The sequence below is a fragment of the Anolis carolinensis genome, chromosome 3, assembly GCF_035594765.1.
Source record: "Anolis carolinensis isolate JA03-04 chromosome 3, rAnoCar3.1.pri, whole genome shotgun sequence".
Classification (NCBI taxonomy): domain Eukaryota; kingdom Metazoa; phylum Chordata; class Lepidosauria; order Squamata; family Dactyloidae; genus Anolis; species Anolis carolinensis.
Window position 1 is genome coordinate 50,070,374 of NC_085843.1, and position 144,179 is coordinate 50,214,552.

The window sequence follows — 144,179 nt, forward strand, 5'->3', positions numbered from 1 at the left end:
GAGAGTTATTTTAAAAGACTGGTAGCCAGATTTTGTTCACTTTCTGTTCAAATTGTCCACAGCAACCCCAGCTATTTTATCTCAGCCCCTCTCCCTCTCTGCCTTCCTCCCTTTCTCTGTCTTCTCTCTCTCTTTCTTTCCCTTTCTCTCTTTCTCTCTCTCCCCCCTGCGCGTCCCTTTCTCTAGACCTGGTTCCCGGCGGGGAAGGAACCATTGTAGCGGGGGAGGAGGCGGCGCCTTTGCTGTTGGTGGGATCTCCGATGGGCGGGACGGATGGCTGCTCGGGCTCTGCTTGGAAGAGGAGGAGGAGGAGGAGGGTCTTGTGGGTCCGGGAAGGAGCCGAGGGAGTGGGTCTGCCTGTCTACCTGGCATTGTAGCGGCCGAGGAGGATGCCTTGGAGGCAGGAGGAGGTGAGTGGGGAACCGCGCGCTTTGGACTCTCTTTCTCTCCCGGGAGCGCAACGCGTGCAACAGGGAGCGAGAGGTCCGGCAATGGTGGGAGAAAGCCCATTTTAAAGAATAAGATCGTGGGTTTTTTTGTGGGGCTGACAAGGAGCAACGCTGGGCAGAGAGAAAGGGGAAGGTCCTGAGTCCGGAAATCCAGCAGAAGCCCGCCAGGGAATGTTCAACTTTGCCCTGGAGTTTGCTGCCTTTTTTTTTGTCCAAACGTGTGTGTAGCCCCATCTGTTGCAAAGCAGCAACTTTCAGAGCCGTCTCAGTTCGAATCCCTTTCCTCCATCCCCAACAGCCAAGCAGATTGGCTTTGTTTTCCACGAGGCAGGGATTTAATTGATTTACGGGTCGCTTTCCAAAGCGTTTCAATCTGGCTGCCCTTTTCTATGGAGCAAGCTGTGATTTTCAGCATCTGCGCCTTCCTTTCTGCTCAAGCGGGGATGGGGCTTTTGGATCGCTGAACCCTCTGCTAAGAAGAAGGGAAAGCACAACCAAACGCTTGGGTTCATTTCCATGTTGTTTTCTTTTAAAAAGGTTAGCTATTGCCTGTTGACTTAATCTCCAATCTGTTATCTTCCTCTGGGAATCAATCATTCACCAGAGTGTTGCTGAAGGCATTCATGGTCAGGATCACTGGGTTGCTGTGAGTTGTCCGGGCAGTGTGTGGCCATGTTCCAGAAGCATTCTCTCCTGAAATTTCACCCACATCTATTTCAGGCAACCTCAGAGGTTGCGAGGTCTGTTGATAACTAGGCAAGTGGGGTTTATATATCTGTGTAATGTCCAGAGTGGGATAAAGAGCTCTTGCCTGTTGGAAGAAGGTGTGAATGTTGCAACTGACCACCTTGATTAGCATTGAATGACATTGCTTGGCTGTTTCCTGCCTGGGGGAATCCTTTGTTGGGAGGTGGAATAAAGAACAACACTCAAAAACGGGAATTCCAGCCATGAAACAATCAGGGCCAGCTAATCACCTATGGAGCCCACAGTGGCACAGTGGATTAAACCCTTGTGCCAGCAGGACTGCTGACTTGAAGGTTGGGTTACTGACCTGAAGATTGCCTGTTCAAATCCAACCGGGGGAGAGCGCTGATGAGCTCCCGCTATCAGCTCTAGCTCCATGCAGGACATGGTGGTAAAAACATTAAAACATTCGGGCCTCCCCTGAGTGATGTCCAATTCTCTCTCTCCAGAACTGATTTGCAGTTTCTCAAGTCACTCCTGGCATGAAAAAAAAGCTAATCACCTCCCAGCAAAGGATCCCCCCAGGCAGGAAGCAGCTAAGTGTTGAAGCTACAAGGCTATCCAATGCTAATCAAGCTGGCCAATTGCAACATTCACAATTGCTTCAAACAGACAATAGTTCTTTCTCCCACCCTGGACATTCCACAGATATATAAACCCCACTTGCTTAGTTTTCAACAGACCTCAAAACCTCTGAGGATGCCTGCTATAGATGTGGGTGAAACGTCAGGAGAGAATGCTTCTGGAACATGGCCATACAGCCCAGAAAACTTACAGCAGCCCAGTGATTCCGGCCATGAAAGTATTGGACAACACACTAAACTGTTTTCTTCCTCTGGGAATCAATCATTCACCAGAGTCTTGGTTAGGAACTGGCTGTGTCTGGGAGGCAGGGAGGGGATTAGTGCTCGCCTTTATGAAAAAATCCCTTAGCCATTTCCTCTCACCCCCTTATTATTTGATTTAAAGCACTTCCTGCAAAGGGTGGGTGTCTTAATCATTCTTTTGTGTGCAGCTCCAGATTATTCTTACTTTCCCAAAAGGATCTGCTCCACGACGCTTTTTGTGTCCCATTGTCTGGTCCCCTGGGAAGGCCCAGCACAGCATCTGTGCCCTGAACGTTGGGTCTGGACGGAGAGGCTGCCTTCAATTTAGTATTCAAGACTTTCTCTGCAGGAAGCAAGTGAAGATGTGATTTTATGGCTTATATTGAAAGACAAATATGTTGGCTTTTGTCAGGAGGGTGTTGAAGCAGGAAGTAGAATATGCCAACCTCGATCTTAAAATGCAGATATTGAACTTTTAACACGGAGAGACCTTCTGTTAAGATATGTTAATATGCTACAGCAAAGGCACAAAAAGAGGTTTGGGATACTGTACTTTCAATAGATTTCATTGTGATATATTTCTGTAGGTGTATTTGATGCATGAAGTGTTGTCGAAGGCTTTCATGGCTGGAATCACTGGGTTGCCCTGAGTTTTCCGGGCTGTATGGCCATGTTCCAGAAGCATTCTCTCCTGACATTTTGCCCATATCTGTGGCAGGCGTCCTCAGAGGTTGTGAGAGTGTTGGAAAACTATGCAAGTGGGGTTTATATATCTGTGAAAAGTCCAGGATGGGAGAGAGAACTCTTGTCTGCTTGAGGCAAGTGTGAATGGTGCATTTGGCCACCTTGATTAGTATGAAAATGAACAAAATCTGGCTACCAGTATTTAAAAACTCTAAAATCAGGACAGTAAATAAAGAACAACGCTCAGAAAACACAGGAATTCCAGACATGAAACAATCAGGGCCAGCTAACACCTCCTAACAAAGGATTTCCCTAGGCAGGAAGAAGCCAGACTTTGAAGCTGCAAAGCCATTCAGTGCAACCCGATGCATGAAGTGCTCTTAGTTGGCTCAGTTGGTTCCTAGTATTCCTTTTTCCCTCTTACAAAACTCTTAAGTCAATCAAGTTCTCTTTAAGGTGCCACTAGATTTTTCTTTTGTGACGCAACAATCACAGGATTATTAAACTGAAGTAACTGTTGGAGCAGAGTATGATTTCTCTCTACTCTGCTTGGTCCACTGGGCAGATTGTTGGAGCGTGCATGTTTCATCTCTGTAAAAAAATAAGACTGACTTGTACAGCAAATGCAGTTCTTAAACAGATGCAGAAATGCCTTGTGTCTGCTTTTTGCCCTTCTGTTTGTAGTGTCTGACGGGGAGCATGTCAACTACTTATGCATTTCTGTGGACTTTGCTTTGTCCTATAACTATGGCCCCTTCCACACAGCTGAATAAAATCCCACATTATCTACTTTGAACTGGGATATATGGCAGTGTGGACTCGGATAACCCAGTTCAAGGCAGATATTGTGGGATTTTCTGTCTTGATATTCTGGGTTATATGACTATGTGGAAGGGCCCTAGGATAATCATCAAGTGAAGCACAAAATAGTGGCAGAGAGGGGCAGACTTCTATTTCGAATTCAAAGATCAAGGCACACTCTAGAAAAGTTTTTCTTATCAAAACAGATCTCATAATGCCTTCACAGAAAAATCTGTTCGTAGTTTCATGTGTGCCACCCAAGTTGTGTTAATTTCTGCAGCCTAACGTGACTAACAGAAAAAAAATGCCATTGCTGTTGTTACACAACTGTGGACCAGAAATAGCTGATAATCTATTCCAAACAATTTAGATATCCCTCAGTATTGCACCAATATATATGATGGTCTATGCCAGTAGTTCTCAACCTTCCTAATGCCGCAACTCTTTAGTATAGTTCCTCAAGTTATGGTGACCCCCATCCATAAAATTATTTCGTTGCTACTTCATAACTGTCTTTTTTTGCTGTTACAAATCGTAATGCAAATATCTGATATGCAGGATATATTTTCATTCATTGGACCACATTTGGGTAATAAGCTCAAATTTGAATACTGGTGGGGTTGGAGGGGATTGATTTTGCCATTTGGCAGTTGTAGTTTCTGGGATTTATAGTTCACCTATAATCAAAGAGCATTCTGAAATTCACCAACAATGGAATTGAACTACACTTGGCACACAGAACTCCCATGACCAACAGAAAATACTGGCAGGGTTTGGTTGGCATTGACCTTGAGTTTGGGAGTTGTAGTTCACCTACATTCAGAGAGTGCTGTGGACTCAAACAATGATGGATCTGGACCAAACTTGGCATGAATACTCAATATGCCCAGATGTGAACACTGGTGGAGTTTGGGGAAAATAGACTTTGACATTGGGGAGTTGTAGTTGCTGGTATTCAGAGTTCACCTACAATCAAAGAAACCTTGAACCCCACCAACAACAGAATTGGGCCAAAGGACAGGCAGAGAGATCTTCAGCCTTCTCTGCCATAGAGGTCACCTAAGACCATCAGAAATATGTGTTCTCTGATGGTCTTCGTCGACCCCTCTGAAGTCCTCCTGCGACCCCCCCCCCAGGGGTCCCGACCCCCAGGTTGAGAAACGGTGGTCTACACTGAGCTCACTCTTGTTAGAGCTCCAGCAGGTAGGAAATTCTGTTTATATGAATGAATGAGACTTTACTTCTATCTCCCCAGTAGGGACTCAGGGTGGCTTACAACATATAGAGAAGCAAATATTCAGTGCCATATAAAAAACAAGAGATAAAACCCAATTAACATTTAGATAAGCAACAAAGAAAATCAGACAATTGAACACAGACCAACAAATTCACATTATAACCATTTCATATTTAGCAGATTTTTAAAATTTAGAGTATGAAGCAGGGCTTGGAATTCAAGCAATGTTTCTGCCTTTATAGAACCTGTTTAACCATTGTAAGAAGTAAGTTACAGAGCAATGTCACCAGCCAGAGCTTCTCATCCCTGCTCTGATCCAGCTATGTGGGAGGTTGAAAGTATGCCTGCCTCTTGTAATGAGCTCTTTTACATATTATACAGCCCATAATACAGCAGCTGCTCCTTCACCATAAAATAAGGGAGCTGTCAAAATGTTCTCTCTAGTGAGGAAAGATTAAAAGTATTACTTGCTGGCCCAATAGTAAGTTAGAGTGGAACACTGGCAGTATTAAAATTTGAAAGGCAAAACAGAAACAAATGAGCTTATATCAGTCCAAGCAGAGGCAAAAAATGAATTGTAGATTGTAAAATGTGGTTTTGAAAGGATTCCTTAAACCTCTCAGTTAAAATAATTTCAATATTTTCAATCAGTGGCCTAAAATAGACTTCACATTTGCTTTCCTTCAGCTTTTATGTCTATGTCACCTGTCGACTTACGGTTAACCTATGAAATTGATAGGATTTTCATAGGCAAGGATTAACCAGAGGAAAAAGTCATGGCAGTCAGTAGCCTACAGCATCTGGTATTTGTTGGCTGTATCCCATCCAAATACTAATCAAACGAGACCATGCTTAGCTTCCAAGATCAGATAGAATTTGGTGCCTTTATAGACTCTATGGTAGTTTCATCTTTATATGTATGAATACATTGTGACCACTTTATCTATGAAACTGGTATCCATAGTTTTATTTATCCATGTCCCAACAAAATATATCTTCTACGCTTTGTTGTCTAGGGTACTTCTGCACTAAGCACTTATCCCAAGACTGATCCATTGTGGCGAATGCTAGATAGGCCCCAGGATGGTATAGATTGCCACTTCCTTGGCCGCTACAGAGATGGAAGTCCTGACCATCTAACGCAGTGGTTCCCAACCTTTTTTTGACCAGGGACCACTCTCCAATATTAGTGTCAAAAGGGTTACGAATCAGTTTCAGATCAACTTTAGATTCAGTTTGGTTATTTGGGGTGCTGATTCAGAAAATTGCATTGGATAGACCACATCAGCTTTAGTTTCTGATACAAAACATATACCATGCAGCAGTCTCCATTTGCTCGCCCACAGAAAACCATATTTAATAATATAGAGCTGATGTGGTCTATCCAATGCAATTGCCAGCTCTGTTGAAAGGAGCGGAAATAAAGAAATAAAGAGGAAGGAGGTTTGCGGACTGGATTTTTCTTCTTGCGGCCCACTGGTGGGCAGCGGCCCACAGGTTGAGAATTACCAATCTAACAGAGCTGATCCTGATGTAGTGCCATCCAATAGTCATCCCTTCGTTTCACAGAGGCCAGTGGGCCAGGTGAGGGGAGGAATCAATCTCCTCTCTCCCCTCCCTTCTCCAATTGCCCCATTGCTCTAACTAGTATCACTCTAGGCAACAAGCTACCCAAATGACCCATGCCATACCTGTTGGCTCCTGCGATAGGGAGAATGGGAGGGAATGATGAATGTCATCCCATATCCCTGGGTTGCCCAAGCTTGGGAACATGGGATGGCCATGGAAACAGTTGTGGTTGGTTCCACCTCAGGACAGACCCATGGTTTATATGCTCCCAAAGTTGTGGTTTGCTCCGAATTTTGGGGAATTTGATTAAAGCGGTTCAAGACCACATTAAGCAGATTTGGCCCACAGTAATCGGAATCAGCTCCATGAGTTTTTTTTAGCCTCCACAGAGCTGATTCATGGGCTGCTCATGCTAAGTGGTCAGTGTAGATGTGCCCTAGGTCTTCCAGTACGACTCCACAGTATTTTTGGGCCAGGAGTCCCTCAGCTCAATAGGGTTCACTATTATCCACACTTTTGCATATCTTGTGAATGTTTAGATTTAGTCATGTTTAGATTTTTTTTTTCTCAAGCACTCCAGTTAAGAGAAATCGAATGACTGATTGTTTGTTGGTCATAAGAATAGGGGAGATGTTTGCTTAGTTTACATTTTTTTGTGCAAACATCATTAATTTATCCATTTTTATTTACCCTACCAAAAATCATAATTTCATTGAAAACCCCTAATTCAGTAATGACTTTACATTTCTCTGAATACAGAAAATGTGTATATTAGCGAGGATAATATTAATTCCCATTCATTCGGATCGAGTGAGTTGCAGGGTATTTTCTGATCCTAATGAGGAGTCTAGTGTATTGAAATTTAGCACTGGGGTAGGATTGGTTAAGATAAAGATATGATTTTTGTGCATTTTTGTATCTCCAACCTAATGTGAGAATATCCTCATGACTAGGTCAAATCTAGTGATAACCAAAGTATGTAACTTCTTTGCACCATGGTTCATTTAGAAATCCATGTAACATTTTTGTCCCACTTTGCAGCATTGCTTAGAACAAAAAGTAACCAAGAGGCCAAACAATTTGTTTGTTTGGATATTTATACCAGGTTTTTTTGGTTTTAAATTGGTAAAACTTGGATAGTCCCCAGTGTGAGCTAGTTTAAGAAGGGACCACATCAATTCTGGATGACAAGACAACACAATAGGAAATGAAGGATCATTGCCCTTCCCCCAAATTTTTCATTTATGCTGATGGGATATGGTTGATTTCTTGCAGGAACGTGAACCTCTCTCAGATTCCTTATAGTCTGATGCATATTTTTTGCTAGAACTACTTTGCATTTGAGTCCATCCATCTTGCCCTCAATTCTGAACAGTTTCCCAGTTCATGAGAAGGAAAAACATCCCAACAAAATGATGATGATGACACTTCCAGACTTCACTGTAGTGAAGATAGTTTAAGGGTAATGAGAACTACTGGGTTTGTGTCATGTAGCATTTTGTGGTAGGATCTGAAGGCGCCCTCAAAGTGCAGCCTTCCAGCTGTTTTTGGCCTCCAACTCCCAGGAGCCTTAGCCAGCTTGCTCAATGGTCAGGAATTCTGGGAGTTGGAGGCTGAAGCAACTGGAGGGTTACAGTTTGAGGATGACTACGTTATACCATGGAACCTTTTTGCACAAGTTTGCTATGTCACTCACATGGTTTTTTTAAAAATGGTAATTGGTCACTGTTTCAGCAATGGTTTTCTCTTTGCAACTCTTCCATAGAACCCAGCATGTTGAGCTATCTTGTGATGGTTGTCCCATGGTTTTTCCCTTCTTAGCTGTTAATCTTGCCAACCTCTTCAAAGTTAACTATAGTCTCTTGGTTTCTCTGAATAGAGAAAGGTAAAAGTTTTCCTGACATTAATTCTAGTTGTGTCCGACTCTGGGAATTGGTGCTCATCTCAATTTTTAAACCAAAAAGCCGGCATTGTCCATAGACACTTCCAAGGTCATGTGGCCGGCATGACTGCATGGGGCACTGTTACCTTCCCACCGGAGCAATAATAATAATAATAATAATAATAATAATAATAATAAACTTTATTTATACCCCGCCACCATCTCCCCAACGGGGACTCGGGGCGGCTTACATGGGGCCATGCCCAGAACAATACAATATAACAGAATATAAATAGAACAAGTCATAACACATTGAACAATACAGTAAATGATAATATACACTACATTACGCAAAATCAGAAAAACAGTAAAACAAGGGCGGGCCACATGAACACTAAGTTAAAACTTGGGGTGAGAAAAGAAATAAGAGTAAAAACCACAGAGAACAGGGTCATAAAGTAGTGGTGCAATCTGGAGGACAGATATTGGAGGAGAGCAGCAGAGGGGATGTATGTCGTAATTACTCTCCAAAAGCACAACGGAAGAGCCATGTTTTCAGGTCTTTCTTAAAGGCTGCTAATGTGGGGGCTTGCCTAATTTCACCGGGCAGTGAGTTCCACAATCGGGGGGCCGCAGCAGAGAAGGCCCTCTCCCTTGTTCCCACAAGGCAGGCCTGAGATATTGGCAGTGGCGACAGGACAGTACCTGTTGATCTACTCATATTTGCATGTTTTCGAAGTGCTAGGTTGGCAGAAACTGGGACTAAAAGCAGGAGCCCACCCCACTCCCGGATTCGAATTATCAATTTTTCAGTCCGCAAGTTTAGCAGCTCAGCAGTTTAACCCGCTGCACCATCCAATTAATTGAATTCTGGTTAATGGTCGATGGCTTACAAAAATAATATGGCTCAACTGCCATCAAGTCACCAGTTGACTTATGGTGACCTCATGAATTTCATAGTGTTTCTTAGTCAAGGAATTACTCAGATGTGGGTTCTTTTCTTACAGGTCAGTTTTCCCCGCTCTGAAATATAGCTTACAGCACCTGGTATTTGCAACTGGTAGTCTCCCATCCAAATACTAACCAGGCCTGACCCAGCTTAATCTGCAATATCATGCAGAATCTGGTGCTTTTAGGTGGACTTGACTCTGACTTGACTAGATAAAAGCAGAGTAATGGTTGAACTAATTATTTCCATATTGTAAAAAATAGATTTAACAGTGTTCCAGGATTTTCATGGTTTGGGATTACTCAAATTACAACTCAATCTACATTGTGCAGCTTTATCCTGGATTTGTTATGATAGTCTCTTAGTCTATATGACACAGTTTACTTAGATATGCTCCCAAACAATCCCAGGGGCCTTCCAGAGACAGGTGTATTTAATGAGATCACATGGAACTGGGACAGCACAGCCATGGACTCCATTCAACTAAATTATGTGCTCCCTGAATGGACCTTCCATATGTCAAATGGTAGCAGTGCCAATTAAATTAATTTTAGTTCCAGATTTGAGCACAACCAATTGTTGAAAAGTCACAGGAGGAAAAGTACTTCTGCAAAGCACTGTGACTGAATAAGCCCATACAGGATTTCACTCTAAATTGTTTAATTGGCATAACAGTTGCATTCCACTATGTATGAACTTTGTATTTGAAATGTGTGAGCCTCTTGCATGGAATATGAATGTTGACTTAAACTAGATATTTGATTTCAATTTCCCCCTAAAGAATACTGAGAGTTTTACAATACATTTCTAAATCAACCAGAAAATAAGTGTCTGGTGACACAGAATTCTTTATTTATTTTAAATACATATCCGTCATTTTCAGATTGAATAGGTTGGCTGTCTTTTTTCAAATGTCTAGCAAATTAGCAAAACCTACCAAATATTTTAATATTTACAATAGTGTGTGCATATGCTTATTATATATACATGTATAATATATATGTGTGTGTGTGTGTGTGTGTGTGTGTGTATGTGTATGTGTATATATATCACAGCTAAGATAGCATTACAAATTATTTTCCCATTGCAGCAGATATCAAAGAATTATAAATAAACTGTGTACTCATAAAGAGATGCAGCCTTTGCAATGTTCCACATGATTTCCTTTGAGGAAAGGAAAAAGTCATAAGAGCTTCCTTTGCTAGACTTTTCCAACATTAGAACATGTTTGGTGTTTCAAGTACAGTATTTCTCACTAGTAAAAATGTAATTTATGTATAGAAGCTTTAAGTATGTATGTGTGTGTTTTAAAATGCCACCATTCCCAAAATGTGGAATATTGTTATTATCATACTTCATAAATCCACATATCCCAATGTATGCTGTATTTTTGCAGAGCTTGGACATGATACTTTTTGGACTGTAACTCCGCTGTCAGAATCTTCCAGTCACTCGCTAGGCTGGCTGAGGAATTCAGGAAGTCCAAAAAGTAACTTCCAACTGTATGATATGGATGAGGTAATATCCTTGCCTTATCTTTTCGATTGTTTTCTTTCTGAAGCCTACTTTTCTAGCATAGCTGGAATGCCATATTGACATTAAAGAGAAGTGTAGGGTTTTAAGAAATGGTTGTTTCATTGTGTATGAGAAATGCATTAAAAAAGCAAAACCATAAGTTGTATGCATGTGTCTTTGTGTGTTTAATGGAGAAGATCTGAAGTTTATATTATCTTTTGATTTTTAAAGCTGGAATGCCTGGACTCTTAAAAGTTTGTTTCTGCAATATCATACAGTTGTGCTCTTATGCAGAGCACAACTATATGACCAATGCAGATATCACATTTTCCCTATTAAGAGAAATGCTGCAATTGATGACATATAAACATTATGAAAGGTGATTTTTTTTAATCGTGTCAGAAGCGAACATACTGCAAGTCGCTTCTGGTGTGAGATAATTGACTGTCTGCAAGCACATTACCCAGGGGATGCCCAGATGTGTTACCATCCTGCTGGGAGGCTTCTCTCATGTCCCTGCCTGGGAAGCTAGGGCTGACAGACGAGAGCTCACCCCATCTTGTGGATTCGAACTGGCAACCTTTAGGTCAGGAGTTCAGCTGGCACAAGGGTTTAACTCATTGCACCACCATGGCCCCTTGAAAGGTAGCGGTTATCCTTTATGTCAAAACCCATCTTCACAGTAAGTATATACCGTAATACAAAGTACTCACAATGAAACTCAAAATTTTTGTAAAGCAGGGAACCTTCAAATTGATAGGTTTTGAGACTTTTCCTGTGTGTGTCACCTGTTGTATCACCTTTTCTGTAAATTTTTTACAGGAATGACATTTGTTGCGTATGTAATTTCTGAATTCAAAATTTGCTTTCAGGTGACAAATACATGAAAATGATGTGTGATTCTTCTGTTCATTTAATGCTTATGAGGTGGAAACACATATTGCAGTGTGCCATATGGGTTGAATTTGGCCTTTCCTTCCATCCTTGTCAGCTCACTTTGGCATGTTGCTTACATTTATATCTTCTCGGCATATTGAGTGAAGGAACGTGGTACTCTGTCAGTCCATTATGAATCTGTCATATTGCACTTGCTGAAGCTCTTTATAAATAAGAAAAAGAAGTGCAATTGGACAAAATTGTAATATCAGGCATCCTTCAATTTAGAATGTGCTAAACAACATGGACCACACCTGCATGGGCCACTTTCTCTTAAAAATTACACATTATCAATACATTAAAGTCCTATTTTGACTCTTTTTGTTGTATTAAAATCTAAGCATTGAAAGAAAATGATGATTTATGGATGAAGCTTGATATTTTCTGTAACAAAAATATTTTTACTGTATTATTATTCTGCTTCATTTTGCAACTCTTTGTATACAGACTGAGTATCCCTTATGTAGTATTCCAAAATTCAAATAATCTAAAATTGTCCAAATGGGTGGCCAAGATAGTGACAACTTTCTTGCTGATGATTCAGTATACCCAAATTTTGTCTCATATATAAAATTATTTAAAATATTGTTTATAAAATTATCTTCAGGCTAAGTGTATGAAACATGAAATGACTTCTTGTTTAAACTTGGGTCCTATCGTCAAGGTAGCTTATTATTCCAAAATCTGAAAACAAATGGAACACTTCTGGTACCATGCATTTCAGATAAGTGATACTCAACCTGTTCTCCAAAATATGTTCTGAGAATTTTGGAGAATGATAAGATATGGGATTTACAAGGGAAGCCAGGGACATCCTTCCCTTGTAGGAACTGAAGAGCCTTTTGTTAACATGTTAATGCTTTTGGAAGCAAGCTTTAGGCTCTATTGTATTGCTACCAACATTTTTCCAGATTTTATTTCTAATAGTAAAAGTAAAGGTTTCCCCTTGACATTAAGTCTAGTCGAGTTTGACTCTGAGGCTCTCATCTCCATTTCTAAGCCAAAGAGCTGCCGTTGTCCATAGACGCCTCCTAGGTCATATGGCCGGCATGACTACATGGAGCACCATTACCCTCCCGCCGGAGCGGTACCTATTGATCTACTCACATTTGCATGTTTTCGAACTCCCTAAGTTGGCAGAAGCTGGGGCTAACAACGGGAGCTAACCCCACCCCGTGGATTCGAACCGTCGACCTTCTGGTCAGCAAGTTCTGCAACTTAGCGGTTTAAACTGTTGCACCACCGTGGCCCCCTTTATTTCTAATGCTTGATTATATATCCTCAGCTGGTGAAATAATTCTAGCAATGTTCTTTTCTCCCTGCTTATTATGTTTATTTTGTCAAACAAGTCTCCCCCAAACTGGTGGCCTCCAGGTTTTTTGACTTATAGTTACCAATATCTATGTTCTTTAGTCAAACTGATCATACTGGCAGGAATTTATGTGTCTTGGAGTGCAGAACACCTGCAGAGCATCTCATTGTAAATGGCTGCATTGGAATATTCTCCCATTTGGGAAAATATAGTTTTGGATATTTTTTTAAGGTCCCCTCTTTCTGACTTTCTCTTTACCCCCTTATTTGGAGATGTACATGTAAAGAACATTTCTGAATGAAACAAAACAGAGAGGCTGTAACCCATTTCAAGCATAGTAGATTATGTTATTATGCTTATGTATGAAGAGAGGAAGCATAAATGTAACTTGTTTACCCTCATCTAAAAATAACTAAACAGTTACCTTAATAAGGTTATAAATCTAGAATTAAATCACAACTGTCTTGATCTAGCTTCGGGTATAAATAGTTGGTTGTTTTCCAGGTAACTGTCATTTTTAATGAGGCTCCTAAATTGCTTTGCACCATAAATTTACATTCTAGTTTCTGGACAAAGCAGATTAAGATGCTTCCTTTTGTATCTGGCATAGAACAAAACTGGGTCTTTGAAATAATTTCAGGTTATTCTGAATGTTAGTGCAAATACTGTAGTAATCAATTTTTTCCTTTCAAGAAGGAAGTGACAGAGTTGATATCTGTCAAATACCAGGAGATAAATTGGCACTGAAACAAATCTGATACTGACAGCTTTCTAGAAAATATATTTTGTGGAGCGATCATTGTCAATCATATAAAACATTGATATGCCAGAGAGTTCAAAAGCAAAAGATGAAACCTGTACTGTAGGGAGTTTGCTTGTCCTGAAGTTCAGAACAGATTCTATCTGAAGAGCAATATGCAAAAATAAAATAGTAAATGCTATACATTTTTAAAGCAATGGCAGCTGGTGGGCCCATGTCAGATGAATAGTGAATATACTTAGGACTTTAATCTTTATTGCTAAGGAGTTTTCCAAGGTGTTGGTTTTATTGGAGGAAAGGGTTAACATCTTGCAAAGTTCTTTTACTATTCCTGGTGAGCAAAAAGGTAGGAGATGAACAGGAGATACCTGTGTCAGAAGATGCATAGAAGCCACAAGATGCTTCCACAATGTGAGATTATAAAACAGTGTCACAAGGCATACAAGAGACTTTTGGGACTGAGATAGAAGTACTGTCTGCCTCTTTTAGGAACTTGGTTGTAGGCTGGACAAAGAGGTCCAGACTCCCAGCTTTCCATGAACATCCAAAGACCCCAAATACCATATGTATTCTTAGCAGAATAGGAATGTTTAGCTGGTTTCATTAGGACTTTTCTTTCTAACCTAGGCTGTATTTATAACTCATGACTACAGTACTTCTGAATAAGTCTTGAAGGAAGGTGCCCTCAAGCGCAGAATATATTTTTGCTAGTCTTAAGATTGCTTATTCAGAATAAAAGTTTTCTTGAAAAGGTCACTTCTCACTCTGTCATCATGTGCCTTACATACATGTGTGTGTTTGTATGTATAAGATTCTCATCTCTGAGAAGGAAGGAAAGTCTGTAGAATCAGAGATAGGGAAAAGTACAAACCCATCAATAACCTCCCATTGCTACTGATAGACTTTGGTTTCTCTGCTCTACTCAGGAATAGTAGATGGGATTGAACTTGTTACAGTAGTCCTATAATATTATTTTCTCATTCACATTCATTCCTGTCTGGAATAGATATTAGGTGTAATTATATCTATTGCTGGACAAGTTTTTATGATTAAAAAACAGTGTTGAGGGACTAATAAAATAGCTTCTGCCAGTTTGCCGTTGGGACTTTGCCACCTGCATCAGTAATATTCTGATGTATATTTATTGAGCTTGGTGGGACTGATTTCTTTCTTGTTCTGAAAAGCAGATGTTGAGAATCAAGTTCATTTTAAAAAAAAAACAAAGCTCTATATTTCTGTGTAGGAACATAGAAAGCTGGTTTGTGGAGTCAGACTTACTGGTGCATCTACTGCTAACACTAATTGGCAGCCCTATTTCAAGTTTGATACAGAAGTCTTTCCAAGCCTTACCTGAAAATGCCAAGAATTCAAATTAGTTTCATATGTGTTAAAAGCATACACGTGCATTGAGCTCTAGCTCTTATATGCCTGGCAATGTGATGGTTTGGATGTAATACTCATAAACTATATTTGAATATTACAACAATGCATTTGGTTTACCAGTTTTCCCACTCCTTCAGTGCAATTGTGATGAGGAGTTTGGAGATATTTGCTGCCAATTTGTTTTGCTGATGCTTTCCATACTCCAATAATTGGAAATGGCCTCAAATGACAGCATATGAAATTGACTTGGTTTCACCGTCATAGTTAAGTTTAGCCACAATTTGAGATTCAATGATACACTGCTCAGCAGCTGATCTAAATAGAAAATAAAAGTTTTGTATCTTGTCAAAGTCAAAATGAGGAGAGATTTACAAATGCAATTTATTTGGACTACAATTCCAGAATGCCTCAACCAATCTAATTTGGGATTCTGGGAAATGTAGTTCAAAGGTTTCTCACCTCCCAGACTATACTTGCAATACTGCATTTGGTTGCAGCCTTTGCCTCACAGTCTCTTGACCTTATTGTACAATAGCAAATAATAAAAAAGGTAAAATATAATAAAATGCTAATATTTTTCATGTTGCACAGAAAGTGACTTGGTGCTTGTCATGTTTTTTTTTAGTTCCTCCTTCTAAACCTTTTACTTGCATAGTTGCATTTTTCTTTGATTAGATAAAATAATAAGCTTGGTTAAAAATAATAACCCTTATTTTCCTTTGGGTAGGATTGCCTTAGAGATTCCAAGTACAAATAATTCACCCACTATGTTTTTTTTACAACTTGGATCATGGATTCGTTTTGATGAAGGATTGTTTGTAAAGCTAGAGCAGTTGGAATTAAACTTTGTTTCCATTTTCTTATACCAAGAACATTTACATTACATCTTTGATCTTTCTTGAATGTTCTTCAAACATTCCTGTCTTAAAACATGTACATAAAGAAACTTGTTGAGATAAAAGTATATTTTTTGATATTGGAAAAACATGTTGGGATTGCATGTCTGTGTGTGGTATTGGCCGGAAATTAAATGTGAATCATTATGAGCATTCTTTCATTATGATCCTGTCTAACTTGATACATCTTCCTTTTCTCATAAGCATCTTTTGGAAGTGATCTAAAAAATTCTAAGGCTGGCTAATGATTAGCCTGTAGCACTTCATTTATTTATTTATGACTATTTTTGAAGTACTGTCATCTTTTATATGCCTTTTGGATTGAACAGACTAAATATTTGGATAAATAGCTGAAAAGAGAGATCTTGTAAAGGAGCTTTGATCAAGAACGTCTTGATGCAATGTCTGCATTGGCATAACCAATTGGAAACTGCATTTTGCTGTCTACTACAACCTGATGACCTCTAGATCAGTGGTTCTCAACCTGAGGGTTCCCAGGTGTTTTGGCCTACAACTCCCAGAAATCCCAGCCAGTTTACCAGCTTGTTGGGGTTTCTGGAAGTTAAAGGCCAAAACATCTGAGGACCCACAGGTTGAGAATCACTGTTCTGGAAGTATATTTTCTTTCACAATGATCAACACTGATAGGTCCGGAGAGTCCTAGAAATGTGTTCTTTCAGGGAGGGAAAGTGTTTTATGTAAAAGAAAAGTGTTTACCCACTTTTGCAGGGGTCCTATGCCCCCATGAAAGTGTACAACTTTCCATTTCAAAAGTAGGATGTAATGTTTTAACAAATAGAATCATAGAGTTGGAAATGGCCTCAGGGGCTCTCAAGTCCAACCCTTGCTCAGTGCAGGATCTCCATCTAAAGCTTCAGCAGCAGCCAGCTGTGTAGTCTCTTTGAAAATGTCCAGAGAAGGAAATACCACCAACTTCTAGGCAATTTGTTCCATTATGGGCACCATTATGGAACCAATTGCTGTCAAATAGTTATTTCTGATGTTCAATCTAAATTTACCCTTCTGTAACTTCAAATCATTATATCTGGTTCTATTGTCTAGGGCAGCAGAGAACTGGCCTGCCCCCTTTTCTCTGGGAAAAGCCCTTGAGATAGTCAAAGAGTGTAATCTTATCTCTCCTTGGTCCTTCTCTTCACAAGCTGTTCCTTCCAGCTTTCTTCATGCATTTTGTTCTCCATAGCCCCTGTCATCCTTGTCTATATTTTCCTTAAAATGAAGCATCCAGAACAGGACTCGGTATTCCAGTTGAGGCCTGAATAATGCAGAATGCAGTGGTACTATTGCTTCCCTAACTTGGAAACTGTGCTTCTGTTAACATAAGCCAAAATAGCATTCGCCTTCTTTGTTCCTTATGTCCAATTGCTGACATATGTTCAATTTATAATAAATGAAAAAGTATATTTTAAGGAAGTTTCTTAATATTTTTATAACCTGCTTCTGTCTTCTGTTTATTTACAGATGGAAGAATTTCTATAGCTGAATCTAATTTGGTTGTAAAGATCGAGCAGATGACCTGATGTCCAGTAGGAAGAATCTTTCCTATGAGAGTACTTGGACAGGTAAGAGATCTATTACTTACCTATATTTAAAGGGGTGCTTTTTACCATCTAATGATTCTGGTATCATTAAAATTTCTATAACAAAGTCTGTAGGATGATCCAAGTCACTTCATGCATGCGTACTCCAAAGAACTTTCAACTGTATTCAATTATGCTTACTACCTATGTTTAGGATTGTGGTACCTGCATGGCTTTTACATAGAAATATATTTCTTTTTGTTGACATTTGAATACTGCTGAGTCTACAGTCACCTGCCCTGAGAAAGCAGATATGTAGGAAGCTAAAGAGTGTCAATATATGTTTGACCAGGAAATCTTTGCATACTCAGTGATGAGGAAGGCATTCTGCAGCCATAGTTAATCAATTTAAACTCTGGCTGACCTCCAGCTGGAGACTGTTCTTCTGACACCTATGAAAACAAGCTGTTTCTTCTCTACTAAGCCATTCTTTAGGAGTAAAACCCAGTGCTGAATATATCAGTATGGTAAGAGAAGGAAACATCTAGCTAGGAGGACATATCCTATTTTGCATTCGTGTTTTTCTCTACTGCACTTCAGTTCAACTAGTATTATTTGAACCACCGCATCACAAAGGGCTAAAATCAGTGACATGCACCACTTTTAGCATAGGCCTCCCATGGAGCCGTTTGGCTCCCATCACGTGTCGGCTCTGTGGGTAAAGGAGGGCAGAGCCAGTGCATGTTGCCATACAATCTATGTGGGGAAGCTGCTGCACCACGTTGCTCACACTTCCCCCATTTGATTGCTCTCACTTGGATCTAGGCAATACGGGGCGTGAGGCACCGGATTCCACACACTCCTATATGAACGGAGTGCTGCCACTGCTGGCTGTCTGACAAAGTTGTAGTGTTCACTGTACAAATTGGAAGATTCTCAACTGGCTCTCCTGAAGGCTTATTTGAGGTGCAGAAACAGTTGTAGTGGGTCCTATACTGTGTATATTCACACTGCAAAATTATAACACTTTGATACTATTATAACTGCCATGGTTGCATCTTATTGAATCTGGGGGTTTTGATTAGGTGAAACGCTTAGAATTATCCTCTAAGGAGTTTCAGTGTTCTTCTTTGATCTTCAGCAGTACAGCTCTCCAGAAGAGAATTCTAAGTGTTTCTTCCCACATTAAAGTTTTCAGGATTGAGTTGGATGGAGTCATGGCCACTGAAGTAGCATCAAGAATGATTAACTGTGCAGCACAGGTGCAACAGAGTGTTAGGATAATCACATTGCTAGGATACGTTTCTTTCATTGGAATTGGTCTGCATGATATGTTTTGGGTTGGGCGAAAGAGGCAGTCACAACACATTTCTTGCCTTTCCCCCTATATGAGATTAACAGCTTCTTGGCCTGTGTGCAGGCATGATTCCTATTGATGAAACAGTGCCACAGTAAATGGTCCTTCTAATGCTACTCTCCATACCCAAAACCACTCTAGTTAAAGAAGAGAAGAGAAAGGCTTGGATGGGAATTTAATTGAGGAAATGTGTACCCAGGAGAGTTCATTATGATACATATTGGGACTACTTAATGCAGTGGTTCTCAAGCTGTGAGTCCCCATGTGTTTTAGCCTACAACACCCAGAAATCCCAGCTGTTAGTAGTTGAAGACCAAAACAGCTGGGGACCCACAGGTTGAGAACACTGACTTAATGAAAATAATGTGTTTATCTGTGTGTACCTTCAAATCACCTGTCAATTTATGGCAACCCTATTAATTCTGTCAGGTTTCTTGGGCAATGAATACTCAAGAGATGGTTTTGCCTGCTTCCAAGATGAGACATGATCTGGAGCCTTCAGGATATTTAGATCTATGTATGTAATAGCTCCTGAGCGTGCCAACGCTGGATCAAAGAATTTGCACATTACAGGTTTCATTCACAAAACAGTTTATTTAAAATCTTTCATTCAGTCAGTGAATGTATGATGGGGGAGTGAAATCATGCCTTGATATGAACATATGCTTGATATGAACACATTCACTGGCTATGCTGCTAGACAGATACAGAACATATTTCAGTATGATTAGTCTGTATCCTATAGAAGTATGCGCATAAACCTCTTTCATATTGAGAACACACTGCTGATAGGAGGGGTAGTGACTGGAAGCATTTGGACTGATGTGGTGATCAAGTGTATTGTCACTTAGAAAACAGTCTATTTAACCAACCATGTCAGCATATTCTTATGGACAAAAGACGTTGTGAAAACAACATTCAATTGGTAGATAAATATCTTAGGAGAGTATTTGCAATATGTAAATGGTTCACGCAAATTCACTTAAACAAGTCATGATCTTCTGACCTGATATTTTTAATCTTTCTCCATGTAAATTCTGGCTTTTTCTATGTAAAGGAAAATAAATTCCTTTTGAGATCTTGTATAATTTTAAAAGTATTTTTGACGAGAAGCTGGAAGAGAGCTTATTTTGCAAGCAGGAGTCTGGTTCAGTCTTGGCATCTTCAGAGAGTCAGGAGAGATACTGCCAGTGAATGTAGGATATACTGACCTTGATATACTTGGTTTGAGTTGCTACAAAATAGCTCCCTGTGTACTCAAAAAATCTTTAAAATGCCATTGGTATAATCATTTTCAAGCCTGTAAATATGTTCTGAATGTTTTTGTTCATCTCTGGAAGAAATGTAAAACAAGAGATAATTATTTTTTGTTATTGTTTCCACATCTGCCATGCTTGTTGTTAAGAGTTTCCATTTCAAGAAATTTTTCCAGATCGAAAGCTAGGATGTTATTTAGTAAGAGCCGAATCTGCAGTAATACCCATTAATAGTTCAACGAAATTCCAGACAGGGAAAATATCTAGCTATATCTCTAAATATAAGGTGATATAGGACTATATTTCAAAGAAGGAACTGGCAAAATGACTTGCCTAAGAAACCTCTATGAAATTCATAGGGCTGCCATAAGTCAACAGGAACTTGAAAACATATGCACACACTCTATTGCCCGTAACAGTCCATGGAAGTCTGTGTTATGAAGATCCTTGGGATAGTATGTGAACCTGCAGATAGCAACTTTAGCAAGTTAATCAAATTGTTCTGTTGTGTATTGGGTGGAGTAATGGAAGAATTTACCCAGTACGTGTTTCTCCTCCCTATTGCATAGTGATAGTTTTTTCCTCAGAACTGATAAATCAATTTTCATGCATACCCTTGAGAAAAGTGATGTTTGTTTCTTTGTTAAATACTTGTAAAGTTGTGTTCTTTATTTAATATTACAAATCCCCCTTTCCCTTTAACAAAAGGGAACGGGATAAACCAAAGTGCATATGGTGCTCTAAAATTTCATTACAATTTTATGGTTCTGTGCATAAAATGATTTCAACAGCTGGGAGCCTTTAAAAACATACAGATTTCTTTTGGTAGATACATTCCCTCATCTGTTTATTTTCTGATCCTGTGATCTGATTTCAGCAGTGAAAAGAGAGGCCTGTTTGCACCCTTTCTGTTCTGTTTGAATCTGGTTCCTTTCCATGTAACTCTCCCAAGGTTTAATAGAACTACAGAACCCGCTGTAGTCCTATACCAACTTAATTCAGTTTTCTTGAACCCAGTTGGGCATCTTTCTGAGTAGACATGCACAGAATTGCCCAGCTCAGCAATATTTCGATTACAGTGGGCCTTTGGTGTCCATTGGAGTTTGGTTCCAAGACCTCCCCCCATTGATTCCAAAATCCATAGATGTTCAAGATCCTTTATATACTATTGTGTGGTAAAATGATTGGGGTATAGGGTGGCAATCTGTGCTTGACGGGGTTACACTCCCTTTGAGGACACAGGTCCACAGTCTGTGGTTCCTCCTGGACTCTTCGCTGACACTTGATGCTCAGGTATCGGCAGTGGCTGAAGGGCCTTTGCACAGTTAAAACTCCTGCACCAGCTGCGACCGTACCTCAAGAAGCCTGACTTGGCCACAGTGGTCCACGCCCTAGTTACATCCAGACTTGATTACTGCAATGCACTCTATGTGGGGCTGCCTTTGAAGATGGCCCAGAAACTCCAACTGGTGCAAAGGTCAGCAGCCAGCTTACTAACTGGAGCTAATTATAGGAAATTGACAATGCCCCTACTAAAACAGCTATGCTGGCTGCCGATAAGTTTCTGGTCCCAATTCAAAGTTCAAGATATCACCTACAAAACCCTAAACGGTTCAGATCCTGCCTATCTTTCCGGCCACATCTTCTCCAATGAACCAATGCAGGCTCTGAGATCTGCCAGGGAGGCTCCTCCCGCTTCCACCACCATCACAGGAACAGGATGAGAGAGAGGGCCTTCTCGGTGGTGGCCCCCTGGCTTTGGAATTCCCTCCCCTGGGAGATTAGACTAGCCCTCATTCTGTCTGCCTTACATAGGGAATTGAAAATGTGGATGTTCCAATGTGTTTTTGAAAACAATTAGTCCTTGTGAATGAATACCCCCCTATTGACCAATAAGGTTCTACTCAGCACTTTAACCTATCCCTGGTCTTATATACTGCTCTTGCACAAGTCTATGCCTAGTCTTCTCTAATTGACTCATTCCCTAGTCCTGGTTGTTCTTATACCCTGCAGTGTTTTTAATTGTTTTAATTGGATTGTTTTTATGCTATTATGTTTTAACTGTGTTTTAGTTCCTGTAATTATTGTATGTTCTGGGCTTGGTCCCGATTGTAAGCCGCCTCGAGTCCCTTCGGGGAGATGGTTGGCAGGGTATAAAAATAAAGCTATTATTATTTTTATTATTATTATTATTATTATTATTATTATTATTATTATGGTATTCTGTATTTAATGTGTTGCCATTACTTTCATCTAGATCCTAAGAGTGTTAAGCAAATTCCATTATCAAAATGCACATATTCTAAGCTTATAAACAAAGCTTATTAATTTCAGTCAAATTATACACCATACGTGCAATTAGAATCTTTGCTTGAGCACAAAACATTGCCCTGATATTGCCAGGAATTTTGTAGATCATCTCAAGACTTCTATATTTTATATTTTGAGTAATTCCCATTTCTATTAAAGGGAGAATAGAACTGCTTTTTTTGCTTGTTGCATCATTGCAGCCACAGATTCAACCATCCACAGATTCAGAATATTCCCCAAAAGCAACAGTCCCTTAAAACCAAACCTTGATTGTGTCATTTTACACAGTGGATACCATTTTCCTACACAATATATAAAGTGTCCTGAACATCTATGGATTTTGGAATCAACTGGGGATGGGGGGCGGTCTTGTATTACAAATATTTCATTAGCATGAAAAACTCTGAAACCTCAAGCTGGGGATTTGGTTGCCAATAAATTTCATTTTCAATCATAATTGGAGAGGAGATATACAATGGTCTGATTGATTAAGGAACTCTGGATTGATCATGAGGATCTACGTTGGACTTGTACCACCTGTGACACAACAGAAAGAAAAATAACCTTACAGATCAGATTCTTGAGGCCTCCCTTGAACATCCCATTTTTTCAGTGTCACTCAGTCAACTAAATCTGGAAGTCAGAAAGTGCCTGGTATTCATTGTCTTTTACTGATTTTATGAAGTCAAATGTTATATAAGTTTCATGTAGGATTGGTTTTCACTCATACACCCCTCTGTTGTTATTCCTTTATTATAATCTGCTTACTTGAAAATGCTTTGAAGCACATGGTTGAAATCAATTGTCATTGACTCTATTGATATATCATCACAGTTGCTAAAATGTCATTATGAATTATCAGTTAAATGACATGCTAAAGATACATTTTATCCATGCCACAGGTTAGAAAATAAGTAATTCTCCTCTTCTTCTTTCAGATTCCAGTAAAGTGATGGAAGAGTACAACCATATGCAAAGCCAGGTGGAAATACAAAATACTAGTTTGGGAAAGGAAATAATGATGAATTCTCTTGAAAATGATCTTCAAGACATAATGGACAGGCTCAACCAGAAAAAATATTCGTCTAGTCTGAAATTAAAAACAAATGCTGACTACTCTGGTTCTTACTTAACCCTCTCACAGCCCCTGTCACCACCAAAGTCTAGCCCTGCATCCAGTGTTAAAAGCATGCCGTCTGTTACCAGAATTCAAGGAAGCAAACCGCTAGTTTGTGAGAGCTCTTATCTTTCAGACAGGAATGTTTCTGCAAAGCATATGGGCTCCCTTTCAGGCACGTCTCCATCCTTCAGTGAGCACAGCCTCAGGAAGAGAGACTTTGATATTTATCAAAGAGAAAATGAGAAACAGTTTGGACGTCTGGATAAGTTTCCCTATTCAAAGTATAGTCAGAAGAATAAATCTCATGATAACGTCTACTTCCCAGGAGTGCTAGATGGGCGGAAAAACTCTGGCTCTCTTCTTGCAATGTGGAATGGAAGCTCAGGGAATGAGATCATTCTTTCACCACTTAATGGCTCTGGAGCTGCAAGTATGCCCTCCAGCCCTAAGCAAGGCCGGAGGATGAATATTCAGGACCTTCTGTCACTTCAGTCCAGGGTAGCAAAACAGAAAGACCCAGCAGTGGAAACTTTGGGGTCCAGAACCAGGAAGTACTCTGGTGGTTCTCTGAGCCATATGGGAGTTTATAGCCGTTCCTTACCCAGGCTTTACAAATCTACAGAAAGCCAGCTCATGCCACTGAGTTTGCCCCCAAGAAGCTCGCTCGGGAATTCCAGAAGAAAAAAGGCAGTGGAAAAAGATCATCTACCTCAAAGCATGCTGGATGCTGACAATTACCTTAATTTTTCTTCTCACACCTCAGGGGTTTCTCCATATACAAACTTTGCATCTGAAAGCAATTCCTACGTGAACTCCACTCTCAGTGTTCCCGCGAGCCCTCGCATGGCTCGGAAGATGCTTCTGGCATCTTCTTCTTCATACACCTCTGATGACTTTGACAGAGTTGGACTCTCAGGGACCAGCCCAAGTAATTCTTTTATTCCTGTGGATTCAGAGAGGGCATTCTCTTTTCAGAGGAAAGTTTCAAGCAGTTCTATGGAGTTTGATGAAACAGAATTGGATAGCTTCAGGCAGACGCCTTCCATAAGAGAGAGAAAGAATAGCATTAGTTCCATCTCCGGTAGGGATGACTTAATGGACTACCACAGGAGACAGAGAGAAGAAAGGCTTAAAGAGCAAGAGATGGAGCGACTGGTAATTATTTTAATTTTTAATTTGTAATTTTTAACTTTGTTTGCAGCTTCGAAAGCTAAATGTTTCAACATTAATACCATTAAGGATGTTTAATACTACTTTGCAATTTACCATTTATACATGGATAAAAAATGGTTAATGTTTCAATCTGTAAAGATTATACTATATAATACAATTTTTGTTCCTGGGTTATAAATGTCATTTCCTAATTGGTCCTATTATGAAAACATGGAAAAAGTTTATTAAACTGTGAAAACTTTGTTTTTGCAGGACATCCTGCAGCACATTTTGTTATAGTTTTTCAATAGAGTCTCAACCAATTCAACATAGTTTGTGACAGCAACAGAAACAAAGTTTGTGGAGTATACCAACTGTTTTCAAAGCAAGTAAACAAGAAATAATACTTTCAAACCAGGAACAGAAATTTGTTTCAATTTTTGATACATAGTGTTATAGGTCATGTAGTGTGCAGTCTTAGTAATAAAACCATCTGTGTGTAGAGGAAATAGATAGAAATTATAATTCATCCTGCACCTTCTTCCAGAATGACTAGACATTTAAAATCCTCAGTTTACATAGTCTGGAGGCGGCATGGGCAAACTCGGCTGCAGACCGAGAGGGCTGGGAAGGAGAGTGGCCAGGCACTCGCTGGGTGGGACAGTTCTGAGAGGGTGGGCCCGGGAGGGGGCAGGACAGGGCCAGGGTCATCCTCAGGATGTCCTCCTGGCATAAGGACAGGGGTACTCGCCTCATTCTTATGCCAGGAGGAAAACGAGACATGCAGCAACTGTCCTGATCTTTGGGCTGTCCTCTCAGCATTATGTCAGGAGGAGGGTGAGATAGGTGATGACTGAGAGAGCTCCGGAGGGCTCTCGGCTGCTGCATGCCTTCCTCGTGCTGTCTTCTCGGCATAAGAACAGGACTGCTCACACCGTCCTTATGCTGGGAGTAGGGCGAGACATGCAATGGCTGAGAGTGCTCCAGAAGGCATTCAGCTGCTGCTTGCCTTCCTTCCCTGTCCTTTCTGCATAAAGATGCAGCAAGCCACTGTCCTTATGCTGAGTGGACAGGGAAAATGAGGAGTGCCTGAGGTAAGTGCCCAGGGTCTTACTTTGACCAAGTCTGGCCTAGTGACTCAAAGTTTAAATGAAAAAAAGGTTGATATCATTGTTTTGTGGCCGCTGAATAAGTAAAGCCATGTCTCCAACCTAAATTGTTTGAGGGCATAGTTGTATGCATTTTGCTGAAGGAAAATATTCAAAAAATTCAATGATGGCATATGGCTCAATTTGTTCAATCAGAACATATTTCAATTTCTGGTAAGGTTTTATTTATATAGACTTGAATAAACACCATGAAGAAGCATTAATTTAACCATGTTTAGTTCTTCCAATATTTTCTTTAATAACTTGCTTTTCCAAGTGGCCTATCGCTACCTTTGAACGGTTTTTCGTTTTTAGATGGTTTTTAAATGAAAAGTCTTCAAGAAAAAATGCTTTCCAAGGAGTGTTAAACCCTTTTTTTAAAGACGTGATGGATGCCTTTTGGATTTTATTAGATGATTGATTTCTTTGGGTCCTGAGCCAGATATGTTCTTAAAAATTCACAAAATAGCTAATTGTAATAATAGTGTCATGCCTGGTACCCTTTTCACATGGAAAGTCACAATTATTGCTCAAGTCTAGAATTCCATTAGAACAGTTGTTCTCAACTTTCCTAATGACTGTTACGAATTGTAATGTAAATATCTGATATTTCATTCACTGGACCAAATTTGGCACAAATACCTGATATGCCCAAATTTGAATACCGGTGAAGTGGGAGGGGGGGGGGATGATTTTGTCATTTGGAAATTGTAGTTGCTAGGATTTATAGTTCACCTACAATCAAAGAGCATTCAGAACTCCACCAACCATGGAATTGAACCAAACGTGGCACACAGAACTCCCATGACCAACAGGAAATGCTGTGTTTGGTGGGCATTGACCTTGAGTTTGGGAGTTGTAGTTCACCTATATCCAGAGAGCCCTGTGGACTCAAGTAATGATGGATCTGGATCAAACTTGGCACTAATGCGCAATATGCCCAAATGTGTACACTGGTGGAGTTTGGGGAAAATAGTCTTTGGCATTTGGGAGTTGTCGTTGCTAGGATCTGTAGTTCACCTGTAATCAAAGAGCCCTTTGAACCCCACCAGCGATCGAATTGGGTCAAACTTCCCACACAGAACCCCCATGACCAACAGAAAACACTAGTCTTTGGCAATCTCTCTGGGCTCCCCTTATGACCCCCCCCCCCAGGGGTCCCAACCCCCGAGTTGAGAAACACTGCATTAGAACAAGAATCTTTCTTTTAGGAAAATAGCAGTTGAAGCGAATTGGGCTAAGCATTCCCATGTTTTGAATCTAGTGAGCTAAAGTGAATCCAGCAGTGTAATAACAGAATTTATGTGCTTCATACATAATAAAAGATACCATTTCTACTCAGCTGAACATTCCATAATTTGCTGGCAGAGTTAAGAGTCATTGTTTGATTAAAAGACCTCAATTACAGTAACTGTCTGTATCTGTTCAGCAGCTGTTTCAACACATGGGAAGAGTTAGAATTGGCACTTATTGTAAAATGTTACAGGAAAACTGTATAGCGAGTGCCAAATATGAGGTTTTGAAGGTGGGTCAGTATTGCAACATATACTTTTCAAATCTCATTTCTTTAGTTTGCTGCTTTATCCATCTTTATTATAAATTTGCACATAAATTTCTAAAATGCCTTGCTTTTTACCATTGGAAGTAACATTGATGGATATTGTTTTTGTTGAAAGTAAGAATAGTTTCAACAAAAAGGGAAAAGTACAATGAATTCCATTCAGTTTTGATCCAAGCTTTAACTTAGTACATCTATAATTCAAGTTTTGATAAAGCATTTTAGCGCTATTTTTAATTTGTGTGCCTGCACTGATGAGTTCAACTAAAGAATGTTGGATTCCTGTTAGCCACCTAAATCCAGTTATTTTTTTCCTCAAAGTAGACCCATGGAATCAGTAGGAACTTAAGAAATCACCACTTACGTAACTCCCCTTGACCATGTGTCTATTTAGGACTAACATTGATGCAATGCAATTTGCTTGAATAAAGCATTCAATGTAGATGAATGTGATGCGAAAACAGAGCAGTGCACTGACAAATAATACTGGGTTTTCTATGGCCCTAGTTGATAGAACATCCTTAGAAACCTTAGATCAGGAACCTTATGGGGAGATCAACTCAAAGGTAGACAACCCTCAGGCTTGGAAGGAGGTCACCCATAGAAGGAGACGCAGGACCAGGCAGCCTCCGCAGAACTCCTCTGCTCAGCTGCATTTACACAACAGATTTGAAATTCTTACATCATTAACATACAATCAGGAAACACATCTTGTGGAGGACCACAGTTTCTTAGATACCACTCAGTGGACCACCCTGGATCAATGCGCAGGGGATAGCCCTGACGGGGACAGTGCATCACCACAGTCACACTTATGTAATCATGCAAATGCTCCATCCCCAATCAGAGACCAGGAGCAACAGGAACATCCTTGGGAGAGTAATGGGCTCTCGGATGTATCTCAATGGATTGTCATTGATGAATGCACTGGGGATGTTGAGGAGGAGGACAACACTTTACACCTACATGATTCACTTCAACAGGAACACTCTTCAGGGGACATACACACTGTCTTGCACAAAAGGGACCCTGTCAATCCTCAAAGGAAATAGGTCTTGGTAGTAGGTGACTCCCTCCTTAGAGAAACGGAAGCCATCATTTCCAGACCGGATGGGATGGCTCGAGAAACATGCTGCCTCCCGGGGGCAAAAATACACCATATCACTCAGAGGCTCAGCAGGCTCCTAAAGCCCCATCACCCTCCCCACCTTATGTTGATTCATGTAGGTACCAATGACACCGCTAGGCATACTTTTCAAAAGATCACAAATGATTTTCGAGCTCTGGGAACAAAGCTAAAACTGTATAATGTACATGTGATCTTTTCATCCCTCCTCCCCGTTGTAGGACACGGCTCTACAAGGGCCGGAAAAATAGTACAGGTCAATAACTGGCTCAGAAAATGGTGTCAAGAGGAGCATTTTGGCTTCCTTGACCATGGTCTACTCTTCCAAGAGGATGGACTACTTGCAAGCGATGGGGTGCATCTCACACAAGTAGGAAAACATCTTTTTGCACACAGACTCACAAACCTCATCAGGCGCACTTTAAACTAGATCCACTGGGGGAGGGGAACAACAGCCTGGCGAACACTATATTACCCACGACCACAGGGAACCGCTGAAAGGCTAAACGGAGGGCTGCACAAACACAGCAAGGACCAAGTACAGAGAGCACAATAATCCCAAATAAACAGTTCGAGGGGAGGTCACAGGGGCTTACATGTCTTTACACTAATGCTCAGAGCATGGGAAATAAGCAAGACGAACTCCAACTCCTAGCACAGCACCACACATACGATGTCATAGGCATCACTGAAACCTGGTGGGATGACTCCCATCACTGGAATTTAACCATTGAGGGCTATAACCTCTTTCACAGAAATAGAACAAAGGGGAGAGGAGGGGGAGTAGCTTTATATGTCAAAAACAGTTACGTTGCAGAAGAAATGCAAGACTGTAATCCGGGAAACCAGCTTGAAAGCATCTGGATAAGAATCAAGGGAACCGGGACTCAAAAAGATCTTGTCGTGGGTGTCTACTACAGACCTCCGAGTCAGGATGAAGGACTTGATGAAGCCTTCTGTCAACAGCTGACCAAACAGGCACAAAGAAGAGATATAGTAGTCATGGGCGATTTCAATTATCCCGATATCTGCTGGAAAACAAACTCAGCCAAGAGTACAAAGTCCAACAAATTCCTCACTTGCCTTGCAGATAATTTTATGGTCCAGAAGGTAGAAGAGGCAACAAGGGGATCAGCAACTCTTGATCTAATCTTAACAAATGTGGAAGACCTGATCAATACAGTTGAAGTGGTTGGATCCTTAGGGGCAAGTGACCATGTGCTCCTGCAGTTTGCAATACAAAGGAATGCTGAAACTAAGACAAGTCAAACACGCATTCTGGACTTTAAGAGAGCTGACTTCCAAAAAATGAAGGAATTACTGAGCGGCATTCCATGGACGCAGATATTAAAAAACAAGGGAGTTAAAGGATGGATGGGAGTTTTTCAAAAGTGAAATACTCAAGGCGCAAATGCAAACAGTGCCAACAAAGAAGAAAAATAAGACAAGTGCAAAGAAGCCAGAATGGATGTCCAAAGAACTTCTAACTGAGCTAAAGCTCAAAAGTGACATGCACAAGAAGTGGAAAAGGGGAGAAATCACCAAAGAAGAATTCAAACGTATAGCCAACACCTGTAGGGAAAAGGTTCGCAAGGCTAAAGCGCAAAATGAGCTCAGGCTTGCCAGGGACATAAAAAACAACAAAAAAGGCTTTTTTGCTTACGTTGGTAGAAAAAGGAAGAAAAAGGAGGTGATAGGGCCATTGCAAGGAGAAGATGGGGTGATGGCGACAGGGGACAGGGAAAAGGCAGAACTACTTAATGCCTTCTTTGCCTCGGTCTTCTCACAAAAAGAAAGCCATCTTCAACCTCAGCAACATGGAATGGACGAAGGATTGGGGGAAATCCAACCCCAAATAGGGAAACAAGTTGTCCAGGAACACCTGGCCACTGTAAACGAATTCAAGTCCCCAGGGCCAGATCAGCTGCATCCAAGAGTACTGAAGGAACTAGTGGAAGTTATTTCAGAACCACTGGCAATTATCTTCGAGAGTTCTTGGAGAACGGGAGAAGTCCCAGCAGATTGGAGGAGGGCGAATGTGGTCCCTATCTTCAAGAAGGGAAAAAAGAACGACCCAAACAATTACCGTCCGGTCAGCCTCACATCAATACCAGGCAAAATTCTGGAAAAGATCATTAAGGAAGTGGTCTGCGAACACTTAGAAACAAATGCGGTCATTGCTAATAGTCAACACGGATTTACCAAAAACAAGTCATGCCAGACTAATCTGATCTCTTTTTTCGATAGAGTTACGAGTTGGGTCGACACAGGGAATGCTGTGGATGTAGCATACCTGGATTTCAGTAAGGCCTTCGACAAAGTCCCCCACGACCTTCTGGCAAACAAACTAGTAAAATGTGGGCTAGACAAAACTACGGTTAGGTGGATCTGTAATTGGCTAAGCGAACGGACCCAAAGGGTGCTCACCAATGCGTCATCTTCATCATGGAAAGAAGTGACAAGTGGAGTGCCGCAGGGCTCCGTCCTGGGCCCGGTTCTGTTCAACATCTTTATTAACGACTTAGACGAAGGGTTAGAAGGCACGATCATCAAGTTTGCCGACGACACAAAACTGGGAGGGATAGCTAACACTCCAGAAGACAGGAGCAGAATTCAAAACGATCTTGACAGACTAGAGAGATGGGCCAAAACTAACAAAATGAAGTTCAACAGGGACAAATGCAAGATACTTCACTTCGGCAGAAAAAATGCAAATCAAAGATACAGAATGGGGGACGATGCCTGGCTTGACAGCAGTACGTGCGAAAAAGACCTTGGAGTCCTTGTGGACAACAAGTTAAACATGAGCCAACAATGTGATGCGGCAGCTAAAAAAGCCAATGGGATTCTGGCCTGCATCAATAGGGGAATAGCGTCTAGATCCAGGGAAGTTATGCTCCCCCTCTATTCTGCCTTGGTCAGACCACACCTGGAATACTGTGTCCAATTTTGGGCACCACAGTTGAAAGGAGATGTTGACAAGCTGGAAAGCGTCCAGAGGAGGGCGACTAAAATGATCAAGGGTCTGGAGAACAAGCCCTATGAGGAGCGGCTTAAAGAGCTGGGCATGTTTAGCCTGCAGAAGAGAAGGCTGAGAGGAGACATGATAGCCATGTATAAATATGTGAGGGGAAGTCGTAGGGAGGAGGGAGCAAGCTTGTTTTCTGCTGCCCTGCAGACTAGGACACGGAACAATGGCTTCAAACTACAGGAAAGGAGATTCCACCTGAACATCAGGAAGAACTTCCTCACTGTGAGAGCTGTTCGACAGTGGAACTCTCTCCCCGGGGCCGTGGTGGAGGCTCCTTCTTTGGAGGCTTTTAAGCAGAGGCTGGATGGCCATCTGTCGGGGGTGCTTTGAATGCGATTTCCTGCTTCTTAGCAGGGGGTTGGACTGGATGGCCCATGTGGTCTCTTCCAACTCTACTATTCTATGATTCTATGATTCTAGTGGTTTAGGAAATTTCTCAAATTAGTGTGAAATGCAGTTATTGGAGTTACTGATTTTTTTCATTCTTTGGTGAACAGCATTACAAATCTCACAGTAGATCTTATTTAAGCAAATGAAAGCTTTCCATGTAACAGAATGATAGAACCATAGAAACAGAGCATATCTGTAAGTATGGAAAGTGCTACTATGTTTGTATAGCACTAAAAATAAAATGGTATAAAACAAGATTTGGCATAACTAATAATTATATCCTTGAGAAAGTATAAAGAATTATTCTAGTCTTAAAGATAACATGACACAGTATAATTTCTGATTTATTTGCCTGATGTTTCCCTTGCCCACACACTTTCCCCCTTAATAGTCTACATCTAATCTCATGTACTTTTTGGCTTTGTAACAACTTCAACTGTTAAAGAGAGCAGCTGTTTACATGTGAAGAAATTTCCTCCCATGATTTATTTTTTCCATTTTTAGCATCTTACAAGGGAAGTTGTTTCTCAGGTTAGACAGTGCAAGGACTGAGGCTTGGAGACTGCATGTTCAAATGAACTATAGGTGTCAAAGAATGAACATAGCTGCCTGGCCAAAATCTGGGAGGAAGTGTGTGTTTGTAGAACAGACTCTTTCCATCCTTGGCTTTGATGCTGTTTTCAAAAGGTCAGTCCCTTGGCAACTGCAATCCTGCTGTCCTTCAAACAACCCTTTTGGTAATGGGTCTGTTTTAAGAGTGCAGTCAAGGATGCTATACTGTGTTCCAAGTGAAGTGGGGCAGGAGGGGTGAGGAATCAAAGCAAACTACAGTTTAGAGTAGGGCTTTGTTTACACAAAGTGGACCAGAAATCAAACCTGGATGTTCGGACAACATCTATAGACTCCATATCCTTAATGCAGGATTGCACAGGTTTAACCTTACATTAAGCTGAAGTCGGCGAATTCTCTGTAATTTTGGAGAAACTCTGGAGCAGTGTTTGAGCATACTTTGAGCAGGCTGCAGACAACATGACTGCCTCCAATGCTAACTGGTCTGCTATACTTACAGGCCAACAGTGCCACCCCCTTTCCCCTGAACTCAGTAGATGAATCAGGGCTGTGTTGTCCTCCTTTTTGCTTGTGGCATATGGCCAGGGAGAAAGAATTTGAAAAAGATTTTTAACACATATGAATGATTCTGAGGAGATACTCATTTCCTGAAAACTATCATGCTTAGAACATTTCCAAGAATACCTTTTTGGGTGGAGGATTTGAAATTTTGGGGAAAAGTTCAACTGCACCCAGTAGCTTCATTATTTGTTGCTTTGAGGCTGCAATCCTATAATTCCATTACACTTGCTTAATTTATTTTCTAATAAAATTATTAGGATTGCCATATAAAAATGAAATACATTACATGTGGCTTAGGACATAACATTAGGCATATGCTACTTGTACACCTCTATTCTTTCTCAGGAATTTTGGGAGGATAAGGTAGAGAACCACATGCAAAGAGATAAGTCTTCAGTTGTATCTTGAATTCTGACAGCTGATGTAGCTGTCAAATCTCTTCTGGCAGGTCATTCCAGGGGCCTGTAATGTCCTTGCAGGGAATCCGTGAAGGCTTGGAGAAATGTTATAAACTTTTACAAAAAAAAGGAAGGATGGATGGACAGACAGATAGTCAGCCCTTGAACCTTTAGAAAACTTTACATGTGGAGACTTACTTAGGCGATTCCTCGTTTTCCGAGTAGGATGGCCTTCTAAGTGCAGTGTTTTGGCAGTGGATACATAGGTGACTGTGGAGCCTTATTCTTGACCTGCATGTTCTTCCACAGTGAGGACATCGGTTTCCAGGTGGTCCTGATCAGGGTTGGCCTGAGGTGCCTTCCTCTTGACACATTTCTCCCCTTCACCCTCCAATCAGCCCTTTACATGTGGAGAGGACACATAAAAGAGGTTATTTTGTGCCTGCATAAAAGTCACTCTCTCTTCCTATCATTTGCAATGCCATTGCCATGGCAATGGGTTAAGTGGTTGCTGGAGTGTAGTGGGACTGGTGATGCCACCCCTGGGATCACTGCCACCAGTGGATCCTAGGTTCCATCAGTGGCAGTCATACCAGCCTGAGGATGAACCCAATACAGATGCTAATGCCTTTACAGATACCGATGTGGAGGGAAAGGGGCCGTGAAAAGAGTTAGTAAGAGCAAGGAACGGCAGCAAAAGTGGACTGTCACTGAGTACTAGCAGGGATACTCCTCAGCATGTTAACTCGGAAAATCTGCTAAAGTACATTGCTAGACAATGTCTGTTCAATGCCCAGCTTGAGACCAAGAATCTGTTTGGCTCAAAATGACAAATTCTGCGGGATTACAGCTACCATTATTCATCACAGCAGGAGGAGGATGTTAGTTGAAGTCCAGAAATATAGCTTCCCCAAGTTTTGCTAGAGTCTAAAGTGTTTACTTATTTCTCCCTTAACCCAGATTTGAAGACCCTTAATGAGCAAACTGAAATGAATATTTGTTACATTTAGAGTTGAAGAATCATAGTGTTCACTTATTGAAGGCAATGCACAGTTTTTCCTCCAGGTGGTGCTCTTTAATTAGAAAAATTATTACTGACTTGTATGCACAATAGTACCCGTATGTCACTGAGTTACAAACATTCAATTTACAAACAAATAGTTAAGAACAGGGGTGAGACAACAGAAAATGAGAGAAATCTTGGAAGGGAAATTCACTCCTGAAAGCGTTATCATGGGGGGAAAAGTGTCTCAACTAAAGTTTTATTTCCAGTCCTTGTTTCCACAAGCCAAATATTTTCAAAATCCAATTATCACAGGGCAGAAAATGAGGCGAAATCTCCTGAACAGGGGCACAGACAGCAAAACAAATACCATAGGGGTTTTAATCCTCCCCTATGATATCCAAAGCATGCAGACATATATATATATATATATATATATATATATATATATATATATACACACACACACACATACACACACACACATACACACACACATACATACATACATATACATACATACACACACACATACACATATATACATACACACACACGTGTGTGTGTGTGTGTGTGTGGCTGGAGTTACACTTCAAAAATGATGTACCTGTTCTGACTTACAAATAAATTCAATTTAAAAAGAAACCTGCAGAATCTATTTTATTCGTAACTTATGGGACTGCCTGTAAAGGATTTCAGTTTTTTGTATCAGAAGTAAACTGCGGAGGATAGATATCATTGTATTCTAATTCAGCAACTCCATGCACCCCAAAATTGGTCATCTGTATAAAATAGTCACTTCCAGGAAGTAGATGTTTCTGACACACTGCATCAGTTCATTCAATAATCCAGATTTCTGTGTCAATGAGCAATATATAGATTCTGTCTGCTTATTTAAATAGTAAATTAAGGGAGTAATCCTTAAGAATTTAGGAAGAGATGCTCTCCAATTTATCACTTTCACAATACTCCATCCACTATCATGAGAAAATTCAGGTGTATCCCAAACAGTTGTTTTGGCTAGTGATAAAGATCAGTAGTGTTGCCTTCAGCATGCATAGGTTCTCCTGGTGAAGTGGTTGAAACTTTTGAGATATATACATTCAGTTGAAGATTGTAGGAACACAGTTGCACATGCACGGCTATTGCTCATGCAGAAGTACATGGAATTTGCATAGCATTTGGTTGTACTTTTCATTGTGCATTGAGTCACACAATGCTGACATTCAGCATTAGGGTTATGTAGCACTTATCAGTGTTAATTTCCACATGCAGATATGTTATACGATCCCGAGGAAGGATTTTATTGAACTCTTTGTTGTAATTCATGTTCTGTAAATTGAGGAAATTAAAAACTCTATGGGATTTTCTTTTGCATCCTAGCAAGAATTGTATGATCCTACATTGAATTGTTATGACTCCCTGAACATACCTGGGCTGTGGCGCAGGTTGTTGAGCTTTATTCCCAAGCTCGGGCCCGGGCTGTGGCGCAGGCTGTTGAGCAACCAGCTGCAGCCAGTGCAACAAATCACTCTGACCAAGAGGTCATGAGTTCGAGGCCAGCTCGAACCCCGTGTTTGTCTTTGTCTTTGTTCTATGTTAAGGCATTGAATGTTTGCCTTATGTGTAATGTGATCCGCCCTGAGTCCCCTTCGGGGTGAGAAGGGCGGAATATAAATACTGTAAATAAATAATACCTGATTGTAGGAACCTCCAAGCAGGACTAGGAAAGACATCCTAGGACCCTTCCAGACAGGGACTTTATCCCTGGATAGGATCCCAGGTTTTTTGTTTATGCCAGATTATCTGGCAATTCAGACTCATAATCCAGTTTAAAGCAGAAAACCTGGGATCAGATCCTGGGATCTAGGAACTGTCTGGAAGGGCCCCTAGAGAGCCACAGCTTCCAGAAGTTCAGTACTTGGTTATTTGGACCAATTACTCATTATAAAACACTTTCCTATATTCCTGAAATTTGAAAAAAAAAGTTTTGTTATGAATTGGAAAGTTTAATTACCTGCTACCTCTATTCCTTGCCCATGTGTGTTCATGTGTCCTTAAGTTGCCTGTTGACCTATGGCACCCCATGAAATGTGTAGTGTCTTCTTAGACAAGAGGAATACTTTGCTAGTTCCTTCCTGTGAAATATAACCTGTGACACCTAGTATTTTTTGACAGTTTCCCATCCAAGAACTAAGATGATCTCTGAAGGTTACATGATCAGACGGGATCTTGTACCTTTCGGTGGAATAACTATTTCATATTGGCCAGTGGTCATGTTGGGTGGGAGCCATGCTGGACCAGTGGCCATGCAGAATGGAGATTCTGGGAGTTATTGGGAATAAAGCCAAGTTTTCCAATAAATGCTGGGAACATGATATCATTTGCTTGTTTATGAGACCATTGGGGATGGTAATGCTTGTTCATGCTATAGCCATAGGAGAGGTAAGTTAGGGTAAGATATTTAGGAGCAATTGCACTGTTACTCCACCATTCTATAAATTATAATAATAAAAAAAAATTGTTACCCACCTCTTTCATGGCTCAAGGTGGGATACAACATGGTTATAACAGATGGATAAAATGTAATACTATTAAAATACATATATTAAAATACAGATAAAAAAGACTGACACTAATACTAATAAATTGTAGGTTAAAATTCACAGTTTAGAATTGACTGGGTAGGCCTGTTGGAAGATGCATCATCATTATCATCATTATTATTATTATGTTTATTTATACTCCACTTTGGAGCTTCTGGTGGCACAGCGGGTTAAACCACTGAGCTGCTGAACTTGCTCACCAGAATGTCAGCGGTTCGAATACAGGGAGCGGGGTGAGCTCCTGTTGTTAGCCCCAGCTTCTGCCAACCTAGCAGTTCGACAACATGCAAATGTGAGTAGATTAATAGGTACGCTCCGGCGGAAAGGTCACATGACCTTGGAGATGTCTACGAACAACCCCGAATCTTCAGCTTAGAAATGGAGATGAGCACCAACCCCTAGAGTTGGACACAACTAGACTTAATGTCAAGGGGAAACCTTTATCCTTACCTTTTACCCCGTTTTATCTCCCCCGAAAGGGACTCAAAGCAGCTTAACATAAAAGCATCAGCATATGCATTTAAATATCCAAATATATGAACATTAAAACAGGATTAAATATAAACAGTATTTTTAAAATTTCCAGTTAAAAACCATTAAAATAAATTCAAAGTCAAAAACCACAGGTCTTCAGTTGTTATTATACTGTATTAACATATATGCATGACCTGTATACCTATGTTTAGGCTATTAATTGTAGCAAGTCTTTTCATTGCTTCTGTATATCCCTATAAAACAGAATTTAAATGTATAGTATGCATCGGAAAGTAAAGGTGCAATGAAATGGCGACTGGTCGGCAGCCAATAGAATGGTGAGAATAGACAGCACGAAATAGCTGCTGACAGAACTTCCTGTGCATAAGCTCTTTAACACTCAGTTGTACATGTTGAAATAGAAATGAGGTAACATATTCTATTACCTCCATTGCAGCAATGATGGTAAAGGAAGCTATATTTGTCACTTGGACAGAGAGCCGTTATGAGTGTTTAGACACTTTTTATTTCTAATTGAAATGCCTGGCACACATTTTTCCTGCTGTTTTAGAATGCAGATTTAAAAATGTATGCCTTTGCCTTAAATGGCTGGGCATTGGGCAATTCCACTTAACATCTATTATATGTAAATGCTTTCCCCTGCATGGCAATTAGTTGTGAATTTTTTTTAAAGGGTTCAGTTTTAAAAGGTTAAGGTAATCTCTTTACCCCAAAGCATCCAAGCAAGGCAAAAGTAAAGTTGTTTTGTGTTTGGATTCAGTTTGACAGAGCTTCTGTTCCAAAGAGTGGATGAGTAGGAGAGGTGCCAAAATGAACATATCCTGTCACTGTACGTGGGGGTGGACTCCGGGGATCGAGTATTGTTTATCCCAGCTCTTAACTGTTTCAGCGAAGGTAGCAAAAGTGCCGGCAAAGTGCCCTGTGGCAGGTTCAAAGGATGGATAGAAGTTGGAGTTCCTGGCCAGCAGTCAGACGGTGCTTTCAGAAATGGGTTGGTTACTCAAAGAATGCAGGCTTGAGAGGAAGAGAGGAAATGCGGGCTAAGCAAATGAAGGAGGAACTGGAGGCTTGTGGAGAAAATGCTTGGAGGGAACGAAGAAGTTCTGAGGTGCAGCAATTTCATTGTCATTTTGTCTTTTGAATGTGTCATGCTTGCCTTGAGAGGAAGGGAGTGCAACTGGGTTTAGGGGATGATTAGAAAGAATGCATTTGATCAGTAACACTACACTCATGACTGAACTGTACTAATGTTTTTGTCAGACTAGAAGCAAGTGCATATATGACATTTACAGTTTGTGAAGTGCATCTGCACTCTTTTTCATGAATGTGCAAAACACATAACTTTTTTTCCTAGCAGAAAAATTTTGGGAGAAAACTTCTTTTGGTTTCTAAACCAAACACTTGGGTATTTTTGCTGCTGAGACTGGAGAGGTGGATTGAATCTCCTCCTCCAAATAATGCAGTATGAACTGTATTGTATGGTAAGTGTAGAGCCATAAAATTGCATTGAACTGCATTTTATGCATCTATATAATGCATGTTCAAACTGCAGAGTAGATCCAGCCCCAGTCTCATGTACATTTACTCAGGAGTATGGTCCATCAAAGTGAGACTTTATTTTGAATATATGTAAATCTGTGATTGTGTAATTTTTGAATAAATCTTTTGAATACAGTGGACTTTCCTATGAACTGCATATATCTAACTTCCATGTTTTCTCTATGTGTGCCTTTTAATTTGGAGACAGAAGTTGAATATATCTGTGCGTTCTATCATGTGGGTTAAGATTAAACAATGTTTGATTGCCTTTAATTAGATAATTTAAGATGAGAGTTGTCAGCAAACATGTTCATTGCTGGCTCTTCTGAATGTAAGGAGAGGTGATAATGTAACACTTTAACTCACAGACTGAAAAAACATCTGTTTAAAGTTATGACTTATATTTTGCTTGAAGTTCTGCAAAACTTTGCGTTAATGACAGCTTTTTGCACAGCATTAGTATTGTAATCAGCCCTGGTCTCAGTCTTGCGATTATTTCACTGCACATGTCAAATATTTATTTATTTACTATATTTTTTCCTGCTTCTCTCACCCCTAAGGGGACTCAGAGCGGCTTACAATTATTGGCAAAATTCAATGCCGCATCACACATACAGATAAACAAATACAACAATTCTAGCAATAAAACAGTTAAAACATATATATATATATATATATATATATATATATACACACACACACACACACACACACACACACACAACAAAACAGAAAACCTAGTGCCTACTTCCATACTTGTGCTCCTGCATTCAAGTCAGATTCCATATTACACTAATCCCCAAACGCCTGTGTTCAAAGCCAAGTGTTTAACTTTTTCCTGAAAACCATGAATATATGTATAAAATGTATATATGTATAGAAAAGCTAATCAGGATTTCATCATTCTGTGGAATAATACCATATTTACTTGAATCTAATGCTCACCTTTTTTGACTAAATTACTTTCCCCAAATTAGGATGCACATTAGATTTGTGTAATATGGTAAATACTTCTTTGAGTTTCAGGGTTTTGAATACTGAGGTGGGCGCTATTTCTGATTGCGCATTAGACTCAAGTAAATACAGCAATGATTATGATGATAATAATATTAGTAATAATAATTTTGTTCAGCACCCACCTAGCCATGTATTGAGATGGGGAACAACAACATATTAAAACAGAATATATACCATTAAAAACCAGGGATGTGCATGATATCAGCTTGGCATTCCGTATTCAGCTGATTCAGCTAAAATCGGCAGTCGAATCCCTGATATGAGGGTGGCGGGTGGGTGGGGGCAGTTGGAGACCAGCAATAATGGGACAGGTGGCGGCCGGTCTTTGACTGTATTGGCTGCATCCCGCTGCTGTGAGAGAAGAGCACCCATGCATGGGTTTTTCCTCCTCCTTTAGCCTTGCCAGAGCCAATCAGAAAAAGAAAGTGGATCATGTGTCTTTATGCAAAGCCGACATTTCAGAGGGAAAGATGTGCTAGCTCCATGTGTCTCAGTGCCTCTGTTTAGTGCTTAGGGAATGGATTGCTTTTTGACAAGTCGTTTTTCTTCTACATTAAATTTTCTAAATTCAATATCTTTCAGTCCTTCTTTTATTTTTCTAGTAATTTCTCTAGAGTGGATGTGCAACTTCTCCCTAGCAAAATTACTAGTAAAATAAAAGAAGGGCTGAAAAATATTTAACTAACACCCCCCCCCCCCCTTCACCTCTTTGACTCTCAGCCTCTGCTAACCTCCCCAACCCTACCTTCTGGCTTGTGTGTGTGTGTGTCCAGCAGCCTTCCCCCACCCCTTAAAAATGTCCTAAAATCAGCGGATGACACAAAAGTTCTGAAACTTAGGAGGCTTTCAGTGGTAAATGTGTCCTCCTAGTGTGGCAATTTTCGTCCTGATAGCATTTCAATTTAAAGAGTGTATACCTTGACCCTGTATCTATAGGACCAGTATTTCTGGTTTTATTTATCCACATATGACAAAATAGTCCTATAACCATTTTCTAGGTGCTCCACTACAACTCAATGGTATTCCTAGGTGCAAAGTCCTTTAAGGTATGCTATTATACATAGTTATACATATCTACTCACAGTTCCCAGAGGATACAGGGATCATACAGTACATGAATTGTGTGTTAATCAGGAGTACTTGATTGGAATCCATGGTATCTGTAGTTTAGGAAATGTGATTAGGATTAGTGTATCGAGTTTTGTTTTGTTTTTAGCATTAGACCATGCAATTGAACTTTTCTATGCAACATGATAGTATTAAGTGCTTGTCATTCCTATTTAATATTTTCATTTTTTTACTCCAATATAAGGAGCGCCAACGACTGGAGACAATCCTCAACCTATGTGCAGAATATTCCAAGCCTGACAGTGATCCTGTTACCATCACAACTGTAGCTGATGTTCAAAAAATCAATAAAGAACTTGAAAAGCTTCAGCTGTCTGATGAAGATTCTGTATTTGAAGATTCTCAGATGACTCCAGAAACAAGATTAAGAAGGCACGTGCAGCCACCTACTGGAGATTCTGATTTCTCTGACTTCAACGATCTTGGTCAGAATTCTCTGGGAATCTTTTCTTCTGGAGGGACCAGAACAAATAAATATATAAATGACAACCGGACAATTTCACCTTCACCTGCTTCTGCCTTCATGAAGAGCGTCAATGATTCTTCTTACCTAAGCATCATGTCAAAGGTAAGTGAACAGTATTATATAGAAAAAAATGGTTGGAAATCTAGTTAGGAATTAAGATTGTTTTTGTACTTATAACCAAAGGAACTTTTTAAAAGTTTTGATAACTATTGTGTATGTTCTTGGTTTTAGCTTTGTTGCAACAGCAATCAGTCTTATGGCACCAATCCTGAGAAGTTAATCATTTTCCTTGTTTTTGTGCATAATAACCCATCGTTTGGGAATAACTGATTCCCAAAAGCTTGTAGCGATTGTATATTTTTTAACTGCTATCACTTTTGGTAAAATGCAATGGGTGTAATATAAATGGCAGATGTATAAAGACCCTCCACCATCCTGGCTCCGGCACTGTGATGGAGATATAGAGACACAGAACCAGCACTCATCATAATGATTATGGAGCATAACATTTTTCCTAATGCAAACCACAACCAAATCAAAAGTATATATATCTTTTCTTTTTATACTAATTTCTGGTTGACATAGAAAATCTCTACGGGTTAAGATCTGGAGAAGAAATGATTACCAGGTGATATGATAAGATACAGTCAGCCCTCCATTTTCATGATAGATAGGAATCTGTAGGTCTTCCAGTGTGACTCTGTGGTCAACTTCTGGTGGTTATCATAGTGTCATGGTGAAAGACCTACATGTTCCTAGAGAGAACATATAATAATAGTAATAACAACAACAGCAATAACAACAACAACTTTATTCTTATAACCCACCACCATCTCCCAAAAGGGACTAGGGGCAGCTTACATATGGGACAAAATGCCCATAGACACAAATAAAAAAAATAAAGCAAATTCAAGAGCAAACCTACAAAACCTATCTTGTTCGTAACTTGGGACTGCCTGTAATTGATTTTCTTCATTGTGTGAAACATAAATCCAGGGTTCTATGCTGCAAATGACAGATTAACCAATTGATCCCAACAAATCTTTTGTCCAGCTCTGGACTATATGAGCTCTTTCAACTGTGCGAGTCTGTGAATCCAAGGACTGTAGTTGTGCATGTTTTCCATGTCTTTGCTTCTGTACGTGAGAGATCCTGTTTTAACTCTTCACTAGGAAGATGAAACCCAAGATGCAACATCAGTATTAATGAAGCAGGATGCATGCAAATAAGTGGTGTTCCTGTTTGAATTAGTGTAGCTGGCAGGGAATGCCATTCATTTAAAAGGATCTTTTTTTTTGTTCTGACAACAATAATAACTTCAAACCCTTCAATAAAATCTATTATTTGTTCCAAACATCCATAGTTGCACTTGTGAATTATATTGCTTCTTCATAGTCTAAGGGAAGAACATGTGGTTTAATAATTTTCTTCCCTAAAACTATAGGAAAAGATTGAGAATAGGGAATGAGACCAAGATGCTGCTATAATACTGAAAAATTATCTTGTGACTATGAAAGTAACTTAAGCTCCGCATACTATTCAGTCTGCTGTAGCAAATGAAAAAGTTTATAATCAGTAAGGAGACTAGGGCCATGTCTACACTGCCAAAGTAAAGTGGACCCACTGCTCAGCTACTGCACGGAGCCTAAGTGACAGAGCTGGATTCACAACAGATATGCTGCATCCAACCATTAATACAGGTCAAGAGGGCATGGGATTTACTCTGGAGTTCCCAGAAGCTCTGTAGTAATTCTGGAGTTTGGGATGTGTGGACAGATGGATTCGGTTGCATTTGCCCCAAGTAATTCCACATTTTCAGTGGACCTATTGCTACGGCCCCACCAATGATCACGTCCCTCTCAGAAGCTTGCTGTCAATGTTATAGTACTGTCACATAACAACATACAGCCATGTAACCAGAAATGTAAGATTACCAGCAGGCCTCTGGCAGGTAGCTAGTTATTGGCATTAATGTAATGGTAGTGACAGCAGCCCTAATTCACCTAGGGCCTGACCAATTATGTGGACAGTCAAAAGGCTTCAGGTACATTCCAGGCTGCATCAGGGCAGCTCTAAAGCACTAAGCCAAATTACTTAGGTAAATGTAGACATTGCCTCAGGTGGCTTTCCTAAATATTGTGGGATCATATCTGATTGCAATAATATTCTGAAATAATAGATAACGCAATATAGAGCAAGAAGTGTTCTGAAAGAATGACAAAATGAGCTGAGTTTTTCAATGAAAATCTCATTTATTGTTGTTTTATCTTAAATGTTTGCTGTTGTAAACAATATTTTAATGACTTTTTTGAAAAAGAAATAAAATCATAATGGAAATGTGTATTTTGAAATGCCTTAAGTTAAGAAGTACAATTGTTGATTTGTTACAGACTCCAGATTGCATGGCTGATGAACAAAGAGCGGTGCAGCTTAATCAAATGGAAGAACAGCGCCTTGTAATACTAAATAATTTGGAAGAACTTGAACAAAAAATCAAGGATTTAAATGATCAGATGGATGAGTCCTCCAGAGAGGTAAGATATCACTGGAAAATTCACATGACTTATTTTAAAACAACAAAGTGCTATACAAGATGATACATAGAATCATAGAATCATAGAGTTGGAAGAGACCTCATGGGCCAGCCAACTTCCTGCCAAAAAGCAGGAAATTGTATTCAAAGCACCCGCGACAGATGCATACATGTTCTAAACACATTTATGCACATTATTGAAAGATATGAGTTCAAGAGGCTGTTGAGATGTCCCACTGTCATGCATTCATGTAAAAATATATCAAGATTGTGTTTGTGTTTGTTAATTGAACCTCTGACGCCAGTTATTAGTAACACATAACTAATGGCAGCGGCCCTGTTCTGTGAAGGATAGCATCGAAGTGATGGAAGTGATGACAGCTTTGATCTTGATGCTGAATCCAATTCTTCGTATGAGATACTTTTTTTCTTTGTATACCTAAAGCATAATCCTAAACACATTACTTAGAAATAAATTTCACTGCATTCAATGTGTTTATTTGCTAGTTCAAGGATAAGCAATTGTCCGAGGGCAGGGGCTCTCAGGAAACTTTGCAGAGTACCTAAATATTGTGGGATCATATCCACATGTACCCCCCCCCAAACAATATTGCCCTAAATACCCCCCAAACAACCTGAAGGGGAAAAGGGAGGTACTTTTGCCATAATTTCCATCCCCCGGGTCAAATTAGACCCAGAACTGTACTCTTTCATGACAGGAAGAAATCCAGAGGTCATTTCTGTTCACTGACCTGGGAGATGTAGTGAAAGTGCCTCCCCTGTTTTTTGAACTTTTTTTGAGAATGTTCCCCGGGATCCCATGGTGGGTACAGAATGGGCCTGGGAGCAATGTGGCCCATAATAAGCTCTTTGCCCATCCCTGATCTTATTAGTATATTTTGAAATGCAATCCAACAAAAGATTTCTGTTCTACTTATGATATTTGCTCACTTACATTTTACAAATATGCATTGTACTTAGATATTACTTGGGAGTATTTATGAGTATCTTTAGCATAAAGATAAGAAAATAAATTCTTGTCACATATAAATAGTAATGGGATGAGCTCTTTGAAACAGTGACAAGTGCAAATGCTGGCTATAATGAAATCAGAAAAAAGATTGTAAAGACAGAAGACAGTAGAAAAATAGTCTTTGAAAGCAAGTGATCTAGTGGCTTGATTTAAATCCATTTCCAGTATTTCTGTTTCCATATGTGTGTTCAGGCACCTCAAGAGAGCTTAATAATGTGGGTTGGCATCTGAGGGTTTTTTTATTTCAAAAATACATATTATGCATGAATAAGCCTTCCAAAACTGTGTGTCAGGACTTCTTTATGAGCCAGATTGAGGTTGAGAATTATTTTGTGTTCTTAGATGGACATGGAATGTGCTCTGTTGGATGGAGAGCAGAAATCTGAAACAGCTGAACTTCTCAAGGAGAAGGAAATACAAGATCATTTAAACAGGAAGATAGCAGAGCTGGAACGAAATGTTATTGGCGAAAAAACTAAGGTAAATAAAGTCACATCTTCACCATTTTTGCACAGGTTTCAAAAGAGTATTTGAAAAAAATATATATTGTTCTTTGGTACCCTGTTTTCATTAAAAGAAAAATCTTATGAACTACGCAGCAGCCACTTTCTTAATGCTCGTGGGAGTTCATGGCAGCCAAAATAGAATAATAACTTAAGACTGGCATTGATTTCGATCCATATTTACATAATGCGGTTGTTTATTGAATAATACTATTATTTAAGAACAGCTTGTTGAGTTAAAAAGTAAAAATTTGCACTTCAGAAAAGTGTGTGGTGTTTTCTTAATTCTTCTCTATCACCAGTTTTATCCATATTTTATCACAATGACTTCTTTGGTGATATTGAAGATCTCATGAATTGTAATAGTGTACTTTAATTTTTTAAAACTCTTTTCATGCTTGCAAAAGATTGTTAGATCTGTACAATATTTGTGTTTGTGGTGATCCAACCCAAATATAACTTTGCTAGTCTGTTGCAGAATATATACACAAGTAAAGGTTCCCCTTGACATTAAGTCTAGCCATGTCCAACTATGAGGGGTGGTGCTCATCCCCACTTCTAAGCGGAAGAGCTGGTGTTGTCCATAGACACCTCCAAGGTCATGTGGCCGGCATGACTACATGGAGCAGTCATATTCATGAAGAAGACTAAAAGTCTAAAAAAGTAACATCTGAATAGTAAAGGAGCCTTAAACTTGATTGTGTTAAGTTTTGCATAAATCATTTGAACACCCGACCTGCCATTATATACACTTTTTAATTTCAGTGATATGCCATCAGATCCTCATAAATTAGATCTAAAGTAGATATTGCTCACCATTGCTAGTATCAAATCTCCAGTAACAATTCTTTCAGTTCCAAATGGTGGCTCTGATATAAGTGATGCAGTGACTCTGGTTCAATCTTTTGTCTGATCTATAAAGCAGTCCTCTGAGGTGCTGGACCATCTCTTGAAATTAATTTAAACTCCTTGAATAATTATTTCAAAACTGGCATTAAAATTCAAAGCAGACCTCCTTCTTGCCTGATATCAGAGCCACCAGTTGTTGCTGATATCTTTCAACAGGGGTGTTTTTGGGAAAGAGTTATGATAAGTGGTCAAGGCAAGGTGTATGCATTAGTTTTATTCTTTTTCATAATTGTTCTAATTCAAATTGTTTGCTTCTTCAGAATCTTTTTTTTACTGATTTTTTTTTAAAAAAACTTAACACAAAATCTACAGACATTGAAAACAAGAGCACAAACCATAAGACAAAATACAAAGACAAAAACAGTAGAAGTACATTTTCCTAATATAAAAACATTCTACTATAACCACTAAACATCAACTACATACAGATCTAAAGTACCTAGCTCTGTCTAATAGGTTTTTCCCTCAAATTTCTATGTCCGTTAAAAGAAGAGTCTCTTCAGAAACTTGAAGGGGCAGGGGGAGAGAAGTTTAGAGCAGAAATAGCATTTGATACCATTTATTTGATTAATGTTAACGGTTTTAATTGTGTTTTAATTGTATTTTAATATGTATTTTAAATGACTTTCTTTGTATTTTGTTTTAAAGGCATTGAATTACTGCCAAACCGCCCTGAGTCCCCTCCGGGGTGAGAAGGGCGGGGTAAAAGTATAGTAAATAAAATAAATAAATAAATAAATAAATAAATAAATAAATAGTGTAGACAGGGTCACAGGAGGTTTATTACTTTGAAGGAACATGTAAAAATCAAACTAGACATACAATTAGTATGGACATTTTTGTTACATAAATAGCAGCTCCCTGAATGTCTGAGCAACCCTGGGAGTATTTCTGCCTAACATGCTCTCAGTAAAAATTCCTCTCCAAAAATCCCCCACTGTTGTCACTGGAGGCTTCCGTTGAAATGCATATTTCATGTTTGGAGAAGTATTCCTGACATTGCCAAATTCATTCCCATGACTGCTGTTTCCATATAAAGATATGAACATTAAATGAATTTGCACACCACTGAAAACCACATAAAATATATTCACCAGACTAGCAGTTCCTTTTCATCTTTAGAGGTGGCAGAGGTTCTGCCATTTTCTTGTCTCACCATCTGATATGAACCGGTCGACTTGTTGAGGTCATCCACAGAGTCCGTATCTCTTGGCAGCCTTTTCTGCACAGTCTATCACAGAAAGAACAATGCATTTCCAGTCTTGGAAACCTCATTTTCTGAATATTCACCACATTGAAAATTCTACTTTTGAAAAGCCATGTAGTTTAGGTTGCTGTGAGCTTTCTGGGCTGTTTGACCATGTTCCAGCAGCATTCTCTCCATTAGGAGGGAATGCAGCTGGAACATGGCCATACAGCCTGGAAAACTCATGGAAACCCAGTGATTCTGGCCATGAAAGCCCTTGACAATGCAATGTATTTTTTTTTTTAAAAAGGAACAACAATACATTCATAAATAATAAGTGCATTTTTTGCTATTATATCCACAAATTTTTTTACAGAGCTTGACAATATTTCCATTTATTTCCCACTTTTTGTACAATAAGAAGTAATTGAAGAAATGTGGTGGAATTTTGTACATATATATTAACTTTTATCACACTATTACTGTTTAATATGTTGTTTTGTAGCTTCCAGTAGCTCTTCAGTAATGGTTTGAGGACAGCTTTAATGAGTAGGTGTAATTTGCATGCATATCAGGTATCGTTTTGCTTATTTAAGCTGGAATCCTATATTCATTTACCCAAGAGTAAGTACCATTGATCTGAGTGTTGTCTTCATCTGAGTAAATTTGTATAGGATTGCACAGTTAATATCCTTCTGCAATCTAAAAACCTGTGTCATATCATTTCCCTGCTCATATTCCATGTTATGATGGTATAGCTCTTTACTTCCAAGCAGCTGTTGTGATTTGCTCCACACATGAACAGAGTTTTGAGAATAGTGAAATGATATCTGTGTACAGTTTATGAAAGATAAAACCGATTTCATTCATAGAAATCTAGCACAAATGATGGGAGTTCTGTTTGTGATAGTGATAGCTTGATGTTTATGGAAAGAGTTAAGGACTGGAATTAAGTCTTGATCTGGGCACCTGTTTTAAAGGAAGTCTTGTGCAGATCCAGCTGACCCTTGTAGACCAGCTGTTTCAGAAGCTTGTGAAATTCTTAAAAAGAGATATCATGAATGAAAAGATAATCAGTTTTCCATCTGAAAGCTTAAAATAGACACAAGGAAGAATGTCCATACTCCCTTTCATGCTTAGAAGGATGAAAGCAACAACAAGAATGGATCAATTTTGAACTGTTAATGTATTCACAATTCAAAATATACTGTATATTGAATCTGACTTTAATGGATAGTTCAGTTTAAGCCAACATGTCTCAAATTCAATTGGATTTGTGGATCTGTTCTCACTGGAAGCAAACATTGGATGTTGAGCTTGGTTTACTTGCAAGATGTATCTGACAGTTAATTGACTTACCTGGAATATTTTGAATACAAATTACCCACCTGTATTTAGCATCAGCAAAATTGCAACATGACATGCTTTGTACTCTGCATTTTTAGTAAGCAGAAGGTACAGTGAGATTTGGGAAATATTGCTGGGAAGGATAGTCAGGACATTTACTTAAAAAGAACAAAAGAAGAGCCTTCTAGGGTGAAATCAAAGATCTGTAGTCTGCAGCAACTAACCAGGGGTTTCTGGGTAACTCATAAGGAAGACATGGAAACGGCAACCATCATGTATTATTTTACTCCCAGAGGTTTGCATTCAGTGGGATATTTCTTGAATGTGGAGATGCTGTTTAGTAGTCATGAGTTGTAGCTATTGATAGTCATATTCTCCTCCATTGACTTCCCTAATCTTTTTTAAGGCAGGGGTGATGAAAGTGCCATTGACCCTACCTAGTTTTGTGGCACACAAGACCTCTCTGATGATCCCCCCAAAGCTTTCCAATAACTATTTAAAATGTTTTAGACTGATTTTAAGGTGAATTTTCATCTAAAACTCAATTTAAATGTCCCAGGATTACTGCAAGTGCAGCATAAAAAACCAAAATAACTAAAATGTAACATAGCATTTCTTCTGATACATTGCTGCAGCCTGCAGGAGGTGAAGTGTCCCTTACCCCCTGCATAGCATCCCACTTCTATTTTAAACCTTTGTAAGCTAGTAGATAGCATCACATCTTATGATGACTGATAATACAGTAGAGTCTCACTTATCCAACTTTCACTTATCCAACATTCTGGATTATTCAACGCAGTCTGCCTCCCGCCCAGATCCACAGTTGTTTCTCTAGGCAGCAAGGACATAACTTTTTACAGATTTAACTTCTGACAATGTTGTTACTTTAAGTTCAATTTATGCAATTCTATCCTTATTTGTAGTCATTCTTTTTAATAGTCAATGTTTTTGACTATTGCGATTTTTGGTGCTAAATTCATAAATACGGTAAGTACTACATAACGTTACCGTGTATTGAACTGCTTTTTCTGTCCATTTGTTATAAAACATGATGTTTTGGTACTTAATTTGTAAAATCATAGCGTAATTTAACATTTAATAGGCTTTTCCTTAATCACTTCTTATTAACCAACATTTTCGCTTATCCAACATTCTGCTGGCCCGTTTATGTTGGATAAGCAAGGCTCTACTGTAACACTGATTGTGTTCTCTATGAAGATGAGTCGATTTAATTGGATTAACTCACCGTCTAGTTTGAAAACAATACCTTTGCAAATTACCAGAATTCCCCTAAACAGTTCATTTTATAATTATAATTTGATTATATTATTGAAAAAAAGAAAACATTAAAACCACCGTTGATAAAATTCTAGGGTGTTTGATGAATATACTGAATTTTTCACCAGGACCTAGATTTTGTTTGGCAGTAGTTATTTTATGCGAGAGAAATATTTTTGCTATTTCTCTGCATATTGGACTGTTAACTTGGATAATGGAAATATAGATGCTTACACGGGATCTGTCCATGCAAAAAAGTGCCCTGAACCCTGAAAGAAAAGTCTTCCTACACATTTCCCAATTACTCCCACCAATTTTCAACAAAAATGCATGAACATATCCTGGAAGTGGACTTCCAGACTGCATTTCCTGCAAAGTGACGATATGGAGGTGAAAAATCACCCACACTGGTTTTAAACCTAGTAAGATAGGTGGTCCCCAGGTTACAAACAAAATAGGTTCTGAAATGCTGCTCTTAAGTGGAATGTGTGTGTTAGTCAGAATATACAAATTCTGAGTGCATTTTGCCTACATTTAGTTTTGATGGAAGTTTTTAGATTTGTGTTCTGGTCATGATTTTATAAGGACACTTGCTATCATATGCCTAATATAGAAGTCACTTTTCAAGCAATTTTAATATAGGTATGCTGTAGAATATAATGACTGTGTTTGAACAGTCATCCAAAGTATGGATGGTCATCAAATGTGACCTATGCGTTCTTTGCATTGCTAGAAAGGAGATTGAATGCTTTCATTTGTTCAAAAATTGTATATCATGTTACTGAATCATATTGTTTTTTAAAAAGTGAAACATCGGAGAGAATTGACATTTTGGTGTTGTTTTCCTTTTGACTAAAGCAGGAAGAACCATGTGTTTTAGTTAGATGATATCTAGAATGACCTTATTAATTGGGTATTTATTTTAATTGCAATCACAACTGACTTCAAGCTTTCCAAATGCTGGTTCAAATTATGTTTGGCTATTTGGAATTCAGTATGTTACTTTATCTTACATAGCTTTGCAAAATGACTTTTTCCAGAGGGCTGCTTATATCAGTTCATCTTCCTAGTGGGAAAGGGGCTTTGATATAGGATGAGACTAGTAGAAAACAGGTGTTCCCAGTGGAATTTCCCCTGGAGGAAAGTGGTTCCTTGCCATGTTTGTGCATGTGTGAGGAACGGATAGGATTGGCAGCCTCCAGCCACAGCTGGGAATCCAAGCAGGGACACTTGGGGGTGATATCTGACACGGTCACAGCTGCCAGACAGGAAGGGAAGTGCATCCAGGATGGGCTGGGTCTCTTAGTTTCCCAAAGCCACTGGACCACTGTGGCTTTCCTTTCTCTGTTGCTGCTTATCTCTCAGCCAGGATGCTCAGCTCTTCCTAACAGCAGAGATACAGTGGAAAGGAAAATATTGTACTGCGTTCTTTCTATCATGCATGTTCACCTGGGTGGAAAAAGACCTATCGTGAACAGGGGAAGGAAATGGAAGATGGTTGCAGCGGCACTAAGAAACAGGAGTTTGATCTGGGCCAGCTCCCAGCTGGATTCTTGGCTCAGGTTGTGGGTTCCTTTCAGGCATCAAAGGGTATGTAGTCAGTTTGGGATTGGCTGCTCTGTGATATGCTCTCAGCTACGCATGGGTATGCATCCCAGGACTTTCCAGCTGCCAAAAGAAAAACAATCTGGCTCCCTGCTAGCACCACAAACTGCTGCCTAGTAATTTAGACCTTTTTTCATTTCTAGTTCTCTGAGGGTCTTCATATAGCTTTGTTTTGTGTTCCAGGTGTTTTGTATTGCAAGTATCAAATTGTCCAATGGTGATAAAGGGCTCCAGATATATTTTTCATATATAGTAAAAAGGAAATTTATGATATGATAGTTCTCTACTTGAGCTTATGCATGCATGCCTTTTAAAAAGTGAATGTCAGAATCTAATGTCATAAGATCTAATTCAGTAGGGTTGGTAGGAGATGGGTTGTGAATCATTCTATTATACATTTCACCCAAATGTCACCAAACTGAATATTATATAAAGTATTTCTGTGAATGGTTCTTGGTTCTAAGTGGGCTAGCTAGCTAATTCCTTTTTTTGACCTGTACATTTTTGCTGTCCATAGCACTTACCGTATATACTCGAGTGAGGGTCCTGGCCAGCTTATATTCGGGTCAGCTTATACTCGAGTATATAGGTAATCAGAGTTCCACAATCTTGTCTTATTAAAGTCTTATTTTATTGGTATCAATTTTTATTTTTGAAATTTACCTGTAATTGCTGCATTTCTCACCCTCATCTTATACTCGAGTCAATATGTTTTCATATTGCCTCAGCTTATATTCGGGTCAGCTTATACTCAAATATATACAGTACATATGCCCGCGGTGAAGCATGTGCTTTCATTTAATGTAGTGTAAAATGTCTGAAAGATTAAACTTATTATCAATAATAGAAGTGATGGTGATGGAGGAGTGTGCAGGCCAAATATACGGCACACTCTATGCACTTTCATTTCGGAAGAATGTCTCATCAGTGCATTCTCAGTAAGAACTGTATTTCAGCCTACATTTTTATTTACAACTGGGCATGTGGATGTTTATTTTAAGACACAAAGTTATATTTCCCATGTTCATTTTAAAATAAATACTATGTGCTTTTGTCTTTAACTGTGTTGCTTTTCCATAGGAGATGCTACTTGTAGAGCAACAAAGAGCATGCCTATTTTTTATTGAGGAAGTGCATCTTAAAAAGAAAAGGGAAATGGCTCTTCCACTTGGTGTCAGGTTTCCCTGTTTATCTGTAGCATGCAGCTGTTGGTCTTCCCAATTAATGGCTTCCTTTGTAAGATGAGCTCAATGACCGCCTTGTATTTAGCACTACTGAATAATAAGCCCTATTAGCTTTCCTCTATAGCTTCCTTGTTACTCTTTATAGAAAGGTGGATAGGGTACATTATTTAAAGCAATTGAACAATTTAAAAACAGCTCAACTTAATCAAAATGAAAACTACAATGCAGAAGACCAAGACGAAGCTTGAGTTAAGGGACTCCAAAAATTTGAGTGACCTGACAGATTTTAACATGGCACCAAAATGAGGCTAACAGCGCCAATCAAGCTTCCAGAAGAAAGACATTACAGAACTCAAATACCATAGCCAAAAGGCCCTCTCCTCTCCCTTGTCTCCCTGTAGTTTCTTGCTCAGCCAGTGGTAGGATATAAAGTGAAAGTCTCCTTCAGTAGAATGTAATGTGCAAGTAGGTGTATAGAAGAATATATCCCATATATCATTCACTATCTCCTTTTCATACACACATATCTATGTCATATCTGTAGTACAGGGTGTTTAAAAAAGATGGACCTAATTTGAAATCGCTATAGCTCTGCAATCACAAACTGCCCATGAATGAACCTTGTCACTCTAAAGGGCTTCAAATAATTACCACTGAGATGCCTATCCCAGTGCACAAACAGCCCCTAACCGTAGTCATTCACAAGATGGTGAGTCTGCAACATGGTGTTAGAAGATAATTCTTCATTTGTCAAGTTATTTTTTTAGATTTCTTTCTGGCTCAAAATGGTAACTTTTTGTCTAATTGTAACATGTTGCCATTGTGAAATATACTGTTTTGAAATTGGGTCCATCATTTTGAAACACCCTATATATTAAATAATGTCTCTTATACTGAAATACAAACTCCTTTTGCAAGTATTCATATCTCCACCTATCCCACTCATGGTCTATCTCGTTGTTGGCTATTTTTAGCAGCATTAGCTTTAGGAGAAAAGTGAAGGAAGGCTAGAGAAAGACTAGATTTTTATGTCAGTTGTACCAGAGTGTTCATAGTGAACAGTGCAATAAAGCTTAAGTAGGGGAAGAATGAGATTCTGCTTTAGCCAGTCCTACAGTAACCTGGGTGCTTTCCTACAGCTGGCAAGATAAACAGCAGCTGTCTTCAAAACCCCTTACTGAGCATTCATGAACTGCAAAAACAGAAAAAGAGGGAAGCAGATATGTCTGACTCACCAGGTATCCCCTATGCATATATAACAAGTATAGATTGAAAATAATAAGAAAAGTGGATATTTATGGAGGTCACCCTGGATGGATTTTGCAAGCAGCTTATAAGTGGTTTCTAGAAGATTCAAAATGTTTCCTTCTGCAAGGCTTACTTGATATGATTTCACAGGTGCATATTGTTAATTTTGAATCAAAATTGTGGTGTAACTTGTTGAATTGTTCTTTTTATGGTGTTGGGAACTCCTATCACTTCTTTCCATGTTATTCCTACCCCTTTATCAAAATTCCTGTTGAAGAAGTAATGTCCAGGAACACATCTACCTAGTTAACTGAAGTATGCCTGTTTGACATTTCCTTCAAAAATCAATTTATTAAACCACAAGCTCAGTCCAGTCTGATGTACTGCATCATTCCACTGATCAGTAATTGGATCAGAAAACAGAAGAAATCTGTGGTCAGGTTTTCTATCTCACTGTGAACTTATAGTTGTCAATATTTCAATGATTAATTGGGAGTTACTCCTATTGATTTATAGCAAGGATGAGTACCCTCCGAAAATGGCACACTTTTCAGGACTGGAAGTGCTATTTCAGCAACTGAAAATCACATCTAGTCACTTTTTAAAGTGTTTCAGAGCAACCCCTGAAAACAGTTCTTAGAGATACATTTCCTTGCAGATTTTTTTCAATTGTCAGGGTAGAGAAGCATGCAGGGAAACCAAAGACTGCACAGTACTGTCCCAGCTTGTGGGATACGCAATTCCCACACATGCTCTACAGTAATTGGATATAGATTTCAAAGAGACAAACAACATATTGGTAACTCATTACTCCTAGTATTTAACGCCTACCAGCACTGGAATGCCAGGTATTTTCATTCTTTGATTTCAAAAAATATATAATCCAGATTGCAGTGTAAACTCATATAATTCAGTTCAAAACAGATAATGTGGATTATCTGGTTTGATAATATGGATTATATGGCAGTGTAGAAGGGCCCTTAGGCTGGCTCTATACTTCCCTATATCCCAGGATCTGATCCCATCTGCTTTGAATTGGATTATATGAGTCTATATAATCCAGTTCAGAGCAGATAATCTGGGATCAGATACTAGATTATATGGCAGTGTAGAAAGGGGGCCTTAGTTATTTCCTGGCCTCGTAAATGTCAGGAGTTATGGAAAACCCATTTTGCACTGAAAGGAAGTAAAATTGTTAAGTGATGAAAGTTGCTGTACAGAGCAATCCTTTGTCTTTGGGACCTATTCTTACTTGTGGTTGTTCTCACTTGTTCAATTGAGCTGGAATAATATGCTGGAGTGCAGTTTTCTTCCCTTGCATTATTATTATTATTATTATTATTATTATTATTATTATTATTATTATTATTATTTTACTTGATGAAGCAGTCAGTTTCTTAAACTAGTGAGGTATATTTAGTGCCCTTTGGGTGGCTAAAAAAAGGTATCACTGCAATGTGGATTTTGAATTTTTGTTGAGTTTCATAAATATAAATCTTGTTTCTAAACGTATTTATAGTCTGGGCTAAAAGAGTATTGAATGCAAAAAAGGATGTATTGTATTGTTCTTGTTTAACTTTTCCCCCTTTTACCAAATAAAAATATAGAAAGAAGCAGCGCTGAAGGTACCTTAAAGGACTGTATAATACTTGATATTCATATATAATTTTCTGCTTTGATTAAAACTTCTTGTCTTAGAAATCAGTTGTTTCTTTATCTTGCTTTAGTGTAAAAAGAGATAGTTGATTGACAGAAGTAATATTATCTAAGGCTGCATCTACACTGTAGAATCAGTTCAGTTTGATGGCATCTTAATTGCCATGGCTCAATGCTATGGAATCCTGTAGTTTGGTGAGACACCTGTACTTTTTGGCAGCACAAGGTAAAGACCTTGTAAACTACAACTCCCAGGATCCTGTGGCATTGCGCTATGTCAGTTAATTGGTGTAGACTTGTTTCAGCAAAGCTGTTATTGCTTCAGCAGAGCTGTTATGCGGCTGTACTTGAGGATGGAGTTAGACCAGCCAGTTGGAATGCCACAGATTTTATTATGAACACTGGAATCCTGTTTTGAAAAAGAGATGACTTTATTGTTTTAATACCAAAGAACATATAATAGACACCATAGGAATGCTAGCAAAAAGTGACATCTAGTGGTAAGTGATATTGATGCAAATTTTAAAAGACAGCCATACTTTTCTGCAGTTTAGTTTTCATAATTTATATACTCACATACACTAGTAAAACAATGGGGCTGCATAATTCAGCACGATTTGTTGAGTGTGGGACAAATAAATGTAAAATTATGTAATAATTATTACCTGCTTAGAACTATTATAGAATTTTTAGAGCTTCTTTGGTTTAACAAGATGTATCTTTTCCCCTTTTTATGAAAGTGATGAGTATGAAGGAGTGGATTCTAGTTATTACAATTAATGTTGAAGCAAAAAATACCAGATCTGTTTATTCTTACCAGTGAGAAAGGCGAGTACTATGTTAATAGCATTGTATGCAAAAAGGTAAAAGAGAGTCTCAATGTGTTTCACAGTAATGCTTTAAGATGACAATGTATATTTGTATGTTAGTGCATATCAAGGCACTCCCTGAGTTACAAACATCCGACTTAAGAACAGGGGTGAGACAACAGGAAGTGAGAGAAATTTGTTTATTTATTTGCCATATTTGTACCCCGCCCTTCTCACCCCGAAGGCGACTCATATAAATTGGCAACAATCTGATGCTATACAACATACATCAGCAAATAACTATATACATCAAAAACCAACTGCTAAAAACATTTAAATATTAAAATGATTTTAAAACCACGTCATCCAATATCATAGTCAAAGGTCTTTCTAGTTATCACTACACCATTCTGTACCACATTATTGCACTGAAGATTTTCATCCAAAAGCTTGGTCCCACATCCATGTCTTCAGTTTTTTTCCTGAAGGTTAGGAGGGAGGGAGTTGCACAGCCGATGGGACACCACCAAGAAGGCCCTGTTTCTTGTCCCCACCAACTGCATCTGTGAAGGAGGTGGGACTGAGAACAGGGCTTCCCCGGACGATCTTAACCTCCAAGATACCTATCCTGCATAAGGGATATTCAGTCCTGAAAGAGTTATAATGGGGAAAAGGTGTCTCCACTGAAGCATTGTCACCAATCCTTTTTTCCACAACAAGCCACATCTTTCAAAATCCAATTATCACAGGAACAGAAAGTAAGGTGAAATCTTTGGTCAGGGGCCCAGACAACACAACAAACACCACAGGGGTGTTAATCCTTCCCTATGCTATCCAAAGCATACATGTGTGTGTATTTTAGTTACAATTAAAAAGTACGTGTTCTGACTTACATACAAATTCAACTTAAGAACAAACCTACAGAACCTATCTTGTTCCTAATTTGGGAACTGCCTGTATAGCAGTGGTTCTCAACCTGTGGGTCCCCAGATGTTTTGTCCTTCAACTCCCAGAAATTCTAACAACTGGTAAACTGGCTGGGATTTCTGGTAGTTGTAGGCCAAAACACCTGGGGACCCACAGGTTGAGAACCACTGCTGTATAGGAATTAAACATCTGGCAGAAAAGATGATGAACTGGTGTATTTTTTTTTTGTCTGCATCCAATAGCTACATGGATTGGTTTAAATGTCAATTTCCTTCTAAATTACAACATTTTGGTGACTCAGTACTTACACTGACAAAATAACATTGCTCAAAGACCTGTTCTTGTTTTACTGGGAAAAGATGGATCATTTTAAAAAGAACCCAAAATGGTACAACATTTATATGAGCTCTGCTTTTGAAATTATCTGAAACAATACGTTCCAAAACATGGTTCCAAAATGCTTTTGTCTAAAATGACCAGAAAGCCCGATTGGCTGCAAATGGCAGCCAACACTATTCAAGTTTTGGACCACCGGTATGAAAATAAAGTGTGTAGGCTCCACTTGATTAAATATGATGCATGTTTGTGTAGACTTGTGTGTGCAAAAGTTTTTATCTTCTATAGAAGTCCAGTGTGTTTATGAGGATACAGCAAAAGGCCAAAGGCAAAAGTTCAACCTGGTTTTTAAAAAACAAAAGGAATCTAAACACTTTGGAAAAGTGATCCATGGGGTTGGAAGGGGCCCCATGGATCATTTTTTTATTGATGTTGATGTTTTTATTGGGTTAATTGTGTCATGGCTTTGCAATTGGTTTTTTTGATTGTTGTATTGGGCATGGCCCCATGTGAGCCGCCCCGAGTCCCTTCAGGGAGATGGGGCGGGGTATAAAAATAAAGTTATTATTATTATATTATTATTGAGTCCAACTACCTGCTCACATTGTCATTCTTGAAATAGAGACTGAAATCTGAAAACCTAATATATCTCTGAGATCTGGGTAGGATTCCCTTAAGGATGAGTTGAATCAGTTGTGTCCATTCAACACTTATGATACTGAAACAGAATTTCCTGCACCAAACCATTTACTATCCTATGCTCTGCTGTAGATACTCCTTAAAACTTTATTAAGACCATTATATTTGTGTCACTACCTGTCACCTCTGTGTCATACCCCATGTATATTTTGTTAAAATCTTACCATTTTTCTGTCCTTATATCATCCAGAAACTAACCTGCTACTACTGCTTCATTTCCTAAATCGCTAATATGCTACAGGCTCATAAATGGATGGATGTAATTTCCTGCTGATTTTTTCCAATTACTGCACAAAATGCTGGTATCAAATTACAAACTCACCTTAGCTTAATTTGTTTTGGCAAATTAAGAATGTCCAATCTGAGTAACATGCTCAGAAAATGTAATTAATGAATAGAATTGAGTGTATTTTGGAAGCTTGTAAGCTATATATAACCCCTACATAGGATGAATCCAGCACCTGATATTTTCAGGGTTCAATCTCCAAAGGGAAAAATTAAGGATGTAATCCTAGCTGTCTTCTTATCAATGGCATTGTTTTAATGAGACTAGATTACATCTTCTTTTTTGAACTCTCATAGTTGTAGGGAAAAATTAGAAAGATGTAAAACCAAGGAAACAAACCATGGCATTACAATGCTCTGTGGTATTTATGCAAATGTCTGGGTTGTTGTATGTCTTTTGGGCTGTAAATGTCTATTGCATGATGCCCTAAATCTTCAACTATACCTGCATTACTACCTCTCTGCAGCTATAGAGAAGCATTTCAGCCATTGGAACCCATTTTTAAAATTGATGTCATTAGAAGTACATGTTGTTTCCCACACCCGAGGCGTAACAATTTCAGAATAAACAATCCAATAAATCATGTTCTCTCATTATTGTTTGACACCTGTCAGGTTTGCTGAATTAATATGCAGGTTACATGCTGCACAACATGCAGCATGTGAACCTTCCTGTGACCTTTTGCATTGATCAACTCTCATCTCAATCATCCCATCTTGGCATCACCGCTCCACTAAATGCACCATTAGAATCACTAACCACTGCTTGGGTTTGAAGGTAATTCTGTTCTTTATTTTTCTGGTTCATACTCCAGGAAAAAATAAAGCTTGATGCTGAGAGGGAAAAACTAGAAAAGCTTCAGGAGCTTTATTCCGAGCAGAAGACCCAGCTTGATAATTGCCCCGAGTCCATGAGGGAACAATTACAGCAACAGCTAAACAGGGTCAGTAGCATGGATTCTGTGAGTGTGAGTGTGTGTGTGTGTATTTTCAGTTAATTGTGAGATGATCAAACACAGCTGTCCAAGACTGTCATTTAAAGGGTTTAGTGCAACATTGCATGGTGAAAGTTAATAGAATGCAAAGAGTTGGATTAAGAATTGGTTGTGAGAACACACTTTAATGCTTAACATGCTTTGACTATCAGATAATAATGAGCTTTGTGGGGATACGTGTGAAACTGGAATATTTTGTTATGAATTAGGTATTCTTGCTATAAATGAGGTAGAGCAATTCTTAACTGTAATTAATGTGACAAGCTATTTAATACTTAGATATCATTACACTTATAATTGCTTTTATATTTCTTATTTGTAGCACTGTAACACCTAACCTTCTTTTACATTTTCTTGAAACAGTTTCTTCTCAAGATTCTTTCTTGTACAACACATTATATTTGAGTACTGATTTTTTGTCATGTGAAATATTTTGTGAGACTTATTTTACTGCCTTTGGAAATTGCTATAATAGGGAGTAGAAGGTTATATCAAGTACTGCTTTTGCCTTAGCAGGAAAAAAATGCCTTTTTTTAGACAGACAGTGTCAGTGCCTCCCATATACTATATCCACCCACATTATGTTGTTCTTTTGTGTTTCTCTTATTTTTTTGAAATTTGTTTTAATAAGCCTTTATGAAGGTTCTTTTCCTGAATTGTAGAATATAACATTATGAAATGAACATAAAACCAGTTCTGTCTTGGAGGGTCCTCAACCATCAGGATTTTCTTTCCCAGGGTAATGAGAAGCTCATGGTAGAGGAAAATTAGCAAAAATTGGGTGTCCCAGTTGGTGTTTACAAAAGGGATTTCCATTAAGACAGAGTGAAATTATCATAATGTGAAGAAACATCTAAACCTCCAAACTCTAGAAATATATTTCCTATCACAATGACTAATACTGACAGTTCTGAAAGAACCAGGTGTAGCCCATGGCTGACAGATGGAATCTGTGGCTGACTATTAATATAATTTCTGCACAACAATTAGGAAGGCATTGCTTTTGCTTTCTAAAATGTTAATCTCTTCCTGAGAAGTATGAACGCTCTTGCAATTTGACCCAAAGTTTGGAAGTTTCTACTTCCCAGACCGTGGTCACAAATTTGAACTACCACAAATTTGGTGCCATTTTTCACATGTGATTTTGTTCTAACCTTTTAGAACTGTGAAAAACCATAGTTCTATTTTAAGTTTCCTTAAAATTATTGTGTCCCATCCCAAAATTGTCCCTCTAGTCCCCTGTTTGCTTTGTACCACTAGTTTGACACTGCTTCAGGATTATTGCTCAGTAAACTCTTATTCAGATGGTTTTTCATTTTTAACCAAATTTAGGCCATATAATCTAGATTACCAAAACAGATAATCCACATTATCTGCTTTGAATTGGATTATATGAGTCTACACTGCCATATAATCCAGTTAAAAGCAGATAATCTGGATTTTATTTGGCAGTGTAGAAGGGGCCTCAGAGGAAACCTTGTATATGAAGAGACGAAAGCACACATATGTGGAAGATTTTTGCAAATCAGTACTGAAACAATTAAAGGCATACTAGAATGCAATAATGACCCGAGAGTATTTCTTCCCAGAATAAACTATTGTAAATGGAAATTAGCTAAGTATTTAAGATGAATTGCTGAAGAAATTAGTACGTTCATGGAACTTGTCTATATAGCCCCATTCACCCTTTGACAGTATGCATTGTGATCAAAAGATGAGTAAATTGAAAAGATGTAAAACAAAGTAAAATGAATTAGGATCTGATATCATTACTTGATTGGGGGTAATTCATGCATGAAATGTTTACTGTCAGGTTAACAGCCTTTTTAAAAAATCCTTTGTGTATGGTTGGAGAGCCACCATGGTGCAATGATTTGTGTATTGGATCAGGTTACAGGGAGACCCAGAGTATGAATGAACTGTGGAAACCCATTGGATTATCTTGGACAAGCCTTGCTCTTCCAGCTTCAGAAGAAGGCAAGGACAAATCATCTCTGAACAAACTCTGTCAAGAAAGCCCTGTGATAGGCTTTTCTTAGGGCCACTCTTAAGTTGGAAAGACTTCAAGACTACAACAACAACAAAATATATAGTCAATTTTACTTTGGATTTTTAGGAAACACCATTGAGTTCACCAAAACTTACTTTTTCTAGGACTATACTGCATGGTCTAACTGTATGTGACTTTTTCAGTTTAAGCTTTTGTTTATTATTGAAGGATGCAGACCTGTTGGAAATAGAAAGTAAACATTTTGAAGATCTGGAATTTCAGCAGCTGGAAAATGAGAGCAGGCTAGATGAAGACAAAGAGAACTTAACCCAGCAGCTCCTGCGTGAAGTGGCTGAGTATCAGCGCAATATTGTCAGTAGAAAGGTAACTTAAAACAAAGCTTGGACATAACATTATTTTTATTTTAGTCAGCTGCTACTGAAGTTCATCTCTTTTGGTTCCAAATCCATCCAACACTACTTTGGAAAACAGATTGTATTGGAAACTTTAAATATTCACATTACAGTATAGATTGAGTATCCATTATTCAAAATGCGCGGAGTAACTTAGTCTTTTGGATTTTGATTTTTTTAGGGTTCTGAAAAGTTGTGTTTGCATATACGCTCATAATGAGACATAATGAGATGGGACCCATGTCTAAACATGCAATTATTTCATGTTTTATATGCACCTTTTACACATCACCAATAGTAATTTATACAATATTTTAAATATGTTTCTGCATGAATCAAAATGTTTGTATATTGAATCATCAGAAAGCAAAACTGTCACTCCCTTAACCACCTTTCTGGACAATTTTGGAGTATTTTGGATTTCAGAATTCTGAATAAAAGATACTAAGCTTCTACTAATTCAAAAACTAGGGTTAAAGTAATTAAATGTGTTTACAATCTAATGTATTTAAAAGTCAGCTCTTGTGATGTTAATGGGAACTACTTCCATGTAAGCATATGGACTGAACTATGGACAAAGCATGAGGATGAACGATCTGATTTTATGTTTGAAATGTATATTTTAATTTACAATGTATTTTAATAGGTTTAACTGTTTTATGTGCTGTTTTATATTGATTTGTATGGGCATCTAATGGTTGCCTGTCAAGGACAGAACGCCACAAGATCAAAGTTAACAGAGTTTATTGGATTACAGAACTCAAAAATGCCCGTAAAATACAAGGGCCAGGCAGTATTAGCCTTTAGGAGCAAAAAGGGACAAGGAAAAACGTTCAAAAGATAAACCGGATTAAACCGGAGTTTAATCCGGGTAAAAACAAACTGCTTGCTTCAGCCTGGGGATAAACAAAACAAAAGCCGAGGAACAAAAGATACAAAAGAATGCAACTAATTGGCAGCAGATTCCTCTCTGCTGCCAGCACTGTGCCTTGAGTAACTTGCGTCGCTCCCACACACACAGCAGACAGGATTTCCAACACGAACAGATCAGCCAAGGATTGCAGCAGTAGAGTAGACCCAGTTCCTTTCCGTAGATCAAAGCCAGAAGCAGACGTTTGTAGTTTCCAAGTCCAAGAAGGGGGAAGTCAAGCCGTGGTCAGTTCAGTCCGAATTTCAAAGCAGGAGATGGCGTCCGTCAAGAAGACGACGGAAGGTCAAGCTAATAAGAGTAAGCACAGGTTTGCACAAACAAATGCCCACACAATTCCTCCCGCCGTCTGACCCTGAATTCCAAAACAACTTACGTATCAGCACACGAAAACACACCAGTCTTCAGGAAATCGTCCCACACAGATCCCAAGCGTTCGTCCAGATTACCTTGCCCAACGCAATTTGCAATTGCTCCCAAGCCCCATTTTATGCCAGTTACAAATCCTCATCACTGTCAGCTGTCCTCCTTAACCCGGGCGTTTCCTCATCACTTTCCTCATCAGAGCTGGAACACCTCTGACTACGCCCCACAGCATCTCCAGCTGTGGATCCCGTCCCATCCCTCCAGCTTGACCATGGGTCTAATCCTGAAGGTCCCCATTCATCTTCTATCCCATCATTGCCAGTGGCACCCAATTCCTCCCTCACCCGAGTCCAATCCATCTCATCCTCCTCCGAGCTAACCAGCCCCTCCTCCATTCTCTCCGTAAACCCCTCAAAAGACTCTTCGTCAGATGGTGCTGCAAAAATGTCTCGCAGTCTTTTTCTTTCTCGCTCCTCGAGAGTATCTGACTCTCGAGGAGTCTTACGCCCACGTCTGTCAGTAACAGAGCCATGAGGCTCAATCATAACATTGCCACTGTTGTAAGCCGCCCTGAGTCCCTTCGGGTGAGAAGGGCGGGATATAAATGTGATAAATAAATAAATAATAAATAAAATTTCTGATGGAATTTGGTTAATCTCTACCTTTTTGGAACTCTGTACACCAGTGACTGGAAAGTGGTAAATGCCTATGATCCTTGAAGATAGTTTCAGCTCATAATGAAACCTACAGTTAATAAATCTTCTCATAACTCGAATTGTATCTGAGCAGGTGTTGTATAATATATTTCTTTTAGGCTGGATCTACACTGTCCTATATCCTGGGATCTGATCCCAGATTATCTGCTTTGAAATTGATTATATGAGTCTGCACTGCCAAATAATCTGAGATCACCAGATAATCTAGGATCAGAAACGATAAAGGAAATGTATGACTGATCCTGGAGGGAGTGGGTGAACGGGAGGGGGAGGGAAAAATAGTGGAAAACCGATAGAAAGAAGTAGGGAATGAGGACGAATACATATGATTTTTTAATCTCTTTTTTTGTTCAATCATTAAAATAGATTTTCCGTAAAAGTTGCTAATGTTACCTTCTAAACTTCCTCATGAGGAAAAATTGTTATGTTATACTCTACTTGTTTGGCCCAATTTTTTTTAAAAAGATAATCCTGGGATATAGGGCAGTGTGAAAGGGGCCATGGTTGCCTATCCCCTATTTTTGCATGTTTTCTTTACATCATGAGTTTTTGCTCTCCTGCTCGTGACTGTATTCCTGAAAAGCAGGATCGGTGCTATGTTGCTTTGTATCCCCAAGTTCATATTGAATGTGTGTTGATGCTGTCTTTATTACAGGAGAAGATTTCTGCTCTCAAAAAGCAAGCCAATCATATTGTCCAGCAAGCTCAAAGAGAGCAAGATCATTTTGTCAAAGAAAAGAATAACCTGTTGATGATGTTGCAGAGAGTAAGTGCTTAGTTTTATTTCACTGCAGACAACTAAAATAAAGCAATAGCATAATGTAAATTGAGAAAGTTTTGTTTTTTGTTATCAAATTCTAACCAGTGCTGTCACTTTACTATATTGAAGAGTGTTACTCTGTGTTTGAGACCCCTTCTACACTGCCATATACAATACATATTATCTGCTTTGAAATGGATTATATAGCAGTATAGACTCATATAATCCAGTTCAAAGCAGATAATGTGGATTGTGTGCTTTGATCATCTGGATTATATGGCAGTGTAGAAAGGGCTTGAGAGAGTGGAAGTGAGATAGAGATGACAGTAATAATAAAAACTGGAATGAATTTACAATCAGATTTTTCATTACACAATAGCTAGATTTCAAAGTAGCAGACTCATGGGGTTGTTGTATGTTTTCCGGGCTGTATGGCCATGTTCCAGAAGTATTCTCTCCTGACGTTTCACCCACATCTATAGCAGGCATCCTCAGAGGTTGTGAGGTTAGGGTTAGGGTTAGGGTTAGAATCATAGTCAGAAATAAATTTAAGTTTAACATAGCTTAGTTTCAAATAAATAACAATAGGGTTTAAGACTAAATTAGAAATTGGCTCGGTCCTAGGAGAAAGAAGACATATGTCAGAGGCATAACTGTCATATAAAATCCACATTATCTGCTTTGAACTGGATTATATGAGTCTACACTGACATATAATCCAGTTCAAAGCAAATAATCTGGATTTTATATGCCAGTTTAGAAGGGGCCAGAGTTCACTTGAAGGCACATAAAAGCAACCAGAATGATACAGGTTAAGTATACCTTATCTGAAATGCTTGGGTACAAAAGTGTTTTGGGTTTTGTACATTTTCAGATTTTGGAATATCTGTTCAAATATTGGATTTAATATTTTTATTAATTTTATGCATAAAACTAGGTTTTGTACATTGAGCTTCCAGAAAGCAAAAGTGTTGCTATCTCAGCCATACAGACCATTTTCGATTTAGACATTCTAGGTAAAGGATCTCAACCTGTAGAGTTAAAACACAGAACAAAAACAACTATTTAAACAGAATTTATTAAAAGAACCATTATAAATTATACAAAGCACATTTTGAAACACATACCTAAGAAAAGTATTGCAAGCAGTATTACAAGCAGTCATCTCGTAACAATCTCTGTTACAAGCTATCAAAAATCTGCTTGTGAAAAGAATATTCACAGTTTAGAGAGGTAATATTTTATGGAATGATGCATGGAGCTACTCTGGGTATTTGGAGAGATAATAGTATACTAAGAGGTGAATTTATGTTTTAGAATTTGAAGAAAAGAAGAGAGAGAAAGAAGGATATATAATGCAAATTATGTGTGTACAATTTCATAATGAAGCATCATTAGATATCATTTCTCTGTTTGTGATTATTGTGAGCAAAACATTAAACTATTTGAGTTGTTCCATGTTTGTTTATATTTACATGTAAGTGGATTTCAAAATCTGTAAAATCCAAGTTGGTTTGTTCTTAATAGGAGAAGGAAAATCTTTGCAATTTAGAAAAGAAATACTCTTCACTATCAGGAGGAAAAGGATTTCCTGTAAACCCAAATAGTCTAAAAGAGGTAAGTAAAACATGAGAGGACAGATAAGAAATAAAGCGTTGCTAATGGTGTGTTTTTCTATATTGGATAGCACTTTATGACAACAATATTTAGTAATGTGAAATGATGTTTAATTGCACTTTTCTGTGTATGTTAAAGAGCTATCGATAGAAGAATTTAAATATTTCTAAAATAGGATACAGCTGTTTTGTTGGTTGTGGGGATATGTGGATTGCTCATCCATGACTATGGTTCAAGCCATAAGGAGAGGTGGGTAATCAATAAAAGTACTATTATTATTTTATTATTATTTTATTATGACACAGCAAACAAGATAGATATGCTGGATTTCATATCACAAAATCACAAGTCGAACACTTCCCAAGTGTCTAGGACTGTGTGATGTATTTTCGGATGATGCGCGCAGATCCCAGCAGGGTGGCCTTTTATTATTATTATTATTATTATTATTATTATTATTATTATTATTATTTAACTGCTCTTTTGAGCATTCAGACATGTCAATTTTGCACTAGTGCAAAACTTTAGTTGTAAGGTTCTGAAAAGTAAAGCTTCAAAGTGGAAAGGTCCCTCCCTCTGAATGAATATCTAAGGTATACTTCCCTAAACTCTGAAGATTGTCACCATGAAAAGATAGGAAATCAAACACCATGGGGGAAGGAGAGTGTGTGTATGCATAGATAGCCACTAAGGATCTCATCAGAAAGGCCAGTCGAAAAGTTCCTCTTCGCCTGGCATCGCGGTGAACAGAGGGGCAGCAGGGCAGATCTGTTGCCCCACACACAGCTCCCTCTCGGCAATGCTTTCCTCATCATTTGTGGAAAGCATCACCATTCTGCAGAAGCTCTATGCTAGCTCCATTGTAGCCAGCACAATATGGGCAGGCTGCAACATGGGCAATTTGGGTGGAAGCATCGTTGGGGGCATCCCTCCACAACATGGGCAGGCTCCCATGGTGTAGGGGGAAGCCTCTAACGATGCTTCCAACCAAATTGGCAGCAGGGCCTCTGCTGGAAGTCACATGTTGTTGTATAATGTCTGGTGTGGAGTTCCATCCCCAAGACAGAGTGAAAGTGTTCTTGAATGCTAAATTTACCCTATCTGATGACGCCCTCAGAGAACAAATAAGCCACATGTTCTGCTTTATGATCTCTGTATAACATGCATTTGACTGCGTAGCCAAGCTGACTTACTGATGGTGAGAAATGTTGCCCTTGTAGAATTCAACAGAATTAAAGTAAAAATCCAAGTGAGACTGAATGCCCAAGTAAGAAATGCTCAGTGACTGTGCCCTGTGGAACATGTCCATATGTTCAGAGCATAGGGCATTGGTCTTCTTTATGTACACCAGAGTTCATACTGATATGTCTAATGACTTTCACATGAGATTTTACTTCTAATTTCCGTATTGTTTCATTTTGTTCATTCTGAATGTTGTAGAATATGTATCCTTCCAGACTGCAAGCCATTTTGCCAATGTCAATACATCAATACATTAATTCCAGAAGTTGCATTCGGTTAAGAATGGGGGAGGACACACATTTTTCCAGTATATCTTTCTAGAGCTTGCTTTTGCCTAAAATATTTCTTCTGCTATTGCTGCTGCTCCTGTTAATAAAGTTATCTATATTTTAATTGTGGATTGCAGCTGCTCTGATCATCTTAATAAAACAAAAACTGCTTTGTTAATATGTCTGCCAAAATAGGCTATTGTGATTTACTGCAACCACATACCACAAATGTTAAATTGCCACAATCTTGTTAGTGTTCAGAAAATTGGCTCACAGTGCAATATAGTAGCTTCTTGGAATGGAATAATGTAGAGGCAGTTCTATCTTGCGAGATATTTTTCTGATGTACCTCCTTACATGATTTGGAATTTCTTCCCATGCTATCTCATTCATTCTTCTTCACATGGTTTATGTTTGCAAAGGGAAAATAGTCAAAACCATGTAAGGTGCCATATCACAAAAATGGTGTCTTGAAGGAGCTGCCCGGAATAAAGAAATCAAAGATAAAACTTCCAATGTACTATCTACACTGGAGATATTCTGTAAATTTCTCAGCCCTGCATCTCAGAAAGGCTATTGCAAAGCCCAACAAAGCTTAGATCAAAGGACCTTGCTATCTAAGCTCTCAAAACTGAGCTTCTTAGTTTTTACTTACCATTCAAATATTGTTTAGTCTGTGTAAACATAAGTGGCTGTGAATTCCACTGAACACAATAAGACTTATTTATGTGAAACAATTTCCTATGGTGAAAATTCCAAGTGTGCTATAAAGAACTTCCGATCTCTCCAAACTCAGTGAATAATCAGCTCCAGTACAATTCTTCTTATGTTCTTACAATTTGTTGTGTACCTGATTTTGCATAAATGTCCACATATCTACTGTCGGAATTTGGCAGGGATTGCATTTAATATAATGCAGTTCATTTCCATTCCTATATTTTAGATCTAAACATGAGGTACACATCCTATTTACTGTGATGGTTTCATCTCACTATGATAATTCATATGTAATGACTTCTCAAGAACATTGTTGTTTATGTCACATTAAGGCATTTAAATATTTAACGTATTTAGTGTTGATGAGTTTTGATACTTTTAAATAATGTTTTGTAATAACACAGAATTGGCTGTATCACTCTGAACTAACTCCCACAGCAAAATTGAAACTTTAATACTCTTGCATGCCTTTTGGCTTTTGCTTCTTTTTTGTGTTTAACATCTGAATTCCTCCTTTTAGGATTATTTGAGTGTAAATGACATTAGTGAGCCGTATGGCAATTCCACGAACATATCCCCTTCCACTCAGCCCCCCACTGCTGCTGAAGCTGTTCCCACTGAACCTTCCACAGTTGGCCTGATGAGCCAGCCACAAAACAAAGAGGTTGGTTTGAGAGACATTTCCCATTTTGTATGCCTTTTGCATTCGCTTTTTTGTAACATCGGTGTTTTCAGGTTCAGTATAAAGCTGCATTTATTTCTTTGCCATAATTAAAAAGATGTACAGTATAAAATTAGATTTTAATACATACATAAGCTCTATCTGGGAGAAAATAAGATATAAGTGTTGGGGGCATCTACTCCTGCCTTTCTTGCCAGAGGAAAGAAGCAGAAATAGGCTAGAAACTGTATGGTGTTTATTTCAAATGGGCTCCCCTTGGCCACCTAATGTGGTCAACCTTTCATCTTCTTGTTTCCAGACAAAAAGGTCAGGAAGATGTCATATTCAGCTAAATCCAACAAATATGAACCAAGGCACTTTCCTGCCTGAAGCATTGACAGTCAAGGTGTTTAATATCTTAGGCAAATGAGTAAATCTTTTGCTTCAAAAAAGGATGTATTGAGACTATATTTGGTTTAGGGCTTCATACTCAGATAGAAAGTAGTCTGCACAAAGAGTAAAGCTCATAAGCTATCTCCTCTTGTCCCAACCTTATGGGGAAAAGAATAAACCATTTCCAATTTTCATTAGCCTTTTTATAGCTCATTATTGTGTGCAAATCAGGTATCATGGTTTAAAATCAACTCTATCCTAGGTCTATAGCGTGTGGTTTGAAAATTATTTGCTAGCCAGTGGATAGAGATTACTTTAAACCACGATTCCCAGTTGTCAAAGAATGGCAAAATAGAAACTGCATAATTGTAACTAGATTTTAGATTGCACTTTCTCCTAACTACATTGGAGAAGGATTGGGTATGGGAAAGGGCAAGAACATGAAATTTCTTCAGGTTCTATCTGTTTGTACAGGTAAAGCATAACCATTCAGTGTCAAAAATTAACCTTTCTGGTATCTGTTAATAACAGGAGCCAAGGAGGATAGAGAAGCTTTCTTAACATTTTATTTAAAAAACATGCTTTCAATTTCACATATTCATACATTTTAAATTATCTTTGTTGTTTTATATGTCCCAAGTCAGTTGGCCACCTCAAAAAGTCTATAACCCTTCTCTTTCTTTCTCTGTCTGTCAGCTGTTCATAACACTTTATGCATCTGACAAAGTGGGCTGTAGTCCTCAAATGCTTGTGCTATGTTAAACACATTATCCTTTGTGTGTGTGTGTGTGTGTGTATGTCTTTGTAGCTTGTCTGTTAAAGAAAAATTGAGCTCTGAATATAATTTCTCTCTTTCCTATCAAGCTAAAGGCACCTCTCTGTCCTGGATTTGTGTTTCCTCACCCCCTTTCTTCTCGTCCTCTTGCACAACTTTCACCAGCCCAATGGCCTGAGGTCAGGGCTGCAAACGTAGAGCCTTGTCCTTTACCTGACACACCGCCTCCTCTTCCAGCTAAGAAGCACAGGAGGCAATCACAGGTAACATGCCTGAAGGCAGATGGCCTTGATAACAGTGTGGTGATCTTTGCATGGACTTTCTGTCCCAACTTGGTAGAGTGCATGCCGAGTCGCCAGTGCTGAATCTAAAATGCTGTTGACAGATAGACTGCTTGGCATGAAGAAAGAGTGGCAGTACTGGGCTGAATCTGGTTCCCATTCCCTTTCCCTTTTGTAGCCACAGCTGCTGGATCACATCCAGCTAGAGCAGAGGTTCCCAACCTTTTTTTGACCAGGGCCCACTTGACCAGGGCCGATTTTGATCAGGGACCACTTGACCAAGGACCACTCTCCAACATTAGTACCAAAAGGGTTACAAATCAGTTTTTGGCCAACTTTAGATTCGGTTTGGTTAATTCGGGTGCTGATACAGAAAATTGCATCGGATAGACCACATAAGCTCTAGTTTCTGATACAGAACATATGCCATCTGGTAGTCGCTATCTCCTCGCCCACATAAAACTATATTTAATAATCTAGAACTGATGTGGTCTATCCAATACAATAGTCAGCTCTGTGGAAAGGAACGGAAATAAAATAAAGAGGGAGGAGGTTCGCGGATGAAATTTTTGTTCTCGCGGCCCACAGGTTGGGAACCATTGAGCTAGAGAAATACACTCAGCAATTCAGTCCACACAACTCTTGTCTCTTATTGGCTTAACCTGTTCATCCCACAGATTCTTGTTCAATCTGACAAAATTTCGGCGTATAAATGAGGTAGGGACTGTATTAAATTTGCTCCTTGGAATTTTGTCCTGCTTCTGTAGGACATGCCACTCCTTAAATAGGATATTTGGATAGTCATGGAAGTTTTTAGGCTTCTCAAATATGTATACATTTTCAAGATTATCTTCCTTAAACATTGGCATCTTATGACTTTTATGTCTAGGGGAATCCATTTTAGGTTTTAGTCCAAACTTTAAAGACGTCTGCCTATCCAAGGGACTAAACTTATTTTGGAGCATCTTCCAGCATCTTGGCCACCTCTTTTAAAGTTCATACTGAAACCTAAAATAAACTCAGCCCCCCCCCCCCTTTTGACATATAATATGTTGTGTTAATGAGATCAGCTTAGTTAATTGACAGTAAATTGACAATTGAGTATTGATAGTGACAGATTTTATACCAGGGTTTGTGGTGCATTCTCTTGGGAATAATTTCAGAAGAGAGATGGGTCAAAAGCTGAGGATCTCTGCATCTAATTTGCTTCCTTTCCTGACTTTCCTTCCCAAAGTATTGGCTGAACTGGGGAAATGCTTAGCTTTGATCCTCACTTGCATTCATAACACAATGAGCATTACAAGAAAGTGAAGTTGATCTAGCTTGAGGCCTGAGTTTAAAAATCAACTAGCTCTTGAAGTGCTAGTTAATTGTTCCTATTTTGAATATTAATAATGCATTGATTTAAAATATGTATGTGCATAGTTTTTAATAGTTGTTTGGCATGTGTCTCTCCAGCTATGAATAAATATTAAGTGAAAGAGTCTTTTAAACTAAAAATATTGGACAATGTGTTGAGGCCAAACTTCTGTTTATAAAAAAGATTGCAATGATTTCTTTCATGGATGGTGTTGTCAGCTTCCATGAATTGAGCAGTAATTTCAAATTCAATCTGGCATGTGAATATTTAATATCTACTTTTTCATTTATTATATATTTAAATCCAACTTGTTTTAAGAAAATATATTTGTAAAGTTTTATTTTGTTTCAATTAATCATGGACTTGGATGGCACCTGTACATAAAACCTTGTGTTGAAAATAAATCACAGTGGATCGCAGTACAATCATAGCCCTTTCAGACAAATAACATTATCCTTACATTCAGATCATGGTTGTCATTATCTATAACTTCTGTATCATTTTTTTCCATTTCCAAAATGCTTCCCGTTGTTTAGAAGTATAATGTGTCAAATAAAATGGGACAACTTATTTGTGATAAATATTATAACATGTTCATGATGACTCCTGTAGGTATAGTTTTAAAAAAAATATAAAAATAAATAACATTTTGCGAAATAGCTTCACTTCTATACTGCACTTTCTATGTACTGCAAGATTGTTTCTATTTTTAAAAACAATTTCTTCTTATTGCTGGTTTTCTTATTATAATTTTGGTTTATATCTCACCTTTGTCCTCAAAACAGAGGTTAAAAGCAGCTTATAAATTAAAACAAAAACAGTATAGCTAATTCATATGAAAAGTTAATATTATACTGTCAATAACATCAAAATCATTTTTAAAATAAAATATTAATATATAGTTTTGAAAAGGAGTTAAAATCATTACAGCATCCCATTAAAAGTTTTTTTTTAACAAAAACATCAGCTTATTGGAATGTTAAAAATTATTTTGACTTCAAAGGGGAACAATAAGGGGGCCATTTAAGCCTTCTTAGAAAAATAAGTTCCAGATTCAGGTTTGTTGTGTGTTTTCCGGGGAGTATGGCCATGTTCCGGAAGTATTCTCTCCTGACATTTTGCCCACATCTATGGCAGGCATCTTCAGAGGTTGTGAGGTATATACAACCCTGTGATCTCGGCCATGAAAGCCTTCTGACAGTTCCAGATTCAATGGGCAGCTGCCAAGAAGCCCTGTCTCATGTCCCCATCAAATAGAATAGAAAAATTTATTGTCGTTGTACATTGTACAACTAAATTAAATGTTTTCCCCAGTACTCATCACAAAAACAACACACAAATCCCTCCACACTCCAACCACCACAACACAGCTCCCATTGCCACATCAATGCAAAACCACGGAGTTCATTATAGTTACAGCTCTAGGATAAAGGCTATATCTCAGCTGGTTTGTCCTTGTCTTTGTCTCCCTGTGCTGTCTGCCAGATGGTAACAATTCAAAAAAAGAATATCCTGGGTGAGTTGGAGAAAGCAACGAATGCTCTGAGCTTTCTTAAGGCTGTGAGACTTATAAAGTTTTTCCAAAGAGGGGAGAGGGCAACCCATGATTCTCTGTAGAGTGCCTTCCTGTCTGCCACTGTGGACTTACCAAATCATGTGCAGAAGCAGTAGCTTAGGACACTATAGCACATTGGTAGAAAGTCACCAGCAGTTTTTTATTCAGTTGTTGGTTCCTTAGAAGTCTCCGGTAGTACATTCTCTGCTGTTCCCTCTTCAACAAGGTTGTCATATGGGTGCCCCAGGTCAGATCCTCCTTAACAGTGACACCCAGGAACGTGACACTGGCCACCCGCTCCACTTGGTCTCCATTTATAACCAAGGGGTGGATTTCTGGTCAGTTCTTTCTGTAGTCCACTGTGAGCTCCTTGGTCTTATTGATGTAACCAGATTATTGTCTCTGCACCACGAGAGCAACTGATCCACCTCATCCTGATAGGCAAACGTGTCCCCTTCAGATAGTTGGACTGAAAGACACATCTCATCTGGGAAGACATGGTCTTTTAGATAACCACACCCTAAATTTTGTAATTATATTCCATTTTTTCCAGCTATGCACAAAGATTTTAAAGACTTTTACAGCCCTTTAGAATGCAGTATAATTATGCTATTTCATATGTTTTAAGCATTTCCGAAATCTGGAAGAGAGGAGAAAGCAACACAAAGAAGGCCCATATATGAGTGATACTTTGCCACGCAAGAAAACAGCTCCTTCTGTATCGCCACATTTCAGTAGTTCGACTCTCGGACGAAGTGTTAAGGTAAGAAGTGTGTTTACAGTTTGTGTGTGTCATATAAAATAATAGCTTGTAAAAAAAGACTAGAATTGAGTTTGTTTGAATATGATTAGGACAGGCATCAGCTGTCTACCAAATTCCCTTGCTGAGAGTATGTGAATTGCAAAATGATGAGGCAGATATGTTTGACTCATCAACTCTGCCCCAGCATGTCAAAAAGCACAGAACTATATGTTTGTCCATCCTCTTCTTTCTTGGTCACATGAGTGCCTCTACTGATTTTCACAATGGGTAAGATCATTCACAGCAGAGAAGACAACACAGATGGTTTCGTTCAATGGGACCAATGTTGTCTCAACCCAGCTGAATTTTCTTGACTGACCAAGATGGTGTGTGTGGGCAACCTCCAGGGCGAGTCTGAAGAAATTCTGTTCCATGCTGTCCTTGAATTAGTCAGCCAGTGAAGATAAGGCCTTAATCTACAAAAGTTTTTGCTATCCATATCTTTCAGTTATTCACTAAGATGCTACAATACATTTGTATTAATTTTATAGTTTGTACGCTGCTTTGAGTTCCACCCATGGGAGAAAAGCGGGCTAGAAATGAAATAATAATAATAATAATAATAATAATAATAATAATAATAATAATAATAATACTACTACTACAAGATCCCTTTACATACTAAGGCATATCTGTACAAGCTCCAGTTGTAGAAACTATTTATAAAATTTAGCCCAAGAGGGAGGAGTGCAGTCATGCTTTTGACTTCATTAACAAAATGTACAGAACAGAGAGTCAATTGTGAAATGTATATAAAGAATTTACATTCTCCCTTGGATAAATGAAATGGATGTTTTTTTAATGTTGACTAAAATTGCAATATTTCATGAAGGGTCACCTCCCACTTGGACAAAGCAATAGCTGTGGCAGTGTGCTACCTCACTGCTTGGGATCTATGGCCAAAGAGTCCGAATCAAGAAGAACATATAAAGGTAACTTGATTTTAAAAGTAATATCTTGTTACATTCATAAGTACTATGTTGAAATCTCATTTCACAGTAATATTATTTCTACTTCATTTGATAAAAGTAGAATATAATCATTCAACTGCAGTGGGAGTTTTTTTGGCTATTTATTTGATTTCATTAATACTGTTTTAAATAATTACCTGTTGCACAATATGGCCAGAATTGGAGAATATGTGATTCTGCATTGATTTAGATACAAGCCACACTCTGATGACTTTGTTGTTGCTTAAGGTGAACAATCCCAACAATCAGTAGGTTTTACTCCAGTAAATTCCCTAAGACTTACTCTCCGATTAACATATATAGGATTCCAGCCTTAAGCTGATTAAAAACAATATTGCATATGAAAAATAATCTAGTAATCACACAGATGTCTTTCTTGTGGCCTCTCTATATATGCGGCTTCTGTTGCATCGGAGTATGTTTCAAGAGTTTGGATTTGTTAAAAATGATACCAACACAGGACAGTCCTAAATTGCAGTTCTAACAATTCTAAAAGCTCCAGTGAATATATTGAGTCTTATTCCGGCCATCTGCATACATGCATAGTCAAAATATACAACCTGTAATTGAAGTTAGATTATTTATACTCAAAACTTAAATGCCTTAAAGTAAGTTTCACTAAACTATAAAGACTTATTTCTAGGAGACTATAAAATCAAAATCAAATCTTTCTTTATTACGATTATAGACCAGCATAAAGTGGCTTTGTGGATCACATGTACTTAAAGGAGAAAATGTTCTTCATGCCCAATTTCTGCAATAGCGACTCTTAAGAAAATATTTTAAACATTTTTTATCTGATTTTAAATGTCTTTTTTCATTCTTTGTGTCTTAAAAATCAGGAAAAGGCAAAAAAGGTATGAGAAATTTTATCTGTGTGACATCATTAGTTTCTTTTTGTGGTTGTAACTTATGAAATGAACACTGTCAAGTCATGTTCGAACCAACATGTGTAGAAATTGTAAGGTTCCCCCTACACTGGAAACTTCTGGGAAGGCAAGAAAGTTCCTGTAGTCCACTTAGAGGTTTCCTGCTCAACATTGAAGCCTGCCAAATACGTGGGAGCTATATCCATTATGTTGAACTGTGCCTATAATGGCCTATTCTTGCTGTTAGGCACATTTAATTAATGGGATTTACCTATACCTATATGGTGCTCATCTCCATTTTTAAACCATTGTCCGTAGACACCTCCAAGTTCATGTGGCCGGCATGACTGCATGGAGCGCTATTACCTTCCAGCTAGAGCGGTACCTATTGATCTATTGACATTTGCATGTTTTCAAACTGCTAGGTTGACAGAAGCTGGGGCTAACAGCAGGAGCTCTCCATGCTCCCTGGATTCAAACTGCCGACCTTTCGGTCAGCAAGTTCATCAGCTCAGCAGTTTAACCCGCTGCACCATTGGGGGCTCCAACTAGGAGCAGAGGGCACAAATCCTAAGTATCTGCTTATATTATTAGCAATACAGTCTGGCCAATAAGTTTACATATGTTAAAATGCTCACAATTTCAGCCTCTAAAAACAGATATACTCTTGTGTTGATTGTGGGCAAAGATTATATGGCTGCAGCACCCACATTTTACAGAAGAGGCAACAACTTCATAGAGCAACCAGTTCTATCAATGGACATTTTCATTCTTGCAGAGTTAGCAATTCTATAGCAACCTTAGATATTACTTCTATTATCATACAAAGAAATCAGGGATTTGATAGGCAAACTGGTTCTCTATCACTGTTGATCCACAATAATCAAGAATTCATTTTAGAGAATAAAATGTGTGTAACTTTTTGACCATTTTTCTTTCACTAAAAAGGCAAGACATTGAGAATAGTCATGTTTCAGCACTGCTTTCTTGTTGCATTGCATTAGCAAACAAACAGTTTGAAATAACCAGCACTGTTGTGATTTTCTTTGTTTCTGGCAATGGTCTTTGTGTTTATCTCTAAAATAATTTGTTTTTTCATCAAATTTAGTTTTGCATGTCTCTGAAGATTAATGGTAAATTGAACAAAATCATATAGTTTCTTCTAAATTAGTAATCTGAGATGCAGTTTTCTGCTTATGTATTTCAACCCTCAAATGTTTTTATTTACATTTCTGTCCCAAATTATGTATAACTTGATTAAATATATTCAAGAGAGAAGTTTGGATCTGGAATTAGTTATAGTTAGAGTCACTGAAACTACTGGAACTGAACTTATTCTCTGGCTAACTTGAAGCTCCACTGATGGTAGTAAATCTGCTAAAAGTATCGCTAGGTCCAGACAAAAACCATTTATTTTTTTATTCCATCTTTCTGATCACAGTCTCCCTTTTTTCTTCTTCCTTTCCACTTCCTATAGTCACATTTGCAAAGTTTGCATTGATAAATAAATAAATGAGTTGTTTTGATCAGTTTTGCCCCTATTCATTTTTACTTCCCGCTGCACAACTTTCAGTTCTATTTATCACATGTGGTCTATTTTTTATTAGAAAAATTTGATCTCATTTATGGGACAAATCTATTAACACCTAGCTTCTAAACCGACACTATAGAGCTTGGAAACTTTTTGAACTCTGGCTGCATATTCAGATGTAGTGTTTTCCCCCTTAGACTTTTTGTCTTTATAAGGAATATTTTAAAGCAGCACTATTATTGTGCTTGTAGTTGTTTTGTGTTTTAGTTATTTACTACCTATATTTTTTGAAATGTCCAAAGTTGTCATTTCTCACAGTCATTTTAAATTTCACTGCATGTAATAAGGGAGCTGTTGATTGGCTATCATAAAAGCCAGCATGTGAAAAACTGCAATTGCTTCATTTATTTATTTATTTATTTATTTATTACAACATTTATATCCCGCCCTTCTCACCCGAGAGGGAACTCAGGGCGGCTTACAATAAACACACATATAAAAAATATACAATACATTATAAATCAGATTAAAAATTATTAACTTACATCAACATTCATATAAACATTATAAAAAATACAAATGGACATGTTCAAGTTCAAAAGACTGGGTCTGTCAATTGAGTTCTGGCATATATAATAATAATTGGCGCTCCTGATTCTTATTTGAAAGCCTAGATTGCTAACCAAAAATCACAAAATGGTAGCTCGACAGTAATGTGTCTCTTTTCTCTCTCCTTTACAACAACAAATCCTACTTTAAAAAAGGAACAATTAATCATTCCAAAAGTCCAAGTAATAAAGGTAATTTTAGTCCATTGTTGTAAAATGCATCCATATCATATTTTCCATAACTCTTAACAAAAACCTTGGGTGGATAATGTGCTTGTGATGCTTTTCTTAAACATGCATGTTATATCTATCCATACATTTACATGCAGTGGGCCAGGCTTATTCCTGTAAAACAGAGTTTGAAAAATCCATAATTTTGGACTGTATCTCTCAGAATCTTCTTGTCCAAAAATGATTTTGTCAGGCTCTTTAACATTAAACCATGAACCATCCCTGTGATTTATTCAGGAGACATACTAACTGATTAGAAATATGTCAGGTATTAGAAAGACCAGCATGATATGTTTTCTGTGACCACGATGAGAAAAAAAAAATACTAATGAACAGCAGTATTGCTTGAAACTCAGAATGGAAAGTAGTTCAATACACCTGTGATGGTTTTGATATAGGAAATTTCACAGTGAAGAAAACTCCATTAATGTGTTTCATTGCTTATTCTAGGTTATAACCAGCAACACATATGTGAAAATCAAAACCAGAAATCTCCTGAATTCTACAGCAGAACAGCCTCTGAATCAAATGTATACCTGAACACGTTCCATTATTCTGATCATAGTTTCAAGGACCATGCCTTTGACACTCTGAGCTTAGACAGTTCTGACAGCATGGAAACCAGCATATCTGCCTGTTCTCCAGATAATATTTCCAGGTAAAGTATTTCAGCAACAAATGCTGGACAGATCATATGTGTGATATAAAAGTTTATTCAATCACAACAGAAAATATATTTTCTTTCTAGTAGCATCATAAACCCACATTTCATTAATTGAGAGGCTCCGCAGAACAATATTTTAAAGAACATTTTAGTATAGTTTCTTCAATTGAAAGGGGATAAGGAAAAAAAGGCTCAATCGTCTTATAATAATAATAAAACTTTTATCTGTATACCACCCCACCTCCTCGAGAAAACTCAGGGCGGTTTCCAACATAAAGCAAAACATTCAGTTGCCAAAAGGAAACAATACAGCAAGGTTAAACATAATAAACATAATACAACAAGAACATACAATTCTACTAAAACAGCCACAAAAATTAAAATCCAGTTTCAATATGCTCCATCAATGGGTTCAAAATACCAATGACCAGAATTTCAGAATAGTCATGGCCAATTAGGAGGGCTAGGCAAAGACTAGTGGATCAGAATATCATAGGGCCAGGAAGTGGATAAAGTGCAGAGCAGGATCCTAGTTGACAACTGGGGGCGGGGGGGGGGGGGGAGCTATAGACTAATCGTCCTCGAAAACCTGCAGGAACCTCCAGGTTTTCAGTTCCTTGTGGAAAGAGGACAATGTAGGGGCTTGCCTGATCTCTCTGGGGAGGGTGTTCCAGAGTCAGGGGGCCACCACCGAGAAGGCCCTCCTCGTTCCCAACTGCACTTGTGATGGTGGCGGGAGCGAGAGGGGGGCCTCCCCAGCAGATAATAGAGCCCTCGTAAGGGGAGATGTGATCACAAAGATAGGCAGAGCCCGAGCCATATAGGGCTTTATAGGTCATCACCTGCACCTTTAATTGGAACCGGCAGCTTATTGGCAGCCAGTGGAGTTGCTTTAGAAGAGGCGTTGTATGCTCTCTATAATTAGTTCCAGTTAGAAGTCTGGCTGTGAGAAACCAGCTTTCAGTTTCCCTCACTGTCATGCCAAAGCAGCCATTTCATAGATTTTGTCTCATCTGGCCATTTATAAGAACTGTAGCATCAGTAAGCGATTCCCAAGTCTCTGTTTTTCTTTATTCCCCCCATCTTTCTTTGAATTTGTATTTTGTCTTATAGATTGTAAACTGAAAAGCAGAGTATTGATATCTCTGTCCTTTTCCTATTCTGGAAGTCATCAAAATGTTTTTCACTGATATGGATTAAAATATTTCAATAATATAGTACATAAAATTATAATAATATACAAGCCAAGGGGGTGTCCTGAGTGGTTCATCCTGTTAAACTATTTTGTTTTGCCAGACAAATCAGACTTTGTGATGTGTTTTTTTCTGTTTCCCGGAACATGTTAAGCGGACTGGAAAAAACCAGATCCCGTGTCAAATTATTGACAGAAAAGGGTAGAGGTATATTCACAGTACTGAATTATTTTCTTAATTTTATTTCTTATAGTGCAAGTACATCAAATGTTGCAAGACTAGAAGAGATGGAAAGACTTCTAAAACAAGCTCAAGCTGAAAAGAATCGACTGCTTGAATCCAGGGTAATCTATCTATAAATGAAAGTGTACCTGTCTGTTTCCACCTGGCTGCTATGCCAGTCCCAAATGTGCATCTCAGGGTTATTGTTTCAAAAATAAAATAACTTTAATATAAATAGTTCATAGCCTGCAGTATTTCACTGAGTCACTGGGTGGCACAGGGACACGTGGAGACACACTGAACTCTTTCTGAAAAAGTGTTCTGTTGAAATCCTGCTCAAGACTAAAAGGTCTGTGTAAGGAAGGAGCCTTGAAATTTAGCTTGAAGTTTATTGAATTGGGAAACCACCCTTCATTCATAATGTCTTTCTACTGTCAGAAGATCACAAAACCCAGTGCTGCCTAACACATCTTGTCTTTTCCTGCATTATCTGGAAAAGTTGTTTTGGCTTATAGAACACTTGTCAGATGTTGTCAGTGTTGCTTTGAGCACAACTTTAACATGGATGAGCACATGCATATATGCACAGTTAGGTAATCTTGAGTACCTCAAACAAGTTTCCAAACATGGTAGAACTCTCATTCCAGGAAGACCAGTACTTGCTGAATGCCTGCATACCCTGTTGCTCTGAAAGCACAGGAATTCTTTCAGGAGTGATTATGGCAAAACTTACAGGCACAAAATAAGAACAATAGAGCATATTTTACTTATTGGCACTGAGCATTGAATTGAAAATGAACTTTGTCCAAGGCTTCAGACAGAACCTTTTGATAACTCCCTGAAATTCCTAAAATTAGGTTTTAAGGGACTCAGATGTGTAAATAAGAATGAACCATGAACATACCTTCTCATTATACATGAATAACTCTTTTTGCCTTTCACCATCTTTAGTGTAATCAATATAGCAAATGTGAGCAAGATATTTAAGTTATTAGTATTGGGTAGAATTGAAATATCAGGCCTACTGATCCTCCCAGATGTGACATGAAACTATAATGAGCCCTGAAACTGAGAAGGAAGAAAAACAATTATTTTAGCCAAAGGACCTACCAAACCCAAGCACTGGCTTCAGTTAAACCTACTCACAGTACTGGCCAAGACAGATTTATTACAAGCACCAGAACTTCAGAGTTAAGGAGACAATGAGAAAGTGCACATGAGTAATATTTACTGCATACATGGTAACCTTACCTGTGACTCGCACATAATGCTTGCTTGTTGTTTGAAAGTATTGTCTCAGGGTCTGACACTGTATGCAGCTATAACTTCTGGTTGTTGGCCCTGGGCACACAATACTGCACCTTTTGACATCTGTTTCAATATATGTTGGTGATTCCTGTTCACAAATATATAGACTCAGAAATCTTAACAGAAATTCAAAGGACCTAAAAACCTTCACATTGGATCAACTGCATTGAAGATTTCTATTCAACTTTCATTGTGTGCCAGGACCTCAACAATGGCCTAATAATAATAATAATAATAATAATAATAATAATAATAATAAAATTATTTATACCCCGCCACCATCTCCCCGACAGGGACTCGGGGCGGCTTACATGGGGCCATGCCCAGAACAATACAATATAACAGAATATAAGAGAACAACACATCATAATACATTGAACAATACAATAAATAATAATATACATTACAACGCAGAATCAAGGGAACAATAAAACAAGGGCAGGCCACATGAACACTAAGTTAAAACTCTATTATTAAATAATAGTCATATTGTAAGACTAACCATCTCTAATTCATACAAAAGAAAAAAACAGTGATGACTACTGAATGTTAAAAGTTGAGAAGAAACATAACATTTTTAGATTTGTGACTTGAATTCTAATGTTAAAATTACAACTCCTGAAAGTTTAATTTTCAGACTTGTTTTCTTAGAAGAGAAGTTGTATTATCTTCAATCAGCACAAAAAGGTACAACTTCACCCTAATGAGAGGCAGTACGAATCTGAATGTCAGAGTTCCATGCTGATATATGACTTCATAAATAATGTTTCAGATTATTCTGTTCTTGACAGTTTTGTTAAAAAGGAGCTTTGTTGTGGTACTTACAGGAACGAGAAATGGAAGCTAAAAAAAGAGCCCTAGAAGACGAAAAGCGTCGCAGAGAGCAGCTTGAGAAAAGACTGCAAGAAGAAACTAGCCAGCGACAAAAGCTCATTGAAAAAGAAGTTAAGATCCGTGAAAAACAACGAAATCAGGTATGTGACCATTTTCATGGCTTATGGCAGAAATAAGGAAGAACTAGTTTTAGGCATGTCTGGACTACTGTTCAACCTAATTAGGGCCATGACTCCCATACCGAGTGTCTCCCATTCACAGAGCATGTCTCCCCATCCTTTTTTTCTGTGCTTTACACACACACATTCATTGTGTGCTCTTCCCATAAATGTCATGAGCATGTACTGTTGTTTGCAAAAAAACTGTTTGCATGGGAGGACAATACCTGTAGCCATTCCTTCCCATCATCCTCCCCAAGAAGTTACTACCTCACTTGCTGAAGAGCTGGGCATGACATTGCAAGAGACATCTCCAAAGTATGTTGCCATTACATCATTAAAAGCCTCCAAGGTTTGCACGCAGTATGTGAATCGCTTCCATGTGTTTTGAGTTTGTAGTATGGTTATTTCTTTCAAATTAATGAGATATAGTACACTGAGATCTTGGAGAATAACAGCATGGGTCCAACATGTCATCCCAAAAAAATAACTTTTACAAGGATCAAAAGATTTACTTTGATGAAACCCTGTGTTAATGCTCAAGTTGCATGCTTACATCCATATGGTAGCTCTCCCTGTCTGAATATCCTAAAAGAAATGCCTCCCTGCCAGCAGTGGAAAAGTTAATTGTACATATTGTGTGGCTTAGATTAATTTATAATTATCCAGGACAGCAACATAAACTGATGTCACATTATAGCTGGTCAAAATGTAATGAATCAGAGGACCTAGATATGCAACATGTTAGTAAAATGATGGCATGCATCAGTGTGCTAAAATAAAGATTTTCATATTCAGTCATATTTTTAGTATGACAAATGACTGAAACACTTGGCAAAGGTTTTGCAGTGCAGCTTGAATGTTCCTATTAGAACGATGCAGCAATTGTTTTCCAGTTGTAAACACTGAGTAAATAGAGCTTCAGTTCAATGGTCATGAAAGCTGGGCTGACCTTTCACATTGCAGTCCTGTAAGCTTGAGATATTGGACATTAGACTGTCTACATGGAGATAGATGTTATGGTGCTTGATAAAAAAACGCAGTCATCTGAATATAACAAAAAAAAGAGATCTATAATTGTATGACTGTAGGAGTGCCAACTAAATTAAATGTGTGGACATTGGGATACAACTAAAAGAAAGATCTATTTTAAAGGGTTGACAAGAATGTCGTTTCAAATAATTCTGTCAAACAAAAGGACATGGATTTTTTCCCCTTAAAATGCTTGCTAGTGTTTTGTACAGCAATTCTATTTGCATTGCTTAGCATTTGATAATTTGGACATTACCTTAGGTGAAAAGGTTTGAGGTGATGTCAGGTGGCATGAAAGTTCTGTCTGTGATGTTTCTTTTCATTATTTGGGGAAGATACATTTTTGGTAACTGTTCCCAGAGGCCAAGTTGTCTAGGGAATTCTGGAAATTATCTGATTTTTCACAAACCAATTGCAAGTCATAGCTTATTGGGTTTTGCTTTTTTTTTTAATCAACTGCATCAAAACAGGAATCAACTGCTGCAAAAAAAGAACATTTTAAAATTCTAAATCAACATGCTAAGATCCATTGATCATGGAAATGTGTCTAATAGCCCTTGAGTGTTTCAGTCACTGTGTTAGAAATGTGCTCTCAGAGCAGTCTCTGATGCTTAGAAAAATAACTACGTAGGGAAGAGTTTTGTTGACCTGTTTGTGTTGACTTAAACTAGTAGTTAAAATGTTGCAGTGAGAGATGCCATCTTAGTTTTTTTCTTTAAGGAAAAGCCTATTAAACATCAAATTACGTTACGATTTTACAAATAAAGCATCAAAATATAATGTTTTACAACAAATCTGCCACTTGTTTGGGAGTGTGGCTGCACTTGTGTTGTTGTTGGGGCATGTTAGTCCATTGCACGTTACTGCTTAGAGAAACAGCTGTGGATCAGGGTGGGAGGCAGACTGCCTTGGATAATACAGAAGGTTGGATAAGCGAGACTATTGTACGTATCAAAGAAATTGCTCCTTTAAAAATTCCTACACAATGCAAAAAACAAAAAGTTTTGTGCTGGGTATTTTGTTTCATATGAGAAAGGAATCATTGATAGAAATAAATATTTGCATTATTTTTCTAATTAGTCTCGGCCTTTGACTCGTTACTTGCCAGTCAGAAAGGAGGATTTTGATCTACGAAGCCATATAGAGACAGCTGGCCACAACATAGAGACCTGTTACCATGTTTCACTTACTGAGAAGACCTGCCGAGGGTTTCTTATTAAGATGGGAGGCAAAATCAAAACATGGAAAAAACGATGGTTTGTGTTTGACAGAAACAAGAGAACATTTTCTTATTATGCAGGTGAGTTGTACATTCTGCTTTAATGGGCTTCCTTCAGTACCTTGGATTTTCAAAATCTATCAGTTGTGTTGTACTGGTTCTGCAATGTGTCATTTAAGTTTTGTCTCTTTGCTTCCCAAGTATTGTCCGATCATATATTGTTTTGTACACTCAGAACTCTCTAATCCTCCAGGTCACAAAGGGCTCATCTACATGAGCCTATAACCCATACTCATTGTACAACCAATTCTAGATGTCTCCATGACGTTTTGTTGCTTACGATCATTATTGTAAGGTTACCCATTTTTGTCCTCCATTAAAAAAAGATGGGAAATACTCTGGAGTTTGCCTGAAATTCAGCACAACCCCATGGCTTTAGTATTGCGTGGCCGCAAGAACCAGGTCCAATTTGGATCATCTATTGTCCAAATGAGCTAGTGCCACCCCAACATCACCTGAGCTGCCCATAACCAGGAAGAAGCAAGATGTGTGCAAATGCCATATGTATTATGTGCATATATACACTGAATATTTGAAACAATCTTCAGTATTACAGCTAAACACATAGGGCTGCCATGTTGGAACCTAGACCTCCATGGAGTGTGTTTTGAGATCTTGGCCATGTGTAAGAGGAATACTTGACAGTTTTTCCCTCACTTTCTCCCTTTCCTCCTTCCATTATGCAACATACTTGGAATATATGCCAGATCAGAGTTTCTCAAACTGCTCTTCCAGATGTTTTGGAGTTCAGGTCTGACAATTCCTAACATCTTGTAAACTGGCTGGATTTCTGGGAGCAGGACTCTAAACACCTGGAGGTGCACAGTTTGAGAAACACTATGCAAGAACCTGCCAAAAAGAGAGAGACAATAGGACTGGAGGAAGAGACAGGAGAATCCACAGCTGTGTTATCTTTTGCTACAGTAGGAAACTGAAAGAGTTCATATGGTCCTTATTTTGTTAAAAGTCTATAAAAATAATCCTGCTTTTCTTTGACCTGAGATCATTCATTCCCTCATGAGCAATATTTCAATTCACTCTTGACAGTAGCACTTGCCAAACTAGGGTTAAAGAAAAATAGAACTACATCCATGGAAATTCCAGAGAACCCTGAAATTCTGTATAGCCTTTTGGAACCACCTGTGGCCTGTTCCTTCTAAAATCTGCTTTTCTCAGATGTGGACAAAAGAAACTGTCTAAATGTGGCAGCATTCTTTGTCCTGCTTTAGAGAGAGAGAGAATCCAGTTAAGTACTCTGCTTCCCTTTCCAAGTAATCTATGGATCCTGTACATGCTAAATTAGAATATTGTATAATACCAATGAAAGAATCAGATATTCTCCTAGAATAATGGCTAAATGAACATGTTATTCCCCTTTTTGATTTATTCCTGGAAAAAAACATATTGTTAAAACTAATCCTTTAATCCCTGTGGTGGAGTTTTCATCTCAACCCGGGTTTCTTTCTCTTGTTGCAGACAAACATGAAACTAAATTAAAAGGAGTAATTTATTTTCAAGCAATTGAAGAAGTCTATTACGACCATCTAAAGAATGCTTATAAGGTAAAGAAATGTTTTTTTTAAATCCCATATATACTAATTTTATTTCATTCTGTAAAATGTATAGATATTTACATCACTGTTTTTATACGTTGATACTTTATACTGGGCTGAAGCGTAGGTTATAAAGTAATTATAAGTGAGAAGCACACATCTCTGGTGGCGTAACAGGTAACTATATGGTGAGAAACTGGCCTCTAAAGGTGCTTCAAGACAGCACCAAAATCCAAATTTTAAAAGTGGGTTTAAATATCCCAGTCCTGGGAAATGCTCTCCCGCTGTCCTCAGAGTCTTCTTTTGAAACGGATCAAAATAGAGGGTGGATGGGGGATATCTGGCAGAAGTTTTTTTAAAAAAAATTACATTCACTTCATTATGTGCTGGACCTTATATGTGCACATGCTAATATCTTAATATAAATATAAGCATATTTGCATGTGTGCATATGAGGTCTAGTGCATAACGGAATGAATTCCGTCGGCTCTCTCTTTTCCCCCAATTGTTAATTCAACCTCTGTTTAAGATGATAAAGTATAAAAAAAAGTTTCAGAGAGTTCTAATTGCTCTCCATTTGTGCTTCCTTTGATCCACCTGTGTGTCCGTTTGACAGCCCGATCAGCTGTTTCAGGCATTTTAAAAGCATATGTGCACTGGAGCAATCTACACCGGGGGGAGGGGGGGAGAGAAGGAAAGCATATATACAGGGATATACAGTCATAATAATAATAACAATAATAATAATACACTTTATTTATATTCCGCCCTTTTCCCCTAGGGGACTCAGAGTGGATTACAGCATTTACATACATAGGCAAACATTCAATGCCTTTACAATAATATACAATGAGACACACAAACAAAGGCAGAGGCTTCTTTTTTCATTTCCAGCTTCTGGAGGCAGTGTTCATCTCTGGCTCTGGGAGGCTTTTTCTCTCCATTTTCAAGCCGAGGAGCCTCCTGGTTGTGTGGCTGGCAAGATTGCTTGGAGTGTCTCTTGCCTTTCCTGCCAAAGTGGTACCTGTTTATCTACTCACATTTGCATGCTTTCGAACTGCTAGGTTGGCAGGAACTGGAGCTGACAGGCGGGAGTTCACTCCGTCTCACGGATTCAAACTGCCAACCTTCAGATCAGTCGTTCAGTCAACCTTCAGGTCAGCAGCTCAGCAGCACAAGGGTTTAACCCACTACAGTACCTTCATGCAAAGATGTGCATTTTTCAGCCAGAACTAGCTTACAAGCATACCTTTTTAACATGTGTATTTTACCTCTTAACCCAATCTTTCCCACCCACCCTTTTAACCCGGTTACTTCCAGGTTTTACAGCATGTGTAGAAGGGCCCCAAGTCTTCAACTAATAAATGTCACTTATGATATAGTCCTGAGAACCTTGGAAGGTGCTTGATCTCCTGTTCTGACAATGGAGAAATAGAGGAAGAACTAGTTTCAGATTCTTCCTTGCAAATAATGAAGACATTTTGTTGCCCCAATGTCAATAGTCCACACCCACAAAATACATCCCCACAAAAATGTTGTGATTTTCAAGCTTCACTATCAAACCACACAGAACCCCCCTCCCTGCACACACACATAAATACCAACATATGGGAAGTACTACTTTCCAATAAGCTTTCCACATTCTTCCATTTTCCTCTGTAGTTCCTCTCAAAACTGGAAGTTACAAGATATCACTACTTGTCACCATTTTGAGAGGAACTGCAGGGGACAAATGAAGGTATTTGAGTTTGCTGTGGAAGGCGAGAATTGGCTTAGGAGTCTGCACAGATTAATTCTGGAGGTATATATATCAGCAAAAATTATCCCTTCAGTGGAACTGGAATTTTTCATATGTTACACTAAATGCATACGTGAGGGGAGGGGGGGGGAGCTGCCCTTTCTAATAGTCCGTAAAAGAAAAGTGTCCAGAGTTGTACTTTCCAAAAGTTCAGAGAATATGAGCCATCTTGCTTAACTTGTCCAAGAGATCATATTATGTATTTTTCTTTCTTTCTTTCTTTCTTTTTCTTTCTTTCTTTCTTTCTTTCTTTCTTTCTTTCTTTCTTTCTTTCTTTCTTTCTTTCTTTCTTTCTTTCTTTCTTTCTTTCTTTCTTTCTTTCTTTCTTTCTAGAGTCCTAATCCACTGCTTACCTTCAGCGTTAAGACTCATGACAGAATATATTACATGGTAGCCCCAACACCAGAAGCTATGCGGATATGGATGGACGTAATCGTGACCGGAGCAGAAGGCTATACCCACTTCATGTTATAGAAAACGGTGCAAAAGTCCATTGGCAGGCCGTAATGCAATAACAGCCTCAAATCTGGGGATGCAAGCCATATTCTGACACATTTGATGAGCATCACAAAATAGCAAGAACGCACAGACTACCTACCTTTATGCTCCAAAATGAAACCCATGCTGTGTAAGGTGGAATTAATTCTTAGATATGTTAATCACTGTCATAGCAGAAGAAAAGAAAAGCTGCTTAAAAGATTGTGGTGCTCCAAAATGGATAATCAGATTGCCATAAGCCTGTCCCAACAGATTCTATGGCATTTCCTGCAGATTTTATCACACAGAACTTTCTTAATAAAAACAAACTTCTTTGTTTTAACCTTGTTGGTATATTTCCAGTATTCCAAAATTAAAAAGGAAAAGGGAAAGTTATGATGGTTAATTTTTAATGTATGGGATTTCTATACGATTTTAATTTTATACGTATTTTATAACACATTTTAAACTACAACGTGTGGTCTTTCTGTTTTAATTTACTAGATCGCCAAAGATTCATACTGTCACAATAAGATTTTGCATCTGCACAATGAGGGTTTTTAAATCTTTCATCCATAGCAATGAAGTTTCAAAGCATTGTTACCATTAACTTTATTTTGCAAATACTGGACAGAGGCTATGAGTATGCTTCAGATATTCATGTGAAAGAACTTCCACAACAATGGAAGTTTTCAAAGAAGAAACCTGATTTTTATGGTCCTTATTTTGTAATTATTTCTTTTTGTTGGTTAATTTCTTCAAAAATGAAAACCACCTGCTTTATCCACAGCATTATTCCTTGATTTCTAGCAGATACTAGAATATCTATGTAAGACATACACAATAGGGTAGAAATGCGGGAAGGAAATGCCACAAAGTCCCATGGAAGCTCTTCACAAACTCAATTCTTCCCCGTCAAGACTATGGCTGGTTCTACACTGCCATGTAATGCAATTTGAACTGCACTGCACTGCATTATGATTCTACACTGACTATATTATGTACTTTAATCAACCTCAGTAAGATTTTAATGAAACTGAATGCTCTTGCCATGGGTTGATTTAGGCCCCACCTTACACTGCCATATAATGCAACTTGAAACTGCATTATATGGTCAATATAGACTCATGTAGAGCAGTTTAACATAACTGCATTATACGAGTTTATACCAGGCATGGGCAAACTTCAGCCCTCCAGGTATTTTGGACTTCAACTCCCACAATTCCCAACAGCCAGTAGGCCTGGAGGGCCAAAGTTTGCCCATGCCTGGTCTAAAGTATGCCAGTTTGGACTGACCATATATTACAGTGTCAAATTGTATTATATGGCAGCGTAGATGGTGCCTTAGAAACAAGACATTGGGAGACTTTCCTTAGGATCAGATAACACTAGTCATCAAGGAAAGTCCTTAGTTCTATCCAGAATTGCTCATGAATTTGATGATGGATGGAGTAGGGTCATTTCCCTTTCCTCCAGTGGAAGTAGCTGCAGTTTGGTAGATTCGACTGAACAGGAGCTTGTAAACAAAGCAGCATCAACAGCTAACTCACTTGCCTACTCTTATCAGAGTTGTGTTTCTCATTCCACATTCAAAGGTGCCTTCACAGAAGTTTTCATATTCTCAAATCATCCAATGAATTGATGCCTTACTTTGCTCTGAACAAATAGGGTACTTCTCAGATGTATTATTTACAGAAGCTTTCTTCTGTAATAAATCTTCCAGCATGGACCCTCAACTTTTGCAGCAGTTAAGGGCAAAAGACTCCCACAAAAGACGGGAAACCGCCAAAAAATGTGTTCGTTTAAAAAAAAAACTGAGAGAACACTTCTCCAGTAATATCTGGTTCTTCAAGAACAGCTCTGTGGACACCTTCAGCCAGAGATTGACCATGATCTGAACATAATCAAATCTACAAAAGTTAAACCTGCAAATGAGGTCTGATTGGAAAATAAATATCTTATTTTCCCCCAGTTAAATAAAGTACATATTACTTTATATTTCACTGGTTATCAAATAAATGATGCAAGCGATAGAGGAAGGTCACCTCTTTTGCATATAAAAGGTCTCAAGTTCAAGCCTAGGCATATTGTTTTTTACAAATAGATTTTATTAGGCTTAAAATCCTCATGTCAGAATAGACAGTACTGGACAGAAAGGAATAAAAAAATAACCTGACAACAGTGAGAAGCAACTTTTTTTTCAGATCCAGTGGATCAGTTCCAATTTGATGGTCTGAGGGTGGCAACCCACCAACAGTCCAGAAGGTTTGATGTTTTCATGTAATGGATTGCCATACCTCTATTGTAATGATTATATATTTCTTAAGAGATTTTTTCAATTTAAAATGCATCTGTAGTCCTTGGATATTGTATTCAGACGACTGATTGAATTTTGAACTTCAGGTCTGTGTTTGACAGCCTCTTTTAACAATTGGATTTTGTGCCATATGTTTTTTCAATGCAATAAACTAAAATGTTTCTGTTTCTAAAATATATAAATATTAAATCACATTTTCTGAAATGGCTGTAATCCTAAAGTATATTCTGTGTGAAGAGAGCTGGATTTTTTTAATGTCACAGTGTGGCAGTAGTGTAGTTGTAAGAGTTCACAGTCCTAAATGTATTTACTTGAATGTGACTCTAATAAAAATACTTCTAAGTGTGATTATGATCTGAATTTAAAAGGTATATTCACTTAAAATCAGTAAACTACTTTATAGTAAATGATTTTAAGAATATGTAACAAAATCTGGGAAATGAAGTTTGATTGAGCCAATTAAAACTTGCCGCTGATCTGTAATGAATGAAATCTGGCTGAAGATGAAACAAGGCAGAGATAATGGATTGGATCTATGACCTTGCGTAACTTAACGCCCCATTGACTTCAGTGGGTTTTTTTGATCTGTGACTACACCTGGATCTCACTGACTGTAAAAGAACTAATTTGCTTTAGAAGTTTGATTGTATTTGCAGTGTCTGAAAAAAAAATGCAAATCATAAATTAGTTTGGTTTACATACTTTCTATCATGTATTTTGAATATCTGTACAATTTTACAGGTTTTCTATTTGTTTTGTATCTTGCATGTTATAATAAAATTTAAACAAATGTTCAATAGTAGCTTTTCAAAATCATGTGTCTGATTTCTCACAAATAGATTTTGTCTCTGTATGCTTTAAAACCAGCCCATGCTTTATTAGTTGCATTTAGCTGAGGCATAGGCAGACTATGGCCCTCCGGGTGTTTTAGACTTCACCTCCCATAATTCCTAATACAGTAGAGTCTCACTTATCCAAGCTAAACGGGCCAGCAGAAGCTTGGATAAGCGAATATCTTGGATAATAAGGAGGGATTAAGGAAAAGCCTATTAGGTTATGATGTTACAAATTAAGCACCAAAACATCATGTTATACAACAAATTTGACAGAAAAAGTAGTTCAATACGCAGTAATGCTATGTTGTAATTACTGTATTTACAAATTTAGCACCAAAATATCACGATATATTGAAAACATTGACTACAAAAATGGCTTGGATTATCCAGAGGCTTGGATAAGTGAGACTCTACTGTAGCTGGCAGGCTGTTAGGAATTGTGGGAGTTGAAGTCCAAAACACCCGGAGGGCTGAAGTTTGCCCATGCCTGATCTAGCTCCATTAAATATGGGACCTGATGACCATGGTGTGCAACTATTCCAAAATCCATGGGGGAAAAAAATCTGAAAATCGAAAGCACTGAGAATTAAATACAGTTGTTCGATGTACGTTGTGTTAGCTCTCTTGTGCTTGTATGTTCCTTCAAGTTGCCTATTCATTTATGGCATCCCCATGAATTTCATAGATCAAGAGAATCCTGACTGGTTTTCCAGCTCCTTCCTCTAAATATAACCTACACCTGGTAGTCATTGGTGGTCTCCCATCCAAGTATTCATCAGAGTTGGCATTGCTCAGCTCTAAAAATCAGACAGGCTCCTGTGCCTTTGTAAAGTGTTTAGACCAGGTATGGAAACACTTTGGCCCTCCTGGTGTTTTGGACGTCAACTCCCACAATTCCTAACAGCCGGTAGGCTGTTAGGAATTATGGGAGTTGAAGTCCCAAACACCGGGAGAGCTGAAGCTTGCTCATGCCTGGTTTAAGCCCTTATACCAATACATTTTCCAGGACGAGCCTACATGCATTTCTTTGGAATTAACTACCATTAGTGTAAACAAACTGCATTAATTCGACAGTAAACCCTATCAGATTCATACTTCAAGAAGGAGCTTGGAAGGCATGTCCAAACCAACAAGGGCCAGCCCTGCCTACTTCACTGCAGGTCAGTATCCATAGGATTACGATCTAAATGACATTCCACTGGATGCCAACAAAACTGCAGGGAAAGGTACTTTGCAGGTCCCATCATCTCTCAAATTCAGGTTGGCTGGAGGAAGCTGAGGCTGGATTTACACTGCCATATAATCCTGTTTCTGAATCCATATTATCTGTTTTGGATTCTATGGCAGTGTAGATAGGGCTCCAGTCTCTAGTCCAGGCATGGTCAAACTTCAGTCCTCCAGGTGTTTTGGACTTCAATCCCAGAGTTCCTAACATCCTACCAGCTGGGTTGCTGTGAGTTTTCCAGACTGTATGGCCATGTTCCAGAAACATTCTCTCCTGACGTTTCACCCACATCTATCGCAGGCATCCTTAGAGGTTGTGAGGTTTGTTGGAAACTGGGCAAGTGGGGTTTATATATCTGTAGAATGTTCAGGGTGGGAGAAAGAACTTGTCTTGTTCTGTCACGCACTGGGCCTGTAATTATTGTCTTTTTGTATAGGACGTATACTTTATGCCCAGCGGGAAGCCAGGGCGCCTAAAGAGAGGTTCTTGAGGATTTCCTTGAAAAGGATGGCCTTTTGAGTCTTTAATGAAATAACAAAGTCTTTATTGATGAACAAATAATAAATCTTCAAGGAGTCAAATAACACTTCAAGGTTTCCTTAATAAACTGATGACTTTTCAATCTTGTCCCCAGGGGACAGACAATTAGCTTTGGATAACTGTGCTTTTTCTATAAGAAAATCCCCTTATAACCTCTCCCAGGCTGTCTATTATCTGGGCCTAGCTGATGTGGGACCCACTGCTGACTCCAAATGCATCTGGGTATCGAGTGGACCTACCAACCAAGGCTTGCAGATTTTTCAGCTGGGGTTCCATGGATCTGTGGTGCTGTTCCCTCTCCGAGGTTTCTCTGGAAACTTTAGGGCTGTTTCCCCCAGGAGCTGTGAGGCTGAGAGCTCTTAGCCAGAACCTTTGGGACCTTTCCCCTGGAATTTCTGTTTCTGATTCCTCGGATGTTCTATATCCCCGGATGTTCTATATCCTCAAATGTTCTTGAGATATGAAGCTTTTCTATGGGACGAGCTGGTCTACGTCCTATAGCTTAGCTTCCTTAAGAGAGACAGACTTAAAAATGGCTCCTTCCCTCCCAGAGCCCTGAACAAGGGGCGGAACCAAACTTGATGATTGACGGGCGGCCTGTCCTATGACTGCAAACATTAGCAGCAAGAAAATTATGTCAGAGCTTTTGGTACAGCCGTACCAGCACACGTCTGTTTGAGGCAAGTGTGAATGTTGCCATTGATCACCTTGATTAGCATTGAACAGCCTTGCAGTTATTCAATTCTACACATTCCACATAGGGACCACCAAATGCAGCGCCCAAACACGAATAATTTATTAATGACTTAGATGAAGGGTTGGAAGGCATGATCATCAAGTTTGCAGAGATACCAAATTCGGAGGGATAGCTAATATTCCAGAAGACAGGAGCAAAATTCAAAATGATCTTAACAGATGAGAGAGATGGGCTGAAACTAACAAAATGAAATTCAACAGGGACAAATGCAAGATACTCAACTTAAGCAGAAAAAATGAAATGCAAAGATACAGAATGGGGGATGCCTGGCTCAATAGCAGTATGTGTGAAAAAGATCTTGGGAATCCTCTTGGACAACAAGTTAAACATGAGCCAACAATGTGATATGGCGGGGGGGGAAAGCCAACGGGATTTTGGCCTGCATCAATGGGAGTATAGTGTCTAGATCCAGGGAAGTCAGACCACACCTGGAATACTGTGACCATTCTGGGCACCGCAACTTAAAGGAGATGCTGACAAGCTAGAAGGTGTCCAGAGGAGGGCTCTTTAAGCAGCCCTATGAGGAGCGGCTTAAAGAGCTGGGCACGTTTAACCTGCAGAATAGAAGGCTGAGAGGAGACATGATGATCATGTATAAATATGTGAGGGGAAGTGATAGGGAGGAGGGAGCAAGCTTGCTCTATGCTGCCCTGGAGACTAGGACGCGGAACAATGGCTTCAAACTTCAGGAAAGGAGATTCCACCTAAACATTAGGAAGAACTTCCTCACTGTGAGAGCCGTTCGGCAGTGGAACTCTCTGCCCCAGACTGTGGTGGAGGTTCCTTTTTTGGAGGCTTTAAAGCAGAGGCTGGATGGCCATCTGTTGGGGTGCTTTGAATGCAATTTCCTGCTTCTTTGCAGGGGGTTGGACTGCATGGCTCATGCAGTCTCTTCCAACTCTATAATTCTATGATTCTATGAATCAAGGAACATGAAAGGCACTGCAGACTAATTCATCAGAGAAGTCAGCCATAGCAGAATACCTGATGAACCAACCTAGACACAGCATATCATTTGAGAACACATAAATGCTGGACCACTCTAACAACCTCAATGTCATGCTACACAGAGAAGATATTGAAATCCACAAGCATGTGGACAATTTCAACAGAAAGGAGCAAACCACGAAAATGAACAAAATCTGGCTACCAGTATTTAAAAAACCCTCTAAAATCAGGACAGTGAATAAAGAACAACATTCAGGAATTGCAGACATGAATCAATCAGATCCAGCTAACACCTCCCAACAAAGGATTCCCCCAGGCAGGAATCAGCCAAGCTTTGAAGCTGCAAAGCCATTCAATGCTAATTAAAGTGATGAGTTGCAACATTCACACTTGCCTCAAACAGACAAGAGTTCTACCCTGGACTTTCCACAGATATATAAAGCAGGCATTGGTTAAACCGATCCTGAAAAAGGCGTCCCTTGACCCGTCGGTTCTTAACAACTACCGGCCAATTTCGAACCTTCCCTTTTTGGGCAAGGTTCTGGAGCGGGTGGTCGCCTCGCAGCTCCAGGGGTTCCTGACAGAGACCGACTATCTGGATGCATTGCAGTCTGGGTTCAGACCCGGTCATGGTACGGAGACGGCTTTGGTCACCTTGGTGGATGACCTCCGCAGAGAACTTGACAGGGGGAGTGTGACCCTGTTGGTTCTCTTGGACATCTCAGCGGCTTTCGATACCATCGACCATGGTATCCTTCTGGGATGGCTCTCCGGAATGGGTATTGGGGGTGTTGCTTTGCAATGGCTTCGCTCCTTCCTGAAGGGCCGTTCCCAGTTGGTGAAGCTGGGAGACTCCTGCTCGGACCCCTGGCCATTGACCTGTGGGGTCCCGCAAGGTTCTATTCTGTCTCCCATGCTTTTTAACATCTACATGAAACCGCTGGGAGAGGTCATCCAGAGTTTTGGAGTTGGGTGCCATCTCTATGCAGATGACACTCAACTCTACTACTCTTTTCCACCAAACTCCAAGGAAACCCCTCGGATCCTTGACCGGTGCCTGGCCGCTGTGATGGACTGGATGAGGGTGAATAAGCTGAGACTTAATCCTGACAAGACAGAGGTCCTCCAGGTCAGTCGTGCGGCCGATCGGGGCATAGGGTGGCTACCTGTGCTTGACGAGGTTGCACTCCCCCTGAAGGCGCAGGTCCGCAGCTCGGGGGTCCTCCTGGACTCATCGCTGACGTTTGACACTCAGGTGTCGGCGGTGGCCGGGAGGGCCTTCACACAACTAAAACTTGTGCGCCAGCTGCGACCGTACCTCGTGAAGTCTGACTTGGCCATGGTGGTCCACGCCTTAGTCACCTCCAGGTTGGATTACTGCAATGCACTCTATGTGGGGCTGCCCTTGAAGACGGTTCGGAAACTTCAGTTGGTTCAGTTATCAGCAGCCAGATTAATAACAGGAGCAAATTATAGAGAGCGGTCAACCCTCCTATTTAAACAGCTCCACTGGCTACCGATAAGTTTCCGGGCCCAATTCAAGGTGCAGGTTATTACCTATAAAGCCTTAAACGGTTCAGGACCTGCCTATCTCCGTGATCGCCTCCTCTCCTACGAACCAACGCGAGCCCTGAGATCATCCGGGGAGGCGCTCCTCTCGCTCCCGCCTTTGTCTCAAATGCGGCTGGTGGGGACGAGGGAGAGGGCCTTCTCGGCAGTGCCCCCCCGGCTCTGGAACTCTCTCCCTAAGGAGATCAGGTTAGCTCCTTCCCTGCCCATTTTCCGTCGGGAATTAAAAACATGGTTGTTCCAGAGCGCGTTTGAATGAACAGGCCCAATACAGCTGGCATTAGAATACTTCTCTCTGTTTTAAAAGCATACGGCACTTTATCACTCATTTCCATGACACAGCACTTTATGAAACCTGTCCCCGCTGGTTTGTTTTTAATTCTCTGATTTTACTGCTTGGATTTTAATGTATTGTCTATTATTTATTTTGTGAATCGTTGGAATGTTTTTGGTCAAATACCTTGTGTTGTTGTTTTCGGGCTTGTCCCTGTTGTGAGCCGCCCCGAGTCCCTTCGGAGAGATGGGGCGGGATATAAAAATAAAGTTTATTATTATTATTATTATTATTATTATTATTATTATTATTATTATTATTATTATTATTATAAACCCCACTTGCCTAGTTTCCCACAAACCTTACAACTTGCCATAGATGTGGGTCAAACGTCAGGAGAGAATGCTTCTGGAGCATGGCCATACAACCCGGAAAAACTACACCAACACAATCCAATCTGTGTTGGATTATATGGCTGTGTAGATGGGGCCCCAGATACTAGTCATTTTTATCCCAAAAGACAATAATGGGGGCGGGGTGGAAAAGAGGCAAAAACAACCCGGAAGCTCATTCTAACACAAGTAGCCATCACTCTAACATTTGAATGATTTATGTTCCCCTTGGAGGCTTCTCTCTAGCAGAGATAAGAGGGATATAGAGCAACAATAGAGCTGAGCATATCCGGCGCTTGCGCAGTGACAGTTTCCTCCTCCCAGCAATCCCGGCGCATGCTCAGTGGCTCACGGGGCGGCCAAGGAAAGGGGTGTGTGCTTCGGCCCTCTCTGGCGGATGGCGCTCTCCGGGGCTGCGAGGCTGCTGTGGCGGGAGAAGCTGCGCTGGGGGCCGGCCGTCTCCCGGCTGGGTGAGTGAGCGGCTGAGGGGGGAAAGGAAAGGGCCTGAGGCTGTGAGGAATGGTGGGAATTGAAGTCCAAAACACCTGGAGGGCCCAAGTTTGCCCATGCCTGGTGTAGAAACACCTGGAGCCCTCTACTGCCCAACCAACCTTTCCATTGTGCCTCCCCCTTTCCTTAATATTAAAGAAAGGTAAAATTATCGCCCTTGGGCACCCTTTTCCTTATAGTCCCCCTGCCTCCCAAACCTGCCATAGTCCAAGCATAAAGTTTTATACTAGTTTCATTTGCTTTTGATTCTTAAAAATAGTTGTTTTAGGGCCCTCCCATACAGCCCAGTATCCCAGAATATCAGGGCAGAAAATCCCACGATATTAGCTTTGAACAGCTAATTATAATTATCAGAGTCCACACTCAGATAATGTGGGATTTCATAGACTCAAAGAGTTGTAAGAGACCTCATGGGCCATCCAGTCCAGCCCCTTGCCAAGAAGCAGGAAAATCTCATTCAAAGCACCCCCAACAGATGCCCATCTAGCCTCTGCATAAAAGCCTCCAAAGAAGGAGCCTCCACCACAGTCCGGGGAAGAGAGTTCCACTACAAACAGCTCTCACAGTGAGGAAGTTCTTCCTAATGTTCAGGTGGAATCTCCTTTCCGGTAGTTTGAAGCCATTGTTCTGCGTCCTAGTCTCCAGGGCAGCAGAAAACGAGCCTCCTCCCTATCACTTCTCACATATTTTTGTACATGACCATCATGTCTCCTCTCAGCTTTCTCTTCTGCAGGCAAAACATGCCCAGCTCTTTAAGCTGCTCCTCATAGGGCTTGTTCTCCTACCCTTGATCATTTTAGTTGCCCTCCTCTGGACACTTTCCAGCTTGTCAACATCTCCCTTCAACTGCGGTGTCCAGAATTGGACACAGTATTCCAGGTATGGTCTGACCAAGGCAGAATAGAGGGATAGCATGACCTCCATGGATCTAGAGAGTATACTCCTATTTATGCAGGCCAAAATTCCCTTTGGCTTTTTATTTTACCGCTGGATCACACTGTAGGCTCATGTTTAACTTGTTGTCCATGAGGACTCCAACTCCAATATCAAGGATTTTCTGCCTTGATATTCTGGGATATAGGCCTGTTTGGAAGGGCACTCAGAGGAAAGACAGAACTGGCAAAACTACTTTTGTGTACTCCTTGTTGAAAAAAATCCTGTGAAATTCGTAGGGTCACCGTAAATCGACAGACAACTTGAAAACACATCAAACTCACATAAGCAGGTGTATCTTGACACCTGTAAGATGTACAAGGAGTGAGGCCCCTTCCAGTCAGGCCCTATAACCCAGGATATGATCCCAAGTTTTCTGTTTATCCCAGATTGTCTGGCAGTGTGGACTCATATAATCCACTTTAAAGCAGAAAACCTGGGATCAGAACCTGGGATATAGGGCCTGTCTGGAAGGGCCCTGAGTTGCAGGACTTGCTAATGGCAACATTCACACTTGTTTCAAACAGACAAGGGTTCTTTCTTCTACCCTGGATATTTAATAATAATAATAACTTTATTTTTATACCCCGTCTCCATCTCCCCGCAGGGACTCGGGGCGACTAACATGGGGCCAAGCCCAGATAATCACAATAAAACAGATAAAATACATACAGAACAAAACAAGCATCATCAATGAAAAAAATCTAAACAAAATAAAACACAATTTTAAACAGTAATGTAGTGATTATGTAAAAACCACTATATAAGAGCAAAACAGCAATTAATAAAAGGACTGAGAAAAAGTGAGAGGAGTGTATAATTAAAAACCTAATGGGGTAGATAATAAAATGCTGCAGTGTTAACTGAGATTCGGAGGTGGGGTAGATGAGAGATTATTTCCAACTAAAGAGGCAGAGAGACAATACATCAGGCACGGTGGTTATCAATGTGTGTGTTTGGGGGGGGGGATCTTTCTTAAAGGCTGATAGGGTGGGTGCTTGCCTAATCGCCCTAGGAAGGGAGTTCCAGAGCAGAGGGGATTTCACAGATACACACTCCACTTGCTTCATTGCAGCAGAACCTTTAAACTGAGGATATACTGCCCTATCTCAGGACTCAGGGCGGTTTCCAACATAAAGCAAACATTTAATTCACCATACAATGTAAACATAATAAAAATAATAAACATAATAAAACAAGAACATACAATTCAAAACAATCCACAAAAGTTTTGTGCTCCATCAAAGGTTCAATATACCAGTGATCAGAGTTTCAGAGTGGACATGGCACAACAACCCATTGGAGGACTCTTGTAAGCCTCTCTTTTCTCAGTCACAGCAGCATTATCTATAATGTTGCGATTGCAACCAAGCACATGATTTGCACATTTGAAAATTAATTGTCATTTCAAAATCTCCAAAAGTTATTCAATAAAATTAGGCTTAAACGAGGGCCCTTCCACACAGTCATATAACCCAGAATATCAAGGCAGAAAATCCTAAAGTACCTGCTTTGAACTGGGTTGTCTTAAGTCCACACTGCCACAGTTCAAAGCAGAAAATGTGGGATTTTATTCAGCTGTGTGGAAGGGGCCCTAGAGAGATTCTTAATTCCTGTCTTTGCTTCAACAGTGTAAAGTAATGAGACTCAGTTGTGCCTGTCTTTAGATGTTTAATGGTAATACAAGATGCAAGAGGCAGGTACATTTTGCAGATGGTTGTAGCTTAGAAGTAAAATAATACTTGCAATGGATTAGTTCTATCCACAGAATAATCCTTGACTTATCCACAAGTCATAACAAAATTCATAATTTTGGCCCCAAAAGCTGCTTGCCGTCAACCCATTTATGAGGCTGACATATATAACCATATTTTGTAGATATGTTCTTTAATCTTGCTTCTTTGTCGTGAAAATAAGAGAGATTAGTTCCTTACTACAAAGGAGAAGAGCAGTTCAATATGCTCTAGCAATGTTTTTTATTCATAACTAACAGTATGTATTTATGATATGAAACAACCAGGTATTTTAAGCCCTGTTTAAGTAAACAAAAACATTTTGAACCTTCTGAAGACCACTTGAAAGTTTCTTCCAGAATGTAGCCAAAAATGTTTTTCTTTCTTTCTCTACCTTTTGGTTTTCTTATCATTTTGTTGATGTTGTTTGGTGATTTTGGTGATGCATATATGTTCACTTTAAATTGTTTTGCTGTTTGTGCGTGCTCAGTAAGAGATTCTGGAGGCAGCTGCTCTGTTGAAGGTAGATACATACAACAACAGTCGGATCAGCTAGAGTGGAATCCCATTCTTTCCCAGATCCAGCTTTAATGCATTAACTGCTGACATGACTCTGCAACCCAGTAGTGACAGTCTGTGTTGCTCCAGCCCTTTCCCCTCATCTTCCCATTCTTGTTGGTAAAACATGTAGAGCTAGATGGAGAACCGGGGGGGGGGGGGGGGGGGGGGAGGTGGCAGACATAAAAAGACTTTGTAAAAAAAACCTTCTTTGTCAGAGGCTTTGTTAACTTTGGTAGACCTATAATGTGTTTCAACAATATTTGCAGTGAAAATCTAAACGTTCAATTTTTTTCTGTGTAGGTTGCAGACAAAAATCATCTCCCAGTTTCCTTAACCGCGCAGATCTTCCAAAACTCGCCTATCATAAACTAAAAGGCAAGAACCCTGGAGTTGTCTTCCTTCCAGGTCTTTTTTCGAACATGAATGGTGAAAAAGCACTTGCACTGGAAGAGTACTGCAAATCAGTTGGCCATGCTTTTGTCAGGTATATTTTAAAAGAACAGGTTTGTGCTTAGTGTGACACATATTTCCCATTCCATTATTTTAAATATTCTGTTCACGGTGTCAGTGAATTATGTTTATTTTTATTTACATGTTTATTGCATTTATATCTCACCTCTCTCCTTATTCAGAACCTAAGATGGTCTTTTTTAAAAAAAATACAACTAAAATACTATGTTTGCAAAAGTTTTGCAAGAATTAACTAACTGCAATTAAAAACATGATTAAAGATATCAAAATGTTATTATTTAAAGCTATCTTGTTGCAGACATCTTTACCATACCATTATATGGTAGCCTTGTTAATTGCTGATTATACAAATCTATGTTTCCATTTTTATTTCCTCTGCAGGTTTGATTACAGAGGCTGTGGAGGTTCAGATGGCAATACTAAAGAAAATACATTGGGAAAGTGGCGGAAGGATGTTCTGTCCATACTGGATGAACTCACACAAGGGCCACAGGTTGATTGTCTTTGATTTTTAAATGAAGCAGTTCTCTTATGTTGTACTGTGCCCTATTTTGTGAATAAAATTGTGGGACATGTCACTATTGCTAACCTGAAAGAAGCAAACATACCCCTGACTTATGAAATCCATTGGCAGGAAATTAGTTTGTCTGGTTAATAAAGTTTAGTGTTCAGTTCTTGATATTCATCAGACTGTTCTGAAAAACTTTTTTAAAGAAACCCTTTTGGAAAATAGAATTGGACACAGCTGGAAAGTGTAGCTCTCCCAAATAATAATGTAAAAAAGTATGTACAGGCATTGAATGCAGTAAAACATCCACAAGCCCTAAACTGTTGGGGAAATTATATGTTATATAATAATAATACACTTAGAGGTGAAAGTTATGCAACATTGACTGGTTTGGACTATGGTATCTCAATTTAAGGAGCGGAGGGAGATGAGTGAGCCTTGTGTAACTGTGGCATGTAACTGCTTTTCATTTCAAATAAATGGCCTTCAACCTAGGAAGATTTCAATTAACCTGTTTTTCATGGCATTGGATCTATGAAAGTTTTGGTAAGATCTAGCATTTTAAGCCATGAAGATTGTTTATATCATTTGCTGTATTCCCTGTAATCCCTTTTAATTCCAGGAAAAGTATTTTGAACAACAGGAAATGATGAAAAGTCACTCACTTGGCTCAGAAATGTGCCAAAGGGGGGGAAAGGATAGAGCAATATAAAAATTCAAAGACATTTGGGAGTTTAGAGGAAAAAACAATTGGGAAAAATTGCAGATTTTTTTTGCCCCTGTGGGGTGAAGGGGATGCACTTGGCCCACTTCTGCATGCATAGAAAATATTTTGTGTGTTTTCCGGTCACAAAACCGCTAATACTAGTTTCATGTTAAGATTTTAGTTGGCTCCAGCCTGGGTGGATGGCTGATGCTTCACGCTGCAATTGCCCGTCCCGAAAAGGTAGCTGCATTAGTTGGAGTAGCTGTAGCAGCAGACCATTTAGTAGCGACTTTTCAGCAGCTTTCTGTAGAGGTAAGAGGAAATGCTAGCTTTGCTGATCCAAAATGTACACCTGATTTCTTTGTACTGTAGAAAACCATGTTGCAGATAACTATTATTGACAGTGCACATCAGTTGGAAAAAGAAGCTGTCCAAAGAACATTCTTTGCTCTTGGCCTTTCTCAAGACAAGGGTGGACAGCCAATATGACCACTGTTAACTGTACCACTCGCTGCCATCAAATTTCAGTAGCAGAAACAACTAAAACCACCAAAAAGAACAATGAAGATCTCTCTGCTTATTTCAAAATCTTTCTGGAGGCTTTCTGGAATGTAATTATCTTTTTCCAGTGGTTTTGAATGAGGTCCAGGGTTTGCAGAAATAGGTGAAAGGAGACACATATTGCTCATCACAGCTCCTGACAGTTGAAGAAGAAGAAGAAGAAAAACAACTTTTGTTATTAAAGATACTTCTTGTAAACATTAATAATAATTCCTAAATTAATTTAGATTAACCAGTTAGAAAGTTTGCTCAATTATACAGATGCTACCTAGAGCTGGAGGAACTGAACATTTTCAAGGGTACATTTGAATATAATTTCCTCAACCATGTAAATACTATTCCTCAACATACAACCTGCCCCTATAAAAACTTATCTTTCAAAATTTCCACATTATCAAAGACTTTGTAATAAATCTTACATTCATTGCTTTTGAGGCAAATGTCAGCAAGATACTTTCTTCTTTGTACTGATGAACTCTAGTGAATTGAAAGTAGATTAAAAATTTCAACAGGGGACTGATTCAGTTACATAGCTGCTAACCTACAGCTGCTTATGAGAATTATTTTATTAAAATAAAAGCAGCATCCATGTACTGTTCTACATTTCTGAAAAGGAGACATAATTAGTAAATGATGTTGTTACCTCAGTGCTTAGTTTTATATTGATAAGAATCCATAAGTGCATAGTAGTGATGTGTATATGTACTAACATTTGGGCCATTTTGCTTTAGACAGAATGTCGGTATCAAGGCCTTTCCAATAAGTGGTCTTGCAGTCTATCATTCATTTATCTTCCTAGGTCAAGAAAGAAATAGAAGAAAAAGGTGAATGGAGGATGCCAACCAAGCACAACGAAGAGGGGTTTTACTCTGTGCCATACGAACTTATTCAGGAAGCAGAAAATCACTGTGTTTTAAATAGTCCGCTTCCCATAAAGTGTCCTGTGCGACTCATTCATGGCCTAAAGGATGATGATGTGCCATGGCAGATCTCCATGAAAATTGCTGAGTGTGTTGTTAGTGGAGATGTGGATATTATTCTCCGCAAAGGAGGTGGTCATCGGATGAAGGAGAAGGAGGACATCAAGCTTATTGTATACACTGTGGAAGACTTGATTGAGCAACTGAGCACCTAGCATCAGGAGCACAAGAGTTGAAATGTCTCAGTCTGGAAGAAAATCAGTTCAGAGCATGACTCTTCAACTAGAGAGATCTGGAGCTTTACAAATATTTTCTTACCCTTTAAAATTTGTTAGTAAATACAGCTATCTTCTTAATGCTGCATTTGCACAAATTATAAAATGTGAAGGCAAGCTGCTGTTTAATCCTTTTCTTCCCAAAACAAATTACCTTTGCCCTTTATGCAATATGTGTCTTACATTTTCATACCCAGGTATATGTGTGCCAATAATTTTTGCCTTTTACCTTGTAATACAGTGTGACTTCTCCATCCCTTTTTTACACCTTCAATAAATATGCATAATAATGTTTTTTCTGCTTCAGTTGTGAAATGCAGCCTAAAAGTCCCTAAAATGTATCTGAATTACTCATGCATTACTTCTAGTCCAAATGAAGATGTGGGACAGTGGTCTTTTTAAAATTGCATTTCTTCATGTTGTTCCTTACATGCCAGAGTTAATTTTGATGAAGTGATTCACCTAAGTAAAGACAAAAACAATTGCATGACTTAACACATCTGTGCATTGAACAGGAATGATTTATAATTGGAAGTTGTGTGATCAGAAGTGTGAATGTGACTGTCAGTAACTTTGGTTGAACAAAATGAGTCTTTATTCCGAATGTGTTTAAGGGTTGGTCAATGTATTGCAGCAGAGAGAGACTTCTCATAGGTACCAGTGCGAAGGGTTAAATCTTTCCTTGTCTGTGCTTCTTCCTCTGCTTGATTTTAATTAGGAAAAATGGTACCTAATGTATTTTCAAGGAATAATATGACATGACATGCATATATTTAGGCCCTTATAGTCAAATTGTGTGATGTTTTACATATGTGCTGTTGAACACAGCTTTTCATTTGGAATTACAGTAGAGTCTCACTTATCCAACATTCGCTTAACCAACGTTCTGGATTATCCAACGCATTTTTGTAGTCAATGTTTTCAATACATCATTATATTTTGGTGCTAAATTTGTAAATACAGTAATTACTACATAGAATTACTGCGTATTGAACTACTTTTTCTGTTTAATTTGTTGTATAACATGATGTTTTGGTGCTTAATTTGTAAAATCATAGCCTAATTTGATGTTTAATAGGCTTTTTCTTAATCTCTCCTTATTATCAAACATATTCGCTTATCCAACATTCTGCCGGCCCGTTTATGTTGGATAAGTGAGACTCTACTGTACATAGGGATAGTATTAAGTCATAAATGTGTTTTTCATGGAAGCTAGTAAGAGAATTTGTTAGAGACTGCTGCTCTCTTTTTGGTAAACGTTCACTAGTGTTTTGCTGGAGAACATCATACTTGTGGAGCGAACTTCTCTATATTTCCTAAGCATGAGAAAGTTAGCTAACTTGTGATTGTAAATACATTTTAGTCATTGGTTAAGACCCTCAGTCTTTCCAATGAACAGGCATGGGTGATAAACACTTGTAAAAACCGCTTTGTTGTAAGTAATGCTAGTTTAAACTGACAATATTTTTAGTATGAAATAATACTGTTGAGTAAATTGGTTTGCATAGGCATTATTACTATGTCGTGTAAAAAGTATTTCTCACATACCTTTAAAAACTTTCTCTTATAGGATGTTTGTACCTTGCCTTGAGCAAAGGGGAAGCAGATTATTTGATGCTATTATTCGATTTTGTCAACAACAAAAGGTTGCTTGCACACTGTCAACACTTTGATGTGCATTTCTTAAGATGAAATTATTTATATTTCAAGCCATACAATAAGAGGCACTTCAGCTGTGAAGAAAGAGTTATTCACATATGCCATTAAAGGTCCAAGTGTATGATGAGTTAGTTGCAGTAAAACCTTCACTGATGAGAGCTTCTTATTGCTAGTTGTTGCAAGTAGAATTGGCCAAGAAGATGGCATTTCTTTAAAGGATAAGCTCTCTTTGCACATCAAAGGCCATTTCACTGGATTCTGCATGCAGTCATTTCAATTATGTGTTCTAAATTGCATGCCACATTTCTAATTTCAAGTCTGATTTCTAAAAAAATCTCTCAGTAGGTGCTAATCCCACTAGGACTCTTCATCTTGGAGTCTGGTGATGTGCCTTATGGATTTTCAGCACTTTGTATTTAGTTTCTCTGGAGCAAAGCAAAAAGTGGTTTAATAAGTTTGAGAAACAAGATGATGCATGCCTACACAAGCCTGGATGACTTGAGCATGTCCATGCAAGAACGTATACATGTGTTTGTATGATGGAATGATATGAAGGCATGATTGTGAAAGCAGTGGAACTGGTCTGCATGTGTTGAGTTTGGAAACATCGCAGTACAAAAATGTCATCAGATGCATTCTTAATGATGTTTTTCAATATGTCAAGGATGTGTTGTGTTAATGGGAATGGGAAATTCTGTATTTCAGTATTTTTGGTTCCAGACTGCTTAGACCTCCTCTCCTATGCTGTAAAGAGAGAGAAAGCTCATCATAGCTTACTCTTCCATTATGCACTTTTTAAAAAGGAATGTCTGTCTATTTATATATGAGCAGCTTTAAAATCGCTTGCATATTGACACCAAAAAGATCATTAGTCCAGTTATGCTTCAAAGTTACCATAGTTTTAGATCTTAATCTCCCACTTGCATGCCTTCCTCAGCTCTTTGTATTTCATGTGGAAAATGTGGAAATAGAATACTGTAGTACGTAGAAAGAAATGTAAGTAAAAAATGAAAAATTTCCAAATATATAACAATACTGTGCTAAAATGTGTCTTAAGGAGTTTGAATCCACTGTATGCTCTTTGAGGAGTAAAATGACTATGCACAAAATGATGATGAAGTGTAATGACAAAAAAGTTTTTTTCTTATTTTCCCTTCACTATAATATTATGCAGGTGCTCAGTAGCTTTAACAATAAACAGATGTTACATATTCTCTAATTCACTATGCTTATTATGGCACTCACTAATTGGGAATATGATGATCTAGAACAGGGGTCCCCAAACTTTTGAAGCAGAGGGCCGGTCCACAATTCTTCAGACTGTTGAGGGGCCGAATTATCATTTGAAAAAAAACAAAACAAATTCCTATGCATACTGCACATGTCTGATTTGTAGTGCAACAACAACAATGAAAAAACAATACAATATTTAAAAATGAAAACAATTTTAACCAACATAAACCTATCAGGATTTCAGTGGAAAGTGTGGGTCTGCTACTGGCCAATGAGATAGTCAAGTTAATTAGGATTGTTGTTGTTGTGTGCCTTCAAGTCATTTCAGACTTTGACTGAGCCTAAGTCTAAAATTAATTATTTATTTACTGCATTTATTTACTGCATTTATATCCCGCCCTTCTCACCCCAAAGGGGACTCAGAGCAGCTGTATGTACATACAATATATTATATTATTAGCATAACACAATATTAGCATTATATATTACTATATTGAACTATACCACTATACTATTATATAATATGTAATATATAACATATTATTAATATTATTATATGGTATTGTTTAAAAATGAAAACAATTTTAACCAACATAAACCTATCAGGATTTCAGTGGAAAGTGTGGGTCTGCTACTGGCCAATGAGATAGTCAAGTTAATTAGGATTGTTGTTGTTGTGTGCCTTCAAGTCATTTCAGACTTTGACTGAGCCTAAGTCTAAAATTAATTATTTATTTACTGCATTTATATCCCGCCCTTCTCACCCCAAAGGGGACTCAGAGCAGCTGTATGTACATACAATATATTATATTATTAGCATAACACAATATTAGCATTATATATTACTATATTGAACTATACCACTATACTATTATATAATATGTAATATATAACATATTATTAATATTATTATATGGTATTACTATTAGTATTATATTGTATAACATAATATTATTCTCAATATTATATGTATATACAATATATTACATTATTAAAACTGATATAAAAATATTATATTATAAAACTGAGGGCGGGGGCCAAGTAAGTGACCTTGGAGGGCCGCATCCGGCCCCCGGGCCTTAGTTTGGGGACCCCTGATCTAGAATATGAAAGTAGTAACATTTTCATTTAAAGCAGAGAAATGGCAATAGAACAGTGATTTGCATTTCCCCTATACATTTCATACAATAAACACAAGTAAGGATAGGCAGTAAAGAGAACCTGTCGTGTGGTCACTAGTCATGAAGTTAACTATAAAAGCATAACATAGACATAATTCAGGGTTTATGCATACATAGGTGACAGCAAAGCATTGCTGGTTTGGCTACAAATCTTTGGTTATAATGTCAGACAAAATCAGACAATGGTCATATAGGAACATAAATGTTTAATGACAATGCAAGATCCAGATGGCTTTTGTGTCCCTACCATCTGTGGAAATAGAGCTGTTTCATCTCTCCCTTGACAACAGCCCAATATAATAACCAGTGAAAACCATTAATTTACCTCTTAAGTAGAAACATGCTGAAATTTGATTTTTTTTATTCCAGATGTTATTTCTAGCTTTGTATGGTGTGTACTAGTTTTTTTTAAAAAAATGAGTGCATGTCTTAACACTGATACTGATTTTAATCAGAAAGATAGAAATAAAGATGGGAGTATCCCATGGGGTTGCCCTAAGTTAACGGGTTACTAGAGGGTACATATATATGCATCTGCTTTTAAATCTCACCAAACTGAATTTTGTTGGCCTTTTGGTGGAATTTTTTTTACCACTTAATCCTTTTATCTATACAGCTAAGATAAAAATACTATCATACTCTTTACTTATATTGTATGTATTCCTGAAATAAAAAGATAAAGGCACTGATTACATAGAATACAAAGGACATTAATCTAACATGTAGTTGATGCACAAAAGTAGAAAATGGGGGCAATGTATGTAAAGACACAAGCTCTTACATAAACCTTAGTTATGACAGTCTTTTTCCAGGGACAAATCTGCTGTTCAGCAGAGCTGCAGAGTCCAGAGGGAGTGATGTTTTCCTTCCTTTGTTTCATTAAAAATAAATAGAAAGCCGGGGAGTGATGCTGATTTGACCTCAAATGAGATATAAAAACGAAGACAAAGCATGGTTCTTTTTCACTGTACAGCTTGCAGAATTTGTCTTCATAATCATGTTCTATGACTACTAGACTGTGTTACAATTGAATTATGTGATCACAGGGCAAGGTGACCAGTGACAGAAATTTCCTTAACATTATAGCAATTTCTCCTTAAATAAAGATGAGCATGTTCTAATCTCTGGATTTCAATTAATTTATCTAATGCTTCTAGCTGTGACAGTCTTCATTAGGTTTGCCTTGCTAGACTCTTTGTATTATTGTTCTACAAATTTGACTAGGAAATAAAATGGTCCCAGCTGTCAAGACTGAAACAAGCTATTAACATTGATATGGATGCTGCTACAGTTGAATTTAAAATTTAGGTTAATTGTCAAATCCTCATAGATATTCACAGACATCTAGTAATACTCAGCTCATTTTTACAACAGTTTTTGTTAGAAATAACTTACTTGTATGCTAGAATCTAGCCTTTTCCTGCTTTATGATAGATTTTTTTCTTTGAAATGTGTGCAACATCTCATAATACTAACAGTAACACCGATGTAGGAATGATTGGTTTTAGAACTGAATATTGTGTTTCTGTTTTCAATGTGTATTACTAGAGACATTTTGAGCTTACTCTATTGAGTATAGCCTGTAAAATAATATTTTTCAGTTGATTTGCATTTCTTCTGCAAATATTCTGAATCAAGCTGAATCCAAAAGATACTCAATAGTTTCAATATAAGTTTGTGTACAGAGTTGTCCACACCAACAAAAGAATCTGTACCAACCAAAATACAGGGTTTTAACACATGATGTACATCCATTTTAATAGTGAAAGTGATTATCTTATACTTTAATGCTATTGTTAAAAACACACTTCCTGCTTTGCAGTTTCCAGGAAAATCCATTCTTTTGCCACTTGTGTCTTGGGGTGACATGGTAGTGGTACAAACAGCCCTTTGAAGGCAACCATAAGGCTGATGTGGTCCTCAGTGAAAATAAGTTTGACACTGGTATAAGGCAGCAGTTCTTAACCTGTAGATCCCAAAATGTTTTAGCCTACAACTCCCAGAAATTCCAGCCAGTTTACCAGCTGTTAGGATTTATGGGAGTTGAAGGCCAAAACATCTGGGGGCCTACAGGTTGAGAACCACTAGTATATGGCATAGTAGTTGCTGGTTGGTCCATGTGCTTTACAATCAGTTAAGCATAGTAAGGCTAGTTTTTTCCCTCATCTATACAGATTTTGTCATGCAACAGAAAGGTTATAAATATGCAATCCTTGTAGAAACCTAACTTACTACTTTCTGAATTCAAGTGTTAATGCTTATCGGTGTTCACTTTCTATGTCTTCATCACTACTTTTGTAAGATACTTCCCTTTTCTAGAGAACAGAAATAAAATTGTTCCTTTACATTACATCTCAAAAATCTATTTCTTTTCGGTTACCCTTCCACAAGCACAATACTATTCACAGTCTTTCTGGACAGGTCAGGTTTTAACCTACTTCCTGCCCTGTAATTTTTATGTTAGTTTTGCCCAGATAATTTTATGTGCCATTCTGACATTTGATATTTCTCTTCTTGCATTGCAGTTGTAGTTCTTAAAAGTACATGGAATATCAATGCACTTCAAAGATACTTATTTCTCTGTGGTGACTAACATATTGGAGTCCTTTGGGTCCTATTGAAAACACAGGATTGGAATGACATGTCTGAAACCCAATATTTTTTTCTTTCAGTAAAATTATATTGAACTATACATCATCCATTACTTGTGCTGTCTCCATCTGTCTCCTAAGCTAAAACGGTGTCCATTGTATGCCCATGGGAACAGCTTTCAGTGTCTGGTTTTGACAATATCCTGCAGGAGAAAAAAGTAACTGAAATAAAGGAAGTTATATTTTCTGTTGCTAATGGGGTTAAACTTTCTCATCTCAAGAAACCTGTTGAGAACTGAATAGCAGCATATTGTTTTTTTGAATGGTGGTACCTCAAATAGCCTTTTACCCCCATGACAACTATAAGCTTTAATATATGAATTTAAAGCAAGGTGTATGCATTAAAATCATATATCTATTCTGAAACAATCTACAATGGACCATGGAGTTCATTTCTCTAGAGTGCCAGAAAGGTAAACATATCTTAGTTGTCTGTCTGCACTGAAGCTAAGTATTTCTTTTCATTACCTGATATATTTGTTCAACTGTAGCAGCATGTTTGCAATGGGATGAGCAATAACAGTTTATGAGAGGAAATATTTCAGCCTTTTTTAAAAAAAAGAAATTTCCAGTACACAATACAGAAAGCTTCCAGGAAAATGAGGTCACCTACTGAATTTTTCATGTATTCAAACCCAAGAAGAGTGAAAAATATATAAACCACATTATTCATGCATCAGATCTTGGTAAAAGGACTAGAGAGGAAGGTTGACATTGGAAATCTGAAAATGGAATGGTCATGCAAAATAATTGATTGTTTTTTCTCTGTTCATGCTAAATACTGTGATCAGATGCACATTTTGTATAAATGGTTGGCACAATCTTAGGTATGCAGAGGTATTTTGATCTGTATTCTGAGTTGTACTCACTTGTGAGGGTCCTTAGGATTGTGTCCTTAAGAGTCTGTTGTCATTGTTTGCAGAAAGTCTCCCCTTGTTTGGTTCATGTTTTCCCCATGTTTCCCTCATTTGAAACGGGGAAAGAGTACAGCTACAGAGGAGGGGTACAAAATGAGAGAGAGAACACTACCTGCATCTCTATAAGATTTCTGCCACCCAATAATATTTTCCCCCTTTGCAGTGACTCAAAACTTCAGTTGAGCATTTAGGAACACAACTTAGGCATGAGAATAAAAGGAGCTAGCAAAGTTACCAAGGGGATACAAGCAAAGAGATGCAGAAATTTTAGGCATGAATTTATTGTATCAGAAGTGCGTTGAGAATACAGTTATAATGCATAGAAAAACCACAAACAAAGTTAAAAACTTGGCATTATACTAAATTTCCTTTGACCCGTAGCTGGCCACCTCATGTGCCTCATGCTATAAAAAGGTCCTCCATTGTGCATGTAGCAGAGCTCAGACTACATTGTAGTAAGTGGTCTGTGGTTTGCTCTTCTCCACACTTGCATGTCATGGATTCCACTTTGTAGCTCCATTTTGGCATGAATGATTTTAATGTCTTGCTTTATGCAATCCTAAGTGTTTGGATTGAAAGGAATTTTCATGGGGAAGGGCTCATTTTGACCCTACACATAAGTACACCGCTGGGATGTGTTGGCAAGGCAACAACGCTCAGTGTGATAAGAGTTAATAGAGAGAGCACCAATGATGAGGTTAATGAATGGTTTAGTGACCTAAAATATCCTCATGTCCTATCCACCTATCCTAAGTGCTCTTAGACTGATAGACATAAGGATCACTTTATCTCTACTGCTTCCCTTTACTCTTTTAATTCCTTAAAAATAATAGCTGGCTGCTGCATGCATGTACTTGTTATATAAAAAAAAATCCATCCGACATATAAAAATAAGAATGGAAAGATGTGATCTTTCTCAGCCCTACTTGTATTGTATGTGTAAGAATGGTTTGTTTTGTTTCTAATAATTGGGAACTGGGAATGTTCAAAACATATCCTTCTGGCCATCAACCTCAAATGATACTGGTCAGCACTATCCTAAAAACACCAGATCCCACATGGTCTTGGAAGCTAAGCAGGATCAACCCTGGGAAGTACTTGGATGGGAGATTGTCAACAAATACCAAATATTATTGACTATATTTTATAGGAAGGGACTTGGCAAGAAATATAGGTGTTGACATAAGTGAACAGGAGATTTAAAATGTATTTATGTATTTTTCCACCTTTCTTAAGTGAAGTAACAATTAATTGTCCCTCAACAAACTTTCGTCACATAACTTTCTTCACTATATCCAATGCGAATGATGATGAGAGTTGTCCTATAACAATGGGAGGTTTATAAAGTCTTCAGAAACATTAAGGACTGCTGGCAGTATATATGACCATATGTTTGGGCCCTACTAGCTGTAGAACCTCAAGATATTATATGAATATATACATTTGAGAAGGCTAATCTATCATTGGGTTTCTGGGTCCAAGAGTGTGTGATTTGCTTAGGATCATGCAGTGACTCTCCATGGCTGAGTGGGGGAAAGAAATTTAGTTTCCAAAAACACTTGAATTCTTATTCCCAATGAGAAAGATGTTTGTGGGCTTTCCTGCTCAAAGTGCTTCATCTCGTGTACTTTACTTTGTCACTACGTATGCTTGGTTGGCATGTGTATAGGAAGTTTGCAGTTTTGCCTCAAACAGCCAGTACTCTATCAAGAACTCGGCTTCACAGTGGATGATGAAGCAGCAGCTCCTCCTCTGGCCGGAATTGAGCATACCCTCATGAAGCCAGAAGCTGGAAAATGTTAAATAGCCTCTGTGTCTCTGTCTGTGTGTCGTATGTCTAATGGCATTGAATGTTTGCCATGTATATGTACATTGTGATTTGCCCTGAGTCCCCTTAGGGGTGAGAAGGGCGGAATATAAATACTGTAAATAAATAAATACATAAATACCTTGGCCTGACTCTGAAGAGTTGATATGACCTCCATTCAGAAATGCAGCATTTCATGCTAAAGGCAGTTTAGTGTATGCCAGAACTCAAAAATTTCCATAGCTCAAGAATTTGAAATCTGTGCAGCTCTGCATTGCAGGATGTTGCCCAGAAGTCAAAAGTAGAGGGAAACCTGCCTGGCTTTGACCTAAGACAACCTTCTGAACACTTAAATATTTATTGCACTTCTGGTACATTTCTCTTCTCAAGGCTAGAAAAAGCACTTTGTTTGCAGCAGACTCTGGTTTGTCTTAAGTGTAAAGTGGGGAGGGCAATACATGTAATCTTGAAAGTATTTTTAACAGCAATTTTCTTGGGTGCTATGACAACGACTGCAGCAGCGTAATGCAGAATGGAATGACAACCTTAAAAAGTAGAGAATGACAGCAGCAATCTGTGTGAAGGAACACGTCATAGCATATTGAAATCAAATTTGTACTCATGCCTGAATCCTACACACTGCACTCCATCAATGCATTGAGGAAAGGGATTGCAATTTACATACAACTAATGCTCAAATCAGTTGGTAGATTTTAAGGGTTCTACAAGATTCCTCCTTTCCCCCTCTCTCCCTCTTTTAATACACAGCTATATCTCTTTAAAAATGGCTGGGATGACTAGGACTCCTTTGCTGCCTATGACACAGTAGGAGGACCTCTTTGACAGCACTTAGCAACGCCCCTGCTTTGACCCTCCTCATCTGTGAGGAAAATCAAATCAATACCCTCTTCTTCAAATCACGATGCTCTCGCAGCAGCAGCAGTACCAGGAGCGGCAGAAGACTGCAGTAGCTGACTCTGACTCTTCTTAAATTTTGCCAGCATCTCTCTCGCTTCGATGATCTCCACATTTCTGAACTTAGATCATTGCTGAGGAGTCCTGCGCGTCTGTCACCGAAAGGATCTTCTACATTGTCCTGTATTACATCTTTTTGTTCTTTAGAAAATAAATCTCTTTGGATTTGCTGGCTATTGGAATGTTAATCTGAGATGCTTAGATCTCTTCCTAGCAACAAAATTCATTAGCAGTCTCTGCAATGCTTTCTTGTTTCACACACAATCTTAAAATATTCAGCATGATGTAAAAGACTGAATTCTGATTTTTAAAAAATATTTGGAACTTGTTTTGGAACGTATGTGGGAGGCGCTGAACTTCCTTTTCAGGATGTTTTGAATAGATGCTTAATAACGGATGGTCAGTGATGTGCATCTCTTTGCAAATTAAATAAAGTGGGATATGTGTGTTTTTTCTTCTTCATAGAAATGGCCAACAGAGGACCGAGCTATGGCTTAAGCCGGGAAGTTCAGGAGAAGATTGAACAGAAGTATGACCCAGAACTGGAGAGTCGGCTGGTAGACTGGATTATTATACAGTGTGGTGAAAATATAGAGCACCCTCCACCCGGAAGGCAACATTTTCAGAAATGGTTAATGGATGGAACAGTAAGTAACAGTCTGATGTTATATCTCTAATAGCCATATTTGAAAGCAGCAAATGTTTTCTATCCACAGATGTATTTGCCAAAGCAAATCAATAACTATGATACTCTGGTCCTAACTGCTTGGATGTAAATCCTATATAAATCTTTAAGCAATCGAGAAATGCTTTAGAACTGGAATGAACTCTATGTTGTCCTCTCCCAGTGTGTGATAGTTGTTGCTGTTATTGTTGTTGCTGTTGTCAAGTTCATTTCTATAAACTGCCTTTCCCTATCTAGAACCTAAAACAAAGATTAATGTATTTGAAAACAATTGCTTATTGTGACCGATAGCTTTAGAATGAATACTGGGCATATGCATGTAGAGCCAGATGGGAGGATGGTTATGTAATATGGTAATTATAGATTACCTTGTCTCTGACAATTACAACACATTATTTTTAAAAGATAAGCTTTTAAATATCTGGAATTTTTCTTTTAAAAAAAGTTATCCCTCTTATTTAAGAAAACAATATACAAACCTATACTTATGCCACAGTTCTGATCTCTTGTTGCAAAGATTGACCATTCTGAAGGCTTTAAAAGCAGTTTATTTTTTTAATAAATAAGCAAAAGAAGATGCTGTCCTCGATGTAGAAGATGTAAGACTTGCATTTGATCGGAGTCTGTACCACTGTGCTTTTTAACAGCATATTAATTAATACCACTTCCAGTTAGGCTTGGGTTGTGTTTGCCTCTCCCACGCAACTGTCAATTGTTATATAACCTTTAGCGAATGATTGGATTTTGTTCGCTCGAGTACATCCATGCATGGTTGGTCCAGCTGTGGAAATGAAAGCTTTGGCTAGGATATTTTATTTCCTTTTTGTTTGTTAAGAATTATTCTCAATGGTATAAATTTCAAATGCATATATGTGTACACAAATGTATTTATTTATGAGAAATATTTCCTCTTCGATTTGAATCAAAGCAGCAGCCACATTGTAAACTAAATAACATGCACATATTTGTCGTTAGTGAACTGGAACTAATTGATTTTTGTTCCTTTCAATCCTGTTTCTATCTTTAATCTCCCAGCTGCTGTGCAAGTTAATAAACAATTTACATCCCAAGGGAAAAGAACCCATTCCAAAGATCACAGAATCAAAGATGGCTTTCAAGCAAATGGAGCAAATTTCCCACTTTCTGAAAGCTGCAGAAATCTATGGTGTACGAACAACAGATATTTTCCAGACAGTGGATTTATGGGAAGGTACACATATCTCTTATGCATGATCTTGCACTGAAACGACAACTGCCTTTTGTATAATATGTCACTCAAATGGATGTTAAAATTGATTTCTCTAAGGGAAAAAATCCCTAATGTCATTATCTTTCTGTCCTGTTTATGTTGTCTACATTTTTCTCATTATTATTCTCTGAGACATTTTTATTATTCCAGGGGCTGCTTGCTAATACATAAGTGATAAATATAGTTGTTTGACAGAAACACAAACATCTAAAGAAAATTACAACTGGATAATTTTTTCAGTACAAATAGCAATCTGTGATACAAAAATTATTAGTTCCCAGAAATTTATAAGACAAGCAATAGCCATTCAGGCTTGAGGGTGGCTACAAAGAATAGAGGTAAACCTTTGAATTAGGTTTAAATTAGGACTACTAGGCATGAATCTACATTGTTTTGTTTCACTTGTAAAGAGATGGGACCTTACTAATTAACCATATAATATTTTTCTAACCTCCCCCCTTGATATTTTATTTCCACACCTTTTATAATCTTTTCTGTTTTGAAATATTTCCATTTTGTATCTAAATTACTTGTGCACATTGCTTCTGAAATAATATATTGAAATAACCCTCAGGGTAGCACATTAAGAAATCATAAAATGGCATCATTTGTGATAATCTTGGTTGTCACTTAAGCCATGAATTGCATGGCAGATAATTAGACAAACTATGGATGGTCTTCTGTACTTCCAGTGTTTTCCCCTCCTGCTCCTTTGTTGTCTTCTTGTTCATGGTGAGCAACTGGAGATACAAGCCAGGGACAAGATAAAAAATTGTACATGGACGTCATGGCAAATCATGGTTTAATCAAGGCAAAGTTTATAGGCTTACTAGAAACCATGGCCTAAATTCAATTTTAATTCCCAATTAAAGAGCATTCATTTAATCAATGGGAACTTGGAAAGTCAACATTTATGTACCATTGATTCAATCAGTCTATTCTGATTAAGATTCACAGTTGGTTTTAGGCTGAAAGGCTGATGTTATGGCTTTGATGGATTAGCAACCATGACTTGTTAGCAGAGGTAGATCATCACATCACAACAAAACAGAATCCAAGGGCCCACACCATGACCTATCTTGACATTTTAATGTTATGTTGTTATTAGATATCATCAATAAGGGTTTAGCTTAGGGTGACTCTATGAATGAAAGATCTCCATGTGTGTTTTGGCCATCAGCAATCCTGCTCAAGTCTTGCAAATTCATGATCAAGACTTCCTTATCTTATGTGGTCTTCTTCTTTTCCTACTGCCTTTCACTTTATCAGGCATCTATTTAAACAGGTCATGTCATCTCATGAGGTGTTGAAAGTATGATAACCTCAGTTAAATCATTTTGGCTTTTAGCGAGAGTTCAAGCTTGATTTGCTGTCAGACTCATTTATTTGCCTCTTTGACAATCTGTGGTATCTGCAGATTTTCCTCCAGCACCACATTTTAAATGTGTTGTTTTTCTTCGTGTCAGCTTTTTTCACTGATCAATTTTCCCAATCATACATAGACATGAGAAATAATATAGTATGACAGATTCTGGTTTTGGATAACATTGTCATTATGCATAGGAAACCATGGTGACCTTGATTTGATGTCTAAACACTGATGTTCCCACTGGAAAATTTACTGGCAAACTATAAGTCTTTCTTTCAATATCTTACGGATTATGGGAGTATTCCTCTTAGCATTAAGAAAACCAATCCAAGTGATTGATCATATAATTTAAAAACTCAAAAGAGTAACTTTAACTGGCACAAGTTCTTATTTGGACTACATTTTAAAAACAAAAACATGCCTGCAGTATCTTGAATGTTCATCATTTGATTTAGCAGCTAGACTAGATTTTATGCAGTGCATAATTCCAAATACCATCCAGTGAGAATCTATCAGAAAAGTGGCCACATTAAAACTCTCTTCATGCCTGATGTTTTTCTTACATGAAGTTAATCTCCATGTAGGAAAAAGCATGTGTGCTGCAGCTGTTCAATCCATGAACATGAGTCAAATTCTTGCAACCCATTGTATGAAAACAAGTCTTGCAAACAACTTATTTGTTTTTCTGTTTCCTTCTTTCCTTTGGATTCCTCTCAGTCTTCTTCATTTCGAACAAGCAATCAGCAAAGCTTCTGTTTCTTCCTTTGTGCACACATTTTATTTCCAATTAGATTATAAGCCTGCAGGCTTGTCTAACCCATTTACTGTTCTTTTTCTATACAAAGTACATTTATAGATATAAAATGATTATCATGGACAGGAAGAAGTGAGAGAACTTCATCTAAAAGCCTAGCAGGATGGGGCCATTGCTCTGAGGGGAGATGGAAAAAGCAGTCTGTGCTCCCTGCTGCTGAAGTCATTCCCCCTTCTTGTCTTTATGGGACAGCTGGCACCCACAGAAGAAAAATACCTGATGCCAGCTCCTCCATGAAGAGATGCTGATCAGAAATTATGATTCTTAGAATCAAATCTATGAGTAATGTTTTCTTATAGAGCTTGCAAGAGAAGCAAATAATATATTGATTCACCATACCTAACTTGGAATTGTGAGGTCACATTGAGTTAATCTATTGGGATAGCAATTTCCCAACTTAATTTGCAATTTGTAGTGTGTAAAGCAGAGATAGCATGCTGGGTTGAGAAAGATCTCTACCAGTGCCTTAAAGTAATAATTTTTCATGCTTTTATTCCAGCAAGAGCAGCTAATTTTGATGTTGATGTTATGTTCTTATATGTTTTCAATAATTGCAATGGTTCTATTTTACGTTATGTTAATTTGACCTATGTACTATTTTTTGTATTGTTTTAACTGTTACCTGCTCTAAGCCACCCTGAGTCCCTTCCGGGAGAGAGGGCAGAATATAAATAAAACAACAACAACAACAACTACTACTACTACTACTACTACTACTACTTCTTCTTCTTCTTCTTCTTCTTCTTCTTCTTCTTCTTCTTCTTCTTCTTCTTCTTCTTCTTCTTCTTCGTGAACCTGTGTGACCAGGGAGACAATAAGTAACCCTACTCTTTCTTCTGTATGTTCATTAGCTGACAGCAACAGGGGGTTTGCTACAGTGTCTAACAGTTCCCACAATACTGATTCCAATAATACCCCACCCCTCATATTCCACTGTAGACATGAGGGGAAGGGGTGGCCTCATGAACTAGAGTTCAATGCTTGTCTACCAAGACCTGTTAAGAACAATACACAAGTCTAAGTCAACTGTCTCATGCCGAGCTTTGCATAGGTGAGAGATGCTTGGAGGTAGCAGCAAGTTGTTAAGGGAAGGAGCCTTCTATGCATCTACTAAGCTAGCATGCTGCCTTCAATTGCAGTAGAGAATGCTTTCACCAAAATTGTTGAAAAATTCACTAACTGACAGTCCCATTGGTCTTGTACATGGAATGGTTGAGGTTTCACCTTCTTTTTCAGTTCAAATGAGAAACCATATTTGACTCACTTTGCTTTCTGGTAGGCCTTAAGGGTGCAGGCTACTACATACAACATGCTGCAACATGGAGTGGTTAGCCATGGATCTCATCAGTCATAGTTTTGGGAATATAGTTATGTGAATTGAGAAGAATGAAGATAGAAACTTCATGTAAAGTTGGATTCCCAGAATATTGAGAACCATCCCTCTTCTTATTCCTGTAATAGCGCTGAGTCCTCTTTGGGGTTGAGAAGGGTGGTATATAAATAATGGAAATTAATTAATTAATTAAGTGGCTCAGATAACATTGCTGATTCTGGTGTTACTCTGCAGCAAATCACTCAATAGTGTGCCTGGCATTCTGGGTGAGGGAAACATAAACTTTGGGGATTTTGGGATTAAATTGGTGTGTCCAGTAGGGCAGTCAAAAGTTTTTATAGTAAGGAGTGTTTCTCTCATCCTTTTTAGGGAAAGATATGGCTGCTGTGCAAAGAACCTTATTGGCTTTAGGCAGTGAAGCTGTCACAAGGGATGATGGATGTTACAAAGGGGATCCATCCTGGTTTCACAGGTAAAGATCTGTTTGACTGTTCTCTAGTATTGATAAAATGTGTTATTTTAAGGAAAGGATCATTATAGCATAGCCAATGGGGAAGGATTATTGGAGATGCAGATTAAACACATTTATTTTGTATTTCTACAAATAGCTATCAAAGGTTACCCTACATGGAATTGTTAATGTTCAGGAATTGGCAGGAAACAAGTATTTTTTTTTGCCAAAGAGATAGGTGTCCTGGCCAAATAAATTGCACATTATCTTTAAAAATCAAACCACAAATGTAAGACAAAACACATCTTTCTTAAAGAATTTGCCAGTTTTCTGTGGCACAGTAGGTATCCAAGTCCTTGGATTAGACTCCCCACATGCATATTTCTTCAAAAGAAACAGAGATGGAAGACATTTCAAAGATGGAGGGCATCATTTAGCCATTTCCCTGCTTGTGTAGGAAACCCACTTTTCCAGCATCCCATATAATGGTAATAGAATCTTAGAGTTGGAAAAACTGCGTGGGCTATCCAGTCCAACCTCCTGCCATGAAGGAAAGCACAATCAAAGTATCCCTGACAGATGGCCATCCAGCTTCTGTTTAAAACCCTCCAAGGAAGGAGCTTCCACCACACTCTGAGACATTGAGTTCCACTGTTGAACAGCTCTTATGGTTAGGAAGTTCTTCCTAATGTTCAAATGGAATCTCTTTTCCCCGCAATTTGATCCCATTGCTCTGAGTCCTAGTTTCCAGGGCAGCAGATAACAAGCCCGCTCCCTCTTCCTTATAATGAGGTTCAAAATCAGTTGTTTGTTCTAACATCATGGATTATCAATCAAAATTTATTAGATGACCCAAAGGCCATACATTTCTGCAGCCATTTCATGTAAGAACAAAAGTAAAAAGGAGTGAGATATGTGGCCTGTTCCTGAGACTCTCTCTAGTATTAATCTGAGAATAACTGTATAGAATAGATATTATACTATGCTCGCTGGCCTTTTTTAAAAGAACCTTTCCACAAAGTCAGTTGAATCCTGTATCTGTTCTGTTGAATTAAACCTTGGGGTAAGATGCTTGACAGCCCCTTTTTAGTGTCAAACCACATGTAGTTGCATCTGTGCACTTATTAACACAAAGAGAAAAACCTCTGCTATTGCCCAAAAAGCTTTAATATATTTCATTCTACTTTTATCTAATACATAGGTTCTGATGCTGCTGAAGTGTATTTCCCAGCATCCATCTCCCTTGGCTTCAGCCTGACAATGTTATCTTTCATGTAACAATGTTAGGAAAGTTCTGTTTTTCCTGATTGGATCAGTGCATTATTGTAAGAAAAGAGGAGTGATCAACCTGAAAATAACAGGGAGGAGGAGAAGGATTGCGGCAGTTGCTGTTTTAATGTTTCAGGCTTAGGCTAGTAGTAATTGACCTTAGGATTCAACAACACTTCAGGCTTAGGATAATTAAGTTTAGATTTCAGTAACTTTTGTATTAATTGAAGCAGAATAGCAAACCAGAAAGAGAGCAGTTTTGTACTTGGACACTTTCGTATATTGTGTAGGTAATCCTTAAGCTTTTCCTGTCCTGTTTATCAAGCTTGCATATCTCAAAAGCATGCTGTTACACCCCAATGCAGCGAGAGCACCGAAAACCAACACAGAGACCAATAACAATATAATATCTTTATTAAAGCAAATAAAGTTCCAAAAGGAAAAAAGCAGCAAAGTTGAATAAGCAATTGACATTTCAGAAAAGATCAAAATTAGTCCAATAAGTGAAAGTCTTGTGTCTAGTATTAGAGTCCAAAGTCCCAAAACCGAAACACACTCAAACTCGGCCCAAGTATTGAGTGGGGAAAAAGGATCAAAGAGGCAATAAGAGTTCTCTGGAGTAAATGTCCAAAAGCAGGATTTCAAAGCAAGGCAGGAACTAGATGAACAGGAGCTGAAATGCAGTCCAAACTTGGGCAGGGAGGTAGACCGGCGCCCGGACTGTTCAAGAGGAGCGCACCTTCAGGTTGCTTGAATTCCAGGAGCTAGAGATGATGTTGCTTTCCAGTCAGAAGTAAAGTTGACACCGCAAAGTAAAGTTCTCAGCGCAACACTTTTATTGAACTTCATAAGCTCCCCCTATCCAGGTGCCTGACTCCCTAAAACTTCCCAAGAGAACTGAGCTTGTCACAGTCACCATGCCAGATGTCTAACTCCCAAATTCTTCCCAAGAGAACAGGATTTAGCCATAGTCTCCACGCTCCACTAATCTGGCGCTTCTCCGCAAACTTTGACTTTGCGATCTTTCTGTTTGTACAAATGCCCTACGATCAAACACTAAACCTTCCGGAGAATCTGGGAGAGCCGGCACAGTTTCAAGGGCATCCTTAATTGGCTCTGGCTCGGAGATGTCAACATGAGGCATCTGGAAAGGAGTTGAATCTTGCTGACATGGAAAAAAAACCCAAGTCTTCTTCGTCCTGGACAGTAATGGCCACGGGGTCAGGGGCCAAAGGTGCCCTAGGCATCACACATGCACTATTTTGTAGAATAGGGATGGACAACTTCAATGGATGCAGGGACCACTTTTCTGACCCAGAACCTTTCCAAGAGCTAAACATATTGCTCCACATGCCCAGACATCCATTCACTCAAAGGTGATCAGAAGTCTACCCGTAATTTTGAGAAATTGGTACCATTATGCAGTGCAATTGGCTACTGCTGGAGACTTTCAAGAAAGGTTTGATTTAGGGGAATCTGTGTGTGTGTGTGTGTTACGGGTAGAAAATCATCGTGAAGGGTTTGCATGTAGTGACAACCTCATCAGACAGGGCATATTTTGGAGGCAATGCTGGTTCCTCTTTAGCTTTCCAACAGAGCCTGCTGGCTCCCGTTCCATGATGTACAGCTACTTCCAGAAGGGCTCTATTGTGAAATTAAAGAGGAACCAGCATATGCTGCTATGGTAGCAACATGGAAGGCTTCCCATGTTACACTAGGATCTATGGGGGAAGCTAGGTGGTGGACGCTTCCCCCTGTGAGATGAGAGGAGCCAGGCAAATTTGATGAGGTCATGAGAGTTGCAAATTGCCTTCACATGGAAAACATACACATGCTTGGAAGTGTTGCTAAGGATGTTGTTCAGATGTAGGCAATTGGGAAACAGGAAGCAGAACTTGCAGTAAAATCTTGCTTTTTAAACATAAGTGAAGTGTATGATTTGAATTAAATGAAGATTTAATAGGTAATCAGCGGTGTTTCATGGTTTCCATGACAGTGGAGCAATGAATCAGTTCTAGCTTTTAGTCAACACTATGAGTCACCTGAGTAGGTTCGATGCATTTTATAGCTGATTTAATGTGCATACTGAAATCTAGAAAGAATTCACTGTTCCAATGATGTGGAAGCCACAAAATACCATCATTAAAAAGACCTGCAGGCCCTAACATTTATTTCATTCCAATATTCAAGCAAAATGGACTGGAAAAAGAAACCCACATAAAATGGAGTGTCAACCTAAATCTGAAAGGTTAAATTTTGTTCACAAATGTGCTTTTTTAGAACAAGGAATACGGAAATTGAAAGTGTTTGTTTGGAAAGAACCTGAAGTAATTGACTGATTGGGTAAAAAAAACTCCTTATTGTGGGGTTTATTTTGACTCCATTAGATAACCTTTGAGATTTGTGATCAAGCTTATGTATTTATATGGCCTAAAAGCATTTCTATAGCATTATAGGCTTTTTCAAATATCTTATAGCTGCCTCAGGATAATGGGAATACCCAGATTTTTAGGATCAGCAAACCAAAGTGTCAGAATTCCAGGTCAATGTAGGATGGTCAATTTTTCTGAAGAAATCTTGCCAGAATTAGCATTTTATGCATTTTGTTAAACCAGTTTCTGGGACAATGGTGCTCAGTATTGTACATTCTTGCCTTAATCTGGCACATCATTTGGGCATCTACTTAAGTGTTTTGTTGGACAGTGTCCAGGTTACTTAAGATCTCAGCCACTGGAAAAGCGTTATATTGATTTGGCTGGAATAACCCTTTCCCTGTCTCTATTCTGTGGTTATGGCTAATGCATCAGTAGCAGAATTCCAAGGTGATCTGCTTTTTTATCTCCAGGATTGCTGCTGAGAAAACCATGAATAGGAAACACTTTTTTAAAAAATTCAGATTTAATAATGCTCTTGATCATTTGTTCTTTGCTAGACTTGATATGGGTGCCTATGGCTACAAATATATTCCATGACACATCTGGACTAAAAGTATGGAATCCACCCCCCTCAGACACACAATTGATGATGGTAACCTTCCAAAATATTTCAGTTCATTGAGGAAAGCAATTTGTCTGAGGTTTTAAGGGAGTGATGGGTTCTGGAAACTTGATTTAACTTTATGAGATGTCTGGGGTTTTTCTGTTTCTTCTTGCTTTTAAAAACTTTTTAACAAGACATACACCATTTATAGCTTCATGGCGCTCTGCAGATTCTTACCATCTGTGTTTCTAAAATGCATTGAGAGTGTCATGTTCCATAAAGTTACTCCCAAGACATTCTGGGAAGTCTGTTAGTTAGAAATTGTGAAATCGCTTTCTGCCCTGTAACCACAATGGTGGTTTGTCAAATGTTTCAAAAGAAAGGGGAAATTGAGAAAAGGTTGAATATCTTGAGGTTACGTATGTTAAGTAGCAAGCCCATGAACACGGGGATGCCTCCTCCTGCTCCAAATCATTAGAAAATTGTCCTTCAAGGGGAAAATGTTTTGAGGAAACCTTTTTACCCAGCCTTATTTCAAGAGAGAAGGAAATAAAAGCACATACCAACTAAATCTATGGGGATATTAACATTGACCATTTATTGCAATTTCAAATCAGTATTGAAGAAAGTAGTTTTGCTGTGCAAATGATTACATAGGACATACTGGAACTAGTTTAAGGCTTAAATGGTTTATACACAAACCGCAGAGCACTGATGCACATTATCGGCTTTTTTGCCATAATTGTGCATTTTTGTGGGCATTTGTTATCTGGTCAATGTAGCTTGATAACAAGTTCATTAAAGGGTCAGTGTAGATGGATCATACATAAATATTTTAATTTTGCTCATTTTTTAAATCTATGCATAGCCTTTCATTGAAACCAGAATTTTATGATGGAGAACCAACAGAATAACAACCAACACATTAACTTAACAAATCCCATCTTTTTCACAGAAAAGCACAGAGGAACCAGCGAGGGTTTTCAGAAGAGCAACTTCGTCAAGGACAGAACGTCATCGGCCTCCAAATGGGGAGTAACAAGGGAGCATCCCAGTCTGGGATGACTGGATATGGCATGCCAAGACAGATCATATAGGTTATCCCACCAATAACACTCACTCACACAATCTATAGCATGGCCTGACTTGGAAAAATAGCTACTTAATGTTCATGCTGAAATCTGCTTCTACTTTTTTCCTCTAAGATTTTTGGATCTACTTATATATTTTTCAGCTGCGACCTTTCAACCTAAAATGTGGATCTATGTGCTTGTTGCGTACCAGCTCACACAGCATGCTGGTACCATATAATGTTTATTTTGAACTATGCAAAGAATATTTTTCTGTATTTATTTGCAAATTTGTTACCTTCTGTACCTGTGTCTTATTGAACTTGCTCTTGCACCTATATTATCTTGTTCTCCACTCTGCTTACAGAATATTTCCATCTCTTAAAAATAAAATTAAAAAGGAGGGTGGGTGGGAAAGAATTGAGAGATGCACTCTGGGAAAAAAATACAAACGTAGCATAGGCATGTCCCTGAACCTGGAAAAGTTACTTTTTGGACTACAGCTCCTTGAATTCTTCAGTCAACATGGTGGATGGTCATGTTGTCCAGGGATCTGTGGGAGCTATAGTACAGAAAAAATGACACTCACAAGCTTTCTTATGTTTTGGGTTGTTCTGAAGGGTAAGTAGAGATAATGTGCTTCACAGTACTTGATACATGGGGCCTAAATACCTTAAAGGCACCAGATACTATATTTAGATGGGAAAGCACCAAGAAATACCAGATTCTGTAGGCTGTATTTCAAAACCAGTCTTGAGTTTTCTTTGTCTAAGAAAACCTTGTAAAATTCATTTGGTTGTGATGATGTTAAAGGCAACTTGAAGGCACATACACTCCTGATACATGGAACTCTAGACAAGTCATTGATTGGAACTGCAGTGGAGATGAAGGTGGAACTGATGTTCAAAGATACAAATTAACCCTTCAGCACAAATTTTTAGGCAGTTTGGCTAAGTTATCCCACCACTGCAAAAGTTGGACTTAGTGGCAGCTTATAAAAGTAAGACTAACTGGTCTGAAGAAGAAACCCAGAAAGACTACTTCATAAGTGGAAACAGGAAGAAGATGTTAACATGCAAGTTCATGAAAACAGAACTTAGATTTTATGGTTAGTCCCAATTAAAGGACTCCAATAGATCAACACTTATGTAAGTTCCATTACTTAACTACATCTACTATATTTGTTGAGGCTAAAAGTTATCTTTGATCTAAAGAACACCAGGCAGCATATGTGACTTTTTTGCCATAAGAATATGTGAGAATATCTGTCATTCAATGAGATTTGATGGTATCAAACTATGAACCTCTTCACACTGGCTTATTTTTGGTGGCTGTGATAGGTTTTTTCCACTTTTGCTACAGAGCCCGCCAGCTTCCATCACACACAGTAAAGGTACTCCTGGAGTGGCTCTGTGGCAAAAGTGTGTGTGTGTGGGGGGGGGGGGGGGGGACGACCCTGCTGCTGCAGCAGAAAAATGGCCATCGGCACACGATGGGAGGCTTCTCATCTTCCCATAAGGAAATCTGGGTTTAGCCAGCTTAAGGAGGCTTCCCTCCATGTGATGAGTTAGGGAGGAAGCTGGGATGATGTGGGGTGTGGGGCAACAGGTCCTCACACCCCCTGGGTGGGCTCCACTAACATGGCTGCAATTTGCAGCTATACTCGGTGAGTGTGGTGGCAGAGGTGAAGAGGCCCATTATAGCATAGAAGTGAGAGTCAGCCTGTGGAGCAATGTAATCCCATGGCCAGCTTTATGGATCTCAGAGCCTCTCATCCTCTCCATTTTTGAATTAACATTGAAGAAGCTTCCAGAAGACATGATTCACCTCTAAAACAAGCTACTTGCATCTTGTGTTATCTTCTCTGACATTTGTTTATAGCTTGGTGATTTTTTCTAAAACTGGAAATTAGCCCTCAGGAACTTCTGGAAATAATTGTTGAAAACTGGTAAAACTGGAGTGTACATATATTGATAGGAATTGACTTTGAGATGTTCCAATTGTAATCCCCTCCAGTGACTGTAGTACAACACCTCAGTTTTCAGATTTTAATTACATCTTTTTGCTCTATATTTGGATATCCTTTGTCATAAAGTGTTTTCTGTGTTAGAGATGCCATGGGTTTGCTTTGGACATTATTCAAGATTTTAAATGAGCTATATAAGGAGCTAGACCTATTATGGGGATAAGGTTCTAGGCCTTGACTATCCTTCTTTAAAATCTGGATTAAATCCCACAGCTGATTCACTACACACCTGACATGGAAGTGACCAGAAACACAATATTCTATCCATCTAACATGGCCTGATTTTTCCACTACTGCTGTATTTCAGTGGAAACTGCTGCTGATTAAAGAAAAAAACATTACATGGGATAATTTCATCACCACAGTTATCTTGGCTTCTCTACACATGCACAATACATATACTCTTGAATCTGTCTCTTACTAATAACTCGCAGAGATGTAGGCTTTAGATGGTAGGTGATGGTAATGATGATGATGACAACCTACCACATAATAAGGAACAGCTGATACTAACCACATGATCATAGATATCAAGTTTAGATATGTTCGGAAGCTGGCCCTCTGATCAAGTGGAATGCTACAGCTTCACCAGGTAGTAGAAGTTGACAGTGGCAGTGGCATCAAGATGTATCTAGCATGTGGCCTAGCCCTAATCTAGTTTTTTGCCATTGGTTGTAGTAGAAGATGTCAATCTGGTAATCTTTTGTACACAAAATAGGAAAGGGCACAATTTTTTCCTTAGTCTCAGGGCCCTTCCACACAGCCATATAACCCAGAATATTAAGGCAGAAAATCCCACAATAACTGCTTTGGATTGGGTTGTTAGCAAAGTCCAAACTTCCATATATTCCAGTTCAAAGCAGAAAATGTGAGATTTTATTCAGTTGTATGGAAGGGGCCTCAGAAAGCAAAATGCCTTGGTTGGATCCTGAATGCTCTACTGCCAAAAGCAGGTAGCAATGCAGTCCTGTCTTCAGTTGGATCTGTTCTGAGCTGAATGCCCATGTCAGCTCAACTTATTTTATCTGTACCGATAATTACGGTGGGCAGGAAATATAATATGCTGATATCCAAGTTACCTAGGCAAACAGCACAATTAGATTAGTCCTCAGAGACATTGAGATAATACACTATAATGAGCTGTAACTGAAAAAGAGGAATTGCATGATGAGAAAGAAGAGAAGACAGCAATCCATGTTGTGAGAGTTTCTTCCCTAGCAAATGAAATGTTTCAGGTTTTTTCCTATCATCACCTGTTATTAAAAAGCATGAGAAATTGTGTTAAAATTATCATCTTCAAGGCTTCCCTTTCACTCACTGTACAGTAACCTTTTCCCTCTGCATCATGTATTTCAAGCGCACATAACAATTCTTTTGAGGGCTGTAGGAACATAATGTTTATGAGGCCTGGCTCATGTGAATATTCAAGTCTCTCCTTATGTTTTTAGTTTTCAATTTTAAAGCAGGTAATACTTGGGGAAGCATCATTTCATTAAGTTCAATGGGACTATCCCTCCCACTGAAAGCCATGGAGAAGCTCCAATACACAGACCAAATCCCATTTAGCTTACATACAGGATGGGGAACTTCTTACCTAACCCTGAGTCCCTCCCATTAATAGGGTAGATTCCTTTCTATGGTTTTAATTTTCCATGGAGGGCAAGTGGCCCATGGAAGAAACCCAATATTATATTATCAATAAAAAGTAATCAGACATAATAGTGAGTTTCTAGATCTGCTTCATTATCTGCCTTATGGTTCCTTATAAGAGAGTCCTCCTCCATGGATTTTATTTGTGCTTCTTTAGCATCATGTTTCCTCTTATCAGAGAAAGAGATGTCTGAGGTCCTACACAGCTTGGGTCAAGGTTATCTGAAAGGCTGAAGTCAAATATCTTTAGGAGGTGCCTTCTCTTAGTCCCAAGAGGCACATGGACAGGGGAGAGATGTGAAAGAGGGGCTTCTTGGTTGCTGATCCATTTCTCTTTCAAGAGAGGCAAGGTTGGCTCCTCCCTGCTATGCTTCCATTGATAAGCAAACGTTTTTAAAATTCAGAATGGCTTCAGTTGGAGGGTGGTGTATTTTTTATTGATGTGTACTAAAATTACTTTGAATTCAATGATGTTTAATTTGTTTAATGGGGTTTCAATATTATAATGTTTTGTGGGTTTTTATTTTCTTTTTATATAATCACATTATGAGCAGCTTAGGAGTCCCAGATGTGGAGGTGGATTATAAATCAGAGCAGAGAAAGAAAAATAATAGATAAAGGCAGTTCTTAAATTTTCCATGTTCATTGAGCTGTACAGTTCAGTCAGTTCTGCTGAGCTGGAGAAGATTCCAAAGAGAGTTCCTGACTTAAGAAGATCCATCCCTAATGTCAGGCACCTACTTACTATCCTCACCTCCCATCTCCAGGCTTGGTCCCTTGTCACTGTTTTATGGAGATGCAGGTTCATCATCACTTATCCAGCATTCTGAAATGGGAACTACTCCAAAATATGAAATTGTCCACATGGTCAGCTGAACTAGTGACACCTTTGCTTTCCGATAGTTCAGTGTTCACAAACTTTGCTTTGTGCACAAGATCATTAAATTATTATATAAAATTTCCTTCAGAATATATGTATAAGGTGTATATGAAACATAAATACATTTTGTGTTCAACTGTTGGTCACATCTCCAAGATTATCTGCATACAAGCAAATACACATAAATAACCTGAAATCCAAAATACTTATTGTCCCAAATGTTTCTGATAAGAGACAGTCAACGTGTATGAAGAAGAATCTAAAGGTAAAATTATTGCTAAGATTCCATTGTTGGGCCAAAAATGGAAATGTAAGTTGAGTTATTGAATTCTTATTGGACAATATAATAAAACGAAGAAGCTTTCTGAAAATTTGATATTAAATATATTAAACTACTTGCATTTATTCACTTATCTCATATTCATTCATTTACTTTGTTTATATCTCACCTTCTCCTGAAATGGGAACCCAGGTGGCTTACAGCTTTATTTTTTATTCTGAAACAAAGTGTTCCTCAGGGTTGTTGTGTGTTTTCCAGGCTGTATGGCCATTTTCCAGAAGTATTCTCTCCTGATGTTTCACCCACATTTATAGCAGGCATCCTCAGAGGTTGTGAGGTATGCCTCACAACCTCTGAGGATGCCTGCCATAGATGTGGGTGAAATGTCACGAGAGAATATTTCTGGAACATGGCCATACAGCCCAGAAAACACACAACAACTCTATGATCCCGGTCATGAAAGCCTTTGACAACCCAAGTGTTCCTCATTTTCTTCCCTCACTGCATTCATTCTCTTCTCTTTTTATCTCCTCAGTTCTGAATCCATGTCAGTCTTTGAGTCAATTTGGTTTATTTATATTTAACATTTTGTCATAAAAGGATAAAATCGATATAAAAAGAATGAGTAAGCACTTACAATGGTATATAGATATTAGTCAATTAAAGATCCATGCCTAGGAATGTCCAAATGAATAGGTATGTTTCTATTAATTGATAGAATACATGCACTGCAACCATTAAGGAAAGGCCAGAGGATCTCATTCAAGGTTCAGTTTCAAAAATAGTCTCATTGGCCCTTTTGACTGATGGACAAGATCAAAAACAAAAAGATGGAACCAAAACTACTAGCATATTTTGCCTTTGGAGAGGCACATAATGTATTTTATAATAGGGAAAATGATTATACAAAAGCTACAAAACCAAGCAAAAAATCAAGAGACAGCAATAGACGATGGAAAAGGATCTAAAGCTCATAGAAGAGTCTCGGGAAGTCAGCACCAAACAAAATTAGATTTTTTCACTAGCCTTACTGTTGTATATTTAACTACTTTATCTTCTATTTTTATTATCTTTGTGTAAACTCTGTTTTTCCTTTTCTCCCCCCCCCCCCGACCCTCTTTGTTCCCAGTCCCCATTCTCTGCTTCCCTTTGCTCTTTTTGACTATCTCTCTTTTTCTTTTTCTAATCTATAATATTTTTAAAACTTATTAATTTTAGTTATTGTAATAAACCTTTAATAAAGATTTAAAAAGCTACAAAGCCTCTAAACAGTGGTTTCATGGGACAGAGGTGCATGTGAACACCTTAGGAGCAATCTCAAGCAATGAGCCCTCTTATACAAATGGAAGACTCTTGGTGTAATTTGAAGAGAACAGATACATGCTAACATCCCTGGATTATAGTCATTGAAACTCATACAACTTGATTTGGGTATATAAAATGTGATTGTAAACCTCATCATCCAAGCCTCCAGGCAGTCACACCACTGCTTAAAACTCTGCCTTTTAAAAAAAATAAATCGCAGTGAACTAAGCTTCTAGAAGTGTGATTCTCTCAAAAACTAAAAATTACCTCTTTTCGTTGAATATTATGTTTTGCTTGTGTATGTGTGGCCCCTAGAGCAAGCAGCCAAACCTGCTCATTTGCGACTAGTTTTGTCGGGTAATGAAAATGTCTAATATTTCCACTAAAGGTTCTATGTCCTGAGATGAACCAGAGTCAGATAGAGATAAGAACCCTTCCCCTTTCCTTACTCAGTGTGTTGTTGTGGTTTGGATATTGGACCAGCAGTCCAGAAAATGAGAAATCAATTCCCTGCTCAGCCAGAGAAATCCATTGGATGACCTTGGGCAAGTCACAATTCCTCTGTCCAAAATGAAGCCAATGGCAATTCCTCATCACCTCCTGCTACCAAGAAAAACCACATGATAGAGTCATCTTAGAGCTGCCATAACTTGACTTGAAGTACCTTGAAGGCACACAGCAGCAGTAGCAACAATTTCTTCTTAGAGATATCACATCAGGCAATCTAGGTCCAATAACACTGGCCAAAGAATTGGCATAAAAAGGGATTTTCCCCTATTAAAATGATTAGATTCCATGTAAATGCAACAGGGCCAGAGAAGTAATGGAAGCATTTCAGTACCTACAAATAAAAATACATTTTTCAAATGGTTACTCGCTCTGTCAAGTGACTGGGTACATGATGCATTTTCAGCTTGTGCTCTGGTCCCATTTACTTTGTAGTTGTTTGTCTTTATTTAAATCATCCTCTGTGACCTTAAGTAATGATATAAAATAAAGGTTGAACTCTGTGTTGTGGAGACTGCTGTAATGGCTATATCTGATATGAATTTTGTCATCTTTAGTGCTGTAGTCTGACCTTTAGTTCTAATGAGATTTCTTTGGAAATGGCTCCCTTGATAGAACTCACTGCTCTTATAATGTATCACTCCTGGTAGAATGAATCAGTGGTGCCCAAGTCCAGTTTAAAAAGGCCAAAGGTCTCTGTGATGTCAGGTTTAACTCCAGCCTATGCACTAGTAACTGCCAATATGATTCTTGCCATTTTTTCCATAAGAAGGAAGGCATTTTTACTGTGAAGAATTCTACAAATCATAGCTCCACATATGATAAGGAACTGTCGATCTATTCATAAACTTCTGCTCATGTTATGTTTACAATCCTGTAAACTGTGGAGTGATTAATGCTTATTTAGAGAACATTTTATAAAAGCCATATGCCCATAGCTGTTAGCTATTTCTTGCTAAAATGCTTGCTTAGTGAAGTGTGAAATGTGATGAAATATGAGGGGTTTTCAGATGAGTGCTTGGCTTCTGCTGATGGATCAATTCACAAGCAAAGACTTAAATGCAAACATAGGTCATATTTATCAGTCCAGGGGACATTACTAAATAATTGTTTTGGGTGAGTATAGAATTTTTTCCACTTTGAATTTGTCAAATGAGAAATCAGAATTTGACAAGTGAGAAATTCCATTTTGTGTGTGTATGTGCATCAGTTTTTCCATCTTGATGTGCAGGAAAATAAAAGTCCAGTTCAAATCTTAGTAGACTGAAGTGGTACATCATTGCATTCACAAATCTTATCATCATTACAAAATTTGGAACGAGATCTGGGAGGCTTCAGGGCGAGGTCTCATGGGACTAAAAATCCCATGGGACATCACACGAGACTTGGCAGGGTGACAAGGATGTGGCAGGTGTTAGCCAGACCTTGAGGGCTACCCATTAGTCTGCCCTTGCTGCTTTATGTTGCTTAGTCATTACTGGCAGATATGAAAGGGAAGAGGGGACATCAAACACCAGTTAAATTGGGATGAGGAGAAGGCAGGTATCTGCAATTAGAGAGGATTCAGGTAACCTCTCCTCCAGCTGACCATTTGGATAGATCTCTCAAATCAGCTGGTATGAAAAGGCTTGCCCAGGTGTTTGCCAGACTTACACAACTTGTCACTCCCAACTTAAGCATTTACTGATCTAGAAACTCCTGTCCTCATAAACTTACATTATCTGCACATTGTCTATCTAAGGAAAATGTTACCTATCTGATTTATAATTGTGGTGCTTGCATTAAAAGTTGTGGCCAAACAATTCAAAAACAGCATCTGACATATTTGGCACAAATCCTTTACTCTTTCTTAGCTGAGCGAGCACAGCAATTTATAAATGGGTTCAGGACACTGAAATACCAGAGTGGCTAGAGGAAAACACTTTGCCCTTAAAGGCAAATACATGTATACTCCTCACTTAATAAAATAATAAGGCAATTTTTTCCTTTTAGAAAATACATTGTGATAGGAAAAGGGCATAGAAATCCTAGTTTGGTCTTCCTAGAGTGGAGATGCGGGAGTTATACTTGTTTCTTGTCTCTCCAGAAGAGTGCTACATAAGTGGCACCCTGTCACTTGCAAAAATAACTTGTGTGAGAGTGAAAAAAAGGTTGAGACAAGAATGCTCTTGTCAAAATGTCTCACATTATACAGTGTGGTTGAAGACAGTACTGATCCTAATGTGCTTGCAACGTGGGGGGGGAAATGTATTTTTTTAAATTCCAAAGTGTACACATTATAATATAACTATTGGTATATAAAACCACCAACAAACAGTAGTAATTTTACACCTTCTAATAATAATAAAATATGTGTATCCTATTTGAAAAAAGACTTCCTGATCCTACACCGGGATAGAGTCTTACAATATTTTGTCCTATCAAAGCTCTTAACAAGCAATATATGTTATATGTGTGTGTGTGTGTGTAAAATTTACATGAAGTATACAAAGGTGACCTAATTCTATAACGTTTATAATAATCTTGCTCTTCTTTCTGTCAATTAACAGAAAAATGTCTTCTGAAGGGTTTCATGCCTGAAAAAGTTTGGGAATTGGTACTCTAGAGCAGTGGTTCCTAAACTTATTTGGCCTGCTGCCCCCTTTCCAGAAAAAATATGACTCAGCGCCCCTTGGAAAGGGGGGCGTGGCTTAGAGGGGTGGGCGTGGCTCCTGCTCAAGAGAGCGGGGATGAGCCTCTCCCCTAGTCCAAGATGCAGGGCTGCGAGGGGAGGTGGGCGGGGCCATAAATGGGCAACCAGTACTGGGATGGGCGGAGTTACGAGCTCTGAGGCAGAGTTGAGCTTCTAGCCCTGTTCTACGGCACCTGCCAAGGCACAAGAGGTAGGGCTAGAGGAGGGGGCATGGCCTCTTCCCAAATGCCTGATGGGGCTTGTGCCGTCCGCCGGACAATAAAAAAAAAAACTATAAAGCTGAAACGTGCCGTCCTTTATCCGGGCGAACTGCAAATCCCTATAAGCTGTCCTAAAAATATTGAACGACTGAGTCTGGAAAACTTCAAAAAAAAAGGATGTTTATTCATACAAAGTTGTAAACTTGGCACAGATCTTAAAGTTACAGAAAATGAAACAAATTTCTATAGGTTTTAGTTACAGAATTATCCCTGGTTCCAGAAGGCAAAGGTGATTATAAAACCACTACACCCTAATCACGCTGTCTATAATAGAAGGAGAAACTCTTTCCTTCCCTATCTTTACAGCAAAGATTAGTTCTAGAAGCGACGGAATAACCTTGCTCCTCTAATTAGATTTTCTATTCCAGATCAGTATAATTCAATACTTATCTAATTTGGATAGGCTTAGATTGGCCTGGTTTTGAGGATGATTTGTCCCAGTTAGCTTTGCACAGCTGCAGCACGTTGGAAGACTATAGCCAAAATGAGGCTCCAAAATGGAGACTAGACCCTGGTAAAAAAGGGCGGTCTTAAGATGTTGTACTCTTTGACCAATCATTGCAAAGAAGACTGCAGCCAGCTCTTGCAGACTCCAAGCCACTTTTCCTGGGCCTTTGCAGCCAGAGGCTGAAACAAAATGTAAAGGAGGGAAAACAAACAAACGACCAATAGGTAAGGCAAACCATCGTCCTGGGGGACGGAACACTCCCCGCTTAAATTCCCAGGATGTGGGAATTTACCACCCCATAATACAAACACCTTTGCACATATGACAATACAAACACTAGAACTTTAGACATCTCCAATAAGCAACACGAGGTCACTAATTGGTCTGTCCAAAATGGACACTTTGTCTCTGTTGCAAGTCTTTAATTGAACTTTCCTGACCTTACTGTCCAGGCAAGGAAAGGTCTTTAATACAATGCCCATGGGCCACGCATGGCGGGGCGAGTCTTTGTCCTTTAACAACACAACGTTGTCAACCTCAATGTTGTCCTGTGGGCTTTGCCAGATTCTTCTAGCTTGAAGCTGGCTTAAGTACTCAGCTTTCCACCTTTTCCAAAAGTGGTTGGCCAAGGACTGCACCTGTTTCCACAGGGCACGGTGAGTTCCGTCCGGAACTGGTAACATGATGTCCTTCCATCCTGGCACCTTTTGTGTCAAAATAAGTGCAGGGGTCAATGGCTGCAAGTTCTCTGGGTCGCTAGTAAGAGGAACCAGCGGCCGGTTGTTGATGATTGCTGTAACTTCAGCCATAAGTGTTACCAAAACATCATGCGTCAATGACCTATGACTCAAAAACATGGCATTAAGGATTTTGCGACTAATACCAATCATCCTCTCCCAAACACCACCCATATGGGAGGCGTGGGGAACATTGAAAGTCCACATAATTTGTTCAGTATTCGTAAAGTTCTGAACCTTTGGGTCTCTCCCAAACCTAGACACACAATTGAGTTCTTTGGTCGCACCTACAAAATTGGTGCCACCGTCAGATCTAATAGACTTAATCGGCCCTCTGAGAGCTATGAACCTTTTCAATGCGTTTAAAAATGATGAAGTGTCCATTCCTTCTATGACTTCTATATGGACAGCTCGTATTACTAAACAAGTAAAACTGCCCACCTCTTGTTATTTACAACACCACCCCTGGTTTTCCTAGTGACAACCTCCCAAGGACCAAATACATCAATTCCCACGTGGGAAAAGGGGGGGTCTGTCAAAGTCCTGTCCTGAGGTAACTGAGCTGACTCTGACAGTTACGTCTGAGTCGCTGACATTTGACACACTTAAAAATAACACTGCTGACCAAACTTTTAGCATTTACCACCCACAGGCCTTCATTTCTAAGGGTCGCCTCAGTCAGAGTTCTACCTTGATGGTGAATTTTCTCATGGTAGTGACGAACCAACAACAAAGCAATATGGCTATTGGGGGGTACAATGATGGGGTTCTTTATACACACTTTGAGTTTAGCCTTAGCTAACCTCCCTCCCACTCTTAAAATGCCCTCTTTATCCAGAAATGGGTTCAGCTCACGCAAGAAACTCCGGCTGGGGGTGTTAAGCCCTTGTTCTAACCTGGCTATTTCTTGACTAAACTCATGCCTCTGAACTGACCTGAGTATTACTCCCTTAGCCTTCAGCATGTCCTGAACTTGCAAAGGCTGACTATCTTTGCAGACTAAGCGATGTATGAGCCTAGCAACTGCTCTCTGAAGACTGCGCCACTCTGAAAAATGCTCAAAGCGGTGCAGTTCCAGGTAAGATCTTTGGCCTGTCTTGATTGCAGTGGTGGTCTTGCAGGCTGTTATTTCTGGAACAGACTCTGGTAATTCTATGCTTTCCGAAGGTGAAAAGACCAACGGGAAGTAGACATCCGCTAAACATCGGGGACCCATCAACCAATTGGATCTTAAAACTCGTTGAGCTGATGCTCCTCTAGAAGCGATGTCGGCTGGGTTGTCATTTGTGGCAACATGATGCCACTGGCTAGGTGTGGAGCTAGATAGAATGTTGTTAATTCTATTTGCTACGTACACTTTGAATCTTTTGGTTGTGTTGTTGATGTAACCAAGCACAACTGTACTGTCCGTGTGGAAATGGACATCTTGAAACAAGTCTCCTATCTCTTGCTGGATGATGCGCCAGAGCTGGACAGCAAGAACTGCTGCACACAATTCCAGCCGGGGTATTGAAGTTCCCATAGGAGCTATTTTGGCTTTTGCCATGATGAACCCAACGTGGCAGTCATTCTTGTCCCTTTGCCGCATGTATCCCACAGCTGCTATGGCTCGTTCCGATGCATCACAGAAGATGTGAAGTTCTGTGGTGGGTTCTATCATCGCCTTGCAGGGAACAAATTGTCTGGGAACTGTGATGGTTTCCAGTCCTTCAGCTTGAGAAGTCCAATTTGCCCAAGCTGCTTTCACCGATGGGGTCAGCTCTTGATCCCATCCTATCTTCTCTTGAATTACCTGCCTGAACAGAAGTTTAGCGGTGATCAGGACAGGGGAGGCTATGCCTAAGGGGTCAAATACTCCGTTGATAGCAGAAAGCATTTGCCTCTTAGTGTTCACAAACTGAAATTTAGACGCTCTCAAGGAAAGATGGTCTGACTTCACATCCCAAAGAAGTCCTAATCTTGATTGGGAGCTTAACTCTTTAAATAGTTCATGAACGTTGCTTTCCGCTAGATCTTCCGAGGGGAAAGCTTGCAAAATTTGTCTGTTGTTAGACAACAGTTTGTGCAGGCAGATGTTGGCACCCTTTAACAAAGACTGTACCTCGCGTACTATTTGGATGGCTTGATGGACGGACTCGAACGAAACCAGAAGATAATCCACGTAGAAGTTGTGGTTAACTATGCTGGCAACTTCTGGACTGAACTGGTGTCCAAACTCGTCTGCAGTTCTTTTGAGGCAATAGTTTGCAACAGCTGGAGACGGGGTATTTCCGAAGACGTGTATGCGCATCTGAAAAACCCGAACGTCAGACAGATTTTGAGTGTCCGCGTACCAAAGGAACTTGAGGTACCTGCGATGATCAGGGCGAACTAAAAAGGCATAGAACATCTTGTGGATGTCCGCAATGACAGCAAACTCTTTCTCTCTGAATCTCAAGATGACGCCGAGCAAACTGTTGAGAAGATCTGGTCCCTTTAACAAAACATTGTTAAGTGAAATGTCTTGGCATGCGGCACTGGCGTCAAAGACAATCTGGACCTTGTTAGGCTTTTGGGGATGCGTGACTTTATGGAAAGGCAGGAACCAATGTTCTTCATTGACCTCACTTTGATCAGAGACCTCGGCGTAGTTACTTTGGAACATGTCTTCCATAAAGCCAACGATTTGCTCTTTTACCTTGGGGTCTTTCTGCATCTTCTTCTTCAGTGACCAGAGTCTTTTTTCTGCCACATGCCTGTTGTTTGGCAAAGTGGGTTTTTCTGCTTTAAAAGGCAGAGGGGCTATCCAATTTCCCTCTGGACTCTGGGAAACTTGAGAGTTCATGATCTCTAAAAACCTCTGTTCATCTTTGGAAAGCGCTGTAGTTTCATCCCTTTCGGAGACTTCAAAGATGGAAGAATACTCTGGTGTTATCCCCTGACAATAGACCGAGATATGACTCAAACAGCTATGCATTAGTGTGGGGCGACTGCCTTGAAGCACGTGCGCTTGACGAGTGCCCACCGATGATGGAGGGTGCATCCTATTTATGCACACCGGGCCTGTAACTGTCCAGCCTAGTGGTAGCAGCTGAGCAATGGGCGCCCCTGGAGGTCCCTTAACTTGGTCGTTCACATAGAACAAGTTCGGGCAGTCCGCACCAAGTAGAAGGGCAATGTCCACATCTGGACGGAAAGCAGGTAAGGCGTTCTTCAGCTTTCGCAAGTGAGGATGGGCTTCCACGACTTCTCTGGTGACAATCTGCCTTTTGTTCCGGGGAATAGAGGAACACTCAATGAGGTCTGGTAACTCGAACAGTCTCTTCTGGTCACAAGAGGAGACAACAAAGCCGGATGCTATGCGACCCTGCAACTTCTTCTTCCCTACACAGGTGGACATGGTGTAGTCAACCGTCTGGGTTTTTATGTCAAACAGTTGGAAGAACTCTGGAGTCGCCAGGGAGGCGTCGCTTTGTGAATCCAAAGCCACGTAAAGTCTCTTTTTAAGCCAAGGTCTTCTGGCTGGATATACATCTGCTAGGCAGATGGGATGGCAGACTCTGAACTGGTGCGCGTCAGAGCATAGTTCAGTGCAGGTGACCGATGGAGCATCCTCCTGCATCCGTGACGCGGCCTGCGTGTTGGTGGCTTCAGTAGATGACCCTTCTTTGGAAAACGTGTCCCCTTTGGCGTGGGAGACAGCGTCAGAGTTGTGCATCGCGGTGCAATGCTTAAGGCTGTTACACCTTGTGCATTTGACGTCCTCTTTGCAGTTGGATGCAAAGTGAAGAGTTGCTCCACAGCACCTAAAACATATGCCCAGCTTCTGAACAATCTGTTGTCTTTCTTTATAAGGCTTCTTGCCAAATTCCCGGCAGTTGGCTAAACTGTGAGGCTTTTGGTGAATGGGGCAGAGCACCTCCTTCACCTCTGACTTGGATTCGTTGGCCCTGTGCTGAGTTTCAACAGCCTTAACACTAACCGGTCTTTTGGCCTCTCTGGATGGTTTTTTCTCCACTTTAGGTGCCTTCTCTGGCTGGGTCCCTTGGTATAAGGTGGGGAGGCCCGTCTGTGGATCATTCCTTTCTCTGGCCGCCCTGGTGATGAACTGGACCAAATGAGAAAATGGAGGGTATGCCTGGGAGTGGGCCTCCTTGTAGTTGAAGACCTCCTGTCCCCAGCGTTCTTGCGAAGTGAAGGGCAGCTTGGTCAAGATCTGCCTCTGGGACATGTGCTGATCAAGGCACCTCAAACCGGGCAGTTCTGGATTCTCCTTGGCCGACTATAATTCCATAAGGAGAGGTCCCACAAGAGTTTGAAGTCTTTGAGTTTTAAAGCTGGGAACCTTTGGAGCTTGTCCATAAGAGATGCTTCAATCTCTGTGCTGGCCCCATACCTCTGCGGCAACCTGGCCCAGGCCTTTTCCAGGGCTTTGTCGGGATCGGCTACGTGGGCTGTGTAGATCTTAACTTGTGAGGATGAGGCTGGGCCCAACCATGCAGCCAGAAGAGTCAGTTCTTCCTCAGGCAATAACTTTAAGTCTCTGATTGCTCTCTGGAAGGTGGCCTTCCAGAGAAGAAATTCCTCAGGCTTGTCCGAAAACTTTTCAACACCCTTGTCCTTAAGATCTCTTCTGGGGCTTCTGATGATGGAGACAAGCTGGGACTCTGGCGTCGAAGGGAACAAGTGAGGAGTTTGCTGTTGTGGAGTGGACTCCCACCGTGCACCTTGCATCAACCTTTGGCCTCTTGGAGGGATGACATCGACCGCTGACGAATCGATGGCTCCCTGTACAGCTGTCTGTAGGGGCCAATTAGCACTTGGCCTTGAGGCCCTGATTGACTGACCTAGGGTTTTAGCAGGAGGCACAGGTAGCTTGAGCAAGGGTGAGCTCCCCGCTATGACGCTCTGCTCTGCAGGAAACTCAAAGGCGACTTTGGGGCCCTGCTCTGGGTAAGGAGAGAAGTCTTCCTGTTCCTCATCTGAAAACTGGCTGTTCATGCTGCCGAGGTGCGCAAACACTTTGGCAGAAGAATCCTGTATTGGTAACTGGCTTACATTTTCTTCTGTGAGTGGCTCAATTAGGGCTTTGGCCAAAGTCTCAGCCCTTACCCTTTTGGCAGCGGCATCCATCTTTATTCTAAGCATCTCTATACGAGCCTGTTCTATTTGCATTTCGCTTTGTCTAAGAGCCTGTTCTATTTGCAGTCGTTGCTCTTCTTCTTTAAAGGGAAGGGTGAGATCAGCTGCCTTAGCATCAGCCTCCGCCCCCGCCACTTTACTCTGCAGCTCCAGACGTGCAGCCTCCTTGATGCGAAGGGCAGCTAGGGAGGAGATGGCACTTCCAGCAGCGGAAGACCTGTTGGAACGGCTGCAGTCGAACAAAGCGCGCTCCCTCAAATCAGATGCCTGGCTAGAACAAAAAACTTCAGGCTACCCAAAGGGGACTGTCCTTCCCTGGGCCCAGCCCTTGGCTGTACCGATGGGGAACTGGCCTCTAGGGCATCCAGAGTGACCCTCACCCTATCTTCTTTCTCTCTAGTATCGACTAGGAAATCCACTATTTCTGGCTCTGTGTCCTTTCTATTAATGCGTTCAGCAACTTGGACTGCCTTTGCTGCCAAACGCTTCCAGAGACTAAAGGTTTTTTCCAGGTCTAACCTTAAAAACGATGGTACCTTCGAAGCATCTATGCTCTCTATTCTGGCTATCATTATTGTTATGCGCTCCCATGTTGATTCCAACTTCACATGGAGGAGTTCTTTTTCCTCCTCAAGTTGAGCTAGTAACTTGGCTGAGGGGTGTTTAACTCTTTGAGGCCTATCCTCCCTGCCTTCAACTTGAGAAGTAGGTTTACCATCTGCACCCCTTTGAGATTGCACAGACATTATGACCCTTACAGCAAGATAAATTGT

The 144,179-nt window shown here is 39.0% G+C and overlaps 3 protein-coding genes across 15 annotated transcripts; all 3 read left to right on the top strand.

Annotated features, from left to right (window-relative positions):
* Nucleotides 1–284: 284 nt before the first annotated feature.
* Nucleotides 285–92,941, top strand: phldb2 (pleckstrin homology like domain family B member 2). 12 transcript variants are annotated; one of them, XM_062974886.1, is made up of 22 exons: nucleotides 293–410; nucleotides 10,542–10,663; nucleotides 17,427–17,527; nucleotides 23,347–24,683; nucleotides 41,435–41,818; nucleotides 44,107–44,250; nucleotides 45,625–45,762; nucleotides 60,070–60,198; nucleotides 62,468–62,623; nucleotides 65,318–65,428; nucleotides 66,950–67,039; nucleotides 69,788–69,931; nucleotides 71,186–71,359; nucleotides 74,921–75,055; nucleotides 75,927–76,026; nucleotides 79,230–79,265; nucleotides 79,755–79,962; nucleotides 81,415–81,505; nucleotides 83,519–83,665; nucleotides 85,796–86,015; nucleotides 87,471–87,556; nucleotides 89,679–92,941. In XM_062974886.1, the coding sequence occupies exons 3-22, from the start codon at nucleotides 17,485–17,487 to the stop codon at nucleotides 89,817–89,819; spliced, it is 4,014 nt and encodes a 1,337-aa protein (XP_062830956.1). In that variant the 5' UTR covers nucleotides 293–410; nucleotides 10,542–10,663; nucleotides 17,427–17,484; the 3' UTR covers nucleotides 89,820–92,941. The 12 variants fall into 12 exon arrangements, with proteins under 12 accessions (XP_062830955.1, XP_008105973.2, XP_062830959.1 ...); XM_062974885.1 differs by lacking the exon at nucleotides 10,542–10,663 and having other exon boundaries at nucleotides 285–410; XM_008107766.3 differs by lacking the exons at nucleotides 10,542–10,663; nucleotides 79,230–79,265 and having other exon boundaries at nucleotides 285–410.
* A 6,046-nt stretch (nucleotides 92,942–98,987) lies between these two features.
* abhd10 (abhydrolase domain containing 10, depalmitoylase) lies at nucleotides 98,988–108,736 on the top strand. The gene is made up of 5 exons (XM_003219118.4): nucleotides 98,988–99,150; nucleotides 102,718–102,901; nucleotides 103,270–103,381; nucleotides 104,277–104,414; nucleotides 105,463–108,736. The coding sequence occupies exons 1-5, from the start codon at nucleotides 99,078–99,080 to the stop codon at nucleotides 105,796–105,798; spliced, it is 843 nt and encodes a 280-aa protein (XP_003219166.1). The 5' UTR covers nucleotides 98,988–99,077; the 3' UTR covers nucleotides 105,799–108,736.
* A 7,347-nt stretch (nucleotides 108,737–116,083) lies between these two features.
* On the top strand, nucleotides 116,084–129,611 carry tagln3 (transgelin 3). Of its 2 annotated transcripts, none has more exons than XM_008107765.3 (5): nucleotides 116,084–116,399; nucleotides 116,747–116,928; nucleotides 118,002–118,176; nucleotides 122,101–122,203; nucleotides 127,386–129,611. In XM_008107765.3, exons 2-5 carry the CDS (start codon nucleotides 116,749–116,751, stop codon nucleotides 127,525–127,527), a joined length of 600 nt encoding a protein of 199 aa, XP_008105972.1. In that variant the 5' UTR covers nucleotides 116,084–116,399; nucleotides 116,747–116,748; the 3' UTR covers nucleotides 127,528–129,611. The 2 variants fall into 2 exon arrangements, with proteins under 2 accessions (XP_008105972.1, XP_003219186.1); XM_003219138.4 differs by having other exon boundaries at nucleotides 116,096–116,404.
* Nucleotides 129,612–144,179: the final 14,568 nt, after the last annotated feature.

Bases quoted from the DNA above. Each gene is read 5' to 3' on its own strand.
- tagln3 (XM_008107765.3), top strand. From the start codon at position 116,749: ATGGCCAACAGAGGACCGAGCTATGGCTTAAGCCGGGAAGTTCAGGAG. The intron at 116,929-118,001 runs GTAAGTAACAGT...TTAATCTCCCAG, and splicing joins AATGGTTAATGGATGGAACA to CTGCTGTGCAAGTTAATAAA. The intron at 118,177-122,100 runs GTACACATATCT...CATCCTTTTTAG, and splicing joins GACAGTGGATTTATGGGAAG to GGAAAGATATGGCTGCTGTG.
- abhd10 (XM_003219118.4), top strand. From the start codon at position 99,078: ATGGCGCTCTCCGGGGCTGCGAGGCTGCTGTGGCGGGAGAAGCTGCGC. The intron at 99,151-102,717 runs GTGAGTGAGCGG...TTTTCTGTGTAG, and splicing joins GCCGGCCGTCTCCCGGCTGG to GTTGCAGACAAAAATCATCT. The intron at 104,415-105,462 runs GTAAGAGGAAAT...TTATCTTCCTAG, and splicing joins TTCAGCAGCTTTCTGTAGAG to GTCAAGAAAGAAATAGAAGA.
- phldb2 (XM_062974885.1), top strand. From the start codon at position 17,485: ATGTCCAGTAGGAAGAATCTTTCCTATGAGAGTACTTGGACAG. The intron at 75,056-75,926 runs GTAAGAAGTGTG...TATTTCATGAAG, and splicing joins CTCTCGGACGAAGTGTTAAG to GGTCACCTCCCACTTGGACA. The intron at 76,027-79,229 runs GTAACTTGATTT...ACTTTAAAAAAG, and splicing joins ATCAAGAAGAACATATAAAG to GAACAATTAATCATTCCAAA.